This window comes from Sorghum bicolor, chromosome 8 (genome assembly GCF_000003195.3).
Source record: "Sorghum bicolor cultivar BTx623 chromosome 8, Sorghum_bicolor_NCBIv3, whole genome shotgun sequence".
In the NCBI taxonomy this organism is placed as follows: domain Eukaryota; kingdom Viridiplantae; phylum Streptophyta; class Magnoliopsida; order Poales; family Poaceae; genus Sorghum; species Sorghum bicolor.
The window spans coordinates 51,503,560-51,618,605 of NC_012877.2; the positions used below are offsets into that span (position 1 = coordinate 51,503,560).

At 43.3% G+C, this 115,046-nt stretch overlaps 3 protein-coding genes and 1 long non-coding RNA gene across 8 annotated transcripts; 3 read left to right on the forward strand and 1 right to left on the reverse strand.

Annotated features, from left to right (window-relative positions):
• LOC8064606 (indole-3-pyruvate monooxygenase YUCCA6) lies at window positions 16,476–23,126 on the forward strand. Of its 2 annotated transcripts, none has more exons than XM_002442176.2 (4): window positions 16,476–17,380; window positions 19,093–19,341; window positions 19,870–19,992; window positions 22,644–23,126. In XM_002442176.2, the coding sequence occupies exons 1-4, from the start codon at window positions 16,625–16,627 to the stop codon at window positions 22,860–22,862; spliced, it is 1,347 nt and encodes a 448-aa protein (XP_002442221.1). In that variant the 5' UTR covers window positions 16,476–16,624; the 3' UTR covers window positions 22,863–23,126. The 2 variants fall into 2 exon arrangements, with proteins under 2 accessions (XP_002442221.1, XP_021301614.1); XM_021445939.1 differs by having other exon boundaries at window positions 19,093–19,176.
• On the forward strand, window positions 24,847–27,286 carry LOC110429546. 2 transcript variants are annotated; one of them, XR_002446617.1, is made up of 3 exons: window positions 24,847–25,241; window positions 25,613–25,694; window positions 26,253–27,286. It is a non-coding gene; the product is annotated as an uncharacterized LOC110429546 (long non-coding RNA). The 2 variants fall into 2 exon arrangements; XR_002446616.1 differs by lacking the exon at window positions 26,253–27,286 and having other exon boundaries at window positions 24,848–25,241; window positions 25,613–25,962.
• LOC110429601 (calcium uniporter protein 6, mitochondrial-like) lies at window positions 46,205–64,217 on the forward strand. Of its 3 annotated transcripts, XM_021445772.1 has the most exons (4): window positions 46,205–46,577; window positions 46,651–47,139; window positions 58,096–58,171; window positions 63,659–64,217. In XM_021445772.1, exons 1-2 carry the CDS (start codon window positions 46,526–46,528, stop codon window positions 47,085–47,087), a joined length of 489 nt encoding a protein of 162 aa, XP_021301447.1. In that variant the 5' UTR covers window positions 46,205–46,525; the 3' UTR covers window positions 47,088–47,139; window positions 58,096–58,171; window positions 63,659–64,217. The 3 variants fall into 3 exon arrangements, with proteins under 3 accessions (XP_021301447.1, XP_021301446.1, XP_021301448.1); XM_021445771.1 differs by lacking the exon at window positions 58,096–58,171; XM_021445773.1 differs by lacking the exon at window positions 58,096–58,171 and having other exon boundaries at window positions 63,670–64,217.
• LOC8064611 (probable polyol transporter 3) lies at window positions 67,173–72,621 on the reverse strand. The gene is made up of 3 exons (XM_002443213.2): window positions 72,008–72,621; window positions 71,574–71,920; window positions 67,173–68,552 (listed from the first exon to the last, which is right to left on the reverse strand). The coding sequence occupies exons 1-3, from the start codon at window positions 72,474–72,476 to the stop codon at window positions 67,518–67,520; spliced, it is 1,851 nt and encodes a 616-aa protein (XP_002443258.2). The 5' UTR covers window positions 72,477–72,621; the 3' UTR covers window positions 67,173–67,517.

The following is a 115,046-nucleotide window of genomic DNA, read 5'->3' on the forward strand; positions in this document are numbered from 1 at the left end:
GTATGTCAACCCAGCAATGACAGCCAATTATCAGCCATCGGTAGGACCTGCGCTGATGAATGCTAATAATGGATGGACAGGGCAGTTTGTCTTTCCACATGTGACACAACAGAATCATCAGGCTGCGGGATTCTAGCAAGGACAGATGTAGGTCGGTTCAGAATCAAGGACCGGCCAATTAGCCGATGAATCTTGCTCAGCAGACTGGTGGCCAGCAAGCTATGGCCAACGTTATGTTTCCTGGAGAACGTGCACCTCAGATACACGTGAAAGCTTATTAGCATATGCTAGAACTTCAACCCACACATCGGCAGGATGCTGATGCCTATTAGGCCGATAAGATAACAGAAGTTATGAGAATCAGTTTGGAATAAAACCAAAGGTCAACACTTATTCTTATGAGACACCGTATCCTCCTACATATGATTTGATTCCACTTCCAAATCGGTACAAGGTGTCAGATTTCACTAAATTCTCTAGACAAGATGATATGTCAACTATGGAACATGTTAATCGGTTCATCATCTAGTGTGGAGAAGCTGCCAACAGAGATGAATTAAGAGTCCTTTTGTTTTCATCGTCTTTGTTAGGATTTGCGTTCACTTGGTTTATTTCACTACCTCCAAACTCAGTCATCACGTGGGCCGATATAGAGAAGCAGTTTCACAAATACTTCTTTTATGGGGTTTATGAGAAAAAGATTACCGATTTAGTCAGATTGAGGCAATATAATGACGAATCGATGGGGAATTTTGTGCAGAGGCTGAGAGATGTGAAGAACAAGTGTTACAACCTGGTTCTAGATGATCAGCAGTTGGCCGATCTAGCTTTACAAGGGTTGTTGCCACATATCAAAGACAAATATGCTTCTCAAGAGTTTGAGAGTTTGAGTCATTTGGTGCAGAGAATTTCTGATCTGGATATCAAGGCCTATGAGCCTAGAAAAGCCTGGAATAAAAAGGTATCATTTGTCGATGAGGCAATGATCTCTGATTCAGATGAAGAACCAGTCATCGACTTAGCAGAGTGGGTAAAAAACAAAAAGTCGATGTCCTGTCCTTTTGGTCAAAAGGAACCAGAGAAGTTTGCTTTTGATATCACTAAGGCCGATAGGATATTTTATTTCTTGCTTCAGGAGGGGTAGATAAATTGTCACCTAATCATGTGATCTCATCGGCAGAAGAATTGAAGAAAATCAAGTATTGCAAATGGCATAATGCAACGTCACATAGCACAAATGAGTGCAAGGTGTTCAGGCAGCAATTACAGTCGGCTATAGAATCTGGGAGAATTAAGTTTGACAATTCCAAAGCTCATAAGCCGATGAAAATTGATTAGCATCCTTTCCCTGCAAACATGTTGGATGCCAAAGGTAAGACTAAGGTCCTAACATCAAAAGCAGCTGAAAAGAGCACATCAGTAGATCCTCAACATCAAGTGACCACCGATGACGCTAAAGGAAAGGGCTTGATCAAGGAAGGTAGCAGCTCTGGGAGACCTCCTCGATCTGGCGTTGTGATTACTCATAGACGACATCAGGAAACATGGCAACAGTGTGAAGATCGATATCGCCGACAGCAAGATGATCGACACCGAGAGGAGGAAAGGCGCCAACAAGAGTGGAATCGTCATAAAGATCACCGGAATTGCCCGTTCTTTATTCATTGTTGGGAGCAAAATATCAAGTTAACGACTATCAGAGATTGTCCTGAGTGCAATGGTTATCATCAGTATGATCGGTCAGATCGACGATTCCAGAACAATGATCGACGCTTTAATGAGCCGATCAGAAGAAGGATGTTAGTTCATGATCGGCTGGGGGGTAGGCTTAGTGTGCATGATAGGCTTGGTGAACGTGTTGGTCATTTTCCAAGGAACCAAGAGGAATTGATGAAATGGCAAATGCATGGGTTCCCGATGAATTTATATTTTAAAGAGATGCTAATACTCATCAGGTAGAGTCAAGGGAAGTTCGCTATCAGCCAGTACAGAAAACAAAGCTTCCCCAATGGTGCCTAGAAGGATTAACAAGGACGCAAAAGAGAAGGATGCAGCGAGAACGTCAAGAAGATTTAAGTAGGGAAGAAAATTCTTCTAAGTCTGAGAATCGGCAGCAATCGGACCGGAAGGGGAAAGGACCATCTGCAGACGTTAACATGATATTTATGTTGTCGATGGAATTTCTTGCGCCCCTTAGTGATGATGAAGAAATAAGTCTCCCTAATTAAATAGCTTAGTTAGCACTCGATCCAATGACGGCTAGTTTTGAGAAACCTTCTGATGATGAAAGGCAGCATCTTAAAGCTTTGTTTGTCAAATGCCGGGTTGATGGGCTGCCGATCTCCAAAATACTTATTGATGGGGGAGCTGCAATTAACATTATGCCATATACAGTGTATCGGAAGCTTGGCAAAGGAGATCAGGATTTTACTAAAACCGATATGATGTTAAAAGATTTTGAAGGAAATGTGTCTCCCGTTAAAGGAGCTATATGTGTTGAGCTAACCATCGGCAGCAAAACCTTGCCGACGACGTTCTTTGTCATCAATGGAAAAGGAGCATATAATTTGTTGCTAGGGAGAGATTGGATTCATGCCAATTGCTGTATTCCTTCTACAATGCATCAATGTCTTGTTCAATGGGTAGGTGACAAAATCGAGATTGTCCCGGGAGATTCTTCATATGTCATTGCATCAGCAGAATCAGATACCTATGAGCGGACCAGATGCATATCAGGAGAGGTTTGGGAGAAAGATTTTCTCAAGGTCGCCGATTATGAAATTCCACCAATCCAAGCAGTCGGTTCTGATGAAGAGTTTTAATGGATAGATTTGCCGATGATGGAAAGTTAGGACAGGGGTTTACATCGGCTGATGATTTTATAGAAGTAGATATAGGTAATGGTGATAGGCCAAGGCCTACTTTTATTAGTGCTAAGTTAGATTCTAAATGTAAGCAGCAATTAACCGATTTGTTAAAGGAATATAAAGATTGCTTTGCTTGGGATTATACTGAGATGCCTGGTTTAGACCAATCCATTGTCGAACATCGGTTGCCTATTCAGTCTAGATTTCGGCCGCATCAGCAACCAGCACGCCGATACAATCCTAATATTCTTCCTGATATTAAGGCCGAAATAACCAAACTTATCGAAGCTAAGTTTATTCGGCAATGTCGGTATGCCGAATGGATTTCTAATGTTGTCCCTGTCTACAAAAAGAATGGAAAACTTCGTGTCTGCATCGACTTTAGAAATCTCAATAAGGCTATGCTGATGGACGGTTATCTAATGCCGGTTGCCGATTTGTTGGTTGATGCTGCAGCTGGGCATCGAATCATTAGTTTCATAGATGGCAATGCAGGATACAATCAAATATTCATGGCTGAGGAGGATATTCCCAAGACCGCATTTAGATATCCTGGTCATGTTGGATTGTTTTAATGGATAGTCATGACTTTTGGCCTAAAAAATGCTGGTGCCACCTATCAGAGGGCCATGAATTTTATTTCCCACGAGTTCATTGGCAAGTTGGTAGAAATCTATATTGATGATGTGGTGGTTAAGTCTGGAGATTTCACAAAACATCTTGCTGATTTGCGAAAAGTGTTGGAATACACAAGGAAACATGGTTTAAAAATGAACCCTAATAAGTGTGCATTTGGTTTATCGGCAGGTCAGTTTTTAGGTTTCATGGTGCATCAAAGAGGGATTGAAATTAGCAGAAGATCCATTGATGCGATCGGCAAAGTAGTTGCTCCTACCAATAAAACTGAGCTTCAGTCACTCATCGACAAGATTAATTTTATCAGACGGTTTATATCCAATTTGTCAGGTAAGATTCGTGCTTTCAGCCCTTTGCTTAAGTTAAAAGCCGATCAGGAGTTTGTATGGGGAAAAGAGCAACAGTTAGCCTTGGATGAAATCAAGAATTATTTGGCAAATCCTCCAGTCTTGGTTCCACCTCAGCATAGAAAGCCCTTCAGATTATATTTATCTACCGATGATGCGGTCATTGGTTCAGCTCTTATTCAGGAATTTGAAGGGAAGGAGCGTGTAATTAATTATCTGAGTAGAAGATTGGTGGATGCTGAGACAAGGTATTCGGCAATGGAGAAATTATGCTTATGCTTGTACTTTTCTTGTGTCAAATTGAGACATTACTTGCTATCGGCCCAATGCACTATTGTATGCAAAGATGATGTAGTCAAATACATGTTGTTAATGCCGATTATGAGTTATAGAATCGGCAAATGGATACTAGCCTTATTGGAATTTGACTTATGTTATGAATCGGCTAAGCAGTTAAAGGGCAGATCATGGCCGATTTTGTAACATAGCATTATGGTATAGTGGATGCTTTGGAAATTGTTCCTTGGACACTCTTCTTTGATGGATCTACGTGTGATGGGGGGGCGGGTATCAGTATAGTGTTGATTTCTCCTCGAGGAAAGAAATATAAGTTTTCTTTACCGATTGTTGCTACATCGACAAACAATCAAGCTGAGTACCAAGCCCTAATCAAAGGGTTAGAATTATTAAAAGAAGTTCATACCAATGCTGTCGAAATTTTTGGTGATTCTATGCTTGTTATAAATCAGTTGGCTGGGGTTTATGAATGCTGAAGTGGGGTTTTGATAGCATATTATGAAAGATGTATGCAATTATTGAAGGAATTCAAGGATTTCTGATTAGAGCATATTCCTCGGTTACATAATGAAGAAGCTAACCGATTGGCTCAACATGCCTTAGGGTATCAACCCATCTTGGAAATATTATCGGCAGTCAGCGACGATGATTGGAGAAAAGAAATCATTGATTATTTAAAAGATCTATCTAGAAAAGTTGAGAGGCGTGTAAGGTTTCAAGCTACAAAGTATGTACTCCTTGATGAAGAATTTTATTATGGTACAATAGATTGGGTTTTGCTCAGATGTTTAAGTGATGATGAATCCAAAAGCTTGATGGGTGAAATTCATGAGGGAGTATGTGGAGCACATCAGTCAACTTTTAAAATGAAGTGGATGATTAGGAGGAATGGATATGTAGAGAACGGCAAAATCTTAGCTGATAAGTTTGAAATAAATCTTCTAACAAAGTTGAATTTGTCGATTAAAGATTGTAACTCAGTCTTTGAAGTTGGTGGTACCATCTTGCTAATTGCGTCAAAACTCTTTTGTCCAACTTCAATACCTTTTGCATGCACCATGAAACTCAAGAATTGTCCAACTGATACTCCGAAAGCACACTTGTGTGGATTCATCTTTAATCCATGCTTCTTGGCACACATAAGTGTCTTTTTAAGATCCTCCAAATGTTCCTGATAACCCTTGGAATTCACAACCACATCATCTATATAAATTTCAACAATCTTGCCGATCAACTCATGAAAAATATAATTCATTGCCCTTTGATAAGTTGCACCAGCATTTTGAAGTCCAAAAGTCATAACGACCCATTCATATAAACCCAATGCACGAGGACACCTAAAAACAGTTTTATGAATACCTTCTTCTGCCATGAATATCTGATTATATCCGACATTACCATCCATAAAACTTATCACTTTATGTCCTGCTACTGCATCGACTAACATATCAACAACTGGCATAGGGTAACTATCCATCGAGGTAGCTTTATTCAAATCTCTAAAGTCTATACAAACTCTTACTTTACCATTTTTCTTATACACAAGAACCACACTTGAAATCCATTCAGCATATCGACATTGCCAAATGAACATTGCCTCATATAACCAAGTGATTTTTGTTTTTACATCAGCCATTACCTCAGGCTTAATTCTCCTTGGAGCCTGCTTAAAAGGTTTATACTGAGGTTTAATTGGTAGCCAATGTTCAACTAACTTTCTATCAAGACCAGGCATTTCATAATATTTCTAAGCAAAACAATCTTTATATTCATTTAACAAAGATATTAACTCTTGTTTGTACTCATGATCTAATTTAGCACTCACATATATTGGCCTAGGCTTATCATCTTCACCTATATCCACTGCTTCTAATTCATCGGCCGACATAAATCCTTTACCCATCTTGTCTTCATCTTCATCGACTAAAGAATCCATCAATTAAAACTTTGAGAGCCGACTACTTGTATTGGCTGTTGATCATCATCAAACACTTTGATGACACCTTCATATATCTTTCTAGAAAAACATTCCATGCCCTCAAAATTCCACTCATCTGTTCTAGCATATAGAGGTACTCACAGAAGAATCAGCTAGAACAACTTCTACATCATCCCTGATCCACTGAATTAAACTTTGATTCATAGTGGATGGTATACAGCGATTAGCATAGATCCAATCTCTTCTCAGAAGCAAACTATATGTGCCTTTAGCATCAACTACAAAGAAAGTAGTAGGCAAGCTCTTACTACCAACTGTTAGTTCAACACATATAGCACCTTTGGTTACCGAAATATTGCCACTGAAATATGTCAATCTCATATCGGTTGGACATAAGTCTTCTATCCTCTTACTGAGCTTCCTAAATGTAGAATATGGCATTAGATTGATAGCTGCACCTCCATCGACTAGCATCTTTGTCAATGGCTTCCCATCAATAAACCCTTTGAGATACAAAGCCTTCAAATGCAGATGCTTTTCAGGTTTCTCAAAGGTTGCACTTTCTGCTTGACAAATCCACTAAGCCACAGCTACTTCTTCATCTAATTCTACTTCATCATTGGCTCGAAATTCAGCAGGCAACATAAAAATAGCAGAAATCCCAGCTGGTGCCTTACCTTTACATTTATCAACTATTTGTTTAACTTGCCATACTTTATGTCTTTTTTGATGCAACTCATCATTTCTTAGATGTTGAACCCTCCTCTTCTAACTTCTGGTAAGTCCACTTGGGCACCATTTATTTTTCTGCCAGACATACTCTTTATTGGTTATCTCTTGATCAACTATTTCTGCCTTAGGTCGATCATGAATATTTCCTATTTTTACACGTCGACTTATTCTTTCAAATCTCCATCTTTCATGTATAGGTCGGTGGTTGACCTTTGCCTGATGATACTCCCAATACTGATCACTACATTCAGGGCAATTATTGAGAGTTGGCAACTTCAGGCCTTCATAACAACAATGTTGAAAGAAAGGACAGTTCCAATGATATTTGTTTTCTTCCTGAACCCTTCTCCTTTCACATTCTTCTTGATACTTCCAATGATCTCTTTCTTGACGCATTTGCTCTTTCTCCTTCTGCCTCTACCACTTGTTTAATAATATTCTGATAGTAGAGCGTTTATGCATCTCACCATTTTTGGAGGCTTCTTGAATATCCGATGGACTAATTTGCCGATCTTGCTTTTTCTTCATTTCTTGATATTCAGTAGCTGATATCAGTCTTGTAAAGTCCACAACTTTTGCTTCCTTAGCTCTCTCAGAGGTGAGTACCCTGAAGTTTCCTCTTGGAAAAGAAGAGGAAACCATATTTGCTGGAAAAGAATGTCCTTCTATACCCATACCACCTTTAGCTTTCTCCAGCCCAATCTTTCCTTTGTTGATAGCTTGCTGGATGATGTCTCTAAAAACTTTGCAATCATTAGTGTTATGAGTATTAGAATTATGGTATTTGTAGTACCTTTTCTTCTTGAGCTCTTCAGCCAAAGGGATCTTATGATTTCTAGTTAGCTTAATTTGTCCTTTTTTCAACAAATAGTCAAATATTTTGTCGGCCTTGGTGATATCAAAGTTGAATTTCTTCTTTTCTTCTTCTGTCGATTTGTTTTTGGCCCATGGAATGTACTCAGAATATTTCCACACCCAATCCACAACAGCCACTTCATCATTCTTAACTTCCTCTTCACTGCTATCGACTAATTCTGGGTCAGACTCATAGCCGATGTTATTCACCTTCTGAGGTCTACCGAAGCATGCATATTTAAACTGAGTTTCCATGCTAGATATTTTTCTGGCCAAAGCAGCTATATTAGGACAATCAAATCCAATCTTTTCTCTGATAGCTGGTATTAGCCCTCGAATTGCAATGCTAACGAATTCAGCTTCTGAAAATGTTAAGGTATAGCATTGATTCCTGACTTCTTTGAACCTTTGTAAATATTGAAGTGCAGATTCATAGTTCCTCTGTGTCACAACGACTAAATCTGCAATGCCCTTCTCTATAACTCTAGAATCAAAGTAATGATGAAACTTGGTCTCCAAATCTTCCCATCCTTCAATGGAATTATGTGGCAGAGATGCAAACCATGAAAATGCTGGACCAGATAGAGAAAGAGGAAAGAACCTCACTTTAAATGCAGGTTCATCAGTAATTTCACCCAATTGAGGCAAGTATTGGCTAAAATGCTCCATAGTCGATACTGAGCCTGTTCCAATAAACTTGACAAAATCTGGTAATCTATATCTTGGAGGTAACAAGACTTGATCGTACCACTCTGGATATGGCTTTTTGTACGACACCATTGTATTGTTGGGCTTCAAACCAAACTGTCGTTGAACTATATCAGTAACTTGGTTCATCAATTGATCTATCTGAAACTAATTCCCATGCTGACTATTTGGTTCTGGATACCTTTGATTCTGCACTCTTTGAACATTTGGCTGATATCCAGAGTTTTCACAACCATTCAAAGTATAATGTTCAGCAACATAATGATAGCCAGGAGGTACCTCTCCAAGTGCTAGTCTTCCTTGATAAGGTGAAGCATTGAAATCTCTCGCAAGCCTCTGGCTCTGAGGAGCAATTTTCGTAGCTGATTGACCATAGTCTAATGTCGGCTATTGCACTGACTGCTGAATAGTGTTACAGCGTTGAGTCATATTGTCACACCCATATTTTAAGAATAAAATAGGATGCATAAAAGACTCATATGTGCCCTAGAAACAGTCGCACACATAAGTAGACAAATCTCAAATGTACCATTGCAGTGTTTATTACATAGCGGAATATAATATATCACATAGTCTCATAAAAAATGATAGCATAAAGTAAACAACGCTCTCGACGGAAGCTCCACACAGGGACATTGTTGACTGGTTGACTCCAAACCTAGTACTCATAACGGTAGTCCTCATTCCAAGCATCATCATTATCATAACCTAGGGTGTTGGGAAATTGCAAGAGTGAGCACATATCGTACTCAACAAGTATAACCAGGGGTTCATGAGGCTCAAATAGCTGACACTGGTTTGACTGCATTTAGCTTTTAATAGCGGATAGCATGTTCATAATTAAATGGCAATTGTCAAGGTAGCATAAATAATCCATTAATCACATGATCAAGTGTAAGCATAATTAACCTCATAGCATAAACAATAATCAAATGAACATAACAACTTAACAAGCTCATCGTCGTCGTAGCAAGAACCCCCAAGGCCGCTCATAACCGTGAGCACGGCTAGTATACTAGTTTTAACACTCTGCAGAGGTTGCACATCTTTACCCATGAGTCATGATTTACCCTTTCGCCCGAGGTAGCTAATCTCTTAACCCCCTTCCTAGGGAGGTCGGCAGGGATCACTATGAAGCCTTTTAAAAGTTCGTCTAACATGTTAGGGCCGCAAGGTTTCCTTTGCGCGCAGATATAGATACCCCCCTTCCGAATGGCACAATGACGCGCAGCCTATACACATAGGGACAGGGGCTCGTACTATACCCAAAACGGTTCAGCCCCTCCGCCCTTTCGGGTAACCTCGAACAAGCTAGAAAAGGTCTTCATATTGAGCTAAAGCCAGAGCCATTATAGCCCTCATGGTTGCACTGTTGTCCCGGTGATCACTTACAGACAAGATCTCATATAGTTATTTGTCATCATTTAACGTTTATTGCATAGCTATTAATCATCTTACAAGATCATGGATTATATCAAGCACTAGCACATCTACACCAAATGCATATCAAGTAGGTAACAAGGAATCCAGGTAACAATCATCTATGATTTTGCTAAGGTCGACAAGGTGATAGCATGCATATGATATATATATATGTGTATTTATAAGTGAATAGGTAACAAGGATGATCCCAAGTTATACTTGCCTCGATCAAAGCTCTCCTGAGCCTGCTGGTCTTCAAAGGCTTGGTCTTGATCACCAACGTACGGCTCATCGTCTATTCCCAAACATCAATCAACAACACGCAATCCAATGTAGACAATCATACACGAAGCAGACAAACTATAATTAGAACAATACACCAAACAGTGGTAAAACAAATATAAGAGTTTATAAAAATGTTCTACGCAGCGCTACGATCATACAAACGTAAAGTTCACGAAAATCGGAATTAAAACGGAGAAGTTATGTATTTTCTAAGATTTCCTATAGAGAAATAATTAATTAAATGCTACTGCGAAAATAAAAGGTTTCAAAACAGAGAATAAATACTACTAACATGAAGAGCTCATAAATATGAATCTAACGAAATTTAAATGGATAAAATCAGATTTAAAATGAGCATTTTATAAGCAAAACAATTCCAGTGGCAATTCTGTAAATAGTGAAAGCGTATTTCTGACTTAAGCCGAGCTGTTTACGTTTTCTGAAATAGAACACGTATTTCTCGCGGGCGCCAAGGGACGGCGGGTTTAATACCGAAATCTCCAGGGTCTCTTTAACAAGATTTACCCTGAAGGGGTAAGTTCTAATCTTGGCGCTTGATCTAAGATCCTACGGCTCCGGAGGCTTCCATGGCCATACACAGGGGCGCCGGTGGTGGCTGGCCGGAGTTGAGCCCCCGGTGGCGGCGCCATAGCAGACCTCGCCGGAGCTCTCGTCTTTCTCGCTACCGTGAACCAAACTTCAAAATAAAGAATCCGGGAGAACGAGGAACTCACCGCGGACTCACCTAGAGACTTTTCTCGGGCCGAGAAGCGACGAAAACGGCTCGCGGCGTGCGGCGGTGGATATGACTCTCGGCGAGATCCAAACCGCACAGACACGGTAGCTAGGGCTTGGTTTAAGCGACTTGGATCCGAAAGGAGAGCTTCGGGGTGGAGAAAAGCTTTATAGGACTCGATTTGACCTCTTTGGCAAGGAAATCACGGGATTGATCTCCTCTCGGGAGTACTGCTGGGCCACGTACAGGGAAAGAGGAAGGCGCTGACGTGCGGGTCCCTCCGGTCAGCAGGCAAGGGGAGGGGGCCGGGCTGTCAGTCGGAGAGGGGGAAGGGTGCGCGACTGGGCCGCGTTTCGGACCGAGGTGAGGGAAGAGGGGGGTGCTGGGCTGCGACTTCTGGGCCGGGGCGGGAGGAAGCTCGCCAAGGGGGGAAAGTCTGCTGGGCCAAAAGACCACCAGGCCGAGGGCAGATGGCTCTCCCTTTTCTTTTTTTCCCCTCCTTTTCTATCTCATTTTCCAAAGCGTTTTCAAATAGAGAATGAATTCAAATTTTGGAAATCAAACTAAACCACACAGCACAGAACAAAATTATGTCCAGCATGAATGCAAGGACATGTTACTAAACTTATGATGAATTTTAATTTTCACCAAATTATTTATTTGCTAGATTCAAATGCTCACAAAATATATTTAAATAAATCAATTAAATCCTATTATTTGAAAATCAAATTTTGGGTGTCACACATATTTGCAAATTCTCTAGATGCTTGATCTCCCGATGTCTACCCAACGAACATTTGCTTATTCCCAGCAGGAATAGAATACGTCGGTCCTCTATTCTGAATATCCAAATGTAAAGCTTCCTTTATAGCATTAGTAATACCATTCAGTAATATTTCATTATGATTAGCCAAGGTTGATGCCATGGCTTTACTGATAATTTCACTCGTAGCTTGATGTTGGAGCTGAACTGTAGGGTCATGTTCTCCTTCCAAAACCACTCTTGGAAAAAGAGTCTTATGGTATACCTTCTTGTCTCTGGTCCTATTGAAGGAAAGCAAGCACTTCTCTTGGTATTGATTCACAGCAGTTTCAACCAATTCCTTCAGTGAATTCGGGAGTTCATCTAGAGTGACATTGAGCATGTTCTCATTCTCCATGTTGATGACTAATGGTCCCACCAGGCGTGACAAAAGATGTGTTGGTGTAAAAATTGGTTTCTCACACCAACAATCTTAGGGGCTCTCAGAGCGAGTGTAGGAGCTGGAGTCCTAGACCTCCTGAGCCACAAACACACAAGCCTGGTGAATCGATTCCGGGGCATGCTAGTCAATTTGACCTAAAAATTGATAAGATGAAAGTGCAAATGTCAAATTATGGAACCTGCCGGTTATGGCCAGACAGTTCTAAGATATATGGCTTTGAGAAGTCGTTGAGTAGAGGAAATTAATTAGAAAGTCAACTCCTTAGAATGATGCAAAAAGTTAAACATTATCGATTATACTAAGCAAATGCATCTTTCGGGTGTAAATTATCGGATCGGCTATTAAGCTGGTACGCTTGTGTATAAAAAAATAGATAGCTTGTATGCATTATTATTTTATTCAATAAATAAACAATAACTTACTAAAACTGGTCTAACGGCCTGTGGTTTCAATAAATTACTTTTATAATCTGTATTAAATCTATATTCACCTGGTCTAACGGCCAGCGGGCTTCAATAAATTCAACACAGACTACTAGTTCATTTAATGCATAAGGAGACTCATACACACGCGCTATTCGTTTAAGCTTAACTGGATCGACTATTTTAGCCGATACAGGGTTCATGAGGCACGAACAAGATCTATCTATGTTGTTATAATCGTATTTAGTTGTTGATGCCAAAACTAATCATAACAAAATAGATATCTCAAACGAATAACATGTAACCATCAAGGTTAACGAGCTAGCTATCTTGTATTTGCTTAATGATTATGATTTGCTTTAAAGCTCATAAATAAGCATTTAGCTTTGAAGCTCGAACCAACTCATTAAGCCTTGATCGGGTAGAATATTGTTACAATAAATAAAAACATTAAGCTTGGAACAATATTGATTTTCTATAGTGTTATGATCATAAGTACAACCACATCTTTTGGTACTATATTGGGTACTGGCTTAAGCAATGCTAAGAGATGTCCCAAACATTTCTAATGCCTTTGCTAGGAAAGGGTTTGACCCACCTATTTGTAATTGTGTTAGAAATGTCAACAGTGAAGCGATGGGCCATGTCGTGGCAGCCCCGAGCATGACGGCACAATAGAGGCGGGCTCCCCTTCTTTGGTGCCATTGTGGTGCCTTGAGCGATGCTGGCTGCTATAGAGGAGGCTAGTCATGGAGTGGCAATGGGCCCCAGCATGCTACACAGTCTCCTCTTCATCAGCATGGACATGATGCTTGGAGCAGCCTACCCTTGTGAACATGATGACCAGAGTGGTGCTAATTGCTAGTGAGGAGGCGGGCTATTAAGGGGCATCAAACTATTGTCACATAAAGTGGGAAATGAATAAACCATAATCGTACGATTGTCAATGTAGCCTTCGCCAGGAGTATTCTAGGTATCAGTTTCCATAGGGAACATGAAATGAACTAACAAAGGATCAAGAACATAACATCATATGATGAGACAAGCAGTTTATGATAGTGGATAGAGAGGATCTTTGTTGCTTATGATATCTAGTAAGATAAGAAATATAAACAAGCGATTACATTACCCTTGCTCATGCCGTGATATGCGAGATAGTAAGAATAATAGTTCCTACCAGAAGTGGTTATATAGTTGATGCTAACCCTACCTTTTAAGAACTTGTCTTGAACATGTGGTGGGATACAAAGACTAGACAAGGCTATCACCACCTCCTAGCACCCATGTTCTATCTATGTGACAAGCGATATATACAAGCAGAAGATAGTTTAAAGACCATGTTTACACTATAACTCACTACTCCAACCTTGGCCTACTAAGTTCCCTTAGCAAGATTAGAGAACTCTACTAAATTAAAGCAGTGCACCATTGAATCCAAGTTGTAAATCTACTATACCAAAATCAGATATGAATTGCTAAAAGAATCTTGGATGTATTACTTACCAGAAGAGCACACTCACTGAGGTACACCCTTCGAGAAGATTCTCGACAGACACGTGCCTTTCTCCATAAGTCTTTCCTTAGTCTCTCCCTATTTGCATATTATAATAGTAGGGATTTGCTTAAGCTACCAAAGTGTAATTTCATCCTTTGTGTCATGAATGAGAGTGAGAGGGTAGGGGGTATTTATAGCACTTATAGGTGGACCAATGGATCCATGTGACATCCTTCATCAATCATAGAATCAAACTGACTTTAAATCAAGGGCTAGGATGCTCCACTTGTGCTTCGCTACATGCCTCCATGCACCAAGGCAGTGGAGTGAAAAGGGTCGGTAGATCGACTCGGGCAGGGTTAGTTAATCTCCCTATGATAGGTGGGGCGACCCCTTCTAGTGTGGGACCTCTTGCCTTCATATAAAGTGGGTAAGTGTTCTCCAATTTAGCTTGCCACGTCGGCTTGGTGAGATGTGGGCCCATCAAACCATGTGCTCTCATCTATAGCTGTTGAGTGAAAACACACACTTGTGATCCAAAGGATGATATTGCTCTAGCAGTGTTTGGGAGGATTATGGGAAGCTTGAGATAAGCAGTGGGCCCATAGGGTGGTTGACTGACCCCCTATGTGTGCCCACAATCACCCAAAGTCCTTCAATTCCATACCTATAAGCAAATGATGACATGTACAAGTGGAACCAAGTTATTTGCACCAAAATCACTACTTTGATTGTTATCTCCTAAAAAGGATGCTTTGTTGACGGTTTTAACTATGTAAATATGTGATGAAATTACAATCAACACAACTCTACCCAAGGCTGCTCTAGCATGGCAGTGGCATCCCTTCATCAGCATGGACGTGGCACATAGAGAGCAACCTCCCAATCCTCTATGTGAACAAAATGCCCTGAGCAATGTACAACTATTGGTCAGAAGATGGGCCATGGAACAATAGCGAACCCTAGCAAATGATATCGCTTTGCCATGGAGGTGGCCTCCCATTCATTATCATGGACGTGGCACCTGGAGGGGTATACTCTTCCTCGGCACTAACGTGGCACCCGAAGTGTTTCCTATCACTAGCAAGGAGGTGGGTCATGGACTGGTGGAAGCCCCCAACATGTGAGGCATCCGATGGTGTTCTATATACATATTTTGACTATTGGGTTATTGTAGAAGCCTATAGTGATAATAGCTTATCACCCTCCATTGCAATCTGATGGTGATGACCTTGATTACAACCACAGAATATCACTAACGAGGGTGAAAACCAGTGGTGATGGGGTCTCCCAAGTTGGCGGTGATGTGTATTCTTTAGTAGTGTCAAGTAGCGCAAGAGTAGAGTGGATAATCAATACAACAAGGAAAAGACCAAATATATAACATCGTGATTTTGTGACTTGCTGGTCAGCTATGTCCTTGTTGAGGCAGGCTCAAGGATCACTGCTCGTTTATCAAAATCAAGAACCCCGGCAAGGTTGCTTTGGCTGTGAGTGCAGTCTTGCACTTAAGCCAGCCTTGATCATAAAGTACTTATCCAGTCTTGCAGTCTTGCTTTGGCTGTGAGTGCAGTCTTCGCCTCTCTAATAGGGATCAGCCTACCCCACTCACAATCACATCTAGAGAACCTCATAATATTCAACTAAGTGCTTCAATGGAGTCCTCTACTCTAGGTCATTTAGGTGGTGGTTGTTAGAAATTATATGAATACTTCCTCTAAATTCGTATGAAGAATTTCTAATAAATCTCAAAAGCCCAATACTTGTGTTCCCTAATGGGTTTTAATATTTAAACCCATAAGTAGAGTTGGGAGGTGTAACATGTATTAGTACTATATTGCTAATTGATGTAGAGGTAGGGAGTTTTTCTCTCTATATATATGATATAAAATCCTAAGGTAGCCAATTAGTATTTTCTTCTTCTCGCTACTGCACTGCCACTGTAGTCTCCCCATGTTAACCATCTGCGTGGACTAGCGTTCGGTAGAGCAGGTCACCGAAACTCTCATTCTTGCGATCCTGGAGAGGACAAATAAGGTTTTTGCAAAGCGCTCTTTGCGCGTGTACTTCCAACTTCTATGACGTGCCCATGTTCCCATACCCTAGCTACTAAGGTCCATAGGCAACACAATCCTAATGCCTGTAGGTGCAATCTCTCAAAGCAAGTGCACTACACCACTCAAATCTCGTTTAGCTAGAGTAACAACAAATCCACAGCCAACACAATCCTCTAATGCCACCGCTAGTTAATTTTTAGTGGTAATGGATCTAAACATTATTAGATTTGGACATTGATGTTGTCTCCGGTCTCCCTGAATATCGCCCACTAGCATCTACAGCTGTCGTTATCAGTCTAACATAAATGCAAGTCGTATCGTATAGAACAGCAAAAGCAAGTACTCGTATAAACATAGACACCTTCAAGGAAGGCGTATATCGTCTTGCACCGGATCGGAGGACATACATATTGAATTGATAGATCGACTTGTATATAAAGCACTAGGTGTGGGCGTGTAACTACGTACATATGCTTGTTGAGCACGAGCCCACTCTCAGAATAGCACACCTAGAGAGAGAGAGAGATCTCAACACTCCACAGTAACTACTAGAGCTCTAGAAAGCGCAACGTCTTTCCCATATACACACATACACATACACCTGTCGTCTCTTTTGTTGCCATGCCAACATCGCGAGAACAAGCACAAGCAGAACACGACCACCACCACCACCACCCCACCATCCTACACCGCGGCGGGCTCGGCGACGACGGCGACGGCGGCGGCGGCAGCGATTCGAGGCAGGTGTGGGTGCCTGGCCCCGTCATCGTGGGCGCCGGCCCGTCGGGGCTGGCGACGGCGGCGTGCCTCAAGGCGCGCGGCGTGCCGTCGCTGGTGCTGGAGAAGGACTCGTGCGTGGCCGCGTCGTGGCGCCACCGCACGTACGAGCGGCTCCGGCTGCACCTGCCCCGGTGCTTCTGCGAGCTCCCGCTCGCGCCGTTCCCGCCCGGCACGCCGCCGTACCCTACCCGGGACCAGTTCATCGCCTACCTCGACGACTACGCCCGCGCCTTCGGCATTGAGCCCCGACTCGGCGCGCGCGTCCGCAGGGCCGCCTACGACGCCGCCATCGGCTTCTGGAGGGTCACCGTCGATGAAGACGCTGGTGGCGATGGCGGTGCCACGGTGGCGAGTACCGAGTTCTTGTCGCGGTGGCTCGTCGTGGCCACCGGCGAGAATGCGGAGCCGGCGTGGCCGGAGGGTGTGGAGGGGATGGACGGGTACCGCGGCGTCGCCATGCACACGAGCAGCTACAAGAAGGGGGACGAATTCAGGGGCAAGAATGTGCTCGTCGTCGGCTGCGGCAACTCCGGCATGGAGGTCAGCCTCGACCTCTGCAACAATGGCGCCAAAGCCTCCATGGTTGTCAGGGACAAGGTAACTACTGATACTACTACTGTAACATGGACTTATGATGGGTTAATAATTAAATTCGCGTCAATCATTTACTGGACAAGCAGTTCAACGTGAAATTAATACTGCCTCGTCAGCATTGTGTCAAAATTTCGGGTAGAAATGTTGTCCAATTAAATATAAATAAGATACAAATCTCATTCTTTATATATTTGAAACAAATGCTACAACAAGAATCTTTGCTCAAGATTATTAGAGAGTTTCCGTTTTGCCAAAAAAGAAATAGACACACAGTTCCATGTCCAAAGCTATATATAATTCTGTGAACTGGTTTTCTTGAGTGGTCAATTCTGTTTAGTGCCACGTAGGTTTCCTTCCTTTTTGCCCCCTCATGTGTGTAGATTGCTGTCACTTTCAATCTTAATATATATATATATAGATATATGTATATATTCGTGATGTTCAAAATGAACTAACAAAGTTGCACTACTATTTTTTAATATTACTGTAAAGGCATCAAGAATCCTGAAAGTTCTTCCTCCCAATTTCCTATATATCTTCAACTTGATCGGCATTCGGCAGTGCATGTATAATTAATTAACATACATTGCCCTACTTGTAACTTGGTATTGCATAACTAGATAGAAATTAGTTGATGAGAGACTTTCTTATCCTGAAATATCGATCTTGTGAAGCATATGTTGTGCTACTTGTAACATGCTGTTTCATAGAAATGTGTACTGATGTGGTGCTACAGTGACCCTGAAGTTTCCTTTCCTTATCTTGTATGCTGCCTGAGAGAAAGGGAAACAACAGGAAAATAACAAGAAAAGTGACAGGGAACAAAATAGACAATAACTTCAGAACCCTCGAGAACTGCGAACGAGTGGCATCCTGTTTTTTCCTAAAGGAATTTAGCAAGAAAAATGGCAGTAACTAATGTTGGGCATTGTAGAGTTCGCCAACTCTATTCTATATGTAGTTGCATGCATGTGATCTCCAAGTGGGTATATTTAATGATTTTACATGGATATATATGACAAGAAATGATGCAACTAATTTATTTTTTACTGGTAGGATTGTTGTTAGTATATAATCAGTAGGAGCAATTTGCGTACAAAAATAATTTAATTTGCTACACTTAGGGCCTGTTTGGTTCCCTTGCTAAATTTTAGCTAGCTAAAATTATTTTAGTTAGGTGACTAATAGAACTAAACTATTTTAGCTTATTTTAGTCAATATATTTGGAACTTTAGCTACTAAAATGAATAAAGTTTAGCTAGCTAAAATTTAGCAATGGAACCAAACAGAGCCTTAGTTGAGGTTATCGAACACTACTATATGAACTTTAGCTACTAAAATGAATAAAGTTTAGCTAGCTAAAATTTTGTGTTTCATGTGAAAACAAAGTCTGAATTAACCTATATATACCTGTCCAGCGACATGGTGAAATTACTATTAACAGACCATAGGGAGAAGTTACAAATAAAAATAAAGGACGATTTTTCTAAAAAATAAATGTCTTTATATATAAAGTTTGACATACATTGTTAAGCTTAGAATGTTTAATTAGTTTGCAGCAATATAATCAATCAATAAAATTAAATAATGCAACTCATTAGCACATTTTGGCTTCATTCAAATAGCAAAAATTTGGAAAACAGCTGAATGATTTTGCATCGTCGTCTATATATGGTACATTTATACTTATGTGTGTGGTGTTTGTTTTTTTTCAGATTCATGTGTTGCCCAGGGAGATACTAGGCATTTCCACGTTTGGCCTCTCCGTGTTCCTTCTCAGGTGGCTGCCCATAAGACAGGTTGATTCTTTGCTTCTATTCTTCACAAGATTGATCCTTGGAGACACTGAAAAATACGGTCTCCCACGACCAAAGATCGGCCCACTTCAAATCAAGAGTTCAACCGGCAAAACACCCGTACTCGACATCGGAGCTCTAAGAAAGATCAAAACTAGAGAAATAAAGGTACATATATATATATATATATGTGATCCTACCTCCAAAAACTTAGCACTCGCTCCATTTTTTTTGCACATCACATTAACTTATATTACTATCTTTGACCATCGATCATTTCAAAAAATTCTTATATTTCACAAAATATGAATTATAGATTACGAAAGTATCTATCATAGTGAATCAAAAAACAAAAATTTATGTTATAAACACGTATAAACTTTTTGAAACCCATGAATAAAGATACATATGTTTGATTTAGGACAAAGCTAATACACATGTAAATGAAAATAGAGGGAGTAAATAGGAATTGAATTTCATATGGCATGGAGTTACTGTGGGAGTGATAGATGGATGCACTACTACTCTGAATGGGACCTCGCTCAATAATAATGTGCTGCGAGGAAATAAAAACTGCACAGATCTCGAAACAACACAAAGGAGTCCTAGATTGATATTGGTTGTCAGTACGTGTAGTCCTCAGCGACAAATATTGTGTCCCAACTCAACTAATGCATCTAGAGAGAAATTCTGCAGGTGGTCCCGGCAATTCAGCGGTTCACAGAGAATGGGGTGGAATTCATAGATGGCCACCGGGAGGACTTTGATGCTGTCATCTTCGCAACCGGGTACAAAAGCAACGTGCCTTCATGGCTCAAGGTACATATATACGTACTTACACATTCAATGAGCATGATTAAGCAATCTTGGAAAAAACATGGCTCTTTGATATATAGTGGTAAATATTATGTCAATATCAAAGTGAATCTAAAATTTTTCTGTTGGATCTCACGATTCAGCTCTCATTTAGTTACTTCACGAATAAATGAGCTGAATCGTGAGATCCAACAGCAATAGCTAAAAAACAGGATCAATTTATTTTTGGGTCCATTCAATCAACGGGTTTGCTCATGTAACCCGCAACTTGACGCCCATCTCGTGTCCAGAGAAGAGAAACCACACATTACATGTAGTAGGAGTAACTACTCTGGGGAGTAAGAAAACTATATTTACCATGTATATATATATACCCACTATTCTAAATTATAAGACATTTCGGGAATACATGTTAATTAGAGACAACTTAGATATTATTATACTTTCACTTGTCGTCAAACATTACAGAGAGAGAGAGAGAGTTATCAAGTTAACTCGATCATTGTTGTGTAATATGTAGTCATTTTCCAATTAATTAAGCGAGGCTCTAGATAGCAAAGCATGGGCCACGACAATGATGCTTAATGGAGGGCGATATCCCTCCGACGGTGACACCAAATTTGGTCACCAAGAAAATTGACAATATAGGGCAATGTTGATTGATGTGGGTCTTATTTTGTGCAACATAATCCGCGAAGAAAATAATCACTTTAGGCAGAGACTGAAAGGAATGGACACAATGGTATAGACCACTATATATGTGTTTGTTTTATAATATAGAAGTACTTGCATTGGTATGATAGCTACTAGTTGTACTTGATTTCCTTGTATATTATATATATATATATATACATATAATTGCATATCGTTGCGTGCCCGCGTGTGTATATGTAGACAAATATGGACATTCATATGTACAACTGTTGATGTCACGTGCCCGCGTGTGTATATGTAGATAAATATGGACATCAAAGTTGGAGCATGCAAACTAGATAGATAGACCAAATTAAGGATGGAGAACGTAGCGTGGCGGCTCGATCTTAGCTTGCATTTGTAGCTTTCATGCGTATGCACATATAATGTTTTTATATATGTGTGTATTTGTGCTTCTGTTGGTATCTTGTTGGTGTGTACATATGATCATGCTGGTCAATGCAAATAGTCGAGTCCGTATCAACATGGGCATCTGGGCCAGACAACAGTGATCGTAGTGGAAAATAGACCACGAATAAAACGGAGAACAATTTTTTCATAAAAGATGATTCAAAAGTCTATTCAAAGGACATTGTATTATCTACCATGTGTGTGTGTGTGTGTGTGTGTGTGTGTGTGTGTTGCATAAAATAGTCTTATATTAGAGTAATATATACTCCTACTAACTATGAGGCAGCCACATTTAGGCCTTTTTTGGATGTACTTTGATTCACATCAATATACATGTGTTGGGATAGAACTTGAGCTAAATTCAATCTCAATCAAACCCATCACATGTAGATTGAGTTGAACCCAACAACATCTAAACAAGGGATCTCATTCTAGTTTTATAGACTTAAAGTTAATCAAATTCAAATCAAACAACTAATGACCTCACATGGTCCGATGATTATGATGAAATTTTGGCGTGAACCAAACAACCCCACCCTATAACTTCCACCAAACCACACAGACAACATGTTAAGCATGCAATTATAACTTAAGTAGCTTGCATGCACCATCTGCACCTTCTTGCTATCATCTCATCAAGTGGGGGAAGGAAGCTTGAGGTTGGGGATTGGAAAAGAGGGGTTGCCAGAAACCCCATGCATGCATACAGGGGGGGGGGGAGAGAGTTGGGTGATGCACATGCATGCATGAAGGCTGGCCCATAATGATTTTGTGGTGTGAGAGGTGAGGTCCATCGATCTGCTCATCATCATGTGCTGCGCCCACTCTACCTTTTGTAGGGTGGCCCATCTCTAGATGGCTTGGATTGTTTGATGGATCCCATCTGTCTAACCAGATTTTTGATGCAGCAGGCGTCTTGCAAGTGTGTTTTGGCATGCCTTGAGATAATTAATTGTTCAATTTGTAGTTGAACATCTGGTTGAGATTTGAGCACTGAATAAATGTGAGCAATGGTTGTGTAGAGTTCCTTTATGACAAGAAAATAGTGGAAGCAAGGCTTAGCTTGTTCATTGATCCACCATGCATTGTTTTATTTTTTGTTCATTGTGCAGCTGACAAATACTCCATCTGTCCCAAAATAGTTGATTGTTTAGCTATTAATCAGGACAAGTTGTCATATATTTTGGGATGAAGTAGCAGTTAGCAAAAGACACTATCAACATATGCATTTAATAGCTAATTGCAAACAACATAATTGCTGATTTACATTTTGCGGAACAAACCGACTTAAGTTATACCTTATTAAACTAATCAGGCCTGCCAAAGTTAAAGATGCTGCAAGATCTTTCTAGTTACAACCTCATCTCTGCTGTTCGTCAGGAGTAGAAGAGATGCATAAATAACTTAGATGCATGTATAGTTCATCAACCCGTATATATATGCAGTTTGGACTCGATGATTGTACATATTATTTACATAGTCATTTGTCCTATAAGAAGAAAAAGGAAAATTCTAATTAATTACATTCCAATTTGCACTTGCTTATACAGGAGGAAGAGCTCTTCAGTCATTTTGATGGGTTCCCAAGAAAGCCATTCCCACACAGCTGGAGGGGCAAGAACGGCCTGTATGCCGCCGGCTTCACCAAGAAGGGCCTCATGGGCACCTCCTACGACGCTCTTAGGATCGCCGGCGACATCGCGGACCAATGGACGGAGACCTTTGCGAGCCCCACTGCTACCAACAGAAGCAGTGACCACGGTGCTTGATGAGTCTGTACGTGCACCATTAAGAGCGCTCTGCGTGGATATGAGCTTGGATAGGTGCTGGTCTACCCTCTAGATTGGCTAAATATATGTGTGTGTTTTGCATTGATGTCATAAATTTTCAGCTCTTTTCTTTTTTTTCTTCTGAGAGTGAGAAGTTGTGAATGTAGCTTGTGTATGCATATATATGTGCGATAAACTGCTTAATGTAACCATAACCGTAGTAGTGCAATATATGTTGTGTATGTAGGTGATTGTTGTTCGGAAGTTTCCTTTGTCATATAGTACTGGTATTTTAGTTTCAATTTTGCAGGTTTCTTTACAAGATTCCAGAATGCTTGGGACTCATCATAGGCTGAATGGCTAAACACTATGGGAGAAGGCGGATTTGCCGAGTGCCAGAAGCTTTGCTGAGTGCCAAAAATCAAGCACTCAGCAAAGCCATTTTTTTCCAAGTGTTGAGCCGCGTGGCACTCCGCAAAGAGTGGCTTTGCCGAGTGGCACAGAGAGCCTAGCACTTGGCAAAGCTCTACATTCGGCAAAATCTCACTTTACTGAGTGCAACACTTGACAAAGAAGTGGCACTCAGCAAAAAAAATCCACTTGATGGTCGAGCTCGCCCACACTGTCAGATTTTAAAAAAATCTTTGCTGAGTGTAGGTCGTGGCACTCGGCAAAGAGGGTCTTTGTCGAGTGTCAGGCTCCGGCACTCGGCAAAGAGGCTAGCTTTGCCGAGTGCCACTACTTGGCACTCGGCAATGACCCTCTTTATCCACTCAGCAAAATATTTTTTTTGTTTTTTTTTGAGAACTTCCCATATTATTTAAAACTCCATGTTCAAATTTAGGACAATTTTGAATTATTCGCTATATTTTGTTAGTTTTTTTTCGTTGAATTTTATGGAATATTTCATATTTGAACTACAGGTGCATGAAATAATTGAATTTAGTCAAAAAAAAATTATATTCATGATGTTTGGTGTATGTTGAGGCCGTGTCTAGGAACTCGCACGAAATGTCAAGCATCTTATTGACATAACATGACAAGGTGCCTGCGGGAAAATTGTTTTCAAATTATATAAAATCCAAAAAAAAATCGAAAATCATGAAACTTGTCGAGGCTTCATGCCGATGCTTTTTCTTGGAGGTTTTAGAAATCTCTCCGTGAGGTTCTACCAAAAATTTCTACTTATAATGTTGTTTTTCTTGTTTTGAAGAGCAGGACCTGTCGGAGGGGACCCAAAGCACCTTGGCGACCCTGATCGTCATCATCGGCACTGCGGTCCTGCCTGCACAACACTGACTCACCACTACACCGACTCGCCACTTCTTGTTTGTGCAGTAGACATCGGGGGCGGCATTGAACTAGGTCGGAGGGTGGCCAGCATCGCAAGTCGGGTCATCCGCACCTAGACCGTTGCCAGGATCGCATGATGGGACGCAGTCGCCGTGAGCCACCTGTGGAGTAGTTTCTATGTATCGAACTTGTGAACTTGTGGTTTGTAATAAATTATGGATTTTGAACAAATTTAGTTGTTTGTAATATATAAATATGGTTTGTGATTGATTATATATATGCATTGTTGTTTAAATGGAAAAGTAAAAAAAGAAGAAATTTTAGAGGACCATTGCACTTGGCAAAGAAAATTTAAAAAAAACACGCTTAAAAAATAAAAAAAAAAACGTTTTGTCGAGTGTCGTTGTTACGACACTAGACAAAGAGGTTTTTTTTTTAAAAAAAACATATTTCTTTGCGGAGTGTCGGAGCTATGGCACTCGGCAAAGAGTTTTTTTCAAAAAAAATTGCCGAGTGTTGCACTCGACAAAGAAAAAATTAGATGACGTCAAATCTTTGCCTAATGACAGGCACTCGGCAAAGTAGCCTTCAACGTTTCAGCATATATATATATATATATATATATGAAAATTCCTTTCTACACCGACGTGTAGCTACTCGCACCGATAATATACGCACGCGGGCAGGCATCGAGGCAGTACCCCGCGTGAACAATCAAACGGTCCGATGACGGTGTTCTTTCTCATCTACGAAAGTTTCACCCGTTCGTGATTTGGCTTAGCGGGTGTAGTAGCACATATCCCTACCCGTTAAATCAGTGGCGTCCTCTATCTCCAGCCTGAGACCCTCTGCCGCCGCCGCCGCCGCTGCCATCGCCTCGTCTTCCCTTCCTCCTCTCGACCTTCAGGCTCTCCTCTTCAATGGTCGTGACGGTCCCCTCGGCTAGTGGATCTAGCCACAAAGCCCCTTCTCTTACTCCCGTTCATGGAGGTGATGGCGGGATCCGTCCTTCGGCTGGCGGCGGCTCTTCTCCCTTTGCCGGCTCTTTTTCATGCCTCAAGCCTGTACTCATGCCGTGGAATCCAGGTATGTTTATTCTAATATAATTTGATTGCAGCTTGCAGATCCAGAGACAGTTGATTAAATTGATCTTATTGCTGCTAGATCCCTTTTATCTTGATGGGTTTCTGGATAGTTGATAGCATCATTATGTAGTTGCCGTGATCTGCTTGGTGCCACAATCTCCTCATTCCGGCGCCGCTCACATGAACCAAGTGAAAATCAGATCTGCATCAAAATGACATAGTATATTAATTACCATATATGCTCTGATTACTTCCTTCCTAATCAGGAATATACTCTCATTTTCTAAATCATAGAATAATTTATTATCTGTGACACTACCAGGAAAAGACCAGCAGGAATGCAATTATAATACTATTTTCACGTTTTTTCAGATGATGATAGTACCAGCCAATACTCTTTTATTCGGATCAGAAGTCTGCGTACCACTAGTATGATCTTATTTTAATTTTTATGGTATGTACACATACTCCTTGATTGCAAGTATGTGTACGTACTCCCACATATGATGTATGTAAATTTACCATGTAAAAAATAAAAAAACTGGTGTACTACTCTTTTCTAAGACTACTCTCTCTATATGTATTGGAAAGCTGTGTACCACTAGAAAGATCTTAACTTCTCTATGGTATGTACACATACTCCTTGTCTAGCCAGAAGTATGCATAAATACTCGCACATATGTACTACTTTCCATGCCTAAATAAAAATTCTTGTATACATACATACTCTCTTGTAAAATCTCACAAAACTATATATATATATATATATATATATATATATATATATATATATATATATATATATATATATATATATCATACTACTTTATTTTTCTGCTGGAAGTGTTACTAGATACATTGTTAGATTACAATATACTAGATACATTTTGTTTTCAGATAGAGTAGCAATATATACATTTTTCAGGCAAGAGTATTATTTACTCATTAGTTGTCGGATTATAGTTTCTCTGGATACTAGCAAAATAACTACAGGTTTAACTTTGACTTTCAGATGGAAGGATCAATATAGTGACACAGCCTCTACTTTTGTCAAAGCTCAGTTGATCTGCATTTTTATAAGTAATCTAATTTGATCTCGTACCACTAGAAAGATCGTCTTGACTTCTCTATGCTATGTCACATACTCTGTCTAGAAGTATGCATAAATACTCGCACATATGTATGTACTGTTTTTCATGCCTAGATAAAATATCTTGAATACATACATACTCTCTCTCTTCTAAACCCTCACAAAACTATATGCATCATATTACTTTCTTTCTTTTTCAGCTAGAAGTGTTTCTATATACATTGTTAGACTAGAGTATACTACACATATTTTGTTTTTAAATAGAGTAGCAAAGGATACATTTTCCAGGCAAGAGTATTGGATCATAAGTTGTTGGATTACAGTTTCTCTAGATACTAGCAAAATAACTGCAAGTTTAACTTTGACTTTCAGGTGGAAGGATCAATATAGTAAAGCAGCCTCTGCCTTTGTCAAAGCTCAGTTGATCTGTATTTTCATAAGTAATCTAAATTGATCTCGTAATATTTTTTTCTTTCTGCAGGTATGATGTGGCCAATCTAATGGTGATGTGTGATTTCGTTGTGCTTGGTCCCCTTCTTAGATCATATTGGAGTATCACTATACTTTTTAACATTTAATATCATTTTATCCTTTTTCAGACTCCAGTATGTATATTCCATACTTGATGTGGTGACTGCTACAAGCATCCATCTCTACATTCTAGTTCTATTAGTTGTGCTTGCTTGGTGCTAAAATTAATTATCAAGATGTCTCGACAATGACAAGTCAAGATGGCCTAATGCATTATAAGATCATGAACGCGGACCAACTCATCAAACAGAGGCCACACCGTGAGACCACAACATTGCTGTAATCATAGAATATTATTATTATCGGTATTAGTTTCTGCCGATGAGTATGTATTAATACTTCCTTATATTCTTGTATATATATACTCATTTTGTAAAGATTGTACATACATATAGTTCCTAATTAAGATGTACTGTATTGATACTCTTGCTTATGTTTTAGATTCCACGAGCAACTCCAACAGTTTGCTAAAACTCACTTGGCAAATTTATAGTTTTGCCAAGTCTCAAAACCAAATGACAAGTGAAAAAAGAGATCTTCTCCAACAGTTTGCTATTTGGGCTTGGCAAAAGAACTTGACATTCTAAGATTTTTGCCAAAATCACAAAATTGAGCCTCCAACAAGTTGGCAAAACTAGTTGGCAAATTGGGATACACGTGATGCCAAGTGATGGAGGACTTGGCATATTTGCCAAGTGAAGGGGGAATTTTGCCAAGCTCACAAAATTGCCAAGTAGTTTTACCAACTTGTTGGAGGCTGTTTTTTGTGGTTTTGGCAACTTTTAGCAAACTCTGGTATGCACGCATAGTCTTGGCGTATGTATGGATACTCCATTGCAAAAGTACGTGCAAAATAATCTATTTCAAAAAGCATGAAGTGATACTCTATTATAAAAAAGTATGTATAATAGTCTATTCTAAAAAGTATGTGCGATACTCTATACTAAAAATATATACAGATACTCCATAATGCATAGGCGACAAGTATATGCGTATACCATCACTTACGCAATATACTAAAAATAAAGATAGAATAATATAAGAATATTTGGTAAGCCACGATTGACATACTCAATGTTTAAAACGCAACCATCGCCACAGTTCGTGCTAAAAAAAAGGAAAAAAAAGTTCGGGCTACATATACTCTGTGATCCTATCCAAACCATTAGGAGAGCTAACGGCCGGCACCCCCGAGGTCTCCGTTTCATACCGATATCTCAGTTACGTACGTTCGCACCCCGCAGCGGAACTGGCCCGAGCGTGCATAAATCTCACGTCGGAGTATATACACGTACGTGTAGAAAAAACTCACCCTACAATAATAATTATGTTAATTTATGAGGTTATAGTAACTTCTTACTAAGTGATTTGCTATAATGTTACAGTAAATATCCCCATGTGTTATAGTAACCCAATTATGATAAATATGTATACATATTATCGTAAATTAGTATATAAAATTATAGTAAATGGAAGTGGCTATAGAATAACTTATTTTGTAGCTACCTACTGAATATACTCTCCCTATATATATATATATATATATATATATATATATATATATATATATATATATATATATATATATATATATATATATATATATATATATATATATATATATATATATATATATATATATATATATATATATATATATATATATATATATATATATATATATATATATATATATATATATATATATATATATATATATATATATATATATATATATATATATATATATATATATATATATATATATATATATATATATATATATATATATATATATATATATATTAGTGTTGGACTGTGCAATTATGGACTTCCCTTGCACATATCTTGGTCTTCCACTTACAATTAGAATCTTCTCAAAAAAGTACAATTAGAAAACCTACAAAAATTGAGCTGCTCCATTTGATTGATAAAGTGGTAGATTGTCTTCTTGGTTAGATAGCCTCCCTTATGACAAGAGTCAGTCCCCTAATTATGGTTAAGACGGTCCTAATTGTTATAACTATATATCATATACTTCAATTGGATTTGATGATGGGACAGGGTTGCCCATCTTCTATCAGGTGGAGATAACTACTGTTTTGGTTGAATAGAGACACATCGATTTGGCTTCAAATCAAAGGCACCTAAACCCTGCAACCTTACCATTGTGTCTTCTCTTGCTATAAATCATACCACAGTCTGGTTGACCTTGATGACAAGGTTAATATGTGCATGTGAAACGAAGAACACAAGCAAGAACTAGAAAGAAAGCAACTCAGTGAAATGACAAATTACAGATGTATGATTAAGCACTAGAAGTTTGGTTTTCACAACAGATCATGATTGTTCGAAGATCGATTGATCTATAGCAAACCAAACCATAACTTAAGCGATGATGACTCAATATAATATTTTATTCTAAGGGCATGCATAACCCCTAGACACGCCCCCTAATGGGCTCAAAAAAGATACATGACTCAATCGACTAGAAGACAGTGTCACAACATCCTAGTAGATTTTGGATGCTGCCTTGTTCAACAATTAACATTGACTCTAGAGGAATTTTATTGTGAAACCGACTCTATTAGTTACTTTATGAAATTATCTTTCTATGCATAGGTAGATCCTCAGAAATAGAGTTTGTATGCGTCCTGGGCATCCATTTTACTACAGGCTGCTCCTATAAGCCAAGGCAGCATTTGACTTGGACATCTTGCTGGCCCCCTCTGCCTCCACACCTCTCTCCCTATACTTCATGATCATCTCTAATGTTCCAAGCATGATAGCATCACTAGGTAGCAATCTATTCTCAAAACTGTGAAAATAATCTCTTGTGAATGAGTTCACCTCTAGATTAAATTGTCGCATTCGAGCTCTAGCCATCCAAACATTATTGGAGGCGGTCACAAGATTAAACCATCTCATAAAATGCCTGAGGATTTTTAAGGCTAGTGTTTTCATTTACGAAGGTGATCATAATTAATCATCTCGCAAAATGGATTTACGAAGGTAGACATTTTATTTATGGAGACGATCAAGATTGTTTGTCTCGTAAAATCAGTTTACTCAGGTAGTCCAATAATAATTACCTCCAAAAATGTATCCATTTATTGCGGCAGACCCCTTAGAAGGCCCACCTCGGTAAAAAGACCCGAGGCCACTCAATAGCGCACTCCAAACCCTAACTATATAATTGCAACTCCCTTTTTATCACAACCTAGCCACTGTAACTCCCTACTCTTGGCTCTCTCTCTCTCTCTCTCCCTCCCTCTCCCTCGATGACTCCCTAAGCACTCACGCCCATCACTCCAAACCCTAACTAAGCACTCGCGCCCATGACTCCCTCTCTCTCGGTGACTCCCTCTCTCTCATGTTTGTGACTCCCTCTCCTAGAGAAGCACTCACGAATCCCTCTCTCTCACCACTCGTGCTTGGCTCTCTCTCTCGGTGGCACACGGCACATGGCACGCGGGGGTGCACGAGGCTAGGTGCACTCACCCGCATGTGGAAGGAGCAGTGTTGTGGTGGGATGGATGTGATGGAATCCAGTGTCAAGTGGGAAGATCTAGTGGATGACGGCTAGATCCGGTGGACGGCAACTAGATCTAGTAGAGAGTCACTAGTACATAGAGGTTCTAAGCCGGCGGGGGTAAAACATTTCTACAGGCGGTTTTAGTTATAATGCGCCCGTGTTGAAAATTTGTACGGCTAGAATTGAAAACCGCTTGTATAAAAGGCTCAGTACAGGCGGTTATTGTAACAAAACCGCCTGTGTAAATGCATCATTTACACAGGCGGTTCAGTTATGTGAACCGCCTGTGTTAATGGATTTACACAGGCGGTTCACATAACTGAACCGCCTGTGATTTATCTTCCTATAAATATCCCAGAACCCCTTCTTCCTCCTCGGGCAGAACTATAGGTAGCAGCCACATTCCATTGGAGCACATCTTGGAGGTCCAGTTTTTCCAAAATACAAGGGGGGAGGTTTTGATCTTCATTTCTTGGAAGGAGGTGGCTAAGAAAGGTTAGTTGATGCCTCTAATGTCTCATTTTTGTGCTCTCTTGCTCAATTTGAGCTACTTTTTGGATCTAGGGTTTCACCATGAGAGAGAGAGAGAGTAGAATAGCTAGGTATGGTCTATTTTGCTCAAATAAAGTTGCTTAAGATGGATATATGATGTCTCTCCTATCTTGTTTTTTATGTTTACTTCTCTAATTTGTGAATCCAAAAAATATATATGTAGTGGTTTCCATGAATGGTGTTTCCATGCTTGGGAGAGAAAGATAAGTTTTCTTTTTAGTTTTTTAAATTATATGGTTTAGGATGTTATTTTTTATGTAAATTTGATTTAATTACGCGATAAGCATTTTTTATATATGAGGTTGCTTCATATGTTGCCTCTCCTCTCACCATTTTCATGTTTCCTTCTCAAATTTTTTAGTGATATAATATATTTAGTTTCAATCAACAGTGTTTTTGTACCTTGTCAAATTTATTTTAGTGATATAAAGATATATATTTATGGTTTTGTCTTTATTTTTGATACTTGTTTTACTTTTTCAATTTGATTTAATTGTTAGGTGTTCTTTTATTTTTGATGACAGATATTCGTAGACAATATTTCAATTAATTTACTAACTTTTCAACAGGTCAAAATACAAGGTTTGAGGTTTTGATCTTCATTTCTTGGAAGGAGGTGGAGGTGGCTAAGAAAGGTAAGTTTTCTTTTTAGTTTTTTAAATTATATTGTTTAGGATGTTATTTTTTATGTAAATTTGATTTAATTACGCGATAAGTATTTTTGTGCCCTCTTGTATAAGATGTTGCCTCTCCTCTCACCATTTCCATGATTCCTTTTTCAATTTGATTTAATTGTTAGGTCTTCTTTTATTTTTAATAACAAATATTCGTAGACAATATTTCAATTAATTTACTAACTTTTCAACAGGCCATGATGGAGAGGTCCTTATGGATGTATAACTTATCAAGACTAGATCCATCATATATACCTGAGGTGCATAGGTTTGTTGATGCCGCTAAGAACCATGCTTTGAGAACAAAGACGAAGCATATATATTGTCCATGCTACGACTGCAGAAATATTCTTCTATTTGAAGATACTGAAGTAATCATTTCTCATCTAGTCTGTCGAGGATTTATGAAGGATTACTTGATTTGGACAAAGCATGGAGAGGATAGCTCAGCGCCTTATACAGTTGGGGACTCAGCACACATCGACACCGATGGTCTAGGCATGCCTGCTGATCAGTTTTTCCACGACACACCCCAGAGTGAACATGTTGTGCCAAATGTTACCGCTGGTGGATCTGCTGGGGGAAATGATGGTGCAAGAACTCATGTCTTACCAAATGATACGGCTGCAGAAGATGCTGAATTCTTGGAGGCAATGTTGCGTCGTCATACTGAACCTTCAATGTTATTAATGAAAGGGATGGAGGCCTTGAAGAAGGCAGCAGAAGAGCCTTTGTATGATGAGTCTAAAGGTTGTACCAAAGAGTACACAACGTTACGAGCTGTGCTAAAACTGTTGATGGCAAAAGCCAGGTATGGTTTGTCCGATGCTGGATTCGATGCGTTCTTAAGTATTATCGGCGATATGCTTCCAAAGGAGAACAAAGTTTCTGCTAACACGTACTATGCAAAGAAGCTGATCAGTCCGCTGACTATGGGTGTCGAGAAGATCCATGCGTGTAGAAATCATTGTATCCTGTACCGAGGTGATGATTACAAGGACTTGGATAGTTGTCCAAAGTGTGGTGCAAGTCGGTACAAGACAAACAAAGACTATCGAGAGGATTGTGCTGCCTCCATGTGTAAAGCAGGGAAGAAGTGAAAGAAGCCCCAAAAGAACACCCAACAGAGTTCAAAACCCATGAGCAAAGATAAAGAAGAGGTTGACTATTATGCGAAGAAAAAGATTCCTGCTTTAGTGATGTGGTACCTTCCAGTGGTAGATCGACTGAGGAGTTTGTTTGCTAACCCTGAGGATGCAAAACTTATGAGTTGGCATGCTTATGATGAGCACAAAAATGATGGCAAGCTTCGCCATCCAGCCGATGGAAAGCAGTGGCAAGATTTCAATGACAACCACCGAGACTTTGCCAGCGAACCAAGGAATGTTAGGTTCGCACTGTGTACAGATGGAATGAATCCATTTGCTGAGAGGAGCAGCAAGCATAGCACATGGCCGGTGATTCTCACCATCTACAACCTCCCTCCATGGTTGATGCAGAAGCGAAAATACCTTTTGCTAACCTTACTTATCTCTGGACCAGTTCAACCTGGAGTTGACATGGATGTTTTCCTGGAGCCATTGATGGAGGAAATGAAAATGTTATGGGAAAAAGGTGTTCAAATGTTGGACGAGTATCGCAAAGATTCATTCACGCTAAGAGCAATTATTTTTGTTACTATCAACGATTACCCTGCTCTCTTTATTTTATCAGGGCAATTCAAGGGAAAGGTTGGTTGCGTGGTGTGCATAGATGGAACCCATTACGTGTCCCTTAATGCATCTAAGAAGATAGTGTACATGAGGCACAGACGCTTCTTATCGAAAGGACACAAGTACCGCCTGAAAAAGATGGATAAGTACTTTGACAATAATGATGAAAGGAACTCAGATGCACCACTAGGTAATAGCAGAGGCCATAGAGTTTTCAAAATAGTCAGCAACATTAAATTTGTGTTTGGAAAGAAGACAAAGGATGGAAAATTAAGAAAGGATGTCAAATCAACTCCAGGGGCAACATTCAAGAAGAAGTCCATTTTCTTCGAGTATTTGCCATACTGGAAAGACTTGGATGTACGACACGCGATCGATGGTATGCACGTCCAGAAGAATGTGTTCGAAAGTCTAATTGGCACATTGCTAGACATCAAGACCAAGACAAAGGAAGGACTCAATTCACGCTTTGACATGGTGCAGTTAGGCATAAAAAAAGAGCTTCACCCTGTTCTTCAAGAAAATGGGAAGTACCATCTCCCAGCAGCAAGCTACAACCTCAACACGATGTGTGAGTGGTTGAAGAAATTGAAAGTCCCATCTGGATTCTGCTCTAGCATACGGAGTTTTGTGTCAATGAAAGACCTAACACTCACCAACTACAACTCACATGATTGTCATGTCATGCTGACTACTTTCCTCCCTATTGCAATAAGGGCTATAAATCCAGTATTCTTAAAGATGGCAGTCACACGATTGTGCTACTTTTTCAACAAGATCACACAAAAGGTAATTGACCGTGATGAGTTAGAATCCCTTCAGGAATTCGCAGTGGAAACAGTGTCATAGTTTGAGATGTGTTTCCCCCCATCATTCTTTGATATCATGGTGCACCTTGTGGTGCACTTGGTTCCACAAATACAGGCACTGGGTCCCATGTACCTGCATGAAATGTGGACTTACGAGCGTTTTATGTCAATACTAAATGGCTATATATCAACTCGTGCTCGTCCCGAGGCGTCCATGATAGAGGGGTATTGTACCGAAGAGGCGATTGAGTCCGGTGGACCATTCTGCAATAATGTCCTAAAAGACCAGGTTGTAATAGGTTTGCCTCCGTCAAGACATGAGGGTAGGCTACATGGATGTGGGAGGATTGGACGAAAATCATTCATCCCACCAGATTATAATACAATACTTGAGGCACATCACAGCATCTTACATCAGCTCTCGATAATGGAGCATTTGATTGAACAACACATGGATGAGCTTCGAGAACATAATCCTAGGCAAACAGAGGATTGGGTAATGAAGGAACACAAGAAACAGTTGTACACATGGCTAAGGGAGCAGGACATTCCATATGGGGAAACAATTGAGAAACAAACCATCAAGGCTTTGGCATCTGGACCATCACGCCAAGTCATAACATGGCAAACCTATGACATAAGTGGATTCACATTTCATACCAAGTCTAAGGACCAAAAGAGCATGACACAAAATAGTGGTGTTCGATGCGAGGCCGTAGATGACAAAACTGGTGATATTATTACATACTTTGGCTTCATCGAGGACATATGGGAACTAGACTATGGTACATTTCAGATCCCTGTGTTTCGATGTCAATGGGTTGAAGATAAACATGTCACAGTGGATAATTATGGGGCCAGAGTTCTTGATCTAAGTAAGGTGGGATATAAAGATGACCCATGGATCCTTGCTAATCGTGCTGCACAGGTTTTCTATGCTGAGCAGATCCTTTCTAAGAATGAGAAGAAAAGTACCGACAAACCGAAGCATGTAGTTTTTCCAGGAAAGCAACAAGCAGTTGGAGTTGATGGTGTATCGGATCTGGAGGATTTTAACCAGTTCAGTGATATGTCCCTCTTTGTGGACCATCCTATGAAGATAAAAAATATTGAGCGAAGCATCCCACAGAGTTCTTTGCCATGGGTGTGCCCTGATGGACAAGGAAGAATAGTAGCGGCCTAGATTGTATCTGTGATTCATCATGTAAACGCTTTGTCAAATGCAAAAATGTCCTATTTATGAAATGTATATCTTGATGAGTGGAACAAACTTTGTATTCATGACTTTTTGAGTTGGGGACGTCTCGGGTTTCGAAAACGTGTGTGTAGCTGTGGAAATGTGAAATTTCAAATTTTGAGTGGTCCAAACTCTCTCCAATGAAAAGTTGACCCTTACACACAATGTGTATCTTGATGAGCTGGACAAACATTGTATTCATGACTTTTGTATCTGAGGCTACCAAGGGTCCGGTCAAAGTGACTTTTCAGAAAAAATCCAAGATTTGACTTGGTCAAACTAGGTCAAACTAGGCACTAAATGACCTCAAATGAAAAACTTTTGAATACATGGGTGTTAGAGCTCCTCAAGATACACATTCCATACATAGGATATTTTAGCATATGGGAAAGGATTGGTAAACTCTAGTCACAAAGTGTTGAATGTGACACAAACTTTATGAAACTATATGTGAGACTTGTGGATTTAGAACTACACTTTTGAAACGCTTTGTCAAATGCAAAAATGTCCTATGTATGAAATGTATATCTTGATGAGTGGAACAAACTTTGTATTCATGACCTTTCGAGTTGGGGACGTCTCGTGTTTCGAAAACGTGTGTGTAGCTGTGGAAATGTGAAATTTCAAATTTTGACTAGGTCAAACTAGGTCCAACTAGGCACTAAAAGTCCTCAAATGAAAAAGTTTTGGATAGAGAGGAGTTAGAGCTCATCAAGCTCTACCTTTCATACAATATGCAATATGCATTTGAAATTTAAAATAATATAAAAATAATATATAGGTGTGAAACAATATAATTATATTATAATATCATTATACAAATAATATATAAACAATATAATTATGTTACCAATATAGAATATAGAAATAATTATGTTAAAATATTATTATATTATAATATCAATATGCAATAAAAAATAGTAACAAAAAATATAGAAAACAATAATAATAATAATAAAAATTACAAAAAACTTTGTACAGGCGGGTGGTATTCAACACCGCCTGTGTAGAGGCATTTCTACAGGCGTTGGTCAATGCCAACCGCCTGTAGAAATGAATTTCTACAGGCGGTTGGCATTGACCACCGCCTGTAGAAATCGAGGCCATATATACTCTGCGCGCAGACCTAAAATTTTCTAATTCTCCAAAGGCGTCAGTCTCTATTCAAACACGCCGCTAGGCTGCCCAAATTTCCCATCGCCGGCGACCTTCTCCTTCTCCTTCTCGCCGGCATCTTCTCTTCGAGGTAAGCTCCCGGCTGCGACGTGGGAGTGGGTGCGCGTGCGGCTGCGGCGAGGGCGGCTTCGCGCGCCGGCTAATGCGGGAGCTCGGCGGCGGAGGCAGAGAGCGCGCGCGGCGGGCGCAGCTCGGCAGCGGCGACGCGGCCAGTGCGGCCGCCGTGGGGGAGTCGAGGCGGCGCTGGGAGGCGGGGGGAGTCGAGGCGGCCAGGGCGTCGGGGTGGTCACCCGAGGCGGCGGCGGCGGCGGTGGCGGCGGCCTTGCGGCAGTGCAGAGGGTGAGGGTGAGAGGGAGGGGGATGGGCAGGGGCTGGTGGGCCGTCAGCCCAGCTGGGTCGGCCCACCAGCGGCCATTGTTTTTTTTTTTTTTTTTTTTTCTTATTTGATGTATATGATGTATAATTGTTATAAATAATTATTAATTGTTCTAAATAAATATATATATGATGTATTATTAATTATTAATTGTCCTAAATACTTACTAATTGTCATAAATAATTATTAATTATTAATTGTCCTAGATAAATGTATATAATGTTTTATTTTTCTTAAAATTAGTAATTGTCCTAAATAATTATTAATTGTCCTAAATAAATGTATATGATGTTTTAATTTTCTTATATACATTATGCATATCCTAAATAATTATTTTTTATTTTTCTTATTTGATGTATATGATGTATAATTGTCCTAAATAATTATTAATTGTTCTAAGTAAATATATATGATGTATTATTAATTATTAATTGTCCTAAATAATTATTAATTGTCCTAAATAATTATTAATTGTCCTAAGTAATTATTAATTATTAATTGTCCTAGATAAATGTATATGATGTTTTATTTTTCTTAAAATTATTAATTGTCCTAAATAATTATTAATTGTCCTAAATAATTATTAATTGTTAATTGTCCTAGATAAATATACATTATGCATATCCTAAATAATTATTTTTTATTTTTCTTATTTGATGTATATGATGTTTTATTTTTCTTAAAATTATTAATTGTATATACATTATTTACAATGCAATTCATATTTGCTTTTAGTTTAAGTGTCTATGTATATACATTATAGCATAAGCTAAGTAGTTATTATTTCTTTTTTATAATCCAATTATTTATAATGCAATTATATATATATATATGTAAATTGCATATATTTATTTATGTGTAAAAATAATAAACAATTAATAAACTTTATATTTGCTTTTAGTTTAAGTGTCTATGTATATACATTATTTATAATGCTAAGTAATTATTTGAATAGATTATCACGATGACTTCTCCAACCCCAAACCAAGCGTTAGGGTCTGCCCGCATCGACCAAGCACTGGCAAAAGGTTCGGACCACACAGAGAAGGTGCAAGTATCACACAGCACCGAGCAAGCGCAAGGGTCGGACCACACAGAGAATGCAAAAGAACGTGAATCAAGTCCTTCGTACGAGACCTCCCCTAGCGACATTCCAGATCCTCGCATAGAGAGGAACGCTCGTCGTGAATTAGAACGTGACCCTGATTACATTCCAGAAGTAGATGAGGTGATGAATTACTCATCCATAATTAAATCTTTCTAACTTTTATTTCCCTCAGTATATGTACAAGAATGATTTATGTGTTTAACTTTTAACATGAACAGGAGGTGTTATCTCAGTTTCATGAGCTGAAAGAGATCCTATCCTGAAAGCCCTAGTTTGGTTTTGGATAATTGATGAAACCCTAGTACTAACCTCTATGCTAAGTGTGTGTAGACATAATGAGGTTGGTACATGCCAAGTGATGGAGCAAGTGATGATCATGGTGATGATGGTGATGACCACAAGATGATCAAGTGCTCAACTTGGAAAAGAAGAAAGAGAAAAACAAAACCCTATGGAGTTCAAGGCAAAGGTATTGCTTAGGGTTTTGGTTTTGGTGATCAAGACACCATAGAGGGTGTGATCACATTTAGGATAGATAGCCGTACTATAAAGAGGGGAATTCTTTGGCTAAGCGGTTATCAAGTGCCACTAGGTGTCTTTGTTCATGTGCATGCATTTAGAACCTAGTGAGTTAACTTAACTCCTTCAAAGAAAATGTTTGTGAAAATGCTAACACACGTGCATTTGTTGGTACACACGTTGTGGTGTTGGCACACTTTGAGAAGGAGGTGGAGTTTGAAGAGTAGAGAGAGGATGGGTTCGGCGCTTTTCGAGAAAATGAAGTGCATATTTTCTATTGCGCCGGTGGGAAATTTGGAGAAGTCGCGGAAGTGTTTTTCGCTGAGGAACACTCACCGGACGCTGGCTTAGAGGCACCGGACGCTATGTCTGAGCGTCCGGTGTGCAGGCTGCCTGGCTCAGCTAGGGTTAGGCACCGGACGCAAGCTGGAGCGTCCGGTGGTCTGAGTCCGGTGTCCGCGCGTTTTGCAAAACTCTCTGGGTGTGAGTCCGGTGAGCACCGGACGCTCTGGGTGCGTCCGGTGACCCTGCGAGTTTGCGGAGCTCTCTGCGCACGGGTCCGGTGTGCACCGGACGCGACCGGTGCCAACCTGCTCAGCGTCCGGTGCTCTGCAGGTTACCGTTAGACTCTGACACGCGGCTGACGTTGGAGCACCGGACGCTGGTGTTGAGCGTCCGGTGCCCCTTTAAGAGCGTCCGGTGACCCCGTTTTTCGCCCAGTGAAAGAGCCAACGGCTCTATTTGTTTGAGGGGTCTATAAATAGTTGTTGGCCGGCTTGGGGCTCACTCTCTTGGCATTCTAACATACTTGACATCCTTGTGAGCCTAAGCAAACACCTCTCACTCATCTCCTTCATAGATTAAACATCTTTGTGAGATTGAGAGTGATTCCAAGTGCATTTGCTTGAGTGATTGCATCTAGTGGCACTTGGGGATCGTTTTAGCTGCGGTTTTCTTGTTACTCTTGGTGGTTGCCGCCACCTAGACGGCTTGGAGCAGCGGAGGAGCTTTGGCACGAGTTGGTGATTGTTCGTGGCCATCTCCCGGTGATTGTGAGGGGTCTTGTACCTTCCCCGGCGGAGAGCCGAAAGGTAACTCTAGTGGATTGCTCGTGTCATTGAGTTACCTCACTTGTGGGTGGGTTCTTGTGGTGTCCTAGTGAGGACGAGGTTCGTGCTACACCTCTTAGCCACCGAACCACCAAGTGTTGGTCGACACAACGGGGACGTAGCGTGCCGGCAAGCACGTGAACCTCGGGAGAAAAATTGGTGTCTCAATTGTGTTTGATTGGCATTCTCCCGGTGCTTGATTGTTTATATTGGTGATTGGTTCATCCCCTACACGGCGGTATAAATATCTCATCTTATCTTTATTTACCGCAAACTAGTGTAACTAGTTTATTTGCTTACTTTGACTTGTGTAGCTTAGTTCTCTAGTGTAACTTGTAGAGACTTAGTTCTTGTGTGCATAGAGATCTTAGCAACTAGAATTGTTGGGTAGGCGGCTTGCAAACACCCCTTTAGAGCTAGAGCAAAAAGCCTCGCTTTGTTATTTACTAACCTTTTGCTCTAGTGAGTTTGTAGATTTTTTAAATAGGCTATTCACCCCCCTCTAGCCATATTAGGACCTTTCATATCCCAGGAAGAATTCACACATGAAGGTGCACCCGAACCGACGACAGAGACAACCACCGAGAAGACCACCGAGAAGACTGATGATAGGAAAAGGAAACGAGGTGACAGAGGATTGAATCAGTTTCCAAAAGTCACATTTAGAATTACAGATATGAGCCCGACAGGACAACCCCTAGCTCCTCCAGAGGCCTTACCTAAGTGGCGTAACGCACTTGGATTCTTAGTTAGGGACATCTTGACATCACAGTCAGGGAGTGGGCAAAAGTGGACCAAAATAAAATCACAAGAATGTGGGACAAGCTGCTTACAAGGTTTGTTTTACCTCAGGGTTCAGAAGACCTAGTAAAGGAGTACACATTGAAGCAGTGGGGAATCATGTTTAGGAATTACAAGTCCGAGTTGAATTCTAAGTGGGCAAAGAAAGGGTTGGACCCGACAAAAAGGTATAAAATCACTGCTGGTCAATGGGCGGTGTTTTTAGAGTAGAGGAGTACCGAGGAGTTCAAATCTTTGAGCGAATCTAAATCCGAGCTCGCAAAAAGGAACAAGTACCACCATCACCTAGGCACAGGTGGTTACCAGCGCAAGCTTGCCCAATGGGAGCAAGAGGATGAAGCGCAGAGGGCTAAGGGTCTGCCAGCGCTTCCTGACCAACTTGGTCGCAGGGGCTCGAGGTGGATTCGTGCTCGTGTACCGGCAAAGGAAGCCAAGTCTGGCTTATCATTTTCTGACCCAATGGTCGAAGAGGCAGCGAAGAATATTTTCGCTGTGGCAGCTAAGCAGAAAGCGGGCGAATTTAAGCCCCAAAGGGAGAAAGATGTCCTTACTGTTGCTCTGGGTAACCCAGAGCATCCTGGTCGTGTACGAGGCATCTCATCAAAAGAATGATGGAAAGAAGGATTCGGACCAGAGTGGGAAGCAATGTATAGGAAACGAGATCGCTACAAGGCAGAAATGTCTAATTATTTTAAGGAGGAGGCTAAGAGAGAAGTCGAAGAGGTGATGTCTAAAATCCTCTCCAATCCTCCTCCTGAGTTGATGCAGTGATTGGCGACCGCAATGTCTAGCCAATTAAGTGGCCAGCAGCCTCCTCAAATGCAGCTAGTCGTCGCCCCGACAACAACAGAACAAGCTCCGGTCGTCCCGAGTAGTATTGCCTCTACCGAAGACAAGGTCCGCTATCCAGTTGATGATATCGATAGTCCTGTGCCTTGCTCCCTAGTCATAAGGTATGGTTTTAACAATAACCGTACAAGGGAAGTAGCCACAGGACTTGCGATCCCGGGGCATCAATTCCATGGTAGTGAGATCCCTGAGGACTACTGCAGGGTGGAAGTGTTGACAGTTGTCCAAGGATATGAGGACGACATGCTAGACATTCCCAATCCCGAGGGCATTGAGAAACTGGGACAAGCTATCAAGAATTTTATTCTTTGGCCTCGACGGGACGTCCTGCTGTCTCAGGTACCAGAACCATCACCCCGAGAAGTGTCGTAGACTCAGGAGTCGTCCCATCCCACATCTCTTCCCACTCCACCAACCTCTCCAATCTTGCATCCACAATCCCCACCACCACCATCACCAATAATGCCTCAACCACCATCCCCGCCACCATCAAAACCCACTCCCCCACCATCACCTAAACCCTAGGCTTCACCACCATCACCTAAACCCCATGCTTCAGCACCGCAATCTTCCACACCACCGGCACAAAAAAATGATGATAAGACACCACCGCAACCAAAGAAAATAAAATTCTCGGTCCCCAAATTGGTTTCCCCGTTCGAGCCAAAGAAGAAGGCCGCTGGTACGGCCCTATTTCTGTCCAGAATTGCAAGGAGCCGCACTTCAAAACTTGTTGACTTAGCAGAGCATGAGAAGGAGGGGTCGAAAAGCTTTGAAACACGTATTGTCAATATCAGGCCACCAAAGAAGGATGATTACAAATATGTCCCTACTAAATATGAGCCAGGCAGACCACTACTTAGTTGGGACAAACTCAAAAAGATCCCAGCTGGTATAAAAAGGATGCATGACTGGTATATGAGAGCAGCTTCTGTAGGCATTCACACGATCAATGTGATTATACCACCAACAGCATTCAACAGTGAGTGGACAAAGGCAATCATTACCTTCGAGGACATGTGGCTAATGATGAACCTGCAGAGACTAGACGTGCAGCTGGTAACCGTGTTTGCATTGTAAGTGTCAATCGTACCATCTCTTTGTAATAATTCATGAGTTGCATCAATTTTCAACATCTAACATACAAGTGCTCATTGCAGAATGAATTTTGAACAACAAGAGATGCGGTACGGTTCAGATCCGGATAGGTCTGCCAGTAAAAGGGTTGCGTATCTGAGCCCGATGAAGATATGCGAGGAGCAGTACAACTTCAGAATCGGAGACAAACACGACTCCTTAGAAGGTTTGGACCCCGCTGAGCGTAAGAAGATAATAGATGCAAGTTGACTAGATTATGAATGTAAATACGACCTCTACATAGCCTTGGCATTGCTCAAGTATCAAGATCGAGAATGTGTTGTTGCCCCATACAACTTTGGGTAAGTGTCAATTTGTATTCATCGTCGTATTAGTAATTTCAATGGGCACTTGCATCATAAATTCGATTCTCTCAGGGACCACTGGATCTGCCTCCTCATTAATCCTAGTCTAGGACGTGTGCTAGTCCTAGACTCTGCAGACTATGATCCTTCGAGTTATGCAAAATTCATTACACACTTGGAACGGTAAGCTGAGTACATTAAATATTAATATCTACTTTTATAAGAGTTTCAGAATAACTTCAGGATTGTGTATTCGATACTATAGGGCCTATAGGTATTATAAGATCAAAGGTGGAAGGTGTGATTCATCAGAACCGGGGCAGCCATTGAGATTATTTTATAAATGGCCGGTACGTACCAAAATATCACAAGCCGTCTTTTATAAATATAATATGCATATGACGATGTTGCAACTAATAAATATCCACTTTTTTGTCATACATCAGTGCCATAAGCAACCAGTCGGATCGGTCCACTGTGGATTCTACGTCTGCGAGTTCATGAGAGAGACCGGAAGATATGTAACTAACCCTTCTAAGGTATTGCTCTAATAGTCGTTTATATTATTTGTGTCATTTTTTGTTGCTAAGCATGTGTTATATGAACTATAAATTTATGATGTTTCTAACTTCCTCTGCAGCAACATGAGTTGGAAAAGGCGAAGAGCGTGACTCAAGCTGTTCTATATAACATAGTTGAGGACCTCTGCACTTTTCTCTTGAGAGAAGCCATTCCCACCGAAGAGAAATATCACGACCCGACCAGCGTCCTAGCAAAGTCTGAGTTTATAGCGCTAAGAGATACTAGTAGGCTAAAGCTATCTCGATCGGGTTATTAGAGCAGAGGTTTCAGATGTGAAACCTCATATGTCTGTAAACAAAAAACTTTGATGTGTGATGTTTGTAATTAATATAATTTTATGTACAAAGTAATGGTATATATAAATATATTGCATGTTGCATTGGTTGAATCTTGTAGCCTAACATAGTTTCAATATTAATGTATATAATATATATATATATATATATATATATATTATAAAAATAGGGTTTGCTGGAAAATAGGGTTAAATTGGAAAATCTTACCACAGGCGGTTCTGTTATGAGAACCGCCTGTAGAATCCAATTTCTACAGGCGGTTTACATAAAAGAACCGCCTGTAGAAATTGATTTCTACAGGCGGATCTCATAACTGAACCACCTGTAGAAATCTGTTTCTACAGGCGGTTCTCAGTTAACCGCCTGTGGAAACTTTTATTTCCACAGCCCTATAGCCACTGGCTGTTCGTCAATCCGCCTGTACAAAGAGGTTGCGAACCGCCAGTATAATATCTCTATGTACTAGTGAGTGGCAGTGGCGGCGTGGGTACAACTCTCTCAATCCATCTTCCTCTCATCATCTCCCTCATTCTTCCCTCTTCCCTTCATAGATTTGCGGGTGGTAGGACTCTATGTGACACCGCGATGGGAGCAGGGAGGGCAGCGGGTGGTATGCATGGAGGACCCTAGCGAGCGTGGATCCAATGGCGTGTTGATACTTCTTATGACTAGTGGTGGGATTCCGCAGGCACATAAAACTATCGTGTAGCACTTTGCTCGATGAGTACCGAGTGTCAGATTTATATTTATCCCAAAGAAAGGTAGAAGGATGAGTTTGGCTTGGTGGATAGAAATGCTGAAGTGACTTAATTATCTAAGGGATGGTAGTTATTTTTTGTTTTGTTTTCTATGGTGTTTGTGTGGGGGGTTGTTTTGTTTAAGGAGTCCAGCGGGAGCTCGCCGGCGCGGTTGCAGATTGGTACCATGGTGTCTGCATCTTTTTTATTTTAGAAATCGTGGTCTCCGCCATCTCTATCAAACTTGAAAGGCTGTCTGCGCAAATGGATTCATATTCGCCACCTTGTGGCAGTAGAGGCAGAAGCTAAACATGGCTCATTAGACTATCTCCAACAATCATCACCCAAAATACAAGACCTATTTGTCCTTTGGGTAGCGCTACAGGTAAAAGGTTCCTAAAAGACAACACTCTCTGCAAATGGGTCTTGAGGAGAGATACCCAAATTTAGGTTATGCCTCGCCTGATACCCAAAATAGGTCTTCTATATGGGTACTCTGTTAAAGGTTATAGGTATTGTGTTGGACACCCATTTTAGATTTGGGTTTCCAAATAAATCTTCTGTTGGAGACAGCCTTAGCCATTAGGTGAACTGAACCCTCAGCCCATAACATCAAAGACAGGCCATAAGGCTATAATGGTTCAGCGTCACGACAACACTCAGAAGAGTTCAGACTAGTAGGTGTTTATGATATCAAATAAAAGTACAATAAGTACCGTACCTTGGCACCTTACTATGTTGGGCCTTCTGCCCTCTAGTATGAGAGAGAAAATATATGGTGTGGTAGCACCGGGATGGGATGGGTGGGATATTGTAGGATTTGCTCTAGAGAGAGTGAGAGCATCAATGTTTTTTTATCAACGATAGGTAAAAATGTTGTTATGAAAATAGTTTATCTACCATAAGGAATATAAGGATAAAATGAGTAATTGTTCATAGCTAAAATATTATCCAGGTACAGCCGTACAGGTAGGGGTCAAAGATGGACTGAAAAATCTAGAAGGCCGATCGCTGGCAGAACTCTAATCACGGATATCGATGAGCTTATCAATCCATTTACGGACACTTGGGTTGAAGATTTATGCAGAACTGTTGTGAGCTGTTTTTTTACGAAATACTTATTTCTAAAATAGCTTCATGAGTGAAGCTATTTTTCTTCTCTTATAAAGATATGAGTTGGGATGAAGCTGAAAAAAAAAGTACCTTATTGCAGCTCTTTCCCTCATTTCTCTCTCATCGACGCATGAAGTAGTTGGTGAAACTATTTTACCAAACACTTTTTCCAAAACAACTCAGCTTGATCTAGAAAGTTGCTCATAAAGCTATTTTCTAAAAAAATAGCTTTACTAGTGAAGTTAAGTTGTGCCAAACAAGCTCTTAGTAAAGTAGGTGTTTGTAGGAAGAAGATCAAAAGCTCATATTCGCATTACCGCTGAAAGTCGAGATAATTATTTGGCATGGCACTATGATAAGCACGGTAAATTCAGTGTTAAAAGTGTATATAAGGTCTGTCAGGACGATATTCTCAGACGCAGAAGCAGTGGTTCAAGCCAAGGTTGTAGCGGGCACGCCTCAGATCCTTGCTGGAAATGATTTGGGTGCTCAAATACCCAAATAAAATCAAACACTTTTTGTGGCGCTTCAGTCATAATATAGCCACCCTTTGCAAAGTAATTTGGCACGTCGAGGCATGAAGATTGATACAAGATGCCCGATCTGTGGTGCACAAGGAGAAGACGGTGGTCACTTATTTTTTTTCAAATGCAGCTTGGCCAAGCAAGTCTGGAATATGCTCATTCTGGAAGGGCTTCGTCAGAAGCTGGCCGCACAAACAACAGCCTGAGATACGATGACCATCATTTTGCAAGAACAAGAGGCGACAAAAATCACAGCGATCGAGCCTGAGGACAAATAGAAATGTGGTCCGGGATGAAGGAAAGAGAAGTGATAGGGATTTTGCCCGAGGAATCAAAGCTTACTGCTATGAATTAACTCAGACGGTGGCGGAGAGTACCCAGACAGCAGTTCATGCTGTGAAATGGTCTAAACCTCCTCATGGAGTTTTGACTTTTGAAACTGAATTGCGATGCTTCATTCAGGCAGCGGCAAATTTGGATGTTGGCAAACTCATTCTGGAAACAGATGCCTTGATGGTCCAGCAAGCAATGAGGTCAGACAATTTTGATGCATCAATGCCTGAAGGTGCGCTGGTTGAAGAGCTCAAGTTTTTAGCTCGTGTGAATTTTATTGATTTTGAATGTATTTTTCTTAGTAGAGTTGGTAATAGGGCAGCAGGAAGAGGAAACTAGCGAAGCCGTGCGCCAGCCGACCGCCACTGCCGCTCTCCTCCTCCACGCGCGCCGCTTCTCCCCGCCGCCGCCGCCGCCTCTGCCGCGGCCGGCGCAGGCGGAGCCCGAGCCGGCGGAGGTGACGCCGGCCGAGACGCGGCGCCTGGTGCGCCTCGTCGGCGTCGAGGCGCTGAAGCGGCGCCTGCGGGACGGCCGGGACGAGGTGGTCGGGTGCGGCCAGCTCCTCGACGCCTGCGTCGAGGCCGGCGCCGCGCGCACGCACGCCGAGGCCGAGGAGCTCGCCCGGGCCCTGGACCACGCCGGCGTCGTCCTGCTCTTCCGCGACAAGGCCTACCTCCACCCCGAGAAGGGAGCAACGAGAAGACTTGGACGGCACAGCGAGGAGGCAGGTTACCATTGTTGACGCCCGGTACCTGTTAGACGATTTGTGTCAACAGGGGATTATTAGAGCCCAGGTGCGTCTTCCTTAGGAGCTTGTTACTGAAGTAGTGTATAGAAGCAGGAGCTTGGGGAAGATTAGCTATATGCTGGTATTTTGCTCAGAAGCTAAGTCTGCTGAGCATTTTACGTTTTAGGGCGGGGCATTTGGGGTTCATCAGAGGCTCGATGGTGTCAGGAAGCCTTAAACGGCGACATTCTGCACCTTATCTTGCAACATTAGAACAGTTTGCCGGAGCTGAAAAATCTTGGAGGGGATCAAGGTTTTGGGCAATTAGAGACAATGACAACGGTGACAGTGGCGACGATGATTTCAGAAAGGAGGGGGATGATCCGGATGAGGATGCTTATAATTCAGAGAGAGAATTCATTAGCGATGCCACACGGGTCGGGTTCTCGATAGATGATCTGTTAAGAGCTGAGTCTCTTTTAACGGAGAATTTTCAGTCTCCAAAATTTGCTTCAGTCGATAGGGGGCTGGGCATATTAGCCACCCACGGCCACTGGCATCTAGAATTACGGAGGCGGTGGCTGATCTGCGCTTCCACAGGACTGAGAAGCCATGGAAGGGGCCGCTGCCTAAACCACGGTCCCCACAATATCGACAGATTGAGGACATTATGGTCAAAGATATTAGGCAATCCAAATCTCCAAAGACAACAAAATCTTTAAGAGATTTGTGTTCAGCGGAGGATGGTGGCATTAATTCTGGCCTAGGAGAAAGGAAAGGAGGGGAGACAAAATCTGTTGAGAGAGGAAAGCGGTCATTGGGCAAGTCGGCGGTGCGTGAGCTGGGTGAGTCCGTGGCTGGCAAATTAATTAAAGTTGGTTCACACCCCGCGTTTAGACCAACCCAGGGTTTAAGCCTCCTGTTTAATGCGGGTGGGGTGCCGAGGAGTTTGGCGGCGAGGAAGGTGAACTTAAGCGCATCGGCACAGGCTCGATTGGGTCTTGCAAGTCCCGACCTAAGCAATTCGCTTGGTAGACCTAGAATCAACAAGCGCAAATCAGAGGGAGTGGTGAACACGACGAGGATGGTAGGCGGCCATGACGTGCGAGGGCGAGATGAGAGGGTGGGTGCAGGGGTGTTTGGCCCTTATCACCGTGATCGGGGCGCAGCTGGTGCAGGAAGAGGGTGGGGCGGGCGAGAGAGTTCGGTCTGGAGAGATGGTGCGCAATGGGGCGATTACAGAGGAGGGCACCCCGAACGTTTGGGTGCCTTTGGTAGGGGACGAGCAGAGCAGTATCCTTCATTTCGTGGTCCTAGTAGAGGTGGACCCATGGAGCCAAAGCCAGGGAGATGGGTCTGGCAAGAAGATGGGCTACAGGCCCATGCTCAAGGGAAGGGTGTTGTGGCTGGCAAGCTTTCCGAAGACAAGGGGGGTGCCGCTGAGCTGATGGAGGGTATGGATGTGGATATATCAATGGAGGCTGAGGAGGGCAGGGATGGAGACGTCGCTGGAAGGGGTAATGGACGTTGTTCTAGGTGTTCAAAAAAGGGACATGCAGCAGGGGATTGCAACGCTGAGGTGTATTGTGTGATTTGTGACTCGCAAGATCACATGAACCACAAGTTCCCTCTCCTAAAAGCGCCAAGGCCAGTGGCTCATGCAGCGGGTTATGCAGTGATGGGGTTGGGATTCTATCATATCCCGCACCCACCACTGCCAAGGACGAAGAAAGATTCCAAGATGGCCAGGGTCTCGGTGATGGGTGGCTCTCTGTCTGCTGACCAGCTGGTGCTTCAGTTAAGAAGGGTGGTCCCTGTTAAGTGGAATTGGGAGTTGAAGGAGGTTGGGGAGGGTGAATTTCTTACCCAATTCCCTTCTAAGTCGGAGCTGCACCGTTCAATAGCATATGGCAGAGCGGATGCAAAGGGAGAAGGAGTGCCAGAGGGTATTAGAATGCAGTTTGAAGAGTGGCATGAAAAAGAAGCTTTTTGCTACCCAAGGTGTGGGTGAGGGTGAGATGCATCAGAGAACCACTTCGTGAATTCCCCATATTATGGGCAGTGGGATCTTTGATAGGTGCGACACAAACGGTGGACATGGAGACCACGAGGAAGAATGAGTTTGGACGCATTTTAGTGGCTGTACTTGACCCAAAGCTGATTCCAAGGGTGTTAGATGTGGTGATTGGTGATCATTATTTTGACTTGGAGTTTGAAGTGGAGAAGAAGGGTTTTGACGAGAAAGGAGAAGAGGTTGAGGTTGAGTGGGACGGGGGGCATGGTGAGGGAGATGGAGAGGGGAAGGGTCAGGATCCAAACAGGGAGGGCGGATGGAACAATGATCAGGTGAAGCCGAGAGATGACAGGCGCAATAAAGGGTTTGGTGGGGAAGACAAAAGGAGGGGTCACCAGTCTGAGAATGATGTTCCTATTAATGAACATGTTCTTAGTAAGGAGGAGTTTGAGGAATTCCTTAGGTGGAAGGCTAGCAAGGTTTTGGACGATGTGGTAGAGGAGGTCTTAGAGGACTTAGCTGATAATGTTATGAAGGAACCGGTTGAGCCTATGGAGGGGGCAACTGTTATTATAGGGCTGGCTGAGACCAACTGTGAGGAGATGGTTGAGGGAGGAGAGCAGATGGAGGCAAAAGGTGGAATTACAGGTCCGCAGTTCAAGGAGTTGGGTGAAATTGCTAAAGCTGTTACTGAGGGTGTAGGGGAGAAGAGCAGCTCGGTATTGGAAGTGGCCAAAACTGCTGGTACAAAGCTCGTAGAAGCTGCATTAATCAAGGAGGTGGTTCATTCGCCGACAAGAGCGAGTCCGAGACTTGTGGCGGTGGTGACCGAGCACACTCTGGCGAGGGCTGAACGCTTGGTGCAGACCAAGAACCTGGAGTGCAATAAAGGTATTAACCAAGCTGACCCTTCCTGTACTGTATCATGTTCAGTAGCTGTAGACAATTTGCGGGCTATAGGATTAGGATTAGGTGCTGCTAATGGGGATTCCTTCGAGCGAAATGTTCATAAGCTAGTTGAGGATGCATTATCTAGTGAATCTTTAGGCCCGGTTGTGGGAGAAGAGGAGGAGGATTGCTCAGACTGTGAATCTGATAACTCAGATAATTTTGAGAAGAAAGCACTAGAGTTTTTATGTGGAGACTTAATGGAAGAAATTTTTGACGAAGATAGTTATCACCTAAGTAGTGATCTCAGAATGGTGCAAAGAAGGCCTGGCGCTAAGTCGTCAAGGAAGAAGGCTTCAAGGAAATTAAAGATTAAGATTAATAAGATCGGTAAAAAATGAAAGGAATTTTTTGGAATAGCAGAGATCTTCGTGACTTGGCTAAAACTAAATTTCTAAGTAGTACATCAAGAGAGCAAGAACTAGATTTCATTGCTCTATTGGAAACCGGTAAAAAGGATTTTACGCAGGCAAAGCTAGATAGGTACTGTGGAGGGAAAAATTTTGTGTGGCACTGGACTGAACCTCATGGAAGGTCGGGGGGAATACTGCTAGGAGTAAATTTAGAGGTCTGTGATATTGGAAGTATAGAAGAGGGGGAATTTTTTATAAAATTCCACCTCAGGAACAGGAGTGACGACTTTCATTGGTGCTTAGTAGCGGTCTATGGAGCTGCTCAGCCTGAGTTTAAGGAACAATTCCTAACGGAATTGGTTCAGGCTTGTAGGAAGGTCTCTCTCCCTTTACTGGTAGGTGGAGATTTCAATATAATTAGAAATCCAAGTGAGAAAAACAATGATAAATATAATGATCGATGGCCCTTCTTGTTTAATGCCGTTATAGATGGGCTGAATCTGAGAGAAATTGAAATGTCTGGAAGGAAGTTCACTTGGGCTAACTCTAAGGAAATACCAACCTATGAAAAATTGGATAGGGTGTTGGCTAGTACTGAATGGGAGCAAAGATTTCCTCTTGTTACGGTAGATGCACTGAACAGGGAAATCTCTGATCATACACCGCTTCTTCTCGGTACTGGTGAAGCGTCACTTAGGAGAAACCAGGCTGAGTTCAAATTCGAACTTAGCTGGCTGCTCAAAAAGGATTTTTTGGAGACAGTCGCGAGAGTGTGGAAGGATGTTAATTATGGAGACACCCCAATTCGGAAGTGGCAGAACAAAATTAGAAGGTTAAGACAATTTTTGAGAGGATGGGCGAAGAACGTGAATGGGAATGTTAATAAAGAAAAAGAGAAATGGTTCCGGCTGGCTAGGGAACTGGATTTAAAAGCAGAGTCCCGGACGTTAAGCCAACATGAACTGGATTTGAAACAAAGTGTGAAAGAAAAGATCGCACATTTGCTTCGTGAAGAAGAAATAAAATGGTTTCAAAGAGCCAAAACCAAAGATCTGCTAGAAGGGGATAATAATACCAAATACTTTCACATGGTGGCTAATGGAAAAAGAAGAAAAACAAGAATTTTTGAACTAGAACAAGATGGGAAAGTGATCAAGGGGCAGGAAAACTTGATAGTTTTCATTACAAATTACTACAAAAACTTATTTGGATCATCGCAGAGAAATAATTTCTCTTTGGATGAATCACAAACAAATGACATACCCCGAATAAATGAGGATGAAAATAAGCTGCTAATAGAAATGTTTACAGAGAAAGAAGTAAGAGAAGCTGTTTTTCAATTGAAACATAATAAGGCACCAGGTCCTGATGGGTTTCCAGTTGAATTCTACCAGGTATTTCGGTCTCTTATAAAAGATGACCTAATGGCCATGTTTAGAGAGTTCCATGCTGGTAAATTACCTCCTTTTAACCTTAATTTTGGGACGATCACTCTAATACCGAAACAAAAGGAAGTCAAGCAGATTCAGCAATATAGGCCGATTTTCATGCTCAATGTTAGCTTCAAGATCTTTACCAAGGTCTTGGCTAACAGACTAGGGGTGGTGGCCAATAAAGTTGTAAGACAATCACAAACAGCTTTCATGTCAGGAAGGAACATCCTGGAAGGAGTAGTAGTGCTTCATGAAACTATTCATGAGATTCATAGGAAGAAAAAGAATGGGGTTATTTTGAAATTGGATTTTGAAAAAGCCTATGACAAAGTGAATTGGGACTTTGTACAACAAGTCCTTAGGATGAAGGGATTCTCGCCTGTATGGTGCAAATGGATTGAGGAGGTAGTGAGTCGAGGAAGTGTGGGGGTTAAAGTGAATGACGAAATAGGCAAGAACTTTCAAGCTAGAAATGGTCTTAGGCAGGGAGATCCCCTCTCACCTATCCTTTTTAATCTAGTAGCAGACATGCTCGCTATACTAGTATCAAGAGCAAAAAAGGACGGTCAATTTAGGGGATTGGTACCAAATCTAGTTGATGATGGGCTATCCATTCTACAATATGCAGATGACACGATACTCCTTGTAGAAGATGATTTAGAAGAGGCAAAAAATTTGAAACTGGTGCTGGTAGCTTTTGAAAAATTGTCAGGCCTAAAAATCAATTTCCATAAGAGTGAATTATTTTGTTTTGGTGAGGCTAAAAGCCGTAGTTTGGAGTTTAGGAGGATTTTTGGATGTGAAGAGGGAAGCTTTCCCTTTAGATATTTAGGAATTCCAATGCACTATCGAAAGCTTTCAAATAAACACTGGTGCTCAATCGAAGAACGATTTCAGAAAAAGCTGAGTAGTTGGAAGGGGAAACTTCTTTCTTCGGGAGGTAGACTAGTGTTGATCAATTCAGTTTTGTCAAGCCTGCCAATGTTCATGATGTCTTTCTTTGCCATTCCTAAAGGAGTAAGCAAAAAGTTGGATTATTATCGATCTAGGTTCTTCTGGCAATGTGAGGAACATAAGAGGAAGTACAGGCTGGCTAAGTGGAGCATCCTGTGTAAACCGAGATGTATGGGAGGAATGGGGATATTAGATTTGGAGACTCAGAACCTTTGTTTACTTAGTAAATGGTTATTCAAGCTTTTCAATGAGGAGGGTCTTTGGCAAGATGTACTCAAAAGGAAATATGTCAAAGACAGGTGTATATCACAGTTAGAAAAACGTCCAGGGGATTCCCACTTTTGGTCTGGGCTAATGAGTGTAAAGGATTTGTGTCACACCCTGGCTTTTAAAATAAGACCAGAGTCGTCATATGTGTGCCCAGAAAGTCCACACATATAACAAAAGAATAGAAATATCAGAATCAATGTTATATATAGCGGAAAAACATATTTATAATAACACTTACAAAACATCAGAGTACGCGGAAACAGTAGCTAAACTTCTTAGGCTCCAATCTTCTCAGGGACGGTTGACTGGGGGCTCCGTACGCCAAGCACTTCTGATAAGCTTCTAGAAAACTCCATAGCATCTATGTCCTTCTTCTGAGCAGCACTTTACTACACACTGGGGTGTGGAGGAAATAGCAAGGGTGAGTTCATGTCGAACTCAACAAGTACAGGCGGAAAGTATAATGACATGCAAGGCTTAATCAAAGGAAAAGTTGACACTGTTTGACTGCAGGTGAGCTTTTTAGTTGGTAAACTTTTATTACAACTTTATTATTAAACAACCTATTACTAGTTGTGAGTAGAGCATCCCAACCCTTATTTAGATGAAGGTTAATTAGCAATATTATTAGTCATCATTATAATTACTATTATTATTAAGATCACCGAGGTAGCAACCTCGGATAGTAACTCGGGGTAGCAACCCCTTTAAGGTCAAGAGATAGCAATCCCAATTAAGAACATAGGATAGCCATCCTGCCAACACGGAATAGCCATTCCGCCAAAGCACGAGGTAGCAACCTCAACCAAGTTCCGCCTCCAAGTTCCATGTGATTCCAATTTGCTCATCAAGTGAGGGTCTGGGCCGCTCGTGACCGTGAGCACGGCTGATATATCAGTTTTACACTCTGCAGAGGTGTGCACGTTCACTCCAAGTCGTGATTCCCATTCGCCTGGGGTCGCGACTCCCCAAAACACTACCAAGGTGAGCAGGCAGGGTTTCACTACGAGACCTTTCACAGGGTCCAACTAATAGGATGCCACTCGTAAGTTTTTGCCGGGGCGCGCGGCAGCCGTGCCCATAGCAATGGGACCCCGAACTGACCGACCTCTTAATATGAATACCCAAGCTACATTCCTTACGCCTACCCGGAAAGTAACACCCTACCAGCGGAGGTCGTGATAATTAGTCAAGCCAGAGCCATATAGCTTGGAGCTGCACTGTAAGTCCCAGGGGGGCGCTCCCTGACTAAGTCCTTACGGAGAGCAGAGACGGGTACGTCCGGCAAACCGGACCACCAACAGTACCCGCTCCCCCTGTCCTCAACCAAACCACGATGCTCGCAAGCACCGCAACATCTCCATCACCGAAGTGACCATTGTTCACCATTTAATCATTTATCATCATTGAAGAATTCATTAAGCAAGATCATTATTATTATTATTATATAGATTAGATGAGTAGAGCAACTAAGCATATCTACTGTTCACTATACTACCCATATATAAACCCAGGTATACAAGGAATATAGTAGAAGACTAGTCATGTCCTTAGGGTTTGCAGTATTAAGACACATGCAATGGAAAGTAAATGTATTTAAAGTTTATAGGTACAATATGATCAAAGGGTGCCTGCACTTGCCTTAATTCCCAGTGTTTATCTGCTCAGAATTCTTTGGCTTCTTTCTTCTGATCTCCAACTTCTGCTTCGATTATCGGTCCTCAGCGCCTGATCTTCAATGCTGACGAACCACGCTTCTTCTACTCGTAGCAACCAAGCAACACAAACAGACAAACAAACAATCATGACTAAGAACAAGCATCAATCAAAAGAAAAGCTTAGAAAGAGCGCACTAAACGACACGACTTATTGCTACGATCGTGACAACGCAAGAACGATTGAGAACGGAGCTATCGTTAAACGGACACGACTTTCGAGGTTCGGAGTGTAACGGAGAAGACGACTATACGCTGGTCGTATTTTATTTAATAAAAGAAGGTGATAGACTTTTAGAGAAATATCTCAAAGTTGAATTGACCAAATTATAAAGAATTATAAAAGATGGAGTTAAACTTTAGTCATATTTTAATTGCAGATGGTTATATATCATTTAAGCCATTTACGCCTTTGTAATTTTAGAAAACATAAAGCAAGTAAGAGCAGCTAATCAAATCCTAACATGCGTCGCATGTATATTAAACAAGTTATAACTAATAAAGAACCATTTAAGTTGATATTAATAATGTTAACATTTATTTATTTATAAAAGATCTAAATTATAAACATAGGTTACTTTTAATCCAAAAAGACATTAAATAAATATTAAACAAATTAATTATATACTTTATGTCTAACTAAAAGAATTATAATTAATAAATATTTAAGTTAACTTCAATCAAGTTAATATTAGATTATAAAAATAGCGAAGTGTAAACTTAGATTGTTTTTTTGTTAATTAAAAATGACATTCAAAAAATATTAATTAAACTAATTATATTTATAAACATGGGACATGGAAAACAGTATCGCTAATAAGTCATTTACGTTGCCATGGTCATAAAACAATAGAAAACATGATTATAACTCTATATTGCTTTTAATTATAAAATTAGGTGTATATATTAATTAATCTAATATTCAATTAAATATGGAAAAAAATATATGACATAATAAAAGTTAGCACTACTGCGTAGAGCGCGACGTTACGAAACTAACGCAATTGAAACGGAATGAAACAGAGTTAGAACGATTGAATGGCGAAGGATTAATGACCAGTGGCAAACTTGTAATTACTTTCATCTTCTACCTTGAGATTTTGTACGGACCGAACCAGGACAACATGCTGCTCGTGCTGTGCGTGGGAAGGAAGGGCTCGGTCGGACCTTGGCCGCCTGGTGCGCGGCGTGCAGCTGCAGCGCGAAGGAGCCCACGGGTCACGGCTGGGACCTGCTCGAGCCGTAGCAAGTGGGGGAGGGCACGGGGCCTCGCCCTGCTCGAGCGAGCACACGGCCGGTGCGCTGGCGGCGCCGACGCAGGACACGGCGTCACACTGGCCAGGGCGCCGGTGGCCGGTGGCGTGTGATCAGGACAAGCCGAGGAAGGGCCCTAAGTGCCGAAGAACGCAGGAAAAACAAGGTCGATCTCACCGGCAATGGAGGTTTCTCGCCGGAGATGAAACTGGAAGATGGGAACTAGTCAAACGATAATGGATTCGCCCAAAAAGAAATACTACGGTGAAGAGAATGACAAGGGCTACCTCTTCATGGTGATGGCTAACGCCGGGACGCCATGGTTTTGCCGGAAAAACTCACCGGAGAGTTCGCCGGAAACCTAGCTTTTGCAAACTTCGGCGAGAGATGGAGGGAGCTACGGGTGGCGGCTCGCGATGGGATTTTTAGATCTGTGATCAGCGCGACGAGACGAACACCGGCATATATATAGGTCTAGGGTTTGGAAAAGTTTCAAAAATTATTAATTACGGGATTTTTAGAAATTCATTTTTAGTTCAAAATAATTCCAGAAAAAGTTGAAATCATTTTAAAGCCCTGAAAAATATTTCCAAAATTCTAAAAATTAAAGGAAAACTTTTAGAGATATATTGAGAGTTGATCAATCCAAAAAAAGTTTTTGGTGTCCATGAAAAAGAATTTTAGAGCATATAAAAAAAGATTTTGTTCTAGGAAAATGGGAAAAAGTTCTGAAAAAGTTTTGAAAAATTCTCGGGAAGGATCGGACGGCGTCTAAACGTATTTGTAAAATCTTAGCATGCACAAAAACAACAAACCCAAGTAAAAACTAGAGCACAAAGCACACAATAACAAAACAAAACGCCCTTCACTTTTCTTTACAAAAATTTTAGAATTTCACATTTTTCTCATTTTATAATGACAATAATTAATAAAATAAATCTTGTAACATTTTTAAAAATTTTTTAAATCCTTATTTAATTTAGTGTTTTCTAATAACAATCCAAAATTAGAAAATTTTGGAGTGTTATAGATCTACCCCACGTAACATAAATCTCGTCCTGAGATTCAAAGAGACTTGGGAGAAAGATAAAGTAGATCATCGAAGTTGTTTTGAGATTTTCAAGACGTGATCAAAGGATTAAATAATGACATAAAGGGTAAAGAGTATGGTAAAGATTGATGACAAAGAGAGATAAACATGTGAGATAAGAATTGATCTTTGGATCCTGATTTATGATGAGGTGCGAGAGCGAGAAACGAATATTAACAGGAGATGATACATAGGAGATAAAGATTGATATTATAGTGCTCACAATTTCCTTGATTCCAAATATGTATAAGATAGTAGATGAAAGGATAAAGAATTAGCAAAAGTTGACAAAGACTTAGATCCCTTTTTTTATCCTTCGCGCATAATCATTTGTGGTCCTATGAGATGTAAGATCCAAGATCACACTTTGACTAACATGATAAGGGCTCATCGCAAGAACGATAAGGATCAATATGTAGTTCTTCATATCTTCTGTTTTGAGATCCTCGAGAGTGATGATCGTAACTGCCGCTACCCCACTTGAACCAAGTGTTAGCTTATCTTCCAAAATCCTGTATAAGAACACTCATCTTGTCGGTAGATAATCTTCAAAGTTTTCCTTGGGAGGTTACTAATTCGACAATACACTGCACTTCTTGGGTTTCTGAAGAACAGGGAGAGAAACAACACAACGATTGGGAAAGGATAGATTAAAATTATCTTAATTTCCTTGGTGATGGTGTGACTTAAGCTAGTAGACAAAATGTTTATCTAGGAGAAAATTCTTGAACACCACCCGAGAAAGCAATCCAAGGGGTCTTGAGAAATTGACCATAATGGTATGGTGGTATATCGGACCTTTAGGTTCTGAATTTGGTCACGTGATAGTCCATCAAGGAGTCTAGAGTGAAAAAATAAATCTTATCTTGAGATCTTGATTTCTTATGCCTTGCTTTAATAGGTCAACAGGCATCACACTTTCTATGATACTTGGTGCTCCTTTTTTTGTCTCCATAGATGAATTCTAAGCAGATTTCTCATACCACTTGCAGTGTTGGGGAAATAGAGAGAGAACTACACAAAGGTTGTCAACTCCTTCTACATGGAATGTTTAAGATCGCTTCACAGGTAAGCACTACCACTCGATGTTGGGACAACACTAGGTGCTTTGCTTAAGGTTCCTTCGGTAAACATCTTGTCAAACAACTCATAACTCGTATTAGGAGCTTAAGAACGATAAGGTCTGATGAAATACATGTCTCACTTTACAAAGGAGATTACAAACGTCTTGAATGAAAACCTCATTAGCTAAAAGGCACCGCTGACTCCATATATTGCCAGAAGTGTTGCATACTTCCTTGACTGGTTCAAATTGATCTCCTAATACAATCTACTTTACATCTGATGTTGAGAAAATATTGCCTCTCTATAAGGTCCACATTCCTTTTGAACTGCCTCATTGTTGATACAATCATTCCATTAGTCCTTTAAACCTTGGGGTGAGGTCGAGTGCCTTCATACACAAACCTGTCTCCTGATGGGGTGGTTAGGGATACTGAGCGTTGGGTACAGTCAATCTCTCCATGGTAAGCAGTTAACCATCCTCTTCCAAGGATGATATCAATCTCCATTAGTTCCAAAACTACAAGATTCACCTCAAAGTTTACACCTTTTATACCAAGACTAACTTTTGGGCACATGTGTGTTGCTTTTATCTTCCCTCTTGGTGATTTGACCAGTATGGGTTTCTTCATTTCCAACATAAGCATCTTACGATCGGCAACACATTTGTTTGAGATGAAAGAATGAGAAGAACTTGAGTCAAACAAAACAGTGGCCGGAGTTGAGTGGACTAGAATCGATCCAAACACCACATTTTGTGCTTCGTGAGCAGTACATAGATCCACATGGTTCAATCTACCATTAACATAGTCACGAACTAGGTACTTCTTTAGACAATGCTTCTTGTGATGTCCCTCTTCGTGACACTGGTAACAAACATTGCTAACAGTTTTAACATAGGTGCTATCCTGACGTTGAGCTCCTTGAATTGATGTGCCAGGAGTAACTAAAGTGCTACTAACTGGTTGGTTCTGAGGGTCCACCTTCAATGGAGTCTCTTCACTTATTCGCTTCTTAGCTTGATTACTTTTTCGAGGATGAAGTTCTGTGTAGGTGATGGTCCATCCATCTAGGCATATCTCTGGCATAGCAAGTGTAGTTGAAGGGGCATCTAACTCTTCAAGATATGAATGTGTCTGATGCGAGTTTGGGACTAAAGGTAGCTGCGATGTAAAACTCAAATTTGGCTCACTTAATAGTGGCTCTAGGGAGATTGCCTTCCTTTTCTTGTTCCATTCAGTTTGTTGATCCTGGGGTACTTCTATCTTTCCTTCGCTTGACTTATTTTGAAGACAGGGTAAACCATAATGTCTACAGCAATTACACGGCTCTTGAATCCCAAGTGCCTCATTAATACCATCTTTCTTAGCTTTCATGTTCTTCCAGGCTTCTATGACTTGTCGCTTCATTGCTTCTTCCTGAGTTTCAGTCATGTTCTTTTCTAAATATAACTGAGAATCTTTTGGTGGTCCCACTCCACTTAGTACTTGATCTTGCATAGACAAGGGCTTCTCCTGGTTTACTAGGGACAAGGGTAGCATAGTTGGGTCTTCCTGACATTTGGTGTAAGCTTCTTCAATGTCGCCTTGGAGAAGTAAAGATTGTAGTATCCAAAGCTTCTGGAGTCTAGCCATATGATCAGCTGCCATCTCTAGGATTTGGGATTGCCAAGCTATCATCTCTTCACTGCTCAATTGTATTGCAGAAGTCATTGGTTGACTCTGATCACTGGTATTCTTTCCATTGATGTCACCTCTTGGATCAATCATCTGACATTAGGCAATAGTAGAATGAGCTAGAGTAATATAGGCAAAGAGCATGATATGAAGTGAGAGAAAATAGATGGAGAGGATCAAGATTGACAATAGATGGATAGGATAAGAGAGATCACTACCCCACTTAACAGAGATCGAGCTAATCCCAAACGATTTTCTTCGAGACCTCCTTCAAACACTAGAACAGAGACAACACACAAAACATCAAACCAAACAAAACAAGCACGCAACACATCAACGACACTACACGTGCTTCTTCAACAGTGGTGGTCATCCTAAAAAGGTAAGTTCGAGATGATGAAGGGCCATCGAATTTTGGAATAAAATAAGTTTTGAAAACTTAAGTAAAACAACTAAACAAAAGCCAAGGAGATTAATAGAAATAGCTCAAAGGAAGCTATTCAAGGAGGGGATACAACATGACAAGGATGAAGAAATAGTCAGAATCAAATAGTCAAGAGATGACAAAATAGTTTTATATTAAAATAAGCTTTAGAAATCGACCAGTGCTATCTAGGCATACGTCCTACAGTCGACATTGCTCTGATACCATTCCTGTCACACCCTGGCTTTTAAAATAAGACCAGAGTCGTCATATGTGTGCCCAGGAAGTCCACACATATAACAAAAGAATAGAAATATCAGAATCAATGTTATATATAGCGGAAAAACATATTTATAATAACACTTACAAAACATCAGAGTACGCGGAAACAGTAGCTAAACTTCTTAGGCTCCAATCTTCTCAGGGACGGTTGACTGGGGGCTCCGTACGCCAAGCACTTCTAATAAGCTTCTAGAAAACTCCATAGCATCTATGTCCTTCTTCTGAGCAGCACTTTACTACACACTGGGGTGTGGAGGAAATAGCAAGGGTGAGTTCATGTCGAACTCAACAAGTACAGGCGGAAAGTATAATGACATGCAAGGCTTAATCAAAGGAAAAGTTGACACTGTAGCTTTTTAGTTGGTAAACTTTTATTACAACTTTATTATTAAACAACCTATTACTAGTTGTGAGTAGAGCATCCCAACCCTTATTTAGATGAAGGTTAATTAGCAATATTATTAGTCATCATTATAATTACTATTATTATTAAGATCACCGAGGTAGCAACCTCGGATAGTAACTCGGGGTAGCAACCCCTTTAAGGTCAAGAGATAGCAATCCCAATTAAGAACATAGGATAGCCATCCTGCCAACACGGAATAGCCATTCCGCCAAAGCACGAGGTAGCAACCTCAACCAAGTTCCGCCTCCAAGTTCCATGTGATTCCAATTCGCTCATCAAGTGAGGGTCTGGGCCGCTCGTGACCGTGAGCACGGCTGATATATCAGTTTTACACTCTGCAGAGGTGTGCACGTTCACTCCAAGTCGTGATTCCCATTCGCCTGGGGTCGCGACTCCCCAAAACACTACCAAGGTGAGCAGGCAGGGTTTCACTACGAGACCTTTCACAGGGTCCAACTAATAGGATGCCACTCGTAAGTTTTTGCCGGGGCGCGCGGCAGCCGTGCCCATAGCAATGGGACCCCGAACTGACCGACCTCTTAATATGAATACCCAAGCTACATTCCTTACGCCTACCCGGAAAGTAACACCCTACCAGCGGAGGTCGTGATAATTAGTCAAGCCAGAGCCATATAGCTTGGAGCTGCACTGTAAGTCCCAGGGGGGCGCTCCCTGACTAAGTCCTTACGGAGAGCAGAGACGGGTACGCCCGGCAAACCGGACCACCAACAGTACCCGCTCCCCCTGTCCTCAACCAAACCACGATGCTCGCAAGCACCGCAACATCTCCATCACCGAAGTGACCATTGTTCACCATTTAATCATTTATCATCATTGAAGAATTCATTAAGCAAGATCATTATTATTATTATTATATAGATTAGATGAGTAGAGCAACTAAGCATATCTACTGTTCACTATACTACCCATATATAAACCCAGGTATACAAGGAATATAGTAGAAGACTAGTCATGTCCTTAGGGTTTGCAGTATTAAGACACATGCAATGGAAAGTAAATGTATTTAAAGTTTATAGGTACAATATGATCAAAGGGTGCCTGCACTTGCCTTAATTCCCAGTGTTTATCTGCTCAGAATTCTTTGGCTTCTTTCTTCTGATCTCCAACTTCTGCTTCGATTATCGGTCCTCAGCGCCTGATCTTCAATGCTGACGAACCACGCTTCTTCTACTCGTAGCAACCAAGCAACACAAACAGACAAACAAACAATCATGACTAACGCCGGGACGCCATGGTTTTGCCGGAAAAACTCACCGGAGAGTTCGCCGGAAACCTAGCTTTTGCAAACTTCGGCGAGAGATGGAGGGAGCTACGGGTGGCGGCTCGCGATGGGATTTTTAGATCTGTGATCAGCGCGACGAGACGAACACCGGCATATATATAGGTCTAGGGTTTGGAAAAGTTTCAAAAATTATTAATTACGGGATTTTTAGAAATTCATTTTTAGTTCAAAATAATTCCAGAAAAAGCTGAAATCATTTTAAAGCCCTGAAAAATATTTCCAAAATTCTAAAAATTAAAGGAAAACTTTTAGAGATATATTGAGAGTTGATCAATCCAAAAAAAGTTTTTGGTGTCCATGAAAAAGAATTTTAGAGCATATAAAAAAAGATTTTGTTCTAGGAAAATGGGAAAAAGTTCTGAAAAAGTTTTGGAAAATTCTCGGGAAGGATCGGACGGCGTCTAAACGTATTTGTAAAATCTTAGCATGCACAAAAACAACAAACCCAAGTAAAAACTAGAGCACAAAGCACACAATAACAAAACAAAACGCCCTTCACTTTTCTTTACAAAAATTTTAGAATTTCACATTTTTCTCATTTTATAATGACAATAATTAATAAAATAAATCTTGTAACATTTTTAAAAATTTTTTAAATCCTTATTTAATTTAGTGTTTTCTAATAACAATCCAAAATTAGAAAATTTTGGAGTGTTATAATTTGTTGCTACAGTTTGGTAAGTTTAAAGTTAACAATGGGCAACAAACCAGATTTTGGGAGGACATGTGGATTGATCAACAACCGTTAATGTGCAGATTTCCAGAACTGTACAGAATTGTAAGGAAAAGATGGGTATCAGTAGCAAGTGTTTTAAATTCAACACCACTGAATATCTCTTTTAGGAGAGGTTTAGCAGGGGAACGACTAAATGAGTGGCTAAAGCTAGTTTCTTTAGTTATTCCAGTGAGCCTAAATAATGACAAGGACAGCTTCATTTGGCAAATAAAAAAGAATGGAGTTTTCTCTACGCAGTCATTATATAGGGAGATAATGAAAAGAGAGAAGATTTCAGGAAATGAAGTGTTCTGGAAAGCAAAGTTACCCCTGAAAATTAAAATTTTCCTTTGGTACTTAAAGAAAGGCGTGATTTTAACAAAGGATAATTTAATTAAGAGAAGATGGAAAGGAGATGCTAGGTGTAGTTTTTGTGGGTTAGATGAAAATATCCAACATCTTTTCTTTGATTGTCGGATAGCTAGGTCAGTTTGGAATACGTTGTTCATCACCTTTAACTTTCAACCACCGAAGAGCATTACCCACATGTTCGGATCTTGGTTAAGGAGATTCGCTCCTGGACTTAGAAATCAAATAATAGTTGGGGTTGCTGCCATTTGTTGGGTATTATGGTTGAATAGAAACGATGCAGTATTCCAAAATCAAGCTACTAATTCTTGCTTGCAGGTACTTTTCAGGGCGACTTTTTGGATCAGACAATGGTCCATGTTGTCTAAAGAGGAAGAGGGAAGAAATATGAAGGAGGGCTGCAGGCGTCTAGAAGGCCTGGCGCTGCAAGTTTTTGGTTCTAATTGGTGGAGGAACCAAAAAAGGATAGAAAAGTAAAGTCCAGAAGCTGGCAGCAGACATCTGGAAGGAGTGACTCTACACTTCTGAGGTTCCTGGTGAAGTATCAGAAGGCTATGGAGGTGGAATCAGTTGATTGATTTTGTTTCAGTTAGCTGATTGGATGTGGCTTAATGTCCCAGCTGGTCACTGTGCTTGTTTTGTTAGGCTTCCATTTAGTTTGATCACTGAGCTGAACTTTGGGTTGTGTCTCATCTTTGTTGTAAGGTTCCAGGTGCTTAAACTGAACTCCCTGCTTAGCAGGCTCGGGGCTATGCCCCACTCTTGTAAGTTTGGTCTTAAGCAATCACTTGTGATTGTGAAGGCCGGAATGTTTTGATTCCTTTATCTAAAAAAAATAGGGCAGCACATGCTATGGCTGCTCTGGGTTTTGGTTGCATCAAAGGGGAGGAATTCATCACAAGTTCTGCCCCTCAAGATGTTCTTGTAATCGTTTCTGATGAGTTATTAGATTGAGTAATGAAAGAGCCAAGATTCAAAAAAAAAAGAATCAAATTTTTGCCAGATATGCGAGTTCCAAGTAAAAAACAAATTCGAATACAGCCATTTAGTAACCATATTATTGTAACAGTTCCAAATATTATTTTTGTCCCCTGCTGTGGACCGGTCTTAGGCTCTTCCAAAGCTACCATGTGAACAATATAAATTTTTTTCTATGCTATGACAATTAATTGTTCTATGTGGCTATGATAATTCACGAAAAACCAGCACCAAATTGGAAAAAATCTATATAACCTCACTAAACTATCTAGGATGGACTACTTCACCCCTCAAACTATAAAACCGGATATTCCACCCCCTAAACTTTCAAAACCGATCAAATAACGTGGAGAGGTGACTGTGTCGCTACCTTGCGGTGGAGCCGCACTGCTGAGGGGCCGCCGCTAGTGGATCCGTGGATGGGAGGCGCGCCACGGACAATGGGGGCGGGGCTGGTGGACGACACATAAATAAAAAACAAACAGGAAATAAAAATGGTTTGGTCCACGGGTCTACCCAAAATAATAGAGAGGTATCACCACAAATAGGTTGACCCAGTATCAAATCCCACTCTTGCCATCTATGTGCGGGAGGGAAGGATTCGTGCGTGTAGCTACATCGGAGTAGATACTCGTGCGTGTAAAAAAGGAATTTTCCTCTTTCTCTCTCTCTATATATATGTCAAGACAAAGCTACTCGTATGGTTTTCATATTTCTAACTCAATAACTTAAAGTTATTTATAATTTATATTCTCAATATTTAACTTAAATCTTGTCCAAAATCCAAAACGACTTCTTTTACCAACCAAGAGGGAGTACCTCTTATTTCTCTAGAATGCATTTAAATTATTACATGAACCAAACGCTTCGAATAAATGGACCAAACACAGAAAATGAACTTGTTCTGGTGCTAATTGAACTGTGAAATCAGGAATCAGATCAAGAAATTTCATCCAGTGCCCCGTATAGCATTTACTTGTGAGGGGTACCCTACCGTGTGTTGGGTAAAAAAAATGTGCCAACAAGGATAGTGGACTTCACTACTAAGTTCATAACGTCAAGATGAGGGACCGAATTGAAGCCCAACAAAAACCAAAGCCCAAGCAAACAAAGAAGGATTTGGGTCTAGCGTTGCGCAAAACGGCCAGGCTAGTTTCTATATAATGGCCATGCAAAAAGGTCAGGCCTCAACAACCAGTCAGGCCGGGTTTCTATTGTTTCGTGGTAGGTTGGACTCCAGCTCAGTTTTGGAACGTGTTTTTCGCATAGGGAACTTATAGGATGCATCCTAGATTTTATTTTTATTGGGATTATATCACTCTTTTTTTAATGAGAGGATTAAGGTCGATTGAGAAATCGATCTACTAATCGTCAAAAAAAACGCATCTAGTTCTCTTTTGCCCTAATTCTCTCTATCCTTGTCGTTCATCATATCTCTCAATGAAAATTAACGGTGTCCTAGGTGGCTCAACCTCATTGTGCCCCTCACCGACAGTTCTTCCCGGAAGGTGTTTAGGAGTCTACCAAGTGAAAAATGGGTGTCAAGTGGCCTAACAAGCTTTCTAGCCAGTTTCACTGTTTTACTGCATTCTTACTGCAAATCTTGGGCGTACTAGCCCTTACTGTAGCGTGTGACTCGAGTCGGTGTCAACAATATCTTTATCTCACATAGTGCAGGGCAAGGTTGCCCGATTCATTTGTTCGTCAGAGTGTCAGACACGTGGCAGAGGAGGAGATCAACAAGAGGAGTGAAACCACTGTCACGTTGCGCTCCTGCAAGCTTTGGTGACGTGGGGCTAGAACAATGATGGCCACAACCAGGGTTGGTGAATTTTTGCGAATTTTGGTAATTTCGATGATGGCTGCAAGAAAAATCTGAAATTTCTATATATACTAATATATGTGCTATATAACTTCGGACTCATATTTTCTATTGTTTATATTGCATATTCTTCTATTCAACAGATGTGTAGTCATAAATCATAATGATACCTATTTGGATCAATTTTTTTTAAAGAAAAACATACTTCATGTGCTAGTATATCCCCAAAAGAGATTTTATTTATATATATATATATATATATATATATATATATATATATATATATATATATATATATATATATATATATATATAGGCTTCTATGTTTCTCCTTTCCCCTTCAATAAATATCTTGCTAAATCAGCAAAAACCTTGTCTGCCACTATATAATCAAAACATACCCCCCCCCTCCCAAAATAAAGGAACATCTCTTATTTCTCGAAGAGTCAAATTTTTTAGATTTGATTAGAAATATAGAAAATAGTATTAATATTTATTTCGTCAAATAAATTTAATATGAAAGCGTACTCCAAGTTAAACCTGACGGTACTTATTATGCATCATATATATCATAATATTAATATATTTTTTATATACATTTGCTTAATTTTAAAATATTTTGACTCTTGGAGAAGGGAAGTGAGATGTGCGTTTATTTTAGCACTGGAGGGAGTACTGTTGTACTGCCTTCATTTGCTGACTTGGTGTACTCTTCCCAAAGTGTTGTATTTTATGCCTAATGTGATATCATCACACATCAATTATGCACATACACCTTTCATTTCTCCTCATTCTACGTGAAAGGTACTCCCTCCATCCTAAAATAAATGACATTTTCTCTTTCAAACATATTATTTGACCGTTCATCTTATTTAATTTTTTATATAAATTATAAAATAAATAAATCACTAGCTAGTGATAAATAAGTCATAAGAAAATAAATAATATTTATACAAAATTTTCAACAAGATGAATGGTCAAATAAGATGTTTGAAAGTAAAAAAAATCACTTATTTAGAGACAGAAGGAGTATTTTATTGTCATAATCGCCATAGCCGTTCCATAATTCCAAATTTCCATCCCGGAAATATCTCATCTTCCCCTGATCTGGGCAGTCGTTGCTGACCGAAAATATCAGAGGAACATGTGCTGTGCGCTTGGAATAACCAATATAAATCATTCCATGTACTAGCTAGGACAAGATTATACATCAACGACGGAATCATTAATTGCTAGCAACAATTACACTAGCCCCGATCTAACCTTTGCGTTTAACACTTTAACCAGTGTCACGACACTACACACCTGACAACTTCACGTGCTTGTTCCGCACGTGGACACGATGCATATCTGTGTACTCGCTGTCTGTCTGGAACGTCACGACGACAACGCCGCCCGTGTCGACGGCGCGGCACCGGCGTCGAAGAGCGCCTCCATCTCCTCGAGGCTCCTCCCCTTGGTCTCCGGCAGGCAGGCGTAGACGAACACCCACGCCGCCGCGGACAGCGCCGCGAAGATGTAGAAGGTGCCGGCCATGCCCACCGCCTCGTACATGGAGATGAAGGTCATCCCCACGACGGCGCTCATCACCCGGTTCACCGCCGTCCCGACGCCAGTCCCCTGCGCGCGCAGCCGCAGCGGCAGGATCTCCGACCCGTACATCCAGATCACCGGGCCGAACCCCAGCGAGAACGTCGCCATGTACGCCACGGCCGCCGCGACGCACGTCGTCGCGGCGGCCGTCGTCGTGGCGCCGCCGCTCATGGACATGGACATGGACATGGACAGGCCGAGCACCAGGAGCGACGCGGCCATGCCGCCCGCACTGGCGAGCAGCATGGGCCGTCGGCCGAGGCGGTCGGCGAGGAACAGCGGGACCACGATTGCCGCCGTCTTGGCGGCGCCGAGGAGCACCGTGGCGCCCAGCACGGCGCGCTCGGAGGTGATCCCGACGTGGCTGAACACGCGCGGGGCGTACAGCACCATGGCCGCCACGCCGCACGCCTGCTGGAACACCTGCAGACCCAGGATGGCCAGCATCACGCGCCGGACGGCGGGCGTCGGCCGCAGCAGGATCTCGCGCCACACGCTCGTCGACGGCGGCGGCGCCGTGCCGCCGCCGGAGCCGCCAGCTGCCTGCTTCGTCGCCTCCCGCACGGACGTCACGATCTCCTGGAGCCGGCGGTCCGCGTCCCCCACCGTGCGCGCCAGCACGCGGCGGGCCTCGTCGCGGTGGCCGTGGAGGACGAGCCAGCGCGGGGTCTCCGGCATGGCGAACGTGGCGGCGGCCGACAGGAATAGAGGAGGGACGGCGCCGATGCCGATCATCAGGCGCCAGTTGAGTTGCGTGGGCAGGCCGGCGAGCGCGAAGTCGGCGATGTAGCTCAGCAGGATGCCCGAGTTGCCGGCGATCTGACGTCGCAAAGCATGCATGCATGATAGTCATCAGAATAATAACAGTAACGAAATCGCTAATTTAATCTTGTGCGACGATGACTTGCTGTAAATAATAAATAAGTAAATTAGTAATAGTAAATGTTTGTTGCTTTATTTGTTTGTTCGCTTTCTACACCGTCCGCTGCCTGGATCACGATGTGCCGATGTCACCACGGTGGCTTGGCTGTGGGCCCCACAAGTCGGCGTCCAGCTTGCCACTCTGGACCATTTCCTCTAATCTCGCCGGAACGAAACCCCGGAAAACTGACCACCTCAAAACCATGCGCGCGAACGAAAACCTCTAGTCCTTCCGTCACTGCGTTTCATTTTGGATGTTGACTGAGAATTTGTATTCTATTTTATTTAAAATTGCCAAGTGGGAGATGTGGAAAAAAAACATTATGATGAATAAAATCAAGCATGCAAGTTTTGATTTGATTTCTTCAGTTAGGCCTCTGTTAACATTGTTGTATCAGTTGTACTTCAATGATAACTCAACGTACACTAGAGAGTTCATCTTTGGTTTTTGTTGCTAATTAAATGTGTCAATAAGTGCATCCAGTACAACTAACTTCCATTTTAAGTTTAACATGGCACATTTTGATTTGATTTCTTGTACGAGCTCTGTTGCCCCGTGCCCCCGTTGCTTACCTAGGTCTTGTTTAGATGTGAAAATATTTTGGATTTCGCTACTGTAACACTTTTGTTTGTTTGTGGCAAATATTATTTAATCATAGCTAACTAAGATCAAAAGATTCATCTCACGATTTACAGACAAACTGTATAATTAATTTTTATTTTCATCTATATTTAATGCTTCATGTATGTGCTGCAAGATTCAATGTGATGGAGAATTTTGAAAATTTTTTGGTTTTCATGATAAACTAAACAAGGCCCTAGACGTGCCATCACTCATACTCCCTCCATCCCAAATTGTAAGTCATTCCAAGAATCTTGGAGAGTCAAACTTTTTTAAGTTTGACCAAATTTATATGATAAAATAATAATTATTATGATACCAACTAAATATCATTAGATTCTTTCTTAATTATATTTTCATACTATACTCACTTTAACGTTACAAATCTTAATATTTCTCTTTATAATTTTAGTCAAACGTAAAAATGCTTTGATTATCCAAGATTGTTGGAATGACTTACAATTTGGGATGGAGGGAGTACTATATACCTAGACGTGCCATCACTCATACTATATATAGTAGTAGTGGTGTAGTAGTCTCACTGGAGCGCCAGTTCAGCTAGTGGGTAGGACCAAGCAAGGGTGGATTTAGAAAACTAAGCCAATCATATTAATTACTATATATATATATGATAATCTTGCTCAAAAACCATAAAAGTAGGAATCGACTCTTGCAAAAAGCAATAGTTAAGGGCACTTGTCCAAATCATTGGCTCTGTCGTCGGCCCAAAGTAGCAGTTAAGTGGTGTGAAGAGCAGTAAGATGGTGCTAGTTGGGTGGTCTATCGTTTCGAGGCGGAGCTTAGTTGAGTTCAAGGTGTTCAAGGTGGAGCCATGCCCCCTTATCTAACTAATTCTCCACTAAATAGTAATTTTAACACTGTTTGATTATAGCTTAGTTTAGCTAGACCAACCCCTCCTATTTGCTTTTTCAAGCACTGCCTCCGCTATTGTTCCTCTAGAATTGCTAGATTTTAGACAACCTCAGGCCCGGACACCATTGATCTCTAACTTGGCAAATGATATATTCTCTCTTGCTTGGTGTTAGATCTCTAAATTGACTCAAGATGTCTCATATGTCATATAGTAGACATGCCTTTGAATGTATATATGAAGAATCCCAAAGCAACCCAAAGAGGCCAGACGAGTTAGATTGGATGAATAGAAAGAAAACCATATGGTCATGATTGATTCACACAAAGGTAAAGACACCCTATTTTTATTAGCCTGCCGAACTCATAGAAAAGCAGCTAATAAAGGTCTAGCTTGCCGGATCCAAACAGCTTAAGGGCTCTTTTGTTTAGGGATATTCCTGACACGAATCAGTCCTAATGAGAGCTCGAGTTAACTATATAAATTACTGAAACATTCCTAGCAGGATCGGTTCCAGGGTGTGATTCCCTGAGAACCGAACGTTGCCTAAGGGCTGTTCGGTTATTCAGGAATAGAGGCAAGAGAAGCAACCCAGTTGATGTATTGTTACACAAATTAGTCAATCATTCCAGTAGTTCCAGACCATGAATCCTACGCCCAACTGAAAGGGCCCTAACTTGTGGTCCAACTTATAGTCCAAGTATCCAGCTGGCTTAAGGTCTTGTTTAGATCTGAAAAGTTTTTGAATTTTGACAAGGTAGTATTTTTATTTTTATTTGTCCAATCAACAGTAACTAGGGTTAAGAGATTTGTCTCGTGATTTACAGACAAACTGTGCAATTAGTTTATTTCATGCTCTATGCATGTGATGCAAGATTCGATATGACGTGGAATCTTGAATTTTTTTTAGTTTTGTTACGAAGTAAACAAGGCCTAAATTTAGTTTCTTCCATGCCGTTAGACCCCACGTTGTTGTACCAGTTATGACTGCAACCAAACAAAAATAACTCAACCCAGCAGCAGCTGGGTCACGTCAGAGAACTCTGATTCCATTTTCACTCTTTAGTAGTAGATGCCGCGCGTTTTCAGATGCGATCGAACTAACTTCCGTTTTCAACTGCAACAAACTTTCCTTCATTCCTTCCATTTATTAAATTTTAGGGGGCACACACGTACACGTACGAATCGAGCCATGAAACTTAATTATACCTAGGAAGGATGCATGCATGTCAGATCTGCAGCTGCACCTGCAGCTAGCTATAATCAATTAATAGCATCGGCACCATCGCACTGTCAAGGTCGCCTAATAATAATCAAGAACAACTAACAACACGTACTACGAACAATGAACAACCATGCACGGCCGCGTAGAATCATCGCCGCCGTCGTACTACTACTACAGTACTAGTACGTACTCCGTACTTACCTCGGGAATGGAGGAGAGGAATCCGCGAGCGTCGGCTGGCGAGATCTCGGCGATGTAGACGGGCGCGACGACGAGTCCGAACCCGCACGCGACGCCGGCGACGAGCTGGCCCGCCATGAGCGCGGCGTACCCGTCGGCGGCGGCGGTGACGGCGGAGCCCGCGAGGAAGAGCGCGGCGGAGAGCGCGACGGTGCGGCGCCTGCCCGCGCGGTCGCACGCCCACCCCGCCGCCAGCGAGCCGAGCAGGGAGTAGACGCTGGTGGCGCCGATGAGCACCTCCAGCTGCGCGTCCGTCACGCCCACGTCCGCCTGGATGAACTTCTGCGCGCCGCTCATCACCCCGCGGTCTGCGAAAAGCGCACGTCACGTCACGCGCGCACGCAACGCAATTGCCAAGAAAAATGAAGCAGCAGCGAGAGAATTGAAGGGCTTACTGTAGCCGTAGATGATGGAGGTGACGGAGGCGAGGAGCGCGCAGACGAGCGCGTACGTGCAGCCCTTGGTGCTGCCGTCCGCCGGCGCCGGCGCCGGCGCAGGCTCTTTGATGTCGGCCAGCAGCGGCGACTCGAGGTCATCCTCCTCCTTCTTCATTGTTGCCGGCCGGCGGGCTCTCGCGCGCGAGAGAGAAAGAGAGAGAGGCGTGGCAAGGTAGCGGTGCAGCACGATGTTTTTACTGCTATAAATCGATGACACCACGATCGAGCTGAAATTAGCGCCGCACGGAGAGAGCAGAGAGAGAGAGAGAGAGAGAGAGAGATGAATGGATGGACATCTATATAGGCACGCACAAGGCGACACGGCGCGCGCGGCTGGATGCCCGGGATGGCTGGCGGCGGCCAAGGAAATCGTGGCGGCCTGCGCGAGCGCGAGCCGACGCGACGGGAGGCGCGGGGCGCGGGGCATTCTTCGGCCCTTGCCGCCCGCCGCGCTCGGTCGCGCGGGGATAACGTGCGTGCGCAACCTCGCGGCCGGCGCAGCTGGCTGCTGGCTGCTGCGACCCAACCCAACAACCGGCCGGCGGATCGAATTCCTCCTGTTTTCGAGAGTGCGGGCGCCAGCTCGCTTGCATTGTGTGACGTCTTTGAGTTGAGACGCTAGTACAAGACGTCCGGTGCTTTCCAAATTCCAATTCCAAGTCACGTCATCTCTTTTCGGGGCCCACACAGCGAATCAGTGCTCGGCTTTATCCTCATCACCACCGTCTCCTCTCCTCCCTTCCGGCTGGTCCTCATGTTCTTGTTATACCTCGGATCTAAGCTTCCGTTTGGATCTCTTAGTTTTTGCTAGTTTTTAAGAATATGTTTTTTTTATAAATTAAGTGGGATCCAAATAGATCAGTTTTTGTCAGATTGTTCAAATCAGAAAGCTGTGACACCTAGTTTTTATCATTTTTTTTGACCCGCAGAGCAATAGATGAAGTCAAATTCTTAAAAACCGGAGATCCAAATACCTCTACCAGTTTTTAATAAGAATCTATATTTTAGAAACTACAGATAAAAAACTGGTTTTAAAAATCCAAAAACGATACAAACCGAATCTAACAAGAACAGCCATAGAACCGTGCAACTAATCTTTATATGTTTAGGCCTTATTTAGTTTTCAACTCAAAAAGTTCTTATCCATCCCATCGAATGTTTGGACGTATGCATGGAGTATTAAATACAGATAAAAAATAAATGAATTACACAGTTCAGTTGGAAATCACGAGACGAATCTTTTAAGCCTAGTTAGTCCATGATTAGCCTTACGTGCTATAGTAACCTACATGTGCTAATGATAGATTAATTAAGCTTAATAAATTCGTCTTATAGTTTCCAGCGGAGTTATGTAATTAATTTTTTATTACTATCCGAATACCCCTTCCGATATCCTACAAAACATTTGATGTGACACTCAAAAGAAATTTCCATCTCCAACCAAACAAGGCCTTATTATCTACTCCCCCTATTCCAAATTATAATATATTTTACACTCCTATAAAAATCTTTTGCAAAGCATTTTAGAATTATTTTTAGAGGCGGACAGTACTTCTAACTACCACGGTATATGCCTCGGATTAACCGAGGCGGTTGGTTTTTATTAATCGAGCAGAAAATCGATTTATCGAGACAGTCATGATTTATTTTCAGGCGGTTCTCTTATAACAACTGTCTCCATAAATCTCTTTTTGGAGGAGGTAATCTAACTCCCAGCTCATCCACTCCCTTAGCCGCCGCTCCCCTATGCCCGACTGCAACACATGCTCCCACTCCCTCTTTTGGTATCTGTACCTGCACTATTTCATCTGTATAATAGTGGTAACTGTCACTAGTACAGAATTGCTCAAAGTCAGCGGTGGAATATAATTTTTACAGGCGGTTTTAATTAAAGAACGACTGTGGAAAGAAATTGGCTTACCCGACTACAAAACCGCCTGTGAAAATCAATTTTTACAAGCGGTTTTCTAACAAAACCGCCTGTAGAAATCATGTATTTCTACAGGCGGATTTATTAAGAAACCACATGTAGAAATCATATTTCTACAGGCGGTTTCTTAAGAAATCCGCACTACTACAGAAATGAACTTCCGTGACGTTGCTACTGTTCGCTCCGTGGCGGGCGTGTTTTTTGCCCGCTGTGGTAAATCGTGCGATTTACCGCAGCGGACACTTTTAATTAACTGTGACGGACATTTTTGCCCGCTGCGGTAAATCGATTTACCGCAGCGGGCATCTTAATATGTCCGCCACGGAAAATATATATTTTCCGTGGCGGACGTATTAAGATGCCCGCTGCAGTAAATCAATTTACCGCAGCGGGCAACCTATTATGCCCGCCACAGTAAATTATTTTTAGTGGAGGGGCACTTTAAATGAACCGCTGGAAAGAGAGAAGCAGCCTGGTCCCTTCCTTCCTTCCCCACTCGCGACTCGACTCTTCTCTCTTCTCTCGCAGAAACAACAAGGGCACCAAGGAGGAGCAGGAGGAGAGGTACACCGAGAAGAACAAGGCCTCCAAAGGAACATCTATCCCCATCCATCCCTACCCCGATTCCTCCTCCTCCCTTGCTCACCTCACCATCCAATCCCCATCTGATCTGACTTCGTCCATCGATTTTATCTCTGTGTTTGCTTGCAGGCAGCTAGCTGGAGACCAACAAGAAGGCCATGAACATCCAGGTGCGTACCTAGTCGTCACCGCCGCTCGCGCCCTCCCGATCTCCCTCTCTTTTTCACTCATCTCACTATTCTTCTTTCTCTCTTTCCAGATCCGGTGAAGGAGCCACCACGAGCCAAATCTGGGAGGTGGAGGCCGGTCATGCCCATCTCCGGTGGCGGCGGGGGTCGTGGCTCTCCCTCCTATGTGGGGGCCGATTGGTTCCAGCGTGAGAAGGTGGATTAATTAGAGCGGATCCATGGACGACGACGGCGATGACCCTAACCGGCAGTGCTAGGGTTTCCCTGGCGGCGGTGGCAACAACCTGGATGGGCTCGGCGGGCCTGTCTAGTTTTTTTTTTTAAATCATTAACCGTGACGGGCAACATAAGGCGCCCGCTGCGGTTAATGGGATTAATCGCGACGGGCAACATAAGGTGCCCGCTGCGGTTAATGAGATTAACCGTAGCGGGCACCTTATGTTGCCCGCTGCGGTAATTCCATTTTCCGCAGCGGGCACAGGCGCCCGTCACGGTGAGGCCACGATTAACCGTGACCTTAGCATAACTGAACCGCCTGTAGAAATACATTTCCACAGGCGGTTCTCAGTTACCCGCCTGTGGAAAAATTTATTTCCACACGCCACTAAACACAGGCGGTTCGCCAAACCGCCTGTAAAAAGGGGTTAGGAACCGTACCTCTGTGTACTAGTGTGCAGCTGCACCATATATCGCGCGTTCATATGGCGCTGCACTATACAACGTTGTCACATTCGCTAGCTTAACTTATTTCTAATCCTACGTGTTCATTAGGTGTGCGATCGATATTGATTGGGCTGGTAAAGCTTATGCTTTTGTCAAGTCTTGGCAACTTGCAAATAGATGACGACCGTTGTTCATGGTTCATTAGCTACCAGGAGCCTTGGATAATTTAGTGCCACTTTTCCATGTTACGTAGTGTGTTAATAAGGATGGCTTAATTAGACCAACCTAGTGTTCCATTTAGTTTCGTCTTCTCTCTTGGCGCTAATACTCTATTTGTTTTTGTCTCTCGATTTGATATGCTCTCTACATGCTATCACGATTGTCAGAGAAACGTTAACCATATCATTTCCGAATATTGAACCAACGTGCAAAAGCGGTATCGTCAGTCCAGATTAAGATCGAAGTGCTGTTTGGTTGGCTCGTTTAATTTCGTGGCGTGACCCGATCACACCGTCAGCAGATTCTGTTGATTATTTGTTTGTTTGTCGTGCTATGTGATATCCATGTGACAATTAACTAAGCTTACAAAATCTCCACGCATGGTGGGCTCAAACATTTAAAGAGTACTACAAACAGTTGTCAAAAGAAAAAAGAGTACTACAAAGTCAACTCGTGTTTGTTATACAAAAGCGCGCGAATTATAAATATGCACACATGTTTTACACTGATTCGGTTGGTTGCAATATTCAGATAGGCAGCGCAAAGATCATCGTTAATTTGAGTTAGGAAACTGAAAACATATATTATTACTGGACACACATGATCATCCATCGCTGACTAGTCGACACACAGAGGTTGCTTGGGAAAGTTTTTTTTTGTTTTTTTTTTTTGACTAGTTGCTTGGGAAAGTTGAGGACGTACGGTGAAGTCTATTGCGACGTCGTATCCAACGATGGGCCGGGCACACACCTCTCGCTTTCGATCTCATCTGGAATCTTGGCAGCGAGACAATTAACTGTTGGAAAGCCCGGGCATGGTGTCGACCGATGGATGTTTGCTGCCATAAGAATATATAAGGGATTGTTTTGTTGCTCATGATATTGAGTATTTTGGTTTTATTTGACAATTAGTGTCCAATTATGGATTAAAATATTCATCTCTTAAATTATTTTCTAATTGTATTTTTAGTTTTATAAATAATATATATATATTTATAAAATGAATCTTTTAATCTATAATTAAACATTAATTGCTAAATAAAATAAAAATTATATAATATCTATTAAACTTTAACCCCTCGAATCAAAGGCTCGCTAAGATTATTGGATGGCGGAGGCCAACCCACGAATCCGAGTCCACAGACAGCATACAATAATTATACATAACACATCCGATGGGAACTCGATCATGTTTGTCTTACTCTTTTGGCATCTACTGTGCTGACCACTTGATCGATCGGCTAGATGGACAGGCGGATTCGTATACGGATAACCTGATTGCGAATTTGCGATAGCTAGGTCTGCCGACTTGGACCTCTTCAAATTGACAGTTTTAAAGGCTTTCAGTTCCCAGATTAGTTGAAATTGCTTTTAAAGTATCGGAGAGAAAGATCGATGTTTAATTTTTCATCATGGTTAGAGTTAATAATCTTCCGAATCTGATCATTTTCTTTAACGCTTTTCTCGAAAGAACATTCATTGCATTTGCATTCTATAAACACACCCTATAATTGGTGATGTGTGCGAGCCCTCAAGAAATCCACAATAAAATCCCGGTGATTACATCCTAATTCTCTAAAAAGTACGTAGTTGAGTGTTGACGGTTGATAACGTCAACTTTTATTACAATTTTAGTCCTGAACGAAAACATGAAAATACACTAGTCTAGGGTTTTATATTTTCGAGGGTGAACTTCATGAAAGCTGAAAAGAGGGACTCTAGTGCAAAATAAACACAAAACTTATCCGCCACGGGAAGCATCGCGGGAAGACTCGGGAAGAATCGAGAAGGCACCCGAAGCAACGGGGGACCTAGCGGCTGCCAGGTGGGGCTGGCCGGCCCCACCATAGCGCTAGTCGGCGCCCCCCTTAGGGTTTTGGCCCTCCTCTTCTGGAAACTTCCTCCACCGCCTCTCCTGATGCATCTCGGCCCTTGGTTAAGTCGGTTTGATCCTACGGCACACGCACATCCCACTGGACTATAAATACATGGGTAGACCCTCCCCCTGGAGACATCCTCAATCAACCAATTCATCAAGGCCTCAAGTCATCAAGCATCGATAAGCGTCTTCAAGTTCATCAAGAGCCTTCTAGTTCATAGTTCTAGTTAGTTAGATTAGAAGTAGAGGAGATCTAGTTCTTCATCGGGATCTGGAGCCCCTGGCGTCGGTCTGGAGCGCAAGAGTTCGGTAATAGATCTAGTTCTTACTTTATAGTATTCATATGTATATTAGGGAGACTTTATTCTTAATAGATTCATATGTTCTTAATTGCAATAGTTATTGTCTACTTTGATTATATGCCTAGAATAGTTGGTTTGATCTTATTGAATTCATGTAATTGCTCGTATAGCGTTTACCTAATTGATCGTTGGGTAGATGATAGATAATATGTAGATGTGGTGTCTAGATATCTTGTTTGTCCGCGAGTGCATCCTGACGTGCCGGGACATTTGGTAGACCGCGTAGGTGACAGCTGTGTTGGATCCTCTGTAGTCCACCCTCCGTACGTAGGACAAGCATGGACGCGGTCGCGAAGGAGGTGACCCTTGTGTCTTAATACCCTCATTAGTTGATGCCTCTTTACATGTAATTATGATATAGGGTTGACTTAACGATGATTTCTAGATGTAATTGCACTAATTAGGATTATTCATTGACGTAGTTATAGAATTACCTTAGATCCAACTCCCTAGTTTATCCATTGGCTAACTATGATTATGACTAGTAGATGCTCTGATGATTATCTTTAATTATGATACTTGATGATTATGCTATCACTATTATTTATCCATATTTATCTTGTGACCTCTGCCTGTTATGAGTAGATTATATGACTTGGGTAATATCATTTATTCATCATATATAGTTTCTTATCAATATAATAGATTATAGTTTAACACTTAGCCTTCCTAGTGGTATAAATATAAATTGACAACCTAGATACTTCCCTAGGTAAAATGCTACAACGGTATAATTATCTGTCTGCTTGTAGAACCCATTTAGTTTATAATTATAATCATATCTTTTCTAGTTGCAGTAGAACATGTGAATTTATATTAAATTCCTAGCAAGGTAATTAGGGATGACAACCTACTTCATGCTTAGAAATATCAGAGTGGTTAGTTGCTATTTGACAAGTTAATTAAATATCATGCATTTTTGGTGTTGTTGCTAGGGAAAGAATTTATCTCTATTTTTAGTGATAACGGTAGTAAATGTCAACATTGAGTGGGTAATGTTATCCTATGTACGGCTTCCGAGGGAAGCTTTTTCTTGCTCAATATAAGTGCATCACATCTCTTTTGTGTCTTAACATTGCACGAATGTGTTCAAAACTACAACTAATATAATCATCCATTGAAAACAGCCTTCATAGAAGAAATATTTTGTGATAGGACCGCTCCCCCTGCAGGACCGGGGGTGTGTAGGTAATAATACACTGTCATCTATTGATTGCACTTGGCCTAACCTTGACTAGCCTGGTCGTCCCAAGGTACTACCATTCATAGCACCACATCTATTCAACCTTCATGAGGGATCAATTGCAAAGACACAATCATAGTATACCACAAGTTCAAATCACATTAACGAAAAATAGTACTTAGGTTTTACAACACATTGTCCTCACATTAGTTCATCACATCCCACAAACAACTATTGAAGCTAAAGGAAGTTGATAGACAACATATATATATTTGGTACAACGTTTATGGCTCATGCCACGACATGGAACTACGTCTTACAAAGAGGGCCTTTAGTACTCCTAATCTTTCGAGGGATCAGGGGCATAGAAAAACTTGTATACAAGGGGCATCATCACATACAAAACTCAACAAGTAGTACCATGAGTACATGAGTGTATTCAATAGAATTTACCCATTGATAAACATGCAAGAACTATGCAACTAGACTTATCAAGGAAAAAGAGTTGGATATGAAGAAAAGGTATTTGTACAAGAATAGTAAAATGATCTGTATGTCTAAGAAAGCATATAGTAAGGTTTAACATGTAAGAGCAAGTAAGCAAGTGGAGCTTGATCTTCCATGAGTCCTTCCAACGAACACTAGTCCACATCCAAGAGATAGGACCAAAAAGTAAATTCAAAGCTTTATAGAGGGGTACAAGTTTTTCCTAACCAAAAGACAATAGTCAAAGCCCATATGACCCATCGGCACATAAGAAGTAACTCAAGCCTCAACCATTCCTTAGTCCAACCCCGTGTTGAATCCATGGGACTTATATGAATCACAGTACCCATAACAGCAACATGGCAAGTGGTCTATGCAAGTTATGTTTGTAAGGGCAATAGCACCTAGCGAGGGCGATCTATAATTTAGGTGGTCAAGTGAGAACATGATCAAATGGACTAATGTGCTTTGCTAGTATACAAGGTGTTGAGTCTATTGGATGCAATGTGAAGATCAAGTGATCAAAACCTCAAGCAAGACAAGAACCTCTATCCTCTTGAGGACCCTAGAAAACATGCAAGAAATCCAAGGCGTTAAATGGAAGAAGCCCGAATGAGAAGATGCAAATAAAGGAACAAAGCTAAATGTGCCCTGCATAGGAGCACTAGAAACGTCCAGTTGTCTCCCTAGCAGAGCACCAAACAAAAGGGTCTATGCAGATCACACAAGTCCAATCATCCAATACTCACTGTAATTGTTTGAGAATTGGTATCTGAAGTTGGTGACTATGTATATCTCAAAGTTTCACCTAGGATAGAAGTCAACAGATTCAAAATCAACATATTCAAAAGGAGAAAGAAAAGAAAGGATAAACAAGGTCTAAATTCAACCCACATAAGTTGTCCTATGTTCAAGCAAAGCATTAGTACCAACATGAATGCAATAAAAAAATTTCTAAGACCTTATGTGTCATTTTAAATTTAAAAATGATATTACTTAGACTACATAATTGCATAAAAAATTAAACAAGATTAGTTAGTAATTAGAAAAATTTAGAGTGCTACAAACCAGCCCCCTTAAGATGAATCTCATCCTCGAGACTTAGAAGATTCAAAGAGATGAGGATGCTCTCACTTCAAGTCTTCCTCTCTCTTCCAAGTTTCATTTTAAATTTGTTGATTCCTCTTATAGGTGAAACTTTAAGATGCAAATAGTTTCATATTGCAATGCACAAGTGAAAGCCATAGTTTGGTTTTGGGTAATTGATGAAACCCTAGTACTAACCTCTATACTAAGTGTGTGTAGACTTAATGAGGTTGGTACATGCCAAGTTATGGAGCAAGTGATGATCATGGTGATGACCACAAGATGATCAAGTGCTCAACTTGGAAAAGAAGAAAGACAAAAACAAAACCCTATGGAGATTAAGGCAAAGTTATTGCTTAGAGTTTTGGTTTTGATGATCAGGACACCATAGAGGGTGTGATCACATTTAGGATACATAGCCGTACTATAAAGAGGGGAATTCTTTAGCTAAGCGGTTATCAAGTGCCACTAGGTGTCATTGTTCATGCGCATGCATTTAGAACCTAGTGAGCTAACTTAACTCCTTTGAAGAAAATAATTGTGAAAATGCTAACACACGTGCACTTATTGGTACACACTTGGTGGTGTTAGCACACTTTGAGAAGGAGGTTGAGGTTGAAGGGTAGAGAGGGGGTTGAGGTTCGACACTTTTGAGAAAATGAAATGCATATTTTCTATTGCGCCGGTGGGTAGTTTGGAGAAGTCACGAGAGTGTTTCTCGCTAAGAAACACTCATCGAACGCAGTGCACAGAGGCACCGGACGCGTCCGGTGCTATGTCGGTGTCTGACTAGAGAGTGCAGAGTGCACCTGATGCTCTGCACCGGACGTAGAAGATCTACTGTGTGCACGTCTGGTGCTTGTTAGGGTCGGTGCGCTAGACTATGCAGTTTTCTGACAGGGCACTGGACGCACCGGAGTGAGTCCGATGCTCAGCGTCCGGTGATCGAGCGTCTTTGTGGACCTCTCTGCGCACGGGTTTGATGAGTACCAGACGCGTCCGGTGCTCACTTGACCTCGTCCGATGGTCTGCAGGTGACCGTTAGAGATCGATGCGCAAAAGTGAAAAGGGGGACACATGGCCATTTTCTTTGCACTGGACTCAAGGCTTGAGCGTCTGGTGGCTCCCTACAGCATGTCTGGTGACCTTGTGTTTTGCCTAGTGAAGGAGCCTACAGCTCTAGTTGTTTGAGGGGCTTATAAATACGTGTTGGCCAGCTTGGGGCTCACTCTCTTGGCATTCTAGCATACTTGACATCCTTGTGAGCCAAAGCAAACACCTCCCACTCATCTCCTTCATAAATTAAACATCTTTGTGAGATTGGAACTGATTCCAAGTGCATTTGCTTGAGTGATTGCATCTAGTGGCACTTGGGGATCGTTTTAGTTGCGGTTTTCTTGTTACTCTTGGTGGTTGCCGTTAGCTAGACGGCTTGGAGCAGCGGAGGAGCATTAGAATGAGTTGGTGATTGTTCGTGGCCATCTCCCGGTGATTGTGAGGGGTTTTGTGCCTACCCCGGCAGAGAGCCAAAGGCAACTCTAGTGGATTGCATGTGTCATTGAGCTACCTCACTTGTGGGTAGGTTCTTGCGGTGTCCTAGTGAGGACGAGGTTCGTGCTACACCTCTTACCCGTCGAACCACCAAGTGTTTGGTCGACACAATGGGGATGTAACGTGCCGGTAAGCACGTGAACCTCAGGAGAAAAACCAGTGTCTCAATTGTGTTTGATTGACATTCTCCCGGTGCTTGATTGTTTATATTGGTGATTGGTTCATCCCCTACGTAGCGGTATAAATATCTCATCCTATCCTTTACTTACCGCAAAGTAGTGTGATTAGTTTAGTTGCTTACTTTGCCTTGTGTAGCATAGTTCACTAGTGTAGCTTGTAGTGACATAGCTCTTGTGTGCCTAGTGATCATGTCAACTAGAATTGTTGGATTGGTGGCTTGCAAACACCCCATTAGAGCTAGAGCAAAAAGCTTCGTTTTGTTATCTACTAACCTCTTGCTCTAGTGAGTTTGTACAGTTTTTTAAATAGGCTATTCACCCCCCTCTAGCCATATTAGGACCTTTCAAGTGGTATCAGAGCCGTGCTCACCATTTTGTGAAGGCTTAACAACCTCGGTGCTCAAATTATGGATCAAATAGTGTTCAACCATGGTGGGGGCAAACCACCATTCTTTGATGGCACAAGTTCTTTTGACTATTGGAAGAGAAAGATGAAAATGTACCTTGGATCAATAAATGATAGAGTGTGGGAAGTGGCGGAGAGTGACTTTGTAATTCTTGATCTCGCCAACCCCACTGACAATGAGAGAGCAAACAAGCAATGCAATACTATGGCTCTCAACACAATTTACAATGACATTGATTCAAAAGTGTTTGAGCAAGTCAATGACCTTGAGAAGGCTAGTGAAGTGTGGACAAGGCTTGAAGAAATATATGAGGGCACTACAATGGTAAAAAGTGCCAAGTTATACATGCTCAAGGACAAGCTATCCAATTTCAAGATGAAGGATGATGAGTCAATCCCGGAGATGTTCTATAGGCTCCAAGTCATCATCAATGATCTCAAGGGTCTTGGTGAGAAAGTAAAGGATGAGGACTTCATTCATAAGTTCTTAATGTGTTTGCCCAAGAGGTTCAAGACATTGAGAACCATCATATTTAGAGGAGGATTGACGGGTGTATCTCCCAATGAGGTACTTGGAGATGTCATGACCGAAGATCAATACAATGACAATGATGATGATGAAGTCATGAAGAAGGATGATGATGACAAGAACAAGAAGAGTGTAGCATTGAAAGCTAGCTCTTCATCCAAGAGCAAGAACAAGGGAAAAGCCAAGGAAGAATCAAGTGATGAGGAGTGCTCCAATGATGATAGTGATGATGAAGCGACGCAAGACACGGACAAGCTTTTTATCCAGGTTCGGCCGCCGAGTTGGCGTAATACCTACGTCCTGCGTCTGGTTGTATTGATTTGTGTTGAGAGAATATGATGTCCTAGGGGGGTCCCTTGCCTCTCCTTATATAGTCTGAAGGGCAGGGTTACAGATCTGGAAACTAATCCTAGTCGGTTACAATTGTCATAGATAGTTCGATATCAATTCCTATTCTAACCGACTAGAATTCTGCTTGATCTCCACATCTTGCTTCCTTGCGCGAAACTCCAGGCTATCGGATCAAGCCTTGAACTCGTCTCGTAATGGGCCAAGCCTCCTGGCCCAAGTCTAGCCGTAAGGGTATAGGGGTCTATCCCCCCACAGCTAGTCCCCGAGCACCATGTATTGTGATGTAGCACGCCGTCTTGAGCTTCTTCGATCAGTGAGGCTTGACGTCTTCAATAAGCAGGAAAGTCGTCCAAACAGTTGGAACAGTATTTTGACCAACTCAAAAAACAGTTGATCAACATTGACATCGATGAAGCAGGTTGTTTGAAGAATGCATGGTGCTCTAAATTAAAAAAGATTTCTTTCTTGGTGAAGTGTGCCCACTTTACTTTTCTGAAAAGTATAGTCTTTCAAAAAGCAAGCATATTCACCGCAAGGTGAAGTGTGCCCACTTAGTCCCCGAGCTTGGTAGTAGGTGACGTAGACACGTGGTGCCAGGGTCAAAAGAAAAGTTCTTAAAGAAATTCTGAAACTGAGATGCATCGCCAGATGCATCGTACCGATGTAGTCCCCGAGCTTGCTGGAAGGTGAAGTATGAGCCTTGTAGCAAGGTCTAAAAAGTTGAATTTACCAGTCCGTCTGCAATTGAATAGACTAATCGACCAGTCCCCGAGCATATAACGCTCGGTGGTCGGTACAGTCCCCGAATTCTCAAATTGGTGGGCTGGTCGACCAGTCCCCGAGCGTGTAGTGCTCGGTGGTCGGTACAGTCCCCGAATTCTCAAATTGGTGGGCTGGTCGACCAGTCCCCGAGCGTGTAGTGCTCGGTGGTCGGTACAGTCCCCGAGCATGGTGTAGGTTCCGTTGGACAAGTCCCCAAGCGCGGTTGGGAACGTAAATAATAGTATGACGACCAGTACCCAGGCGCCAAGTGCGCTGCTTAGTATTCTGCGTTGCTATATTGTACGACCAGTCCCCGAGCATCGAGTGCTCGGTGGTCAGTGTAGTCTTTGAAGTTCCGAGCTGATGAACTGGGCGACCAGTCCCCGAGCATCAAGTGCTCGGTGGTCGGTGCAGTCTTTGAAGTTCTGAGCTGATGGACTGGTCGACCAGTCCCCGAGCATCAAGTGCTCGGTGGTCGGTGCAGTCCCCAGATTGTTGACTCTCTGGCATATTTGTCTTCTTTTTATTGAAACGATCTTTTCAGTTAAAGTTGACATGACGAGACCTCCTGATGGGTTGTCAGATGGACGCATGAAAAATTGCGCCTTGCAACTGTGCAGCCGCCCTTTGCGTGGTTTGAGAAAAAGGAAACCATCAATTGGTACGAAAACTCTGCCGCATTAATTGTCTATAATCATTGTAAACCGAAACGCCGCATCCGCCGCATGGCCCGCCCACTTCCCGAGAATACAGGAAATGGGAGGGGTGGAGTTGCGGGTTATAAGAGCCTGACAGTTCCGCCTGTACTCCTTACTCTGCCATTGCCCTCAAGCCTTCCATTCTCGCCTCTTTCAATCACCTGCATCTTCGTAACCCAAATCCACTTCTCACCTCCAATGGCGAAGAGCGACTCCAAGAAGAGGGCCGAACTGATGGCCAAGGAGTGGAAGAAGTCCCGCAGCACCACCAAATCCCTCGGTGACCTCGTCGACATGGGACTCCTGCACAGCTCGGAGCTTGGCGGCTGGAGAGCGCCGGAAGGAGAAAGCTTCCCCGACCCTCGTGCCGGTGAGATCGTCGTGTTCGAAGATTTCGTTAAGAGGGGATTTGGGGTTCCGGTTCATCCTTTTCTCCAAGGTCTTCTTTTGTATTATGAGATCGGGATTTGCAATCTGCACCCGAACTCAATTCTCCTTATCTCTACGTTTATTCATCTGTGCGAGGCCTATGTTGGCATAGAGCCGCACTTCGATCTTTTTCGTTACCTTTTCTGCTTGAGGAAGAAGGGAGCAGTTGGAGGCTCCAAGGTTGCAGGTGGAGTATACCTCAACCTTCGTGATGGAATGAAGAATCACTACCTGCACTGTCCATGGAACACTTCCTTGACCGAATGGTATAGGAAGTGGTTCTACGTCAGGGAGGAACCGGGCAGCTCCACGTTCTGCGACGTGGGGTACATTCCCGAGAAGAGGGTGAGCTGGACCGACCGCCCGGAGTTCAACGGTCAAGTGGCGGATCTGATGAAGCTGATCGACTGGTCGCGCCTGGATGGGCTTGGCGTGGTCGGCAACTTTATTTGTCGTCGGGTGATGCCCTGCCAGAAGAGGGTGCACTCGGCGTACGAGTATGCCGGAAGCGTGGACCCGACCAGGATGCGACCGGAGATCTTGGAGAAGGCGGAGGTACAACGGCTGTTGAACGAGCTGTTCAACTTCGCGGACGGAGGCTTCATCCGTGGCAGTGATCGGGTGCAAGCCTTCAAGTTAGGCCGACCAGCACCAAAGGTATGTTGCAGATTATTTTGTTTTAGTATTCGTATATCGTATGTGGCTGGCTCATCTTTGTTGCTTTTTGCAGATCAGCGATGTCGACCGGTGCACAGTGTATGTATCACTGGCACCGGGGATGGAGAATCCTGCGGGAGAAGACCCGCTAGAGGAGGACGCTGCTCGGTGTGCTCATTACACCAGCAGTGAGGAGGAACAAGCCCGCCCCGTCCCAACCACCGAGGAGAGGGTGTCGGGGAAAAGGCCAATGCCTGTGGATCCGTCGCCGATGCCGACACTGCCGGCGGAGAGCAGCCGAGCGCCGAAGCGGCGTCGGTTCGTCCGGATCGACGACGAGGAGGAGGAGGCCGTTCTGTCGTTGGTCCGGAGGCCTCCTAGCCGTCTGGACGGCGGGGCGACCACTGCCGACCGTGTGGCCGTCGATCCACCTGCGCCTCTTGCTGGGGAGTCGGGAGCACAGGTGCCGACTGGTCGGACGAGAAGGAGGTTTACCGCGACCCACCGCCGCTCGAACCTGTAAGTGCTCAACTTACGTATTTCACCGATGTTTTTTTTATTGTAGTTTTGTTCCTTTAGCGCGGCGTCGGATGTCGACCCTGGCCATGCCGCTGGCCAGGGGACGAGTGAGCCGGTTTGCGCTGCTGAGGACGCGGCCCCGCAGACCGCAGAGCAGCCTACGGCTGCAGCCGTGCCTGAGAGCGCCGAGGAGTCCCCGGCCGCGGCACCGGCTACGTCGAGCAGCCCGACCAGGGTTGAGGAGGCTATGGGGACGCCTCCCCCAGCCAGCACCACGGAAAGGGAGGGAAGGGCCCCGACCCCTCCTCCCGCCGGGGAGGGTGAAGTCTCCACACCGCCCCGAGCAGGGGCCGCTTCGACTGCAGGCTCCCCAGGTCTGGTCCGGGGACCAGTAATGCCTGGGACCGCTACCGGGAGCAACGCAGCGCGGGAGGAGGAAGCTCAGGCGGCCTCCGAGGACGAGGTGGAGGAGATTGAGGGTCGTCCCCGTGATGGCCGCCAACACGTGTATGTGTGGCGCCAACGCGGGGATCACTTTATCGGGCATGAAGAGCTCGCCGAGACCGAGGAGGCCGCCAGGGTGGAGCGCGCAGCCAAGCGCCTCGTCGACGAAGTCAAGGTAAGCGACTTTTTGTACTGCTGTACATTCTATGCCTTGTCCTGCATGGTCGTTATATGTTCGCTTTGTAGGGCGCAATGAAAACGGCAAAGTACCGGAAACGGTGCTTTGACCAGATAGAAGGCGTCGTGGCCGAGAACAAGGCCCTGGCCGCGGAGGTAGACCGGCTGCGGTCAGAAGTCGGGGAGAAGGTGGCCGAGATGAGCGCCCAAGAGGAGCGTCGTCTCGACCTCACTCGTCGCTTGGCCGACCAGTACCGGCAGCGAGAAGGTTAGTCACACGCTCCGAGCAGCTTTGCGTACTTGTGTAGTTTGCTTTACTGACCAGTTTATGATTCACGCAGACTTGGAGGAGGCGGTGGCGCGCCTCCGACAAGAGAAGGAGCAGCTCAGCCAACAGCTCGCCGGTGCGCTGGAGTCCGGGCGGCGAGCAGGAGAGGAATTGGGTCGAAAGGACCGAGAATTATCTGGTAATGGGTGCCGCCTTGTTAGCTGCTGCTTGTCGCCCCTTTGTTTGTTTGCTATGCCGAAAATAACGCTTTGTTTCGTTTGCAGTGCTCAAGGTGAACGCCAAGAAGCACCTGGATGATCTGATCAAGGACCGGGACTCCTGGAAGGTCAACTGTTGTAGGATCTGGAAAGGAGTGTCCCCGGTCCTAGACCTGATCAGTCCCGAGCTCCCGGAGAGCCAGCCCCGCGCGCCATAGTTGACCCCGGTCGAGAAGGCGCAACGGGCGTGGGACTGGCTCCAGCAGTTCGTGAAGGACGCCGGGGAGTTTGCCGGCGCGCACGTCCTCAGCATGGTGCGCGCCCACTATCCCCTGGTCGACTTGAGCAAGCTGGAGAAGGGGTACCCGAAGGAGGTCGGCCCACAGGAAGCGGACGAGCTTCGGGGTAGTCTGCTGGACTTGTCGTCGACAGTGATCGGCGACATCAATCTGTGCGGAACGGCCACTCCCCCAGACCAGCCGAGTTCAGATAGGTCGGCCAGGGAGTTGTCGGGCGCGTCCGTTGCGGGAGATGGGCGGTCGACGCCTGCGGTCTCGACCTGCCAGGCGCCGGTGGCCCCGACCCCTTCGTCCGGGCAGCAGGGCCAGGCGGGTGATCAGCCCGAGCAGCTAGGCCAATAGAGTAGTCTGTAGGAATAGACTAGTGTCTGCCCGTCAGGGTATTTATTGTAAACTTTGTATGTAAAGTTTGTAATAAAGTTTGCTTTTTGTCATGACTGTTGTTTTTGAGCGCTGTAAGATTATCTGAGTGACGTGTCACTGTATTCGTCTTGGTAGTCGTTAAGAGCATCCATTGCAGGAGTTTTGCCGAGTGCTGTGTGCGACAAGGTATAGGAAAAAAATAGAGAATTTCATTATCAACAATTATAAGATACTTACAAAGGAAAGTTATTAAAACTTTATGGATAGAAACGTCGCAGTTTGTCTATGTGCCAAGAGTTAGGCACTCGTGTTCCGTCTGGGTATGCCAATCTGTAGGACGTAGGTCGTGTGACCTCGGTCACCACGAAGGGTCCTTCCCAGGGAGTGGATAGCTTGTGCATTCCCTCCTGGCTTGTTTTCCATCGAAGTACCAGATCGCCGACCACGAAGGAACGGTCCTTGACGTTCCTGTTGTAGTATCGCCTGACTGCCGCGAGATATTTTGATGTTCGGAGACAAGAATCTAAACGCTTTTCCTCCATGCAATTGATTTCGAGTTCTCTGGCGTTGTCAGCGGTCGCCTGGTCGAAGTGTTCGATTCTAGGAGATCCGAAGTGTATGTCAGACGGCAGGACCGCCTCTGCGCCGTACACCATGAAGTAGGGAGACACCCCTGTGTTTCGACTGGTCTGAGTTCGGAGGCCCCAGACCACTGCCGGCAATTCTTTCATCCATCGACCGGGTGCTCTGTCGTTTTCGGTGTACAACCTTTTCTTTAGGGCGTCAACGATCATTCCGTTAGCGCGTTCAACTTGACCGTTGGCACGTGGATGTGCCACTGACACGTATTTTATGACTATGCCTCTGTCATCGCAGAAGTCCCAAAAAGTGGTGCCAGTAAACTGAGTGCCCAGGTCGGTGATTATGCTGTTCGGGATGCCGAATCTGTGTATGATTTGATTGAGGAACTCCACAGCCTTCTCGGAGGTTGCCTTGACCAGAGGCATGTATTCAATCCACTTGGAGAACTTGTCGATTAACACGAAAACAAACTTGAAATTGCCCGGGGCTGGTTTAAATGGCCCGATCATGTCAAGCCCCCAGCAAGCAAAGGGCCAAGACGACGGGATGGTTTGAATTTCGTGGGCAGGTACGTGGGTCCTCTTAGCGAAAAACTGACATCCTTCGCAATGTCGAACCAGTTTTTCTGCGTCGCCGACCGCGGTTGGCCAATAAAAACATGCTCGGAAAGCCTTTCCGACCAGCGTTCTGGATGCGGCGTGATTGCCGCAGGATCCAGCATGTATGTCCTCTAAGAGCTTGATACCATCATCTTGGGGTATGCACTTGAGCAGTACTTCGGAGCTTGCGTTTTTCCGCATGAGTCTGCCGTCGACCAGGATGTAGTTCTTTGATCGTCGAATGAGGCGCTCGTTCTCTGTTTTGTCCTGAAGGCCTGTCCCGTCCGATATGTATTTGATGAACGGGGTACGCCAGTCACGCCCACCGGTTGTCGCAGTGGCGTCGTCTATGAGCATTGCCTCGGTGGGTTGCTTGTCGACCAGGGAGGAGCCTACGCTCGGCTCGTGGATGTCCTGGACGAAAATACCCCGCGGGATCTGGGCCCGAGATGAGCCTAACTTCGACAACACATCTGCTGCTTGGTTCTTATCCCGGACCACGTGGATGTACTCTATGCCGTAGAAGTTGGTTTCCCATTTGCGAATTTCTTTGCAGTAGAGATCCATCTTCTCGTGGGTTGCGTCCCACTCCTTGTTGAGCTGGTTGATGACCAAAGCGGAGTCGCCATAAACATAGAGGCGCTTGACTCCCAGCTCAACGGCTAGTCTTATGCCATGCAAGCATGCTTCGTATTCGGCGACGTTGTTTGACGCCGGAAAAAAGATCCGAAGGACGTAACGCAGTTTGTCCTTGTTGGGTGATACGAACAGTATCCCAGCGCCGGCACCGTTGATGTTCAAGGACCCGTCAAAGAACATTGACCAGTGGTCTGAGACATCGGGAACGGAAGGCTCGTTGAGATCCGTCCATTCAGCAATGAAATCGACCAGGGCCTGAGACTTGACAGTGGTGTGACTCTGGAACTCCAGGGAAAATGGACATAATTCCATTGCCCATTTCACAATTCTGCCATTGGCGTCTTTATTGCGCAGGATGTCCCCGAGAGGGAAACTGGTTGTCACCAGGACTCGATGGCCGTCGAAGTAGTGCTTCAGCTTTCTTGACGTTATTAGAATGGCGTATATGAGCTTCTGTATTTGTGGATACCTGGCCTTGGACTCGTTTAAGACTTCACTTATGAAGTAAACTGGTCTCTGGACCTTGTAGGCGTGACCTGGTTCACCTCGCTCGACCACTATTGCCGTGGAAACAACCCTGTCGGTTGCAGCAATGTAAAGGAGTAGGTCTTCATTGGGCTGAGGCGCTGTAAGGACATGTGGTGAAGTGAGGAAGGTCTTAAGCTGGTTGAATGCGGTGTCGGCTTCTTCTGTCCAAGAAAATTTTTCCGACGCTTTTAATAGTTTGAAGAAAGGGAGGCCTTTTTCTCCTAGCCTTGAGATGAAGCGACTGAGGGCGGCCATACATCCGGTTAGCTTTTGGATATCCTTTACGTTCTTCGGTGGTCGCATGTCGAGTACCGCCTTTACTTTTGAAGGGTTTGGTCGTATGCCGTCGCGACTGACAACGTTGCCGAGCAGTAGACCGGAAGGAACGCCGAAAATGCATTTCTTGGGGTTGAGCTTCCACTTGTACCTATTAAGTGCCTTGAAGGTTCGGTCTAAGTTGTCGATTAGGGTGCTCGCGTCCCTTGTTTTTACGACCACGTCGTCCACATAGGCCTCGACGAGGTCATCACGAATCTCGTCGTGGAGGCATTGCTGGATGGCCCTTTGATAAGTGGCTCCGGCGTTTTTGAGTCCGAAAGACATGGTCGTGTAGCAGTATGCGCCGAAAGGTGTGATAAAGGATGTTTTGATCTGATCTTCTTCCTTTAACGAAATCTGGTGATAACCAGAGTAGCATTCTAGAAAGGAGAGGAGTTCGCATCCGGCCGTTGAGTCGACCACCTCGTCGATGCGATGGAGACCAAAAGGATCTTTAGGACAGTGTTTATTGAGATCAGTGTAATCAACGCACATTCTCCATTCATTATTCTTTTTGCGTACAAGAACCGGATTGGCGAGCCAATCGGGGTGATACACTTCTTTTATGAATCCGGCTGCTAGAAGCCGTGTGATTTCTGTCCTAATAGCCTCCTTTTTGTCGCGAGCGAACCGTCGCAGCTTTTGCTTGATTGGTCTTGCGGTCTTCGAGACATTTAAGGAGTGCTCGATCAGGTTTCGTGGGACGCCGGGCATGTCTGCGGGTTTCCATGCGAAAACGCTTACGTTGTCCCTTAGAAACCTGACGAGCGCGTCTTCCTATTTTGGATCCAGGTTGGCCCCGATGAGGGCCGTCTTCTCGGGGCTTCCGTCGACCAGCTGAACTTCCTTGTGCTCCTTGGATTTTGAGTTCTTTCTAGCTGTCTCCTGCTCAGGTAATCGGAGCTGGTCGGGAAGCAGCTGCGCGGCTTGAGTTGCTGTTTCTGCCATGCGGATTGAGAGGTCGATTGCTTCGGTGATCTTGAAGCTCTCCTCTTCGCAGGTATACGCAGTGTAAACATTGCCTCTGACGGTTAGGACACCCTTCTCCGTAGGCATCTTAAGGACCAGGTATGAGTAGTGCGGGACTGCCATGAACTTTGTCAGCGATGGTCGGCCCAGTATAGCGTGATAGGTCCCGTCGAAATCGGCGACCACGAAGTTGATGAACTCCGTCCGGAAGTGGTCGGGTGTGCCGAATTGGACAGGCAATGTTATCTGTCCGAGAGGCACTGAACTTTGACCCGGCAAAACCCCCCAGAATTGGGCGTCATAAGGTTTTAGTTGTGCAGGAGATATCTTGAGGGCGGGCAGGCTGTTGCGAAAGAGGATATCAATGGAGCTTCCCCCGTCCACGAGCACGCGCTCGAATCTGATGCTGTTGATGCAAGGGTCCAGAATCAGGGGGAAACGACCCGGCTCTAGGATAGCGGCCCACTGGTCCTTCCTGCTGAACGAGATCTCCCTGTGGGACCACGGGGGGAATTTTGGGTCTGCGATCAGCCCGTCCGTGCTGTCTATGTTGAGGCAGGCTCTCTTTAACAGCTTTCTTTCTCGCTTAGATTCAATGGAGACCTTGCCCCCGAAAATGGAGTGGACCACATCGGTGGGGCTGACGTACTGGTGTCGGGGGTCCCTATCTTGGTCCTCGTCCTCATCTTCGTGGTCGTGCCCGTCTCGCTTGTTGTTTTTCTTGGCGGAGTCGTCTTGGGCGGCCCGCCGTGTATAGATGCTTTTGAGGACGCGGCACTCTTCCATGGTGTGATTAGACTTTGGGTGCAGTTGGCATGGTCCCTTCAACGTTTTGTTGTAGTCTTCTTGGTAGTCGCGTCGTCCGTTGGGACGCTTGACCGTGTTTACTTCGTGATCGTAGTCGCGAGGGCGCTTTCCTCTGAAATCGTCGCGGTTGTCGCGCCGCCGATCCCAACCCTCTCGGTGATCGCGGTTGTCGGAGCGGCGGTGGCTTCTGCTGTCGTAGCGACCATGACCGTCATCTCGCCGGGGAGGCTGGTCGGGACCTCTCGCATCGTCTCGGATTAGTTTTTCTGCGTCGTCGGCATCGGCGTAATTTTTGGCCGTGGCGAGGAGCTCTGCTACCGTTGTTGGAAGTTTACGCAGCAGCTTGTTCCTCAGCGCTTCGTGGAAACGCAGGCCCTTGATGAAGGCTGAGATGGCCTCGTCGTGGGAAATCTTCGGGATTTTGAGGCGCATATCCGAGAATCGTCGGATGTAATCGCGCAGGGGTTCGTTCTTCCTGTCCCTTATCCTTTCGAGGTCATACTTGTTTCCGGGCTGCTCGCATGTGGCGATGAAGTTGTCGATGAAAGCCTGGCGTAGCTCTTCCCAAGAGTCGAAGGAGTCCTCGGGCAAGCCAAGAAGCCACTGATGACCAGCCTGGTCGAGGACTACGGGGAAGTAGTTAGCCATGACGTGCTCATCCCCTGCCGCTGATCGGACGGCGATTTCATAGAGGGTGATCCAGTTCTCTGGATTTTCCTTGCCGTCGTATTTTTTAAGTTTTTCGAGCTTGAAATTGCGGGGCCACACGACCTGGCGGAGGTGTGAGGAGAACTGTCTTAGGCCCGGAGGACCGTGCGTTGCATCGTACTCGATGCGGCGCAGGTTTTCGTGGACTGCTCTCTCTGCGGCGCGCCTGCTGACGCGGTCCCGGGCATCTTTGGGAGGGATGTTGTGGCGGAGATCCCTGTGCTGGTTTACTTCTTGGCCGCGTACGCGGTTCTGCTTGCGGCGACCGTCGGCGTCCCGACCACCATCGTCGCGCCGTGAGTCCCCTCGACGGTTGTCGGGGGAGCGGCTGCGGTGACGCCTGCTGGGAGACGGTGAGGCCCGGCTACGATTAGTCTGGTCGGAGGCGGCTTCCGTATAAGAGACGTCCTGGACTCTCTTGAGCAGAGTGGCTGTCTGTCCCATTGCAGCGATCAGGTGTGCTCGGATGCTGGTCCGGACTCCCTGGCATTCGGGGGTATCAGGGAGCCGATCTAGGTTAGCCATGGCGACAGCCACGTTGGCGCTTGGCGTTTTGTAGACTGGCTGGTCCCCGACCATGTCAAAGGCATCGTTGAGATTATTTGGTGGCATTTGTTGTTGCTCGTCTGCGCGTCGTCGGGCGCGATCGGCGTTGCGCTGTTCGCGGAGTTGCCTCTGGTCATCTGTTTCTCCATCAACGACCGGTTCGTCGGCGCTGACATTGAACACAATATCCCCTCGCCGGGGGGGAAATATCGGGAATCGGTCGGTTGAAACCCGGAGGGTGTGAAGGAAAATCCAGGTCGTAGTCCTCGTCTTCGGTGTTTATAACCTCGGTGGGGACGGAACCGGTGCTTGAGTTGGTGCTGGAAACCTGGCCGTCCCGTAGTTCTCGGATTGTCACCATGTTGACGTAGTGACGATCGTTCCTTGTCGGTGACCAACCCGCCTTGCTGAAAACGGATTGGGTGTGCTGTGAGTAAACAGAGGCCGAGTTGTTCAGGCCGCAAGGATAATCTTCCTTCTTGAGCTCGACGGATCGTCCTGAGGGTGTTGAGGTTATTGTCAGAGACGTTCCCAGCCGTTCGTGTGTGGCGACACGAGTTGGCCGGCGGGATTTGAAAAAATCCGCTGGAGCAGTTTGGTCGGGCCGACGCAGAACTCCGTCTACTAGTTGGGAAACTTCGAGTAGCTTGGAGTCAGCGCGATCAAGCGCTTGGAGAAGGTCCGAGCTGTCGATCTTCTTTCCCTTGTAGAGCGGGAACGGTGGTCGGGCGCTCGGTGCCGCCACGTGTGTGGTCGGAGACGGCGTGATCTCAGATTGGATCTGGGTCTCTTTCGAAACTGTGGTCGTGAGGCCGCCGCTGCACGTCGTCCACGTGATCTGGCCAACGGTGAACGTGAGGCCTTCAGGCACGGTCGCGGAAGCTGGGATCGTGACCATCTTGTTCGCCGGAAAAGTTGCACGCACACCCCCTACCTGGCGCGCCACTGTCGACGAAAGCTGGTCGGCAGTCTACCTTGGGGTATACCCACGGTAGTAGTTTATCGGTAGACGGTGCGCAAACTACGAACTCGATGGTGACGCAAGACACGGACAAGCTTTTTATCCAGGTTCGGCCGCCGAGTTGGCGTAATACCTACGTCCTGCGTCTGGTTGTATTGATTTGTGTTGAGAGAATATGATGTCCTAGGGGGGTCCCTTGCCTCTCCTTATATAGTCTGAAGGGCAGGGTTACAGATCTGGAAACTAATCCTAGTCGGTTACAATTGTCATAGATAGTTCGATATCAATTCCTATTCTAACCGACTAGAATTCTGCTTGATCTCCACATCTTGCTTCCTTGCGCGAAACTCCAGGCTATCGGATCAAGCCTTGAACTCGTCTCGTAATGGGCCAAGCCTCCTGGCCCAAGTCTAGCCGTAAGGGTATAGGGGTCTATCCCCCGACAGCTAGACTGCATAGTTTTCTGACAGGGCACCGGACGCACCGGAGTGAGTCTGGTGCTCAGTATTGACGGTCCTTAAGTATCAAATTTAATTATCAAATAAACAAAGAAAAGGATCCAAATGATATCAACATCTAGACTTAGGGTTTTATCTGACAGAATTCCACGAGTTTTGGTGTTTATCTATTTCTGCAGGGAGTGGTTGATGCAAAACTGATCTGCAAACACAAAGGGCTAATACCCGATTCAAACGTTAAGGCGTGCCAGCCGATTTGACCTTACTATCGGCAAAGGTGATAACTCGAATACTTTAGTCCTGACAACAGCGATGCGCCCGGATGTCACGGCTAAGAGGTACTCACGCGGAACTTAAGGATACGCCGAGCTTGAGTCGACGAATTCCTAAGAACTCGTAACAAAAAGAAAACGTATGACGAAGTCGTCGAAAAGTAAATGCTAGAATATGAGTAAAAACGTGTGTTTGATTGATTGATAGATGTCCTCATTACAAGGTCTTAGGGCTTATATTTATACCCTGCTCAAAGAGCTACGACCAGACACGATTAGAATTCGAATTCCAAATTGCACGGAACCCGTATACAAAACGATACGAATAACATAAGGAAATAATAAAACCATCCTTCGTGACAAACCGAAACTCCTCCACATGACAACTGGCAGCTTCCGGACTCCTCCTTCGCGTCATCGGCAATCCCCTTGCCATAGTCATCGGCAGACCCTTTTACTTGGTCATCGGCACCATATTACTGTCTGAGGACTTAGTCACATTCAACCTTTCCCTCATCGGCAACCATCCTTACCAGCAACCCGCATCGTACTGCCACCTTGTCCTGCCATCCTGGACACGTGCCCAAAAATGGTGTCAACACATGCCCCCCAGTTTCGGAGTATAAAACTATTAATGCTCCGAAATTCTCTGCAGTAATGATGTCTTCTCCGCAATTAATGCTCCTAATCTGGTAACCGACAACCTCAATCTGGGCAACTCTGATCCTAATCCTCCGCAGATCCCTCGAAATCCACAACTTCCCAAACGGGCATCTCTCTTAGTCGTACATCGGCAAAAATACCGTTACAAAGATCTGCTGATGCTCTGCCCAGGATATTCGCAAAAACGGTTACTTCCCCTCTATCCGCCCATCGGCAGGACGACCGTTATAGAATATCACCGATGGACCGACCAGGAGATCGCGCACAGTAAAATATCTTTAGATAATGACCGCTTCCTGTCAAATCACCTGCACAATCCCTGGATTATCGTGCGAACAGTTACCATATCCACTTGAGTACCCTCGGGTTTCTCGGATGCGGCAAAGAAATAAGTCAGATTTGCCCTTGTCCATCTTGCCCTATAAATAGTTCCTTCTTGGGTACTCCTCCCCCATTACATCATTCTGCCATCCAACTTCACTTTTCCAGCGGCGGCGCCATTCTCAATCCTCAAGATCTCCGACAAGCATTCTTCTTCATCAACTCCGGCGTCTTCCAGCGTCCCCTTCACGACAAGATGGCCGTTGGCTTCGTCGTCCCTGAGGTCAGACTTCCATCTCATCTGCCGTACCTTTTTCCTGCATTCCTGTTCATCTGCGATTTACCTTACCGAATATTTCCTTCTCCTTTTTCTTTGTATCTTTATTCCCCAAAACACCAGGAGTTATCCAACAAAATTGTCATTCCTACCGATCAACCACATCTTCAATGCCTCGGCCCTCTAGGGGATCCAGATCCAACCGACCTTATCAACGCAGAAACCAACAGGATTCCCTTTAGAGCTGAAAACTTTGCTCTAGATCTATGGAAGGACACCTTTCGCTCTTGGCCTAGCCCTACTGTAGGGTGGAAAGACTGGTTCTTGAGGGTCAGCAACTCTTATGAAGTTCAATGGGGTGAGAGGAAATTAGCTCAATGCATTAGGCTGTCCATTGCCGATATGCACAGGAACGAGTCATTGCTGATAGCCGCATCTTACTTTTGGTCAGACACTCTCAACGCTTTTGTTTTTGGCCACGGCCCTGCTTCTCCTACCCTTGCCGATGTAGCCATGCTTACTGGGTTAGACATATCTTCTGCCGATAGCACCCACTTTTTTGATACCGCCCCCAGTGCCAAAGTGGAGACTCGCGCTATCGGCGGCTGGTCAGGGTACATCCAGAAGTACCGCGGGAGAGGGCCTGTCACCATAAAGGAACAAACCACTTTCCTGAACATGTGGCTAGACAAGTTTGTATTCTGTGGTCGATCGGCAGGACCGACTTCTGTCTATCTATCGGCAGCAGAAAGACTGGCTAGCGGTGGTCAATTTCCTCTCGGCCGTTATTTGCTCGGCGCTGTTTATCACCTTCTTCATCAGATAGTCCAGAAACTCCTGCTCGGCCAACCTATCGGCAACTTGGGAGGTCCTTGGTGGTTTATTAATATGTGGCTCAATCTGCACCTGCACAAGCGCCTCGATCTCAACTTGTTCTCTCAGCACTTCCCAAGAGATATAGCCGAGAACCATGTGTTGGGTGAAGAGGAATCGGCAACACGTGCCCCCCTGAACTTTGGCGAAGCTGTTATAGTTTTACCCGGTTCAGGGAACACTCCGGATCAGATCGGCCGATTCTTCGAAACGCTGTATGAGGGTCTGGCCAGAGACGAACGACCATGGCTGGCTTATGACGACCCAGATAGCATGCTCCCTCTGACCTTCAATCCGTTCGACGAAGCTCTTGATAGGGACAATGAGGTGATGATGGCAATCGTGACTCCCAGAGCCATACCAGTGAACTTCTTCGGCAGCACGAAAACTTCTCCCCAAACTTATGAATTTTATAATCCATCGGCATTAGCTCGCCAGCTAGCTTTCGGCCAATTGCCGATCGCACTTCCTTATGCCGATGTAATAAAGCCCAGAGAACCCATCGCTAACCTCCTCGAGTGGACTCGAGTAGCCCAGCTACCACCAAATGCCGATACAGATGTAGATCTGTCAGAATGGGTTCCAGCTGCCTTTATCACTCAAGCATACAAGCTATGGTGGGCAGAATGGAAGGAGAATCTATTCTGCAGATCGGCCCTCTCATACCGCGGCATGATCGACCCCGAATACGAAGTCCCTGACGACACTGTAAGTATTTTAAACCGATGTCTTATTTTCCAATACTATTCCCATCGGTAACTTACCCCTGTATTCTTTTTGCAGATTGACAACACCCCCCCATCGGTTAGCAGGAGTGGCAAGCCGATCGACTTATTCCCATCAGGCCCGATCTCCTCAATCGGCCACAATGCTCCCACTCTGGCTTCCATCGTGCACCGGGGTGCGCGTCTCAAGAAAGTTACCACCAGGAAAACTCAGACATCACCAATGGTAACTGCTTCCACTCTGGCGCAAGCTTTCAAGGCAATCTGTTAAAACCCTTTTTTATTTATGCTGACTATCTTTATATCGGTTATCTGTGCTCATAAACTCTTTATCGTTGTTGCAGCAAACTGGTGCATCGGCAAAAGCCAAACGCCAAGGTGCCGATCCCCCCCAGTCTAGCCAGCCAAAGAGGAAAGGCGTCCAAGGTGCTAAGACTGGAACAAAGCGTCAGAAAGTGGCAACTCCTCCTCCTCCTCCGGTGTCTCCAATCCCGGTGGAATCTTCCCCTTCTCCTCCAGAAGTCCAGGCACAGCAAGCACCATCTCCTCAATCAATACAGGAAGCACCACAGATGGAAGAACCTCAGCAAGAAGAACCTCAAACGGCAGGTACGTCAGCTGACGTAGGTGAACAAACAACTGGCCCGGCAGGTCTAGTTATATCATCGGCGGTTTCCTCAATTCAAACAACTGTTGTTCCTCTTCCGGGTAACATATCCCAACAATACTCCTACCGATAAACTTATTTTCATTTATTCTTATAATCCTTCCTGTCCTCTTTCAGGCGATATCGTTCTATCGGCAACATTTGCCGATCAACCTGCAGCTCCATCGGCCTCTCTGAGTCAACGGCAGGAAATCGCCTTGAAGCAAGTAAGTCATCCACTTTTCCATCGGTATCATCTGCCGAAGTTTTGACCATAAAATTGACCTATTTCATTTTCATTTTCAGGAACAAGATTCTCCCGACAGCTTGTTCTCCTTCGCTATTGATATCTTCGAAGAAGAAGGCGAGGAAGCAAGCTCCTCTCGGGCAGTTGGAATTGTATCGGCAGAAACCAGAGCTAGGCTGGAGGAGCTATCGGCCATACTTCATCAAGACACAACTCAACTGGTCGACGATTCTGACCCAGCCAAGGCCCTGTTCAAGACTCTTAGAGGCCAAATTCCTGCCGATGCCGAAGAAGCACTCTTCCACGCTGCACATCTAGAAAGCCGCCAGCTACAGTACCAGAGAGCTACTCGACGCCTTGCCGACAGAGCTGCTCAAATCCAGCTCTCTGAGGAGATGATGAAAGAAAAACTCTTAGCCGATGAGAAACATAAGAACATCGGCATCTTAAAGTCCTCAGGTGATGCACTGAAGCAGAAAATGTCTGATCTATCGGCAAAAAGAGAAGCTCTGCTGGCTGAACTCAAGCAAGTAGAAGACGCCCTGTCCCAAGCCCAGCAAGAAGATAGTCAACTGCCGGAGACCATCAAGCATCTTGAACAGGAACGAAACGTCCATGGTCGTAAAGCGCTGCAACTGAAGAGGAAGCTGAAGCCAATTGAAGGTTCTGCCGATGACGATATCAAAGAGATAGAGACAGCCAACCAGATTCGGCTGCGCGCCATATCTGCAATCCAAGCGCTGCTGAACATCTGAAGCTTTCGTCGGCGACACACCTTTGTTTCTCCGTTTTTAGCTTTTAGTCTAGCCGATAAGACTGTTATCGGCATCTTTTGAAACATTAAGTCTGCCCTTGAACATTTAAATTCAGCCGATAGGAGTGTTATCGGCACTTAACCTTTTATGCATCGATCCATATGCTGGGGTAGTACTTCTTCAAATATTTGCCATTTAACGCTCTGGGAAATTCAACTCCTTCGAGAGTTTCTAGAATATAGGCATTACCAGGAGCTGAGCGTTTTATCCGATAAGGACCTTCCCAATTAGGAGACCACTTCCCAAACTTTGAACTTTTAGTCCCGACTGGCAAAATCAACTTCCATACCAAATCCCCATCGGCAAACTCCTTAGCCTTCACCTTTTTATCATACCATCTGGCAACTCTCTTCTTATTTTCTTCTATACTCATTAAAGCCTTTAACCGATGCCCTGCTAAATCATCTAACTCATCGGTCATTAAAGTGGCATAATCATCGGCAGCCAATTGATCTTGAAAAGATAATCGCCTAGATCCAGCCTTAATCTCCCAAGGCAAAACTGCATCATGTCCATACACCAATTGATAAGGTGACACCTTGGTTGATCCACAGCAAGCACCATCAACAATGTATGCCACCGCCTAGGATTTTCTTCAATCTTTCGTTTAATAAGCTTGATAATTCCCTTGTTAGACGCTTCGGCCTGCCCATTGGCTTGAGCATAGTAAGGAGAAGAATTCAACACTTTAATTCCCATACCGATTGCGAATTCATCGAACTCCCCCGACGTGAACATGGTGCCCTGATCGGTAGTAATCGTTTGGGGAATCCCAAATCGGTAAATAATATGCTCCTTCACAAAATCAATCATATTGGCCGATGTGACTTTCTTCAAAGGAATAGCTTCGACCCACTTGGTGAAATAGTCAGTGGCAACTAGAATGAATTTATGCCCTTTGCTAGATGGTGGATAAATCTGGCCGATCAGATCGATGGCCCATCCCCGGAACGGCCAAGGTTTTATTATAGGATTCATAGCCGATGCGGGTGCTCTCTGGATATTACCGAACTTTTAACAACCTTGACATCCCTTGAAATATTTAAAACAATCTTCAAGTATGGTTGGCCAAAAATATCCATTCCTTCGAATCATCCACTTCATCTTAAAAGCTGACTGATGCGCTCCACACACTCCTTCATGGATTTCTCCCATCAAACTTCTGGCTTCATCATCACCCAAGCATCGGAGAAGAATTCCGTCGATAGTTCGATAATACAATTCATTTTCAAGGATCACATACTTGGTTGCTTGAAATCGAACCCGTCTTTCAACTTTTTTGGATGGATCTTTTAGATAATCAATAATTTCTTCCCTCCAATCACCGGCACTGACTGCCGATGTCGCATTAATCATTGGCTGATATCCCGAGGCATGCTGGGCCAACCGATTAGCGTCTTCATTATGCAATCGGGGAACATGCTCCAATCGGAAGTTCTTGAATTCTTTTAACAGTTGCATACTTCTCTCGAAATAGGTTATGAGAACTTCACTTCGGCATTCATAGCTTCCGACCAATTGATTTATAACCAACATGGAATCTCCGAATACTTCAACAGCATCAGCACGAACTTCTCTTAACAACTCCAATCCCTTGATCAGAGCTTGATACTCAGCCTGATTATTTGTTGATGTAGCAACAATCGGCAAGGAAAACTCATACTTCCTCCCTTTAGGAGAAACTAATACAATACCGATTCCTGCTCCTCGGTCACAGGTAGATCCATCAAAGAAGAGCGTCCAGGGTGCAATTTCCAAGGTCTCCACTAGACCGCAATGCTGAGTCACGAGATCGGCCATAACCTGCCCTTTGACCGCCTTAGTCGATTCGTAACGCAAATCGAACTCCGACAGCGCCAAAATCCACTTACCGATCCTACCACTCATAATCGGCATAGATAGCATGTATCGGACCACGTCATCTTTGCAAACAACAGCACATTCGGCCGACAACAGATAATGTCTTAGCTTGATACATGAGAAATATAAGCACAAGCACAGCTTCTCTATGGCCGAATACCTGGTTTCAGCATCAATCAACCTCCTGCTCAAATAATAAATTACTCTCTCCTTCCCTTCAAATTCTTGAACTAAAGCTGAACCGATAACCGATCCATCGGTAGATAAATATAATTTGAAGGGTTTCCCTTGTTGGGGTGGAACTAAAACTGGAGGATTCACTAGATACTTTTTGATCTCATCCAGAGCCAACTGCTGTTCTTCTCCCCAAACAAACTCCTGATCGGCTTTCAATTTAAGAAGGGGACTGAAAGCACGAATTCTCCCAGATAAATTCGATATAAATCTTCTGATAAAATTCACCTTGCCGATCAAGGATTGGAGCTCGGTTTTATTGGTAGGGGCCACTATTTTATTGATGGCATCAATAGATCTTCGACTAATCTCAATACCCCTCTGATGTACCATAAAACCAAGAAACTGCCCTGCCGATACGCCAAATGCACACTTGTTGGGATTCATCTTCAATCCATGCTTCCTGGTGCACTCCAACACTTTTCGTAAATCGGCAAGATGCTTTGAGAAATCTCCAGACTTAACCACCACATCATCAATATAAATTTCTACGATTTTGCCGATGAACTCATGAAATATGAAATTCATAGCCCTTTGATAAGTAGCACCAGCATTCTTTAACCCAAAAGTCATGACTATCCATTCAAACAATCCAACATGACCAGGACACCTGAATGCGGTTTTTGGAATATCCTCCTCTGCCATGAATATTTGATTGTAACCCGCATTACCATCCATGAAACTGATGACCCGATGGCCAGCCGCAGCATCAACCAGTAGATCGGCAACAGGCATTGGGTATCCATCCATCGGCGTGGCTTTATTGAGATTCCTGAAATCAATGCACACTCGAAGCTTCCCGTTCTTTTTGTAAACCGGAACAACATTGGAAATCCATTCGGCATACCGACACTGCCGAATAAACTTAGCTTCAATAAGTTTAGTGATTTCAGCCTTAATATCAGGTAGAATGTTAGGATTACATCGGCGGGCTGGTTGCTGATGTGGCCGAAATCCAGACTTGATGGGTAACCGATGTTCAACAATTGATCGGTCTAAACCAGGCATCTCTGTATAATCCCAAGCAAAGCAATCTTTATATTCCTTTAACAAACTAGTTAACTGCCGTTTAAACTCAGGATCTAATTTAGCACTAATAAAAGTAGGCCTAGGCCTATCACCACTACCTATATCTACTTCTACCAAATCGTCGGCCGATGTGAATCCTTGGCCTAATTTTCCATCATCGGCGAATCTATCCATTAAAAACCGTCGTCAGAACCGACTGCTTGGATCGGTGGAATCTCATAATCGGCAACTTTGAGAAAATCTTTCTCCCAAACTTCTCCTGAAATGCACCTAGTCTTTTCATAAGTATCCGCTTCTGCCGATGCGATAACATAAGAAGAATCCCCTGGGACGATCTCAATCTTGTCACCTACCCACTGAACCAAGCACTGATGCATTGTAGATGGGACACAACAATTGGCATGAATCCAATCTCTCCCCAATAATAAATTGTAGGCACCTTTTCCGCTGATCACGAAAAAGGTTGTCGGCAAGGTTTTGCTGCCGATGGTCAGCTCTGCACATATCGCCCCCTTGACCGGAGACACGTTTCCCTCAAAGTCTTTGAGCATCATATCGGTCTTGGTCAAATCTTGATCCCCTTTCCCAAGCTTCCGATATACTGCATACGGCATAATATTGATAGCAGCTCCACCATCAACTAGGATCTTGGTCATTGGCTGCCCATCAACCCTTCCTTTGAGGAACAAAGCTTTAAGATGCTGCCTCTCGTTATCGGCAGGTTTCTCAAAGATAGCCGTCATCGGATCCAGAGCCAACTGAGCTATCTGATCAGAAAATCCCAACTCATCATCACTGGCTGGTGCAAGAAACTCCATCGGCAACATGAATACCATGTTGACGCCTGCCGATGGACCTTCCTTCTTAGTGTCTGCCGGCTGCCGACTTTCAGAACTCTCTCCTTTATTTAACTCCTCTTGCCTTTCTCGTTGCAACCTCCTTTTCTGTGTCTTGGTTAATCCTTGAGGGCACCATGGAGGAAGTGGCCTTTGCCTTACTGCCGGGCGTCGGTTCTCCCTTGACTCCATACGATGTGTGTTAGCATCTCTGCAAAATATGAACTCATCGGGAACCCGCGCATTAGCCATTTCCTCAAGCTCTTCCTGGTTCCTGGGAAAATACTGGACACGGTCACCGAGCCGATCGCGAACACTAAGCCTGCCCCCCAGCCGATCATGAGCTGACGCTCTTCCTCTGATTGGCCCATTAAATCGCCGTTCATCATCATGATAACGCCGATCGTTCCTATCGTACCGATCATAACCGTTGCATTCAGGGCAGTCTCTGACAGTAGGAAGCTTGATATTTTCCTCCCAACAATGGATGAAGAATGGGCAATTCCAATGATCCCTGTGCCGATTCCACTCCTGTCGGCGTCTTTCTTCCTCCCGTTGATAATCTTCCTGCTGGCGCCGATATCGATCTTCCCGTTGTTGCCATCTCTCTCGAGGCCTTCTATGAGTTATGACAATACCAGACCGAGGAAGTCTTCCTGAGCTAGCCCCTTCCTGGACCAAGCCCTTACTTCTTGCATCGGCGGTAGTAACTTGATGCTGAGGATCTACCGATGCACTCTTCTCAGCTGTCTCCGACGTTAAGACCTTAGCCTTCCCCTTAGCGTCCAACATGTTTGTCGGGAAAGGATGTTGGTCTATCTTCATCGGCTTCTGGGCTTTAGAACTGTCAAACTTGATTCTCCCCGACTCTATAGCCGATTGCAGCTGTTGTCTGAATACTTTGCACTCGTTGGTGTCATGTGACGTTGCATTATGCCACTTGCAATATCTCATCCTCTTCAACTCTTCTGCCGACGGGATCACATGGTTAGGTGACAGTTTGATTTGACCTTCCTGAAGTAGAAAGTCAAATATCCTATCGGCTTTGGCGGTGTCAAAGGCAAACTTCTCTGGTTCTTTCTGCCCAAAAGGACAAGACATCGGCTTCTTGTTTTTTACCCACTCTGCCAAACCGATTACTGGTTCCTCGTCGGAATCTGAGCTTGTTGCTTCGTCAACAAATGACACTTTCTTATTCCATGCCCTCTTAGGCTCGAAAGGCTTGATGTCTTGATCAGATATCCTCTGCACCAAATGACTTAAACTCTCGAACTCTTGAGATGCATACTTATCCCTGATATGTGGCAACAAACCCTGGAAAGCCAAATCGGCTAGCTGCCGATCATCCAGAACCAGGCTATAGCATTTATTCTTGACCTCTCGTATCCTCTGCACAAATCCCTCAACCGACTCGTCATTACGTTGCCTCAACTTAACCAAGTCGGTGATCTTCTTCTCATGAACCCCTGAGAAGAAGTATCTGTGGAATTGCTTCTCTAGATCGGCCCAAGTAATTACTGAGTTGGGAGGTAACGATATAAACCAAGTAAAGGCCGATCCAGACAGTGATGACGAAAATAGACGAACCCTCAACTCGTCCCTGTTACCAGCCTCTCCACATTGAATAATGAACCTGTTGACATGCTCCATGGTTGACGTGTCGTCCTGTCCGGAAAACTTTGTAAAATCTGGTACCTTGTACCGATGTGGAAGAGGGATCAAATCATACGCTGGAGGATACGGTGTCCGATAAGAATAGGTGTTGACTTTGGGTTTTATCCCAAATTGTTCCCTCATTACTTCAGCAATCTTATCGGCCCAATAAGCATCGGCATCTTGCCGATGAGGCGGCTGCGGATCCGGCACTTGGTGGCGAACCTCCACGTGCCTGTTTGGGACGTGACCTGTATGGAACATCGCATTGGTCACCTGTCCTCCAATCTGCGGGCTACCAAACTGCTGTCCACCGATTGGCTGTCCTCCGAGTTGCTGTCCAAAATTTATTGGCTGGTTGGGAATTCCCTGACCTTGGAACCCGGGATAAACCTGCCCTTGCTGGAACCCCGTAGTCTGATAACCCTGCTGGGGCGACTGTGGAAAGGCTTGCTGTCCAAGCCATCCATTATTAGCGTTCATCGGCATAGGTGCTGCCGATGATTGGTAATTGGGTATCGTCGTTGAATTGACATATCCCGACTGGGTCATAGGCCTCTGTTGCATCAGCATTGACTCTGCCGATGCGTTGGGCATCTGGAACATTGAATCTTGAGGATTTCCAGTGTGAGGCCTTGCAGTAGTAGTTGTGGTATACCGAGGACTCTGGTTCACCGGCACATTGGAAGGCGCCGATGTCATAGGAGTTTTGCCCCTCATGTCAGTTATCTGTGATGTTCCTGGCGTCAACTCTGGAGGCATACCATAACCCCACCAGTTGGGAGGAAGAGTTAACCTCGACATTGCCGATGCCAACATATCTGTTGTCAGTTTATGCTGCCCAACTAAAATTTGTGGGTTGGTCGCCATCGGCATAGATAGTGCGCCAGTAGTCCCCAATGTACTTGGAGGGACGGCAGACTGTGCACTTGCACTCGTCAAGGCAGCCGATGGAGCCGTGACCTCTGGTGCCGTGGGTTGATGATGGGAAGGGCCCACATAATCCGGCGGGATTTGTCCTTCCTTGAAGGTTCTTGCCACGGCGTTGAAAACCGTATTAGACAGTACACCAGCTTGGTTGATCAGCGCTCGATTGATGGCATTGTCAACCATGTCTTGAAGCTTGCCAGGATTGGCGTCAAAAGTGACCTGCCATGGTGCCGGCAGTGCATCTTTCTGGACCACTTCGCCGCTCCTGTTTATGCTGAAAGACTTCAGGCATTGCTGCTTGAATTCTTCCATAGCTTGGGCAATAGCTTGCTTCTGCTCATCCTTGAGGTTGGCTTCTGTCACGGGGATGACATTGTCTTGATCGAGGTCAGAGATCGACATGCTGATCTTGATCTTGAATCGGTCCCACCGAGCGTGCCAAAAGATGTGTTGATGCAAAACTGATCTGCAAACACAAAGGGCTAATACCCGATTCAAACGTTAAGGCGTGCCAGCCGATTTGACCTTACTATCGGCAAAGGTGATAACTCGAATACTTTAGTCCTGACAACAGCGATGCGCCCGGATGTCACGGCTAAGAGGTACTCACCCGGAACTTAAGGATACGCCGAGCTTGAGTCGACGAATTCCTAAGAACTCGTAACAAAAAGAAAACGTATGACGAAGTCGTCGAAAAGTAAATGCTAGAATATGAGTAAAAACGTGTGTTTGATTGATTGATAGATGTCCTCATTACAAGGTCTTAGGGCTTATATTTATACCCTGCTCAAAGAGCTACGACCAGACACGATTAGAATTCGAATTCCAAATTGCACGGAACCCGTATACAAAACGATACGAATAACATAAGGAAATAATAAAACCATCCTTCGTGACAAACCGAAACTCCTCCACATGACAACTGGCAGCTTCCGGACTCCTCCTTCGCGTCATCGGCAATCCCCTTGCCATAGTCATCGGCAGACCCTTTTACTTGGTCATCGGCACCATATTACTGTCTGAGGACTTAGTCACATTCAACCTTTCCCTCATCGGCAACCATCCTTACCAGCAACCCGCATCGTACTGCCACCCTGTCCTGCCATCCTGGACACGTGCCCAAAAATGGTGTCAACAGGAGTTATCAGGAAATACGGAAGAAAGGCCCACATGTCAGGATTACATAGAGATATCAACGCACCGCGCAATTTTCTACCATCTAGAAGACTCCAGAAGCCACGAGACCGAAGCGGAGGCGAAACGGGGCCAGGACCTGGGCGCCCGCCTAGTTTCCTTGGGCGCCCGCCCACCTGCTGAGCCCAATCAGGACTCTTTCTCTCGAGCGATCTCCACCGACCTATTGGATCCAGAATAACATTGTACCACATCGCCTATCGACCCAAAAACGCATAGAAGGGGAGGACTATATAAGGAGACCCCCCTGGCCCCTGGAGAAGACATGAAGAAATCATCATAGAGATTGAGGGGTGCCCTCGAAGGAAAACCTCTTCTCTAATTAATATTTCTTTTTAGGCTTAGCAACCAATGTAAAGTAGAAATAGATCTTCTAGTTTCTACTAGATTGAGAGAGATAGAGTGGAGGTGTAGATTGGAGGAAGCCCGGCCTGTCGGTGTCTACTCCAAGCTTGTACCTGCGGGATCAAGTTCTCCTAACCCGAAGCTTGCTCCTAGGATTCTTCAGTATTTCGACTTCTAAATTCTAGTAAGTTCTTGTTTTATTGTTCTTATGGTTTATGAGTTTACTTTAATCTCTTCGCGTAGAGTTTAGAGTAATCATTGCTGGCGTAAACGTGGTGTTTACGTTGGGGTACTCATAGATATTCCCTGACTAACTGGACCGTGGTAGTAGTGAGGAACGTGACAATTCCAAGTTACCTTTGCAGATCACATCTCGTTAGCAGGAAGGATAGGGTTTATAGGTGCGGGTTGAACATCCTTTGTGGTGTCTAGATTCCGTTAGCCTCCCCATTAGAACAGTAGATCATCCTTACCAAGGTTAGAAGGAGACTACGGTTGCAGTCTTCTCTATTTATCACTCACATCGAAAGACATTCTTTGTAGCCTAAAGGGATAGTAGCAATAGATTTGGTTAGTCAGATGCACCCTTTCTCTCAGTGGTAAAAATATAAATAAGATAACTCTGGATAACCTCCCTAGTGAAATGCTCACCGATATCCGTGCGCTTGCGGATCGTTTCCTTATTGCGTTACCAAATATCAACAAGCATTTCTGGCGCCGTTGCCGGGGAGAAAGACGGTTTGCTGAGATAACTTTGAGTCTTGCTATTATCTTGTATTATACTTTTATACTTTTATTCTTTTATCTTTTTATTTTTATCTTTATGGATAACTCAAATTCCATACCTATTATTAAATTCTTTGCACCTTCGGAGACCAGCCATAGACCATGGGAGTCAACACGTCCTGCCCCTAATTATGATCTGTGTTCGGAGTTGATTGCCATAGGTTAAAACCAACCCTTTTCTATAGCTGAGGTCCTATCTTTTAATCAAAAAGATAATGCACTTTTAGCTACACCTAGGGAATCTTTTAATCTTTCTATAAATTCTGGTTTAGACCTAGCCCTACAAGACCATGTTTTTCCTAGATATTTTCACATTGGTCTTAGTCATATAACCTTTGGTAGAGTCTTTCTTTCTTTATCTATTAGTAAAGGAAGGTATGTCTTCATTCATAGACATCCTTCTTGCACTAGTCTTCATAGAAAAATCTTAGAAATAGAGAAGGAATCATCTCCCAGACGAGGAAAGGAAGTTTCAATAGCCGATTTCCAAACATTTCAATTCCATAATTCGGCTATCCAACCCATCCTTGAGCTTAATAATTTCTACTATGCTTTTTCTCTTGAACCTCCCGATAATCCTATGAATCTCTCTAGACATCCCATGCATAAGAAGGAGGATCGAGAAGAGCAACATCAATGGCTAGAGGGTATTAAAAATCCATGTGCTATCACCATTGAATGGATAGACAAAACAAACTTGAGAGACAATCCTAGAGGAATTTTAAGCATTCATGAAGAATCATCCTTGGAGTTTAAGAATGAGAGAAACAACAGTGAGCATGGAAGTTATTTCATAAATACCTCACCCAGTCCTTGCTCATATAAAACATCTCTCCAATCAATTTGTCTCTTCATCCTTACCACATTTGAGATCTCCAACCCCCTCTTCCTCTTTATTTATAAAAACTTTAAAAGGGCGGTTGTCGATGCATATGTCTATAATAAATATTGCAGATCTCGTTGAGTTGATCTTGATATAGGTAGGTGTTGGAGGGGAAACCACTTCACCAACATAACTTGATGGTTTCCCAAGGACAAGCTTAGTGTCCTAAAACAAGCACTTATCAGATCATAACATGAACTTCTAATTATTTGCAACATTGCCTTGTGTATTGAGCATATAAAGATAATTGTAGAAATATTCCTTCGGGTATTCTTGTCACTAACCTTTCCAGGATTGGAGCAAGAAGATCGGATGAATGACAAGCACAAGGTATGTCCAACCAACCATCACACAACATTGAAGTAAATTCATCCAAACTTGAATTTTGTAAAATTCAAGCTTGGGGGAGTACTTTACATAAAAACATCTTTTGCCATGTTGCTACGTTGGTTGTCCTTACCTTTAAGACATGCTCAATTTGTTAAATACTAATTACACTACTTCAACTCCACTTAAGTAGATCTCTATAAATGCTCTCATGCTACCTTTATTTGCTTTAGTATATGTCTAGGTTTGGAATAGTTTCATTTATCTCTTAATTAAGCATGGTGCTTAGTTTAGGAATGATGATCTTACTTCCAAGGGATTTTAAATTAAGAATGGTGCTTAGGTTAAAATGCCCTTCTAAATCAAATTAGACATGGTGTCTAGGTTGATTTTTAAGCTGATAGTATGCTATAGTAGATATGGGATATTTTGTTGGACTAACCCCTGCAGGAAAACTTTCAATATCAACCTGGGAAGTCCTGAGATAAACTCGCATTGGAGATGAAGAAAGTGACACATGAAGTTTAACAATTTGCACAAGAAAGACGTGGCTCATAAGAGATGATTCATGGAGGGTGCCACAAACACGATGCACAACCGCTAAGAAAGGAAAGCTTCCACAAGGTGATATTGTACCGTCACTCTTCAAGTAAGGTAACACCTTAAGGTACTTGACTATCGCTTTTATAAGCTTCTCCTTGGTTCTAGCATTCACATAAATAAAGAGACAAACATGTATGATTTATAACTCCAGATTAACCAACTCAATTAATTCAACATGTTTAGTCCTTTAATCTTTGTTCTTAGTACTACCTTCGTGATCCCACGCTCCTAAACATATAAGCTAATATGTTGCACATTCAATATTTGGAAGATATAAACAAAACATAAATATAGATAGATTATCTTTCCATTAGGCTGAGCCATCTGATCTGACAAATGTTTCAAATACTACACTCATGATCTTATTATCCATCAACTTTGTCTTGCTCACTATGCTTAAGGTTAGAGAAGAACAAATACACTTTTGGTTCTGTTGGTGTTTTCCACCAACAGAGCCCATGCACTTGATCTCTGCCTTGTCTCTATGAACAGGTACACTTCAAGCAAAACATGGAGGAGTTTTACAACTCCCAGACTCCACCAAGTGAAGGACCTGGATCTATGACCACAAACACACTGAGCAGGATATTGCCAACACCATACTTCGAACTGCTGGGCAAAGAAGAACATGGGTGACACCGTATCAAGAGGTGCAGACGTCAAGGTCCACACCTAATCAAATGATGCACCTAAAGGATGAAGATGGTGGAAAGTCTTGTCCAGAAGACTTAAAACATTGGATCCTTGTCGGAAGAGGTCAACATCGTCGACTCAAGTCACCTTTCTTGATCAAGAAGGACGACCCTGGTGTTCCAAGCATCGAGTGCGCAATCAATCGATACTCTTTTCAGAAGACACTCTACGACACCGGATCTGACGACAACATAATGGCCGCAGTCACTTATCAGCTCCTGCATGGAACCATGCCCCTACAACCAATATATTCAGCTCCAGATGATTTTCAGGTCATTGACATGGGAGAGGACGAATATGATCCACCCACCATCCTTGGAAGACCGTTCCTCAACACTATCAAAGCACTCATCTACATTGGAACCGGAGAAGTCCACATGTACTTCCTCTCTGAGAAGGTACGCAACTATTTTACTGACCATAACTATATAGTTGAAGACTCTAAGCAGGTCAGGACAAGAAGACGACGCAACCGCAACCAGAGGAGGCAAATCATTAAAAACGGATGGGTAGACTACGAAGGAAAAGTGATAAGGACTGAAGACATACAGCTTGAACAGAACTGTCCTGAGGAGACCGTAGCACCGAGTCAGGTGTGGAGGGAGAAGATAGTTATACACGAAGAGGGGCGCCGCCGGAATCACCGACTACGCCACCTAGCGAATCCCAGGACGACTCAGAAAACAGAGAGTCCCGTTCGGAGGACTTAAAAATACCGAACGCCCTGCCAAGAGGTAAACTTGGTAGTTACCCTTTCCTTTCAATTATTCAATTATAATTTGCTTAGTTAATCAGGTTCATGCTATCTTGAAAAGAAAATAAAAATGTTAAAAAATAGTAAGCCCCATGTGAGTATGCTCATGGCATAAAACCCATAAGTACATTCACTGTGGTGGCATAAAAATAAAATAAATAAGTTTTCATCTTACAATAAAAATATATAATATATATATATATATATAATAATAATAAGTGTATGATCCTGCTAAATAAATAATATTTATTAAGGAAGCTCAACATGATGAAGGCTAGATATTTATGCTAACACTTAATTAGTTCCACAAGCTTTGTTGTCTATTTGAGCTTCACAGAATTTAAGAATCAAGAAGACTAGCACACAGAGGACATTCTAATCGCTGTCAGAATGCTGCTGACTTTCAAATACACCTCTGCCACCTGCTAGCTACATCAAGAGAAATTACGTCAAAATTCAGCTTGGGGGAGAGCACCCCCATTATTCTCGCTAAGTATTTCTACCTATCTTTATACTATATTATGTTAGAATATTAAAATACATAAACTATGAAAAACCAAATAAAGATTTTGTGCTTATATATATATTTTGCTTAGTATGTTTAATAAATAAATAAAGTGGCTATGCTAATCTGAATCTTAATAATCAAACTCTAGCATGGATATGATGAATAGTTGCTCTGCCTAATTTGCAATTTTGAAGTTCCCTCTCAAGTTTAGACATAACTGTTATAGTTTAAAGCTTGCTCTAGATCTAAACTTGTGGGATGAAAACTTGATCTGAAATCTAAGTTGTTAACGGATATGATATGGGAAGGTTGAGCTGCTGTTTATCTGTTCCTAGAGATGCTAGAATTCTGGAGAATTTTATCTTTGAAAATCTTTAAAATGTTGCATGATGAGTTCCTATATGATGAGAGTTTAAATTCCTACCACAGCCATATATACATGCTTGCTAGACTTTGAGCCACACATTTACTATTTACTGCTTATGAGCATTGAGTGTGGTCAAGCTGTGTAGACCCTTAGGAGCTTGTCATGTGGTTAAATCAAGATTCACTTGCACGTTCACTCATATATGCTACTTCTACTCCAGAAGTACCATCCACATATATCCATCCTTTTCCATCTCCAGAATCACCCAAAAATATTCTACTCCTAATCCGGGAGAGAATAGTCAAAAACATTTTCCTATCCCTGTTATTCCCTGTGAAATAAATGCTCTAAATATTTTGGTTACTACCACTTGCTATATTATCTCAAGAGATGAGTGCTCTGAAAAAAAGAGAAAGAAAAGAGAAGAAAAAAAATATATAAACGAGGAAATAAAAAGGGGCAAGTGCCCGGAACCTCGAAAGAAAGAAAAAGTGAGATGAGAGGTAAAAAATGGACAAGTGTCCGACAGTAGAATTAGGGGTACAAGATACCCACCTGAGAGAAAAGAAAAAGAAGAGCATCTCATTCTCCTCATAAAGTTTCAAAAAGCAAGGAAGGTATGTATCCCCTCAAAGAGCAAAGTAGAATTAGACGTCCACCACCATTGTTTCCACCATTGTTATCACCATTATCACCATACACCATTAATTCGCCACACATGCACATCTTGATTTGGCTTATTGATTTGTTTCTCTGGATCCATGGTTTGACTATGCAATAAATGTCTTGTAAGTATGTATTAGTTGTCTCCCACCTATGAGCTCCAGATATCAAGCCTTATTAGAGTAGGGTGAGAGAGAAGGCAATGTCACTATGCCTTATACCATAAATACCATATATCTTGAGAGAAGGCATATACCATCAATGCCTTGGTAAGGATCCAGAAATACCACAAAAGAGAGATATGAGAGAGTCATACAAGGAATCTCTGAGTTTTATTTGAAAATCTGCAAAAAAAACCCCAGAGCTATAGCTGATCAAGAATAAGAGACATGGCACTTGGCTAGACTGTTCTATCTTTTAACCTCTCAAGACAGAAGTGACGGTTATAAGTCCCATGGTGAAGGTAAAGTAAGTTTTAAGTCTTGACAGTTTACTCTAACTCAGAGATGAGATCTTATTTAAAAAGCATGTGTACCGTCAATTTTTAAAGATATTGCAACAACTTCTAATCCATTGCTAAGTCTATCCTTGCTCAGGGACGAGCAAGAGGTAAGCTTGGGGGAGTTTGTTGACGGTCCTTAAGTATCAAATTTAATTATCAAATAAACAAAGAAAAGGATCCAAATGATATCAACATCTAGACTTAGGGTTTTATCTGACAGAATTCCACGAGTTTTGGTGTTTGTCTATTTCTGCAGGGGGTTATCAGGAAATACGGAAGAAAGGCCCACATGTCAGGATTACATAGAGATATCAACGCACCGCGCAATTTTCTACTATCTAGAAGACTCCAGAAGCCACGAGACCGAAGCGGAGGCGAAACGGGGCCAGGACCTGGGCGCCCGCCCAGTTTCCTTGGGCGCCCGCCCACCTGCTGAGCCCAATCAGGAC

What these genes read in the sequence shown, in the direction of transcription:
- LOC8064606 (XM_002442176.2), top strand. Translation starts at nt 16,625, where the DNA reads ATGCCAACATCGCGAGAACAAGCACAAGCAGAACACGACCACCACCAC. An exon ending in CCATGGTTGTCAGGGACAAG is followed by an intron (nt 17,381 to 19,092) that starts GTAACTACTGAT and finishes GTTTTTTTTCAG; the next exon opens with ATTCATGTGTTGCCCAGGGA. An exon ending in ACGTGCCTTCATGGCTCAAG is followed by an intron (nt 19,993 to 22,643) that starts GTACATATATAC and finishes TTGCTTATACAG; the next exon opens with GAGGAAGAGCTCTTCAGTCA.
- LOC8064611 (XM_002443213.2), bottom strand. Translation starts at nt 72,476, where the DNA reads ATGCCCCGCGCCCCGCGCCTCCCGTCGCGTCGGCTCGCGCTCGCGCAG. An exon ending in CTCCATCATCTACGGCTACA is followed by an intron (nt 71,921 to 72,007) that starts GTAAGCCCTTCA and finishes CGCTTTTCGCAG; the next exon opens with ACCGCGGGGTGATGAGCGGC. An exon ending in TCCTCTCCTCCATTCCCGAG is followed by an intron (nt 68,553 to 71,573) that starts GTAAGTACGGAG and finishes TTGCGACGTCAG; the next exon opens with ATCGCCGGCAACTCGGGCAT.
- LOC110429601 (XM_021445772.1), top strand. Translation starts at nt 46,526, where the DNA reads ATGGTCCAGCAAGCAATGAGGTCAGACAATTTTGATGCATCAATGCCT. An exon ending in TGATGCATCAATGCCTGAAG is followed by an intron (nt 46,578 to 46,650) that starts GTGCGCTGGTTG and finishes TTTTCTTAGTAG; the next exon opens with AGTTGGTAATAGGGCAGCAG.